The sequence below is a fragment of the Neopsephotus bourkii genome, unplaced genomic scaffold, assembly GCF_033783945.1.
Source record: "Neopsephotus bourkii isolate Nb327-2 ecotype Australia unplaced genomic scaffold, CSIRO-AGI_Nbou_v1 NB_1447, whole genome shotgun sequence".
Classification (NCBI taxonomy): Eukaryota; Metazoa; Chordata; class Aves; order Psittaciformes; family Psittacidae; genus Neopsephotus; species Neopsephotus bourkii.
In genome coordinates this window covers 1,569-145,747 of record NW_026901924.1, presented here as the reverse complement: position 1 = coordinate 145,747, position 144,179 = coordinate 1,569, and the positions used below count along the sequence as shown (strand labels likewise).

The 144,179-nt window shown below is 42.2% G+C and overlaps 2 protein-coding genes across 3 annotated transcripts; both read right to left on the bottom strand.

Annotated features, from left to right (window-relative positions):
• Positions 1–25,003: 25,003 nt before the first annotated feature.
• On the bottom strand, positions 25,004–92,658 carry LPAR1 (lysophosphatidic acid receptor 1). 2 transcript variants are annotated; one of them, XM_061368807.1, is made up of 4 exons: positions 92,552–92,658; positions 70,406–70,574; positions 57,999–58,746; positions 25,004–25,379 (listed from the first exon to the last, which is right to left on the bottom strand). In XM_061368807.1, the coding sequence occupies exons 2-4, from the start codon at positions 70,463–70,465 to the stop codon at positions 25,078–25,080; spliced, it is 1,110 nt and encodes a 369-aa protein (XP_061224791.1). In that variant the 5' UTR covers positions 70,466–70,574; positions 92,552–92,658; the 3' UTR covers positions 25,004–25,077. The 2 variants fall into 2 exon arrangements, with proteins under 2 accessions (XP_061224791.1, XP_061224790.1); XM_061368806.1 differs by lacking the exon at positions 92,552–92,658 and adding an exon at positions 78,254–78,381.
• LOC133220583 (uncharacterized) lies at positions 92,358–93,051 on the bottom strand (the record flags this gene model as incomplete). Its single annotated transcript, XM_061368805.1, has 1 exon — positions 92,358–93,051. A coding segment is annotated over one exon (694 nt), but the record flags the coding sequence as incomplete, so codon positions are not given.
• Positions 93,052–144,179: the final 51,128 nt, after the last annotated feature.

The window sequence follows — 144,179 nt, the reverse complement described above, 5'->3', positions numbered from 1 at the left end:
GAAAATAATCAAGTTATGATTAAAAAGCTGAAAATCTTTCACAAAATTCAATGCCACAGTATGCAAGGACTCATGAGGGTGTTACTCTTTCTTTGCTGAGGGACAGCTAAAAAAATACCACCATTTCTTATGGGGACTCAGGCAGGTGTAAAGGAGCAGGCTTCTTTCCAGTGTCTTCTGCATTTGCAGTGTTCTTGCAAAGGCAGAGAAAGATAAAACTATATGTATGAATGATAAAACTAAAAGAGAAAAGACCTGAAGAGCCATGTTGAAAGTAGCAGATATTTTGCAAAAATAAGAAATATCTGTAAGCAAAAGACTCACTTTCTTGAAGAAATTCAGCCTAATTTCACTCTTGTGCCAGGACCTACAACAAAATAATCAGGGCAAAGTCGGATTTATTAAAGGGCTCTGGGACTACTTGAGGCTTTTCAAATATATTCTTGTGTTTGTCTCAGTCACATGTAAATAAAAGGCTTTTCTGAAAGGAAGAAAAAGCTGTATAATTCAACCTGACCACTACATTATACTTTGAAATATCACGTTTTCTTTATCACTGGCCTCAATTCTACTGCCCTTCCCTGCTCAGCAAAGCACAGAGATGCATTTTCTCTTTCAACCATGTGCTTAGATGCTTTGCTGGAGCAGTACAGAGCCTGAACTCTGTGGCTGAAGCTGACCTTCTCAGGGACTGCTGTGACACCTGGCTCTGGGGAATCCAGCAGTACTTTCCCCACCAGCTTTTGCCGAGTGAAGAATTCACTGCAGCGACCATGGGAGCTGTTCAGTGTGTGAGGGATCAAGTTCTTCTCTTGAGTAGAAAATGGGAGCTGAAATGTGGCTCTCTGCCCATCTGGTTCCAAAGTGCTCCTGGGAAGCTTTTGTGCAGCCTTTGGCCAGATCTCCTCTGCTTTCCCTCCAGCAAAGCAGCAGGACCATGAAACTGTTGACAATATTATGTCCCAATAATATGGCAATATTATGCATTACTTGCAAATGCTTTCCTGCCCAGTCTCTAGAGGAGGAATACCTGCTGGAGAGTGAACTTACAGCTTTCACAGGACACAGCGATTGTCAGGAACTACTATATATTCTATTAAAGATTGTATTTATACCAGTTTAGTTTTATTAAAGGTCTTTAAGAAAGACAGGGTAGAGGTAAGTCCTTAAAAGACAATCTGGTGTCACTGAAGCCTTACTCCTATCTGCATCAGTAAACTTGCATTGATTTCCCAGAACAGAATAAACCAGGAAATAGCTGGTTTTTAGCCAGTGTTTTCCCTAATCAAATCGTATCTGCATAATACAGAAGCACTGTAGGATTTAAGAAATATGATCTCCTAAGGTCTGTCCTGTGTTTCTGAAACACATTACCTTTGCAGGTGACCAGCTGTGTGTATGTAATTAGACAGCGTTCTGCTTTGTCAGCAGGCAAAAACTCAGGAAGATGTATGTCCCCCTCACACTTTCATTCATATGTGTCAAGTTCTTCCCAACTCCTTTTTTTCATTGAAGATGCCATAGAAATATCCAGCTCAGCTCCTGATTCATGTGGGAAAGAAATGCTCACCTAAAACCAAAGACATATTTTCATGCATTATCCAGTGCAAAAAAGAAGTGCTTCTCCCTGCCCGACACATAATATACTGAAGCTCCTGCAGGCACTACTTCGAGAAACACAAGGCCTTGCACTACTTGGTCGGCAGGTCCCAGATGTGCCCAAGTGGTGGCCATGATATAAGAGGGGGGTCACAGCCTCTGAGACATGACATGCCTCGAACAATGGGGACAACGTCTTTTGTGCAGAGGAAGTACATCTCCCAGAGGGGAATACGTATTGTGTTTCCCACCACAGAAGATGGAAGCTGTTACAAAGCTTTGACTGCTGAGCTGCTTGTGCTTGCAGCCCTGGACACGCTCCGTTCCCTTGCTCCCCAGCCGCGGGGCAGGGGGGGCTTGCGAATAAACAATTAAACAATATTTTCTGGGGAAATTTTCCAGGAGTTCTGTAAAATATTGTGGTCAGCTGAAAACAAAACAAGCCCCGATCCCTGGCAGGAGATGTTCAGGACGTTGGAGCACTGAGCCTGGGCTGAGCCAAAGTAAATTGCAATGAGCAACAATAAATCAGCAACCTCCATGATAAACAGCAGTTTCCGTCAGTTTACCCACTTCTGTGGTGTTACTGCTTTGGTGTCCATGTCCTGAAGAAAACATTGTGTCAGACACCAGAGGTCCAAAAAAACTCTTCAAAAGTAATGGACACCTCTTCACCCCTCACAGTGCTCAGGACCACACACTACTGCAAGCTACAGGCACGCCTCCAAAGAGGGAAGAGGAAAGCTCCAGCGATGCTGCTAACTGCTGATTTAAAAGCTTTTCTGCAATTACCTTAAGAAAACAGTAATAAATGATCTGTAATCTGCAAGCTGCAGAGTGAGATTGCCTGAAGCCAGTACTTTAGGAGATCCCTCTTTACTGCTTCATAACAAACCCCAACAATGCAAGGGCAAATACAGTCTGTCCGTAAACAAGTCTGTGAGTGACAGTATGAGCTGGGTGAGGGAGAGTCTTCTATCTGACACTGCAGACTACCACACCATTGACACAGGACAGAGCAATGAACTCAGTTTCAAAGCACAGATTGGGGTTTTCAGGGCCACTTGCAAAACCTGACCACCTAGCTTTCTGCAGACCATGAGGTATCTGAATGAACACAGATTCCTTTGGGAAGAGCACAGAGCATCTGAAAAAGCAACCCAAAGTAAGCTCCCCACCTAATTTCAAACACAAGTTTCTTAGTTAGTTCAAATGTTTAAGTCTTACAGTCTGCACCCCAAGTATTCCTGGGATAGATACTAGCATTTGTCCAAGCCCAGACATGAGCTGTGAACCTTCCAGTACCTGATAGGAAAATGCTAGAAAAATGCTAGAATACCTGGAGGAGGGGCAACCAGCAGGCAAAAGTGCCTTAAAGCTATTGTTCTTAACTATTCATGACTTTAAATGCAGTGTCAGGAGAAGTAGATGTTAGAATATGGAATTGTTGCTAAGCTTTGATACCAAAACAGTGCATTTAATCCTGGGCCTTCCAAAAATATGGAGTAGCAAGCATGGCTTTTGTTGCTTAGAGGCTGTGCTCCCACATTAAACCTCCAAAATTTAACCACAGATTCAGTTGCAGGGTTTTGATGCTAAGTTTCACATCACAGTTTTTTACTGTCTCTGTGTATGCCCTCACTTGGTTCTTGAATATCTCGTGGTACACGTATACCGTTACAGAATGATTCGTTACACACAAAGAGTCATGTCAGAGCACCCATCAATATGAAAACACAAAAACCTGGAGAATGAGGTTGCCAAAGTTCCCCCCCAGAGTTGACATAACTGCTTTTGGACAGAACAGGAAAAGAACAGGAGCTCACATTTATTTTCTTGTCAGAGGATTAAGTGAATCAGAAATGCTATTAAATTTGCATCAAACTTTAAAATGTTAAATGATTTTAGAAGAGGTAATTACACCTCGCACTTAAACCCAACAAATTGCTGTCTTTATATTGAACAATTATGTTAAAATGAAACAAAATATGAAAAACAGCAGGCACAAAAGGAATTGTTAGGCTACCACAGAAAATCCTGTGGAGTTGAAAATTTGCTCTTTCCAGAAATGCACATAAAAGGCTGTGCTTAATGCCTGATGTGTGTGTTATCTGTCTTCATGCAAGCTAGCAGTATCATAGAAACCTACTCCCTCATATTATTTCATTCCATCGATTTCTAGTCTTAGCCATAAGCAAAGCTAGAAAATTAAAAGGGGGAAAAGAAAAGAAGAAACTATTTTTGTTCCTGAATGTAGTGCAAATCTGGAGAAGCTGAAAATATTGGTGCAGTGCCAGGAGGAACCTTATTTCAGCAAAAAGAACTGGCCCAGACCTGACTTCAAGGGCATCGAGCCCAGTCCTGTTGCCACTTAAAAAGTAAGTGTCTAATCTTTGCCAAGCGCGAACAGGCAAATTCATGGCAGGAGAGCTGAGATAGGTGAAAAATAGCAGGATGTGTTCCTGGTGAAAATAGAAAATGGTTGAAAGTCTGTGCACGTATACAAACAAATATCTTCCTTTTTCTCTTCTCTGTCTTTTGCCTAAGGCTAAAATAACACAGTGATCCAAGTAACAAATGGATCCCTGCTCTGTCTTTCAGTGGCAAAAAGACACAGACATCCATTATCCAGAAGGTCTGACTTAAAATGATAGGGGAGGCAGCAAAGCCAGCCAGGGACGGTTTTTGAAGGCTCTGTTACAAAATAATAAGATGAATGTATTAAGCAGCTTGGGAAACTTTGCAATTGGCAAACTCCACACAGGAACTTACCACATGTTTTCCAAGAAAAAAACAATCAAAATACACATATCTCCCCTTACAAAAGCCAGCAGCTTTATTCCTGCCTGGCTGTGTTGCTCCAAGCCTGCATGGGGATGAGCCACCGCCATCATTCTGCTCGCCTCATTTTGCACTGTGCTTTCTTATGAACAATGCAAAAAATGAAATGAGAGGGAAAGTGAAATCCAGAGATAAAGGAGAGGAAAGTTACAGAGAATTAATGGAGCAGAAAGATGCTGAAAAGCTGAATGTCAGGGCTGTGCTGTTCCACTAGGCTCTGAAATATGGCAAATGGCCCAAGATCTCTATTGGTTGTTTTTTACAGGCAGATCCATGCAAGAGTTGGATCATCTGTCCTGGGCAGCTAGGTGCTTTATACTCCTTGGTCTTGTCAGTACAAAGCAATTCTCATCAGGTTTCCTCCTGTTGCTTTTGCAGGTGTAGTTCAGTTTCTGACAGCAAGAGAAAACATGCTAGTGCACCACATTTAACCATGGTGCCCATTAGATTTCCACACAGAAGATTTAGGAAATAGGTTGTTGGCCAAATCGCAGCTTTCATAAGACATAAGTCACAACAGGCTACATCATTTGCCTGCTGATATGGATGCATTTGGATGGAGAGGCATATATAGTGGAGGCTAGAGAAGAGAAGGCATTACAATTCCCAAGCTCTTCAAGCCCTGGAAAGCTTAACTGAGAAAAAGCCAACTGGAAACAAAAAAGGCCATCAAAACCCAGCATGGAAGATAATGGTCTCAAGTATCCCCATGGTTTCCAAGTGCTGGTACATTAGAAGCCTGTGAAGACTGAAGGATGATACTTTCCCACTTTGGGCTGGGGAGAACTGGCAGGGACAGAGTGAAGCCAGCCTGCCAGAGGCTCATTTTTTCAAGGTCTGGATGCACAGACTGCCCAGCTGTGGATCACGAGTGACACGCAGTGGAGAGGTCCATGCACAGAGAGGGGATGAAAGGCAGAGCACAGCTGGAAAAAAGTGTAACATGCCTCATGCCAAAGTTGAGTAAAACCACACTGCAACTGCAGGACCACTCCTCAGCGATGCCCCCAGCCAGTGCTCCTGGGCTTTCATGCAAGGGACTGTAAATAAAACAAAAGGGGAAAAAAACCCAACCAAGAGGAATTTCAGCTGAGCAAAAGGAGTGTAACAATACAGGAGCTCCTCTCTTCAGCCTACTGCTGAACACAAGACGGGCCTGAGAAAAACAGTCCCTTCCATCTGCCACAAAAAGCCCACAGAGAACACCCCTACTCCCACACTGCAGCCCAAGTCCGAGCTTCTGCTGCTAACTCCTCCCTTGCCAGAGTGGGTCTCTGAAGGTTCTTTGTGGCCAGCTGCATCCTTGCTGTTCTGCAGTGTTAACTCAAGATTGTTAAAAAATTGCAATGTGCCCAGCTATTTGTATTAAAAAGAGGAAACCAGTTTACCCCCAAACACCTCCTCATGAGCTTTTCATGGAGTGTTTTCTAATAATCTGAACTGATGTGCAGAAAATCTGGTTTCCTGATTGTGTGCTGGGGTTTTTCCTAGCTTCATGAGCCAAGCTGTTAAAACTACCCTGTTGCTTTCTTTCATGCTCTTTCCTTCTGCAAAGATGCACAGGCTGCTTTTACTTTACTGCAGAAGAGTAATGACAAGGTTTAGTAAGTTAGTCAGAGTACAGATGCTTTTTCCAGGGGCAGGGCAGGTGGTTTTATCATCTGGGGGAGAATGTATCTGCTCCTGCCTCTGTGCCTGACAGGCTTGGTGCCTCACCCATCCTGCCTCTGTCTTCTGCATTGCAACTGGCTGAAAACATCTACTTGTATCTCCCTACAAATATGCTGCCAATTTTCTCCTTCTTAATGGAAAAACAAATAAATGAATGAATGAAAACCCTGTTTTAGAATAACGGGGGTTGTGAGATAGATTTTGCCTTCCTTGATCAGTGTAAGTTGTGCTTTCCCTGGAGAACAGCTCCTTTGAAGTCAGTGAATCATTCCATGAGCTGCAAGTAAGTAGAGGCAGCAACTGCTTGCTGCAAAACAGGAAGTTTTGCAGATGAAGAAGGTTTAGAAATTAAATATAGGTCACAGTTTTCGTTGAGGCTTATGTACAATTAACTTACCACAGGCTATTAATTAGTTCTTAATAGGTTGCCTTAGTGACTGGCAATCAACTTTTGAGGAGCCCAAAGGGCAGTGAGCTGCCTCTTGCCATCAATTACTTCAGAGTTACTTGAAATCCACCAGGACCCAAATGAAACACTTAAAATCTTGCATTAACCTATAATAAACCTTTTCCTGCAGAACTTTCATGTAAGTTATGATGGAAGCAGCCCTGCAACGCTTAGTGGACTTCCTGTCTGGATAGATATTTCAAGTGTCCTGCAGAATGGACCTATGCTACTAGGATGACATAGGGTAAGATGACCTGCCTTTCCAGTAATCTTCTCCAGGATTGTACCTCAGATTTCAGTAACTGAGGAGTGACTTTAATGGGACTATGCTGATTTATAGGGGTTGTGGCTCTAGCACTGTAACAGGTTTTCACTAAAAGTGATGAGGGTTATTACTAAACCTGTTAATGATTTCTTAAAGTTTTGACTTCATATGGCTGTAAGAAGTGACTTGGTATGGTGTCATTCGGGTTTTTTTTCTTCTTTAGAGTAACTTTAGGAACAATTTTTCATCTTTGCATATGGTTGTACCACTGTGATAAAATGTGATAAAATTCCCATACCAGACCTTCACTTGGAAAATGTATTTCTGACTAAAGGGCCTGTCTGACTAGCCAAAATTCCTCCCAGAATAGTTTTGTGGAAAACAGTTGCCAGCTCAGAGAGTTTTGATTCATTAACTTGACTGCTGATAGGAAGTGGGTTGGGAATAGGCTTGAATGAACTGTATAAAGTAACCCCCAGACTTTCCATCTTGTTTGAAAAGTCCTTGTGTGCACACAGCCAGCCTTCTTCTGCCTGGCACTGCAGGAGTGACTCTATACCTGCAACAACGCTGATCCAGGGCTCCTCACCCAGGTCATGCTTACTTGCTCATTCAGTCCCACCAAAACCAGAACAACCAGCTGCCACACATGACCAGGTGAAACCAGTCTGATAAATGACAATATGTATATTTATATTGCCATTTACCAGATACTTCTGCTGCTGCTGCTGCTTCTTCGTAAATGGCATACAGCTACAGAAAGGAAAGATGATGAAATAGAAAAGGGAGAAATTCTGATGTGCACGAAAAAAAATGAACTGACTGAAAAAGGGGGAAAAATGGCCAGGAAATACTCATCTATCATGCAGCCTCTCGAACTCATGTTAACTGCTCTCCACAGACCTGACTTTGTTTTATTCCAGAAAGATATTTCAAGCTGCGGAATCTAGAGAGCATCAGAAAGCATCTTGCCTGATTCATATATTCACTGATCCAGTAGACAGTTTTATAATTGAATCAGAATCCTTGAAGGAGTAACTGTATATTTGTCCAAAAGCATTTTAAAGGGTTTAGGAATGGAGTGAGGCAGAACTTCATATGTGACACTCCACACCACCAAGTACTCAGCTCATTAGTTTAGTGCGCCATTTCTCTGACAGCAGACTTCTTCGCGTGCTTTAACACTCTAACATGCAGGAAAAGCACACAGGATCCTCCCAGATATTTCTTTCTGTAGGTGGGCAAAATTCCCAGAGGTGCCCAGGGTCTCTCTGTTAAAATTAGGACTTTGTGGTGCTGCAGAAGCATGCAGGAAAGAAGGTATTTTTGCCCCACATCTGTGACAACATGCGGCAGATGGGGGAAACGAGAGCAGGAAGAGGGAGGAGGGAGCAAGAAAGCAATATGAGCAAGTTTTCAAGTGCAGCTTTTTGGACAGAAAGATATGATTCTGAGACTAAATGTTTCCAAGAAATTACGGTTGGGACATCCAGAGCTACAGTTTAGAGCTTCTTTCACAAGACTAGAAGTGAGCTCAGAATGGAGAGGTACACCTTAGATGGTAGTTCTGAAAGATACGAACATTGGGTATTGTTTCATCTTCACGTCCTGCTCTTGCAGATAGTGCGATCCAGAAATGGAAGAAATTTACTAATGGTAAGAAACCTGAAGGAGCATTGGTCAAAGCAGGTAGCATAACATGGAGCAGAACTGACTAGCAGAGTATTACTGAGCCAGGAAGTGCTTGGGAGATGCGGATGTTAAAGAGAGGTGGGGAGAAGGTGAGGCAGGTGACAGAAGGGCCCTGTTATGTGGCAACACAGCTGAAGCAATCAGCATCTCCAGCTGGTGAAAGAAGGAATTCTCATCTGTTTTTGAGGAGGACACTTTGCTTCTGCAATGGTCAAACTACCTTTTAGCTGCCTTGATTTTCTTCCAGGCAGTTAGATTTTTCCAGATCACCTCTAGACTTTTATGGGAGGAAAGGTCACTTAATAACATCCCTTCTTGCAAGAATCTGTCCCATAAGAATTTCCAATAATCCCTTGGCCATCGCATTGCTGAAATACTGATTTTCCAGCTGTGGGAGGAGATTTGTTAAGGCAAGCAGCCCCATATCCTGGGATAGCTTTTTACAGTCCAGCCTACATGCCTATTGTGCTTTGCACAGCTTCTTCAGAAGCACATGTTTTGATTCACTTTAAGATAATTTAGGATAGACTAGATGATTAATCTGCCTGTTCTGGACATAGAATTAAGATAAGCAATGTTAATGGATTTCCAGATTCCCATTTCACCACAGAGAGACAACAGCTGTGCATGAAGAGCCTCCTGCAGCAGCACATACTGTTTAGACTGCTCCTCCCAGGTCCACAGTCATTACCATTCTGGGGTGCTGGCATCCAGACACAAGGTCTGGAAAGTGCTTTGTGTCCTTGTGGGGTGCAAAGACTGCTCCGTGGAAGAACGTGACGTTTTCTCCTTGCAGTATTCATGGCATTAATGTTTCTTTTTTCTTCTCAGATGCCTTGGGACAGATGTGTGCCAGCCTTTCTCCCTCTTTGGTCCGCCACTAGGTCAGGTTTCAGCTGGGATTACAAGCATTTCCTGGCCACTGCTGTTTGTGTTGTGCCAGCACAGGAGTTCAAAGCTACGTCCACCCCATAGTAACCAATGAATGATACTTAAAAAAACAGAAGAAAAAAAAATCATTGTGCTGCATTTGTTGTTTTCCTCTGCTGTAGTGGAAATTGGCATTGCTTCTAGGGAAGCACTACTGACATGCTGTTTCCATGCTTTGCATGGCAATCTTTGTGTTAATGGCTTGCAGAAAAGGTTGGATCTTTGGCCTTATACAAGAATATAAACCCTCTAGTTCCTCCTGCACGGCACAGATTAGTATGGTCACAGCCTCCAGGCATAGCCCTGCCACAGACCTTGGCATGACAGAACCAGAGCAAGGTATATCTGGCTGGTGTGGCCCAAGGGCCCCTTCCTTGGGTGGAGGAATCAGCCGCTGGGGAGACAGAATCCAACCAGCTGTAACCACATCTCCAGTGCTTCCACCTCCAGGGGTATCAGGAGTCCTGTGAACAATGGCTCCTAGAAATGCTGCCTCTGGGACACCTGTATCAGTGTATGAGCCTTCCAGATCTCCATTCAGCATCAATTTCAGAGACAAGGAAGTGCCAAGTGTCACGGAAAAAGACTCCTCTTGAACCATGAGGAAGTTGTTTTAAACAACTGTACGAGGAAGACACCTCCGTGCAAACAGCGTGTGTGCTGGGCTGGAATACCCAAGGCAATAGTTCTCAAACCACTTTGTGGTGACACCACTCCCTGAATCAGACAGAACACCCTCTGTCCATGTGGGCTCTGCTTTCTGATTCCATTTCCTCTTTACAGACCCTACTCTTCCTTTTTCCAACAATTTCTCCCTTCCTGCTGTCAACGCCTCTCCATGCTGTGAATGTTGTCACACCATCCTGTTCTTAGAATCATCATTCAGCTCATTTCTAGTCTTCCCACGTCAGCTACCAGTGCTCGTTCACAAAATAATAGGAAATGCAGTCAGCATTTGTAACGATTCTGTGCTAGTGCATGATGGATCATTTCTGCAAAGACCTCCAGCAGCCCATCCTCATTCAACTGTGTTATTTCTGTGCACTCTGTCAGAGTTTGCTGTTTGCTGCTTCAGAGTTTGCTAACACTGAGCGGTCACAGAGCCTCTCTGGCTCCTCAGCTCCCCTGCTGCAGCTGGAGATGGGAGAGGCACTTTCTGGGATTTGGAAGTGCTGATGATGTACTGGGCTCTGCCTTGCAACTCCCAGAAATAACCCTTGGAGGTAAAAAATGCTAGGTATTTTCTAAAGGCAGCCCCTCTTCATGCCTGGAGCTGTGAGCATTTCCCAGCTGTTTAAGAACATCCCTTTCAGCCGACAAAACATATGCCAAAAGCATCCTTCGACTGGTCTTCTATACATTCCCTAAGCTTTCCACCCTCCACACCACCCTGTGACCTGTTTATTATGAACATCACAGTACAGTGAGGATTTTTGCACAGGGGAGTGAGTCATCCCTCAGCAGATGGATGAACTTCGCAAACACCTCTTGAGAGCAATCCAACACAGAGCCAAATTGGAGGCTTTTTTCGAGCAGGTGAAGGAGGGAATTACAGGCCAAACACTATTTCTGGTTGTCCTCCTTTTCACTTTTCTTTTGGATGTAATCTTACCTGCTGACAGAGAAATATCTTAAATAAATCACTTTGTCTACCAGTGTAAAATTTGTTGTAGCTGGATAGCCAGGTAGGTAGTAGGTAAAACCGGTAAATATCAAACTAAATGGTAATTAGTTTTATTCTCAGAAGAACGAAGTCTTATTCTAAGAACAATGGATAGTGAAACACCTCTGAAGAATTGAAAGATAAATGCATTTCAACAGTTAGCTTCCAAAAGCATGAGTTTCTAAATGTTCATAATGTTTAAAAGGAGCTGCAGGAAAAACAGGTTACTCTGCTTACTTTGAAACCTACCTTCGATTATATGAACAATCCCCCTCTCTTGACAACGTTGCTGTCTTGCTGCTGGGGCTCCAAGCATTCACACTTGCTTGCTTCTTCAGGGAGGATAATGTCCCAGGGACAGGCATTATAAGAGATTATGTATTCTCAATGCAAGTTTAGGTCCCACTGGAAAAAGTGTAGAAGCAATGAATAGGTTTTGATTGTGTTTTTGTAGATGTACCTCCGGAGTTGCTTTTCTGATTGCAATAGGATCGTCTGGCATTTACAGAGAAACAAGACAAGATCATGACTCTATATGACAGTAACACCACATTCTGTATCTCAACTTGTGTGGTTCTGAAAACAGTTCAATTGATCTATTTCAATAAAAATTTAAAGCTATTAACCTGCAAGAATGGATTTGTCCAGTGTATGCCGCTTGCAAATCTGTGCAACCAAGTTAATGATCTTATTGAAGAAGTAGTTCCCACCAGTGTACTGAACACTGCAGCAAACCTGACAGCCACTTCATGAAAGAAGAATGTTGTTTCCTTCCCAGGAATGGTCACTGGCCCACCTGAAGAGCACTTGTGTGCTCTAATGGACAAATGCTCTCACGAAATGGACACAAATGTTTGGCAATGTGTATTCCAGTTAAACCTCTGGCATGGTGCCTTCTTTTCTGCCTCCAAGGAGAAATCAAAGGAAAGGTACAGGCATCTTGAGCATCCTGAGCATCCTACTCTGAGTTATACTGCTGGGCAGTGTGGGAAGCTCTGTGCTGGCTTTAGTCCCTGGGACCATTGCTGAGAGTGATGCTCCCCTTCGTGGCAGGAATGTTCCCAGCCAAACCTCTCTGAAGTCATCAGGACTTCATTTCTATCACCTTTAGTGGGCTGGGAGAAGGCAGCAGACCACTGAACTACATGATTTTTCAAAACAGCTTCAAATGAGAAAGCTTGCATGCGCCCTGAGAATAACAACACTCTGTAACTTCAGTTATTCTCAAAGCACGTCCCTCCAATGGCACCAACTTTGTCACTTTTGGATGACATATTCCCATTCAGTTATTCTTGCACTTGCAGGGAAAAATCCATGCTACCTTTCTTCCTCTCTCTTCACAGAGACATAAGCACTCTGCTGTAAGGCTGATTTTGAAGTTCTCTAGTACTTTCCTTTAGCTTGGCTGAACTCAATTGTTGCAACAGAAGTCAGCAAGAGAGCGTCAGGCTGATTGTTTCAGCAAAACATGGCTATGGCCATGGCCTTGGCTCTAGTGAGGGAAGCCAGAAGCACATTTCCAGACATCAGAATAAGAAAGAAAGAACTAAGCCCAACTAAACTCAACACAACAGGAAACAGAGGGGTTGGCTGCTGGTTGACTTGGGCCATCCAGCAAGCTGGCAGCTAGCCCACAGAGGGTCAGTTCAACATGGTCACTGGAGCCCTCCTCCTGCTGGATTGGATATTTTGTCTTGGTGCTTATGAATGAAATCTCTTAGTTACCCCTGAGGAATAACCATGCATGAAAGGACCATATAACCAGGAGAGAAAACAAGGCAAAATAGCCAGGAAAAGCCAGGTCATATTTTTTCATAGGGTGTTGTGGATTCATGCTGCCATCGAACAGCCATCTCACCTGCTAGTGAGTTTCATGCTGTAGGTTCCAGCCAAGATCCTCCATAATGGATCTCTTGTCTTAGAGAGGTCAGTCTGCTCTAACAAATGCTGCTCTGTACTGCAGTCATATTTTGGAGCTAAATGGCTCTACTCCTTGTTTTTTAGGCAGAGTGTCCGTCCGCGTCCCCCCCCCCCCCCCCCCCCCCCCCCCCCAGCACCACAGGCTCCCCTTTAACAGCACTCCACAGGTTCACATGGTCCCACTGATTTTCCATACCCCCACTCAGGAGCTGTAAGGGTTTGCTTAAATGATAAACCTGTTGACTAATTCAAGCTTTCCAGGCTTTCAGGAAATACAGCCATTTCCTGCTGGACAATAGCTCAGCATCCTGTGTTTCAGCAGGTTCTTTGATGGCTTCCTCATCTCCAGTCCTGAAGAAAATCAAGCCTAGCAGTCCTGTTAGTTTTCTGGTTGTGGTCCAGCAAAGCTTAGCTGCAAGGTGTTTTTCAACTATACATTTAATCCATGACATTTACCTTTTTCTACATTACTTCTCATGGTTTATCATCACTGAACATATATTTTGCCTTCTTCCTTCATTACCAATTTCTAGTGTCCAACCGCATTCTGATGTAATTCTCTCTTTCTGCTTTCCTGTCCAAACTCTTCTTCAAGAATGAGGTAAGTACATTACTAACCAGCTCACGCCTGAGTTGACAGTGAGTCAGCCAGATGACTGAGTTGCTCAGCTAGGGGACTCTTGAGTCCTGTACCAGAAATGGCCTCATTTCCTGGTGGAAATGCTGTCCCATTTATTGCTCTGGGTTCTGCAGAAATACATTGCAAAGAGGTGTTCCTCAAACTGTGGAATTCACAGTGGAAAGAAAGCAGAGAAAATAAACCTATTATCCCTACTGAAATGAAAAACTTAGGTACTGAGGGGAAATTGTTTAGTCATATACAGCTTGTGGCAGAGCCAAGCATCATTTCTAACTCTGGACTCTTGGCTGTACCTTTGTGGCTGTATTTCTTCTTTCCTTTTAAATATTCCTTGTATTTTTTGTCTGTGTCCTGGGTCTTCGGGTTAGAGGCAAGACCAGAAGGGAAGATATGTAGTGGTACAGGCAGAGGCTGCTGCATTGTATCATGCAGTGGCCTTGTGCTTGGGCACTGAGTCCTATGAGTAGGGCACCCACCAGGACCACAGCCACAGCCTTTCTTAACACAGTGCTCTGCTACCAGCTGCAGCAAATGGGCTGGGGATGGTTAGGGAAGAAGGAGGAGGCAGAAGCCCACCCAGCCTGGCGGCATGATTATAAAGGCTCATGTAGCTTTATTGATGAACGATTCTTTGGTGAGTGACTGGATCTGCTTTGTTTTTCATTGTATGCTTTACTTGCACACAGTGTCAACTAATGAAATCATGGTTTTCTTTATTAAAATCACACGTATGTCACTGTTAGTTCATAACAAACAACATGGCTTCGTAGTAAATTTATACACTGTGTAATATTTTTCCACTCTTAATGAAAAACACACTGTTTTGTTTGGCCCATCTCCAGACTTTTCAGTTATGGAGTTACTCACTGAAGGTGGGAGCATGTGGGAGGTTGCTTTAAGCAACATTGCTAGCAAAGACACTTACTCTGAATATTGGCTGCTCTTTCACTTTATTAGGACGAAGAGTAATATTTTCAAAAGTGTCTGAGCTACTTAGGAGTCTTTGGCCTACACCAGAAAAATTTCATTGGTGCATGACAGACTAGATATGATGTTTTTCCTTCAATGGTTGCACCTTCATACAGTAATACAAAGCACTGGAAAAAGATGTCTTTTACTAGTGCAGTTTATTTAGCTCCTGAACCAGATCAACCTGGACTGGCACAAGCAGTGCTAGACTAGAACAGACGTAGTCTCTTCCATTGTACTCAGCAAAATGAGCGCACCCACATTTGTGAGTGACTTAGGACACTTGGGAAGAAAAGTCCTTTTGACTTTCAACCAAAGTATTCTACCAAAACTTAATGCTTCTTCAGGCACGTTAATGCTCTGGGGAAATGTTAGCCTTTGAAAGCAAAGGGACAGAGCACTAGCATTAAAAAAGAAGTAAATCTGTGCTACAAAGGCTTTATTTCATACCACTGTGCGCTGGAAAATGCGTAGAAAAAGCAGGAACTGGAATTTTACACAGCTGACTTAGATGTTTTTTCTTACATCACTATCTGGTGTATGCTCACTAGCGAAACATCATGCTTGGCTACAGCTGTGCTGCAGGGAAACTTCCAAAATACTCGTCAAATGCCCAAGAGAAAGAAAATACCAAATCCTGCTTCAACACATGGGATGCATGCATCCTTCTGGTAGTATCTGCAGTGGGATGGATTCTGCTGCCATAGCTCATCCTCTCGGCCAGGCAATGCAAGCCAGAAGCGCACATTGGCCGGGAGCCACTTTAGAGGCAGAGTGGCCATTAGGCTGTCATTTTTTCCACATTCCTGGGAGGACCCACTCATATCAACAAAGCCATATATGTTCTTTGACATGATCTTCTTGGCTGAGTTACAGCCGTAGAGTATGAGTAAAAGCCAGGGCTGAGTTCACTGTGGAGCACTGCAATTGACATCTCCTGACAGCAACCCTTTAAAGTCTTGTTGCAGACAAAATTTACATCCTCCTTTTCTGGGATAGGTCTGCAATCCACATTAAAGGCTCATTATATACCTATCATTCCTTCCATCCCAATTAGTGGTGTTCTGCTGTAACCCAGCAGAGATTTCACCTCTTCACAAAATGCTGAAGGCAGGAATAGCTCCATTTCATAGCCTGCCTGTGCTGACTTCTCCCCAGCCCCTTTGGTCCCTGCATCCCTCTGCTGATATAGCCATAGCAGGTCAGGAACTGGGGAGCGTGAACAAAACCTCCCCTACCACGTCCCCTTGCTGAGCTTACTGGGAACAGGTCAGACTCAGAAGCCAGAGAGGGCAGCTTTCAAGGACTGCAATCCTTCCATAGCAGCCAGGTTTACATGGCTTGTTTAAAAAGGGAAGCTGTCATCTAGGGATGGTGATAAGGAAATCTGACATTTCTCCTTTTACAGCTGCTCTTTGTGCTTTTCCAGGATTTTAGAGCATTCACTCAGGTTCAGGGTGTTTTCTGCTTAGAAAAAAATAAAGTAATGCTTCCCAGTGTCCGTCAGTTTTCTGCACAGAAATATAAAATAATAATAAAACCCCACACCATTTAAAGTGAAATTCTTCTAATACAGCAAGTTTTCATGGAGTTTGTCTTAGCAAAACGATTGCCTGTGTCGCAATTGTGTTTTATTTGTGCACTTAGAATAAGTCATTAAATATGCCGGGTGTTCCCGGACCAAAATAGACATCACAGCACAGACACTAAGTATGTGTCCAGCTGATGAGAAAAGAGGTTCTGACAGTCAGGGGCCCCAGTTCCCGCTTTACTTTCCTGCATGCTCCCTCTGGTAGATTAGGCATGGATGTCTCATGCTTTTAACCACATGGACTTAAAGCAGGTTTTCCACTTTATAGAAAATTTGCAGTTTTTTCTTTATCTCTTTTTTTTTTACCCCTCAGCTATTTTCTGAAGCACGATCACCCACAAGGAGGGTTGGTGCTTCTGAAGCACTGGCACCTGCCGTTTCCCCTCTGTTGTGGGTCTGTGTGAGCTTGATGTCCGATGCCCAAGCCTAGCTGACCTCTCCCTGGCATAAGGCCACACTCCCTTGCAGGCATGTGCCAAATAGACAAGAACCCATCTGCTTAACCCCTAGCTCCTGCACATGGGGTCTCAGAACAGCCTCTCCTCCCCCAAGATGTGGAAGATATCTCTTTTTTCCTGGCCAAAGAAGGAAGAGGGCATGGCATGCCAGGTAGCCGTTTGGTGCAGTGGTGCTGTCGCTGTCACTGCCTGTGAGTGCACAACCCTATGGCCAATGATCTGGAAAGTCTCAGTTTGCTTCTGTGCCCCAGTGTGCTGGGTACTTGATAAACCCAGAGGGATGCGTCCACTTGGAGATCTGAGGTAAAATAACTGATACGGGTAGGGGAAAAGAGCCATGCTTAAATGTAATACCAAGAACCAGACTTCAGCAGGCATTCAGAGAAGCATGATTTCACCTTCTCTTTCTCAGGCATGGGATGGGAACCTTCGTCCTCCTCCTGTTTTTTCATCCTCCTCTTCCTTGTCCATTCGCCACCTCCAAATTAAGTAGTTGGCACTGTCAAGCTTGGGGCTCAGGAGCCCACATGGCATTGCTGACACCATTGGGTCACCGCAAGCCCCTGCTAGCCAGAGCTGGACCAGTCCTGAGCCCTCTGACAGACCCTCTCCTCCTTCTGCCCCTGTGCCTGTCCCAGGTTGAGCACGCTTCATCCCGCCACTGTTTCCACTGACACTGCTGAGGTGAGCAAGGCCATGGACAGGAGTTTACATGTTTCTGAACAGTAGGAGAAAGGACAGATGATCTGAAGACTAAACAACAGTTCACCCCTAAGCATGATCATGCAAAGATGTAGGAGCGATGTTTCAAAAATAGAAGGAACGTCAGTCATTTGCTCAAACCCTTAGCCCAGTCCAGCTCAGGAAAGTCTGTTTTCCTGATGTGCCTTTTAAAGAAATGCCGTAAGAACAGCCAGCTTGCCTGCAGCTGTTGCTTTAGCTGCAAGAACGTATGTACGACACTGGTATCTCCCTTGACACAAGGATTTCTGGACAAAATAATTGTCACTTGCTAGCATCTAGCTGTGGCTCAGGATCAGACCTTAATGTGAGCCAGCAGGAGAAGGGTTTGGAAGGCAACAGCAGCTGGACTAGCTCAAACCAGGCACATTTTTGAGTAACTCTCTAGAACTAAGGAGTGTTTACATATTTTGAAAAAGCAGGGTTGCAAAGAGACACTTGAGGACAAGAAGAATGCACAAACTTCAAAATCTGTGGCAGGGCAAGCATTTAAATACCCAGATATTATGAGCCTTGGAAAAACAGAGAAGTGAAATGAAAAAATGTCATTCCTTAAAGCATCCTTCAGTCTTTTAGTGGTAAAACACTATTTATATAAAAACAATTTAATTTTGTGTTGCATGTGGGTGGGAAAAGGAAAGGCTTATCCTTGTTTCAGTTGGCCTTTTGAGCTCTTGGTTAATGAAATACACCTAAAACAACAAAGTCTTCCATCAGACAATTAAAAAAAATAATAAAAATTACTTCGTTTGGAAAAGACCTTTAAGACGATTGAATCCAACTGTCAACCTAGCTCTGCAAAGTCCACCACTAAAACATGTCCCTCTTTTCTCATATCCAATCTAAATGTCCCCTGGCACAGCTTGAGGCTGTTTCTTCTTGTCCTATCACTTGTTATGTGAGAGAATGAACCCTACCTCACTCCATCCTCCTCTCAGGTAGTTGCAGAGAGTTACAGGGTCCCCGCTGTGCCTTCTCTACTTCAGACTAACCAGCATCAGTCCCCTCAGCTGTTTCTCATCACATTTGTGCTCCAGACCCTTCACCAGCTTTGTTGCCCTTCTCTGGACCTGCTCCAGCACCTCAAAGTCTCTCTTGTAGTGAGGGGCCCAGAGCTGAGCACAGGATTTGAGGCACGGCCCCACCAGTGCCCAGTGCAGGGGGATGATCACTGCCCTGGTCCTGCTGGCCACACTATTGCTGATACAGACCAGGATGCTGTTGGCCTTCTTGGCTGCCCGGGCAAAAGCTGGCTCATGTTCAGCTCCATCAATCAACACCCTCATGTCCTTTTCTGCCAAGCAGCTCTCTAGCCACTCTCCCCTACGCCTAGAGCCTTGCATGGAGTTGTTGTGGGCCAAATGCAAGACCTGGCACTTTACCTTATTGAACCTCACACAACTAGACACAGCCCATCGGTCCAGCCTGTCCTGATCCCTCTGCAGAGCCTTCCTATCCTCAGCAGGTCAACATTCCTGCCCAACTTGGTGTCATCTGCAAACTTACTGAGGGTACATTTTATCCCCTCCTCTATTTCATTGATAAAGACCTTAAACTGAACTGGCTCCAGTACTGAGCTTTAGGGATCGTCACTTGTGATTGTCCACCGACTGGATTTAACCCCATTCCTACCTCATACCCCAGGAAATAACACAGAAACCTTTATCTGTGGTATAAAACACCTGGTGTTTACCTTGCTGCTTGATTCAGAGATAGCTTTGGCTACCTGGAAGAGGCACAGAGAAAAGCAGTACAAATGAGGAACTGGAAGGCGTCTTTGGGGGGGGCAAGAAAGTCCAACAAGAAGTTGAGCATGCAATGACTAATGGAGTGAGGAGCAGATCCATAAGCATGGGAAGGCTAATCAATTAAGAAGAGTAAGGCATTAGACAGAAGTGCAAGAGGCTGATTCACACTGCTCCTGCTGGGACTAGCTCATCTGCAGCAGTCCTATTCTCCCTGTCACACCTGTCAAGAAGGGGCAAATCTCAATAGGCACAAAGCAGGGTGGGGAGGTTGTCCTATATGATGCTAGGGAGTGTGTTGGGGGCTCTGGCCATCTTCATCCCAAACATCCTGGCTCTCCGAGCTCCTGCTCTGAATGTTGCCTACTGCGTGCTGAGGCTGTGTCCTGCACTGCTGCACGTGTTGTGTATTTAATGCTAACAGATCACCATATAAACAGTCTGACTTTGCCAACAAATGGTGATCCAGGCTTAGAACAAAAAATCCCAGGGGCATTGCAGCGTGTTTTCATGAAGGGTGATTTATTTAGCAATTGTGTATTTTGGCTTTTTGCTCGTTATGTCCAGCAATCCATCTCTGTGGGGCTGCTTTACATTACACATGCCATATCACAGAAGGCACCAGGGTATTAAATATGAATCACCAGGTTTTGGGGAGAGTTAAAAGTCGAACTCTTCCCTTTTTGATTTTATTTGCACTTAATAATACCCTGAGTGATCAGTAGCGCAATTTTATCTGAGGAATGTCAACTTTATTTTCTGTTATTTTGCTGAAGCAGATATTGGTCTCTCTCGGTAAACAAGTCATTAACTTCCCTAATGAAAGGCAGGTAGCTAATTGACCCTTTACCTAATGCCTGCTTTCTTCGAAACGTGAAATAGGAATTAGCACAGAGTCTTAACGCTAGCTATGCTCAAACAGCATTGAAATAATAATATTTTTCTTTTTTCCTTTTGTCTCTTCCTCCTTCCTACGGTTTTGCAAATCTGTGTGTGTACACATTCATTCCTATGTGTAAGCCAAGAAGCTTTGGTTTAGTAAACGTATGACCTTCCGTGGTTGAATTGAAACTGGGGACATCATCTAGAACAAACCTGCTCATGCACAGCAAAAAAGAGAATGGAAAGGAGAGAAGGGGAGAGAGAAAGGAAGTAAGAGGGAGAGGGAAAAGAATCAGCAGGTTCTCTGGGCAGGAAAACTTTTCTACACACTAAAGGAGGTCTGAAGTTAAATGGTGCAAGTGTGGACTTGAAAGGAAGATGGACAGGTAAGAATATGGAACAGAACTGATCAAGTGATTTACTGGAAATAACCTCCCCCTTTATTGCCCCTGTGTTTCAGCCCTATGCTGTTGCCTGGAACAGATCAGCCCGTGCTCCCCCCACACTCCCTAGGAACCACTTCTTGAATAATTCCCCTCCACATCCAAAACACCAGCTCTCAGGATGAAGAGTATTTTTGCACACTCTGTATTACACATCCTAAATACTTTATTGTACTAGAAACAACCTCTAAACATTTACAGTAAGTGCACATAATAGCAGGGTTTTTTTTGCCAAACCTCATTGGTTCTCTCCATACTTGTGATGTATAAACATGGTTTTGTTTAAACACGGAAACAAATGAATAGATTCCCGAGTCTCCCACATACACTTCTGGTTATCAGAATTTTATCACAGGCAAATGGGAACATTTCACAGAGGCTTTTGTTAATAAAATGCTGACAGCTTATCAGCAGGTTGCATTTCCATGTACCACAGAAGACAACAGCATAGTTTAATACCCTTGTTTGTTTTTGTGTTTATCAACCTCTTTTCTCCTTGATAAGATTTAGAAAACCAGAGCTAGGTAAATACATTTCTTGACAATCCTCTAAAAGAAAACAGGAGGAAAGAAACAAGCAGGTTTTCTTGAGGAGTTATGTCTGGACTGTTTAAGGTATCTGTCTATTGGAAGTGACCTTTCCAACCAAATAGTAAAGCCTGGGCAACTTGTTTGGACAAATGAGATTGCAGTTACAAAGCCCCTCCATACATACATACATGGTGTATAGCACAGACTGATGGCTAACAGCAGGAACTGATCACAAAGGACTTAAATTGCATATTGCTCAACAGGAAAGCCCTTAAGAGGACCAGAAAGGAAAAGCCTGTATTCAGGTTATGTTACTTCTGCAGCAGGTGCAAAAGAACCAGTCTGCTAAAGCTGACCTCTGCCAGCTCCCTCCCATCTCAGTCAGAAGGGACCCAAAGGAATTACAGGCATAATGGGGTGGGGTCATGCCTCAGTAGGGAATAAATGAAAAAGCTCTTAGTTGATCTGCCCTTTCTCCTTGTGCCAGTTATCTGCCCAGCTTTGAGCACCCCAGTTAGCGGCCAGCCTGGAGATACCAACAGATTTCAGAGATGGAGCAAAAAAGAGGTTGACAAGAATACAACGTGCATCAAGCACAAAACATGTTTACAACTTTTCATGTAAATGCTGTGATTAACAGCTCTGTGGACCTATTGGTTGCTCAGCCTCTCTAAGTGTGACAGAAACAGGGAGTTAAAATTCCACTTAATAATCCTTCACTCAAAGGCAATCTTTTCAATTAGTTTTCAGACTTGTGCGGCCACTGGGAAAACAAGGTAGGAAAACCACGTTTTCTTTGACCTGCAAATAATTTCATTAAGCATACTCCTTTTAATGCACAGCTTCCTACCACTACAATTGCTGAAACAAACACCATTACTTCTGAACTTTAAGAGCATTTACTTGGACCAGAGGCAGCCAGCAACAGAAGAATTTTAATGACTGTGGGAGGACTGTTGGTATTTTAAGAACCCTTCTAAAACCTTCTGAAGGATTTGAGATAAGTAAAAATAAGTGGAGCAATTTTTTTTCCCCTAAGTACTTTGCACCATGTTTTCACACAGCAGAAGTGGGTTCTACAACTGCACAATGAAGAGAGGCAAAAGTTAGAAAAACTTTGAGATGAAACCAAGTGGCATGGGAGCCACTCTAAAGAAGACAGCCAATGAATCCTTCCATTCCAAGCTCTGGTTTTTATTCTCTTTGCTCACAGCAGCTTTAATTTCATTAGCTTGCAAAGTAACACAATCCACAGATCAGATTTCTCAAGGATATAGGGAGATCATGACAACAAAACACAGCACTAATTAGATCTTTAAACAGCAGCCACATGCTCAGTGAGTTCCTCTAGTGGAATTGTATAAGCAACATGTACCCTGTTGCCTTTGACCTTAAGGAATTGCACTTCACCTTTTAGAAGAAAAAGCCACCTACTGCCAGAAGTGCTCCCGGATTAATCTACCTGATGACTGATATTTAGCTGCTGATAGATAGTCCAGCTTTTTGAACTCTTGAGTGCCTCCTTGGAGAAGGTCTGATTGATGTACCTGGGCAGTGACTGACTCCTGTCATAATTACAATGAGAAAAGAAATGCCTGCCCTCTGGACCCAATCCCCTGTCACACACCTGCTTTAAAATTATTCCCCCATGTCTTCTTCAAAACCATCACACTTTCAACACAGTGAACGAGGGTGAATGATTAGCTGCTATTTCTTAACATCATCCTCCCACCCATCCAGGAAAGATACAATAAAAAGCATGCAAACAGCAGTAAAATGGACACTTGGAAAGGGCATCTCCAAAAATAAAGTGTCTACAATATCCTTCTTTTATGGAGATGGGGACAGGAAAAAGTGCTCTTCCTGGGTCCAGGGAAGAAGGCAACTCCATGCATTCTTGAGAAAAGGAAATTGTTTTTCAGTTGGATGTGCCATCTCTTTGGAGGCACTCTCACCCTCTCTTCTGCTTAACTGCACTAGATGAAACATCACAGAGGCACTAAGAATAATTTATGAGTGGCTTGGCAAAGAGATGCTTTTAAATGAAAAAGTTCATCCAACCTGTTCTTCTCTTTCGCAGTACAGTTATGTGGATAAAAACCAAATCAACATTTACATTCACTTGCTCTAAAATGCAGTCAGAAAAAAAGAGCTGTTTTGTACAAAGCAAGTGCAACGTTCATTATCTTGGTCAACTGACAGATAATGTTGAGTTTATCCTCTCTGTCCACTTGATTTTCCACAGTGTCCACACAAATTTGGCTTGACAGTACAGGTGAATTTCAGTTTCACTGAGAGCAGTGGCAAAACTCTCATGTTATTCAATGCAGACAGGTTTTGCTCACTTGCTGTTTCCCCCTTCCCTCAGCAACGAATTGCATTTTCCAAGCAATTTTATGCTTGGAAGCATGAAATCCAAGTATATCTTCCAAGGAAGAGTTGCTAAAAATTCTGCTTTTTCCTGGGCTTATACTCTCCCCTCCATTCTTTCCCTGCCCAAATGGGAGAATATTGTCCCTTGTGTTACATTTCAGTACAGTACATAGATGGATATACCTCTGATAATTTTTTGTTTTTGTGGTTTTGTATTTTTTTTTAAGTTTTTCTTGTGTTTTTTTTTGTGTTTGTTTTTTTTTTGTTTGTTTTGGTGGGTTTTGTGTTTTTTCTCTTTTGTGTGTTTTTTCCTGTTTTTTTACGTTTTTCTTGGGTTTTTTTTTTTTGAGTTTTTTTGTGGTTTTGTTTGTTTGTTTTGTTTTTTGTTATAGAGGCACATTACAGTGACGAAAATGGCCCCAGGAATTTACTGTTGATATATTTTATACTGTTAGGAGAACACAGAATTTCCTAGAGAAAGGTGCCAAGTTTTTCATTATCAAGATCCCATCTTCACCCATATTTACACCTGTGTGATTGATGTCACTGATTCTTGGTAACCAAGATTCACACAAGTGATATTTCTCTTCAAAATACGCATATATGAAAAAATCCATCTGTTAGCTCAGCTAGTCTTAACAATATCCATGCATGGCTATTACATGTAGCACAGTCCTGTCATTTGCAAGAGATGACTACCTATGTTATCTTGACTTTATAAAATACAAAATACAATTGTATACATCAAAAAATCCTTTTGCTTTCCACCATGGAAAAGAAAAGCGTTCCAATGCCATAAATACTTTTTAAAAAATTCTGCCAACCTGACTGCAGCCCTTTAAGAGCCTTATGGATGTGCCCTACTTTAAGAACTTGACCATGAAAAACTTGGGACCCCTTACACGTTACACGTTCCATACCGCACTTCAAAGAAGAACATTAAATACCTTGTGACTAGAGTACTGTTTATTTCATAATCTAAACAAACACTGCAATACAGTCTATACTTTTCTACTTGCAGAATTTACAACAATTTTTTTAATTAGAACAATCTGCATACACACAGAACATGCATGCTTTCTAACATCAGTAATGAAGGTAAGAAGAGTCAGTTTTCATCATCTTTCGGTTGCCTGTACTAGAAAAATTACTTCTGTTTTCACTGTAGTTACGGCAGTGTGGCTAACGACGCAAAGACTAGAGCACAGTTTTAATCCCTGCACAGAAAATTTTCATCACAAGCATGCTGATGGTGATAAATATTACATGTCTATTAAATGGTAGGCATACTTTAATCCCCTTTACTCCCTTTATAAAAGACTAAGTGGCTACATGTAAATGCAGTGAAGCAGGTATAAGCTTAATTAATCAGGGTTGATTCAGACTGGCACCAAGATGCAGCAAAGTCCGACAAAGTCTCAGCGAGGCTCTCCATGGGCTATTGATGACCTTCGCCAAAAGGCATCTGCCTTCTGCTTTTTGAAAGTGGAAACCAAAAGCCTTTCAGCAAGGACAGTCCTGCAGACAGGACAGACTGCGCCGGTGTGTGGAGCTTCCAGGAAGAGAAGTACTTGTAGTCTATTAGTGTCTGAGAAAACCTTGCCCCAGGCTGTGCATCCATTCCGCTCCACATCATCCCCCGCTGCTCTTCATCGGCCATGTGGCTGTCTGTGGTTTTACACCACTGAGTGGTCGTTGCTGTGGACGCCCGCCAAGATGGTGTGGTTGAGGGAGGATGCTGAGCGGTCTGAGCCTTCAGTGGGGCCATTGGCATTCTCACTGCGCTGGCAGCAGAGGATCTGCTTGAAGGTCGCGCTCATCTCCTTGTCCCGGTAGGAGTAGATGATGGGGTTCATGGCGGAGTTGAACTCTGCCAGGAGCAGGAAGAATTTTTCATATGCCAGGACGTTGCACTGGGGACAGCAAACGTCAAGGAGCAGCAAGACTAATCCTGGGGTCCAGCAGATAATGAAAGCACCTAGGAAGAGAAAGAGTGGACAAAACACAACACAACCCATAAATATACTAATGCACCAACACTACGAGAAAACACTAAGAGAACCATCCAACTGGAAATGGCAATGGTTAATTTCTTCTTTCAAGAGTATTGTTCCCACACTATTTCTTCATTGATCTGATGAGAGGGACACCTTTCAAAGATCTGTAAATAGTTATGGGCAGCACATCAAAAGAGAAAGGCATTCCCCCCCATCATGACAACATCTGAAACACTGCTTGGCAAATGCATTTGCACTTAAAATTGATAATGAGGAACATTTAGCTAGAGACCTCTGACTAATCAGTTTCTTAATCAGGAGAAACAATCCTGCAATTTACTTCTCAAACTAATAACAACAAAGAAAACCTTTCTATGAGTGCTATGGCTGAAGCATCAGTAACAGAAAAAGAGTAGTGCAGGCAGCAATTCTCAAGAAAAAGAAAGCCTGGGTCTTGTTAATCCATTTCAGCCCTATTATGTAATGGAAAGTCCTAAACACACATCCTTCTTGCACTGAAATGCCATCCTTCACCAGATCTACTTCTTTTCTTAGTCTCTATTCAATAGAAATTCAGACCCTCCTCAGGCTTCAATAGTGTAAATGCCAAAGAGCCTTACCCTGATTAAAATGCTTCCCCCTCTTTTCTCTGCTTTGCAAAGCTCTGAGGGGAATAAAGCCCAGAATAAAATTCAACATTCAATGCAGAAATGCAAGATTTGAGCTTTAGTGAGAGTACTGAGTTAAAGGATGCTTGCTCCTTGAAAGGTTAAAGAGGTTCTAAACATAGGGGGAAAGCCCTTACATCAAATTGTGTCAGAGTGAAGACAGGGTTCCTGAGATTTTCCAGGCTTGACTTGACATGCTTGACTGAGGTGGAAACCAAAGTCTTGTCATCAGTGGTCAGGTTTAGCAGAGGCAGCAACAATAAGGGCTTCCCAGCACTACCCAGTGAGGACTGTTTTCAGACAGGCTCTCCTGTCACTGTGGTATTTATTTGCTAACATACTGACTCTGTTTTTATTACAGTGATGCTCTCTGCAGATCTAGCAGCTCACTATAGTCAGTTTCTGCAGCACGCAGACTTTTTGCCATGCCCGCCAAGAAGGTGCCAGCTATTTCCAGCTTGAGCAGTGCCAGCTGTAAGCTGTGCAGACACCTTTCTATTTGGATATCAAACCCACCTAGATGAAACAGAAGAATGTTTTCTGAAGGGCTTTGCAAACACTCAGGATGTGCCAGGCTACAGACACTGGTTACCAACCAGGCAATCACACACATGCTTTCTATGTACCAAAAAGCATCCCTAAACTGAGCTTGCTTGCAACTAGTGGTGCCACAGTGCCACTCAATGCCTAACTCTTTGCAGACCAGCAAAGCTTGCAAAGGACAAGATGGGAGGCAAAGTGCCAGCTGCCAGTACAAAGCACCAATGGCTCTGGCTAAATGACTTTGTTAGGGGCTGGCAGCAATTTTGCAGCAAAAGGATGAAACTCTCCCACGCTGAGGTGGCATTAAACACATGAATCCACTTCATAGCTTTTGTCTGCTGCTCTTTCAGATCACAACAGTCCTAGAAAAGAGTACTTGAAACCCACGCAAAGGACCATGATCTTTTGTCCCTTCTTTGTACCTGCTCCCAGGCAGTAGAAAATTGCATCTCTTTATTTGCAGAACTGTCCACGTTGATAGAGAGGCTGTCTTCTGCACAGAACAGCTCTGCTGAGCTGTTTTCTGCAGAAACCAAGCCAATTTTTCAAATTCAGCTACTCGCTGATGGAACTGAGCATGTTGTGTTCAACCCCCTAGCTAGAGAGGCAGTGGTGGACTTTGTTCCAGCTTAAGCATGTAATTTCTTCATTACAGGCTGCTTTGGAAGAGCAACATCAGAGACAGGAACACTGCAAGTCATGGGATCTACAGTCAAGGACAAAAGATGATGACAGCATCCTCACCAGGCCTGTAGCAGAGAAGTCCAATGTGGGAACAATGGAGCTGACAGGAAAGTTCTCATAGTGTTGTTTAAAGCTGCAATTGAAAGCTTCCAATTTTCCAACATTTTTCTTTTTTTTCCATTTCAGATCTGTTGTTGAGAAACTAAGTGTGCCAAACAGAACATTCTGTTGCTATCATTCTGGGGTATGTTGAAAACAGGGACAAGAAGAAGCGGTACAGTGAGGCAGGCAGCCATATGCCCCTGAGAAAGCCCCAAAGTCTTTGGCAGAAGTCCACATGCAGCCCACTGCCCTGAACACTGGTCTTGGGTGGAGTTTCTGAGCCTCCCTGGGCTCCTCAGTATCACCAATAGGTCCAATAATCTATACGCTGATGCTGGATGTGGCTGCACTCAAGAAAAGGACTGTGATTGAGCAAAAGTCAAACACAAAGGGTTGTCTTTCCACCCAGCTCTGGAAGCAAATGGAAGTCACTATTCTGCAAGTTGTCACCCTGCTGCTCATGCCAGTTGGGTCAGTGATGTGTTGGCAACCAGGGTGTGTAAGGGAGAAGAAACTCCCAGCACCAAGCTCCAGACCTGCTTGGGTAACATAGGCTTTCAGCTGCCTCGGTCCCCAGCCACAGGCCAGGCTGACTGTTCAGCCTGCTCCTCCATGCAGCAGCAGTGGCAGCAGAAGAGTACATGGCAGCAGAGGAGCACACAGTTCCCAGGACTGCACCTCTGTGCAAAGAGGGCTAGCTTCAAGCCTCTGAACAGACGGCTCATTTGCTATTGGGAAATAAAAGCCATTGAAGCCAGCCCCATTCAGTCTAGCGGGTTTTGTTTTCCTTTAGCCCCTGGGATTTTCCTAGCAAAACTTCCCACCATGGTCCTCCAGCTTATTAAGTTAAGTGCTTGCAAATGCTGACAAAACAATGCCTTGTGTTTTCTCACTTGTTATTTAACTGTCTGTACCCTGGAAAATACTGGAAAGCATCAGTTATGATAAGGGCATATTTGAGTTAGGTACAATGTAAGGAACATAAAAATGTCAGGCTCCTGTTACTTCAAATTTAAGAAACATCATCTGTTAAACATGGAATTACTTCTCTGGAAGGAAAAAAAAAAGCCTTTTTTTTTTTTTTCTTCTTGCTTGGAGTACTTGTCAAAGAAAAGTGATACTTAGCTGCAAGTGAGGTTAAATTCCTCCCTTTCCAGAAATTTGTTGTGCATTGATTTCACCAAGAATGAAGATCTAAAAATATCACATCTAATAAAACAGTGAGATCCAAAAGCTCCCTGCTGCCATATACTGAAAAGCCTTAAGCATACACCAAACTCTTGATGTATTTTTCCTCCTATGAACAGAACTGACAGCAGTCTGAACTACAGTGTGAGTAATTTCCAGGTGCATCTTAACATTTTACAGGCTTTCGTTAAACCATGTTAAAATGACATACAAAGCAGATTTACTGCATGCAATGAATTGATATGCTCAGTTTCATGGATACGACATTGTCGTGCCATGGCACTAGGAGACATCAACATGCATGAATAAAATCACACACGGTATGCCCTTGGATGGCTGAAGAGCACTGTTGCCTAGACAGATAAATAGCACCTCAGGGTGACACTTCCAATCCTGGTAATCCTTAGAGGTGTTGGCACTGCATGAAGCTGACCAAACTGTTCAATCACACAGAGGAACATCCCTGTTGTGTATGGCCAAGGTCTGCCTTGTGTGTTTGGCAGGAGAGGACTGTTTGAAGAATCAGGCTGAGGGCTGAATGCCCAGCTATGAGACAGTAAAGTCTGAAGGAATGAGCGAAATTACAGTGCATTTTTAAAAAACATTTAAGGATACAAGAAGGGAGGGTTCTCTATAAACTGAGAAGCATGTTTTACAGCAGGAAACCTTTCTAGCATGTTTTTAAAGGAGGAGTTACAGTAAAACAGTCATGACACTAATCTTGTTTTCTGTTGCTGTGTGATAGCTCTCACCCAGATCTGAAACCCCAGCTCCTTGTGCACAGTCTGTCTTGGTGCGCTGTGGTCGAAGTGCACTGGGGGCTTTCTAATGACTATGATATAACTACATTGCATCTGTCCTTAGACCTCATCTGATGCAGCAGTGTGGATTGTATTTCCATGGAAGCTGGACTTTACTGATTTCTGACATGGCCTCATGCTCACCCTGCAAAATCCTCATACAGAGAAGTCTATGGAGGGGAAAAATATGGAACAGGCTAGTTTTAGGGAGTGAAAAGACAGAAGGGGGAAAAAGATCCCTCTTGTGTTTGCAGTTTTGTTAAGACTACATATAGTAAAGCACCATGATATAAAAGACAGAAAAGACCCACTCCAGCTGAACTTCAGGGACATTTATGTTCTGCCACTGTTTCCCAGCTCTCCTTGTCCAGCTGCTGTCCTCTCCAAATCTCCTCCTGTTCTCAGAGTGACACTTGTGATAGGTGGCTACACCATCTCTTCCACTGGGACAATGGGGACCGAGACAGGAAAGAACACTGAGCATCACTGCCAGTTACCAACAAGGAGAAGAGTTTTGCCACACTTACTGCAGGCTGAAAGCAATGCTAGTGAGAGGTGATTCGTTTTATTTAACAAAACCATAGCCAAGAGTTTTCCATGTCCCAGTACAATCCTACTGTCAGGAGGGAAAGCGACTTGCTAAGCTAGCTGTGGAGCAAGCTTATCAGCTGCCACACAACTGCATTTCTTCGTGCCCTAGACATCTGCAAGCTGTATCAATAATCCTCCTTATCACATTGTGTATTATCTCGTGCATAGCATGACTAGAGATAAGCACTGCATGAAATAGTGCTTATTTATAACTATGTATTGTTTTCCACAGATACAAATATTGAAGAATGAAATCTAAACTGCAAGTTGAATTACATATTCAAAAGTTCTATGAAGATAATTTATCACACTGTAAACTTACAGAGTGTAGGAGAAATTCTTCTTATTCTAGTCTGACATAATTTCCCCAAATTTTGCCACAACATTGGTACAATACAACTTATAGTTCTTGGTGGATGAAAACACAGTTGTTGCTGTTTTTTGTAGTTTCTACTGGAAACAGTCAACATTGGGGTAGGGTTTACTTAAACCCATAGAATTTTTATGTGCAAAAATATGACTACCACATAGGGACCAGATTAACAAATGTAAAATAATCTTATGCTAAATATGGAAAGTTCTTCAGAACCTTCAGATATGAGAGGCTTACCTCTCTACCCACAGACTCCAAAAGGTTTGGGGAGGATGACAGTGAAAGACCATACCTGAGGCAGGGGAAAGCAGCATGCAGCATGCCAGTAACAATGGCCTTGCTGAAAAGGGTGTTGTAAAAACTCCTTCATTTACCCAAGGTGCCTTTACTTAAGGAAGCTGTATGAACTCTGAATAAGAGATTCGTAGCATACTCCTGCAGGTTCTGACTGAGTGTAAAATGCTGCTTTCTCTGACATGGACCTGGGAGACTTTGACGCAATGGCCTCTTTGGGTTTCAAGCCAAAAATTTCTCTTGTGGGACTCTGTGTGAAAGGAAGGGGGTATATCTTCACCAGTGTAAAACAGGTAATGAGAAACAAAGCAAAGCTAAGTAAGATCTACATTCATATTCATGCAACAGCGTCTTCTTGTAAGAAGATTTGGAGCAAGAGGGTTGAAGCTAGTAACAGAAAATACACAACTAGGGGAGCATAAGGAAGGAGTTGGGTGATAGGAGCTAAGAGCCTGTCTTCCACAACACTTAATGTGTCCTGTCCCCAGGGACCCTTGCTCTTGTCTCCCATAAGCTAAACAGCTCTGAATGTGCAGGTTATAAAATCCTGACCTCAGTTTTTCCAAGTATTTGTACTCCGCATGAAAAGTTGACAGGTTTGCCAGATTTTTCAGCCTACTGCAGCCATAGTTTGCAAAGGGATTTTAAAATAAACTGTTTCTGCTGCGTGGCTGCTGTCTCTGAGCATGGAGATGCTCAGATAGAAAACACCTGTGGTCGGTGGGGCTATGTCTACAGCCATCTCACCGTCGTGTTTCTCAAGGTGGCTGATGGCTTTGGTCTTCTCTTCCTGCTTCAGTTTGCAGTGTTTATTTCCATACTGAAGATGAGACATGGTTTAAAGAGATGCAGAAATAATGATGAGGACGTTTCCCTCACAAATGGCAGCCATGGGAGTCCTCATGAGCTCACTCCCTGTAGCACTTTGTGCTCGCTGCCACTAGGTATTAGCTGCCAAGTGCTGAAGGCAGGGTAGGCTGGCAGCCTCCTGGCTTTCCTTCTGGAGGTCCTACCTGCTGGGTGTCTTCCCACCTGGACCCTAGGTGGCCTTTCCTCAGAGCCTGGCACCAGCTGTGGATGTTTCAGAAACCGCGTGGGTCTCCAAGCCTCTGCATATGTCTGTAGTATCTGAAGCTTTTGAAACAGCAACAGAGAGAAACATCTGGGGAGGAATGGTAATCAGACAAAACAAGCTGAAGAGGCAGCAGCAAGTCATCAAAACTGACCTGTTTATTTCATGGGTGCTTGTTAAACGCTACCCCAGGTTAACACTTGCTTGGTGTCATTCTCTGCCTGCTGCTTGCAGCCCTGCAAAATGAGTTCATTGGTCTCTGGCCTTCTGATCCAGCTGTCTTCAAGTATTCCTTGGCTGACATCTCTGAGGTGCTAATGCAAATGGAGACCAGGATTGTTTTTCAACTGACACCTGCAAACCAAGGTGTTCGAATACCTCTTTATTTTAAACATATGGTTGTTGTGGTCTTAAAAAACACCCTACAAAGACAACATATGCAAACTGTTCTCCAAAAAGAAAAGCAAAAGCTCGAGCCATGGTAGTTTTTCTGCATCCATTTGAATCCCTCAGATTAAAAGGCTGTTAAAGAAAAATGGAATTTGCCACTAATGCCGAGACCAGGAAAGAGACAGTGCTGCACCCAGCATCCCCCGCAAAAGAAGAAACTGAGCCTTTTATCTATAAAAAGCATTTTAGACAAAACCAGGAAGTCATTAAATGCCAATAGCCAGGATTCCAACTGACTTCTAAATTCATAAAGATATGTGAAGCTAATCTCTGAATAAAAGCCTGGCTGTTGCCAGAGCAATCTTGAGTATTTATCTCTGGGTAAAGACAAACAGTAGTCCCTGTGGAGTTTTGCTCCAAAAAGTTTTGTGCCAGAAAGCTGACACGAAGAAATTTTGGTGTCTTTTTCAATTTCCAGGCATTCTAGATGCCTTTATCCTCTGTTATGGACACAAATGCTGCAACAGTCCCAAATTACTGGTGGTAGCTTGGCCTGGAAAAGGAGAAGAATAGCCCAGCTGATAAGAGCTGACTCATGGCACTTGTTTCCCCTGGGTCATGGCGACACAGGACACAGAAAAGTAGGCAACAGATGTCTGGGGAGAATTAGAAGCAAGAAACTGCCTTTCAGTCTGCACCTAGCAACCTACTTGAATCCTCTAGTCCAAACTCAGTCAGGATCGTTTTTACAGGTTCTGGCTGCTCATGGTCATGACTTGGGGTGTGAGGTGGGGGACAGACTCATCCCTGAGTGGCAAGAGGACCCCATCCTAGGGGTCTGAGAGAGGCTTTCAGGTTCGGGATGTTTGGCAGCTAAAGGGCAACCAGGTCTGGTAGTAATGTGAACATGCCTATCCAAACACGAAGGCTCACTGCAAGAGGTCATTTGAGGCAGGAGCAGGTCAGCTGGCACCCTGAAGACAGGCCTCACAAACCGGACTCTATTCTGCCTGCCTCTGCAAGGGTATATTTAGCATGCTTGGGACTTGAGTGCTTCACTGCTTTTCTAGTACCTTCAGTTTTCAATCACAGAAAAATCACTCGTGTTGGAAAATGCAGTTTTGCCCAGTTTTCATTTGGAAATCCACACACCCATGCGGTACCTTGGTACTTTCCCAGGGACGGTCACCATGCTACACTGAAACGATATACTTTGTTTAGCAGATTTCAAACAACTTTGGTACAAGAGATTGCTTAATTGTATTTTCTGTTGTTGTTAGGGACATTAAGTGTTACTGGTATTATGCTTGGATAAGCTCCAGTTGTAACATGAGTTTCTAAATGAAGTATGGGTGGATGCAATTTAATATGTAAAGGACTGCTTTGATTCTAACACAAGATGAAACTAATAACACTAGAAGAAAAATATTAGACCCTATCTGCTTCCCTAGAGGAGAAAAAATTGTTTTTCCCGTACTAGTAGCAGACTGTGAATAGGAAAAAGTGTTACTACAACACAGAGATACTTAGAATGACTGTGCTCTATACCAGGTCTACGTCAACAGCAAGCTGGTTAAGCTGTGGTAGACACCCCTCAAGCGAACTGCATCAAGACAGTTACACATACAGTTTTAAGAAGCACAATCCACCATGACAGGTGTGCTCTGGGAAAACAAAGAGCATGAGCTCCATGGTGACGTGTACAAGAGGGGAAGGGCCCTCTTGGTTAAAGGAATGTCACTCTAGAATAAATCTTCAGTCTCTCTTTTTAGATATGTAAGGATAGCCTCCTTTGCAGCAAGGCCTTCTACTCCTCATTTGAATGTTAACAAATGAAAATACCGCCTTAAAGCAGAAGCAGTCTTGAACAGACTCTACACAAGTACAGTAGAGTAAGTCTCCTGTATACCTCATCACTCAAGCACTGTCAAGGCCATATGGTCCTTGCTCAGGCTATCAGACTATCAGTGACACAGTGAGTCTACATAGCGAGGCATCTACAAATAGCAATGACAAAACAGAGTGATAGCAGACAGACGTGGCATTGCACTTCACAAGACAAGCAGAGTGCAGAGCTACCAAAATTTTGCTTTTGATAAGCATATACTGACAGCTCATGAGAAAGGTGAGTTCCAGGTTTTAGCACTTAATTCTACATGTACTCATTTAAATCGGTCTAGATGAGGGTGATAACTTGGGCAGAAAACACAGCTTTTGGTCTGTATTTCCACACTGCAGATGAGACATGTTTTAAAAAGATGCAGCTACCTCTTGATTCTCACAGATGCCCCTGAATTCTCTCAGAATATCTAATTTTCCCTGTCTAGACAAGATGACATCACCCTGTAACTTAAATCTTAGGTGTCAGGAAGAATGAAAGATTAGTATTTTATGAACTATGATGCCAGTCTCTGGATTCATTAAAAATACAATCATGCAGAAAGAAGCACTGCAACAGTGCACACTGGGTACGTTTTTCCCTGTCAGAAGGGTGTTTACTGTCCTGCAGCATATAATTTTACTGTGGGAATGACAGTACTTCCCATACTTAAAATAGGAAAGACAGTGAACAAGTCTGGAAATGTTTCATTGCTGGTAGTAAATACCTAAATTCCAGTGCCTGCTTCTCTGTGATTGCCTTTGTATTTACTGCTACAGGATCTATACTGATTTGAAGCCCTCAGGCAAACACAGAAGACAGCACTTATAAAATTTAGCCTTTATTTCATCTTGTAGCTTCAAGAATCACATTGCCAAACCATACATTATACTGGGCGAAACAGGTGCGTCTTCAGCTAGCCCTATATCTCATCAGTACACAGTTGTGGAAAACCCTGGGAACACAGCTATTGTGCGAGTGATGCTTTACACAGTTCTGGTTTATATCATTAGGTGAGAACAAGCAGGCAAAAAAACAAAGCAAGGCAAAAATTCAGAATGCATTAAGACGCTGTCAGCACTACAAACAAGGGAATCCCAGTCTCATTCACTTAAAGGGTTAGCCATTAAAACTGTTTCCCGGTTAGGTAAGTGATGCGTCCTCTCACTATGACTGTGTTTTCCCTCAATTTCATGCATTTGCTTCAACATACTGAATTGATCCTGATATTTCAGCTGGTATTTGGGAACAGCACTCTACCGCTGACAGTCTGCTGTAGTGTTCTAAATTTTATCCCTGCTAAGCAAAGTACGGCATCTAGAAGTGTCCAAGAATAGTGCTTGCACTGTCCTAGTGCCACATGCTGAGTTACTGTGGCTTGAAGATTTCGGTATAAATAGCCTCTGAAACCACAAAAGAAGAGAACTATCATACTATTTTGAAGGTTGCTCAATTTGCATGGTTTTGAGGATGTGACTCCTTTGATCTCCGGCACACACTTTATACCCCAGAAAGGCTGTAGATTTCTGACTATGATAAAAAGGAACAATAGTAATGAAATAAAAACAGGGAAAAAATGCACTAAGTCTTCTCATTCAGTTCATTTACTCCCACCTATGGGAGTAAATGAAAGCGCAGTTGTATTGCAGCTGAATACTTAAGTACTTTCAACACGCAAACTGAGCTGATTCCCAGCCACCTACATCTCTTTCTGGGGTGTTCATGAGAAGTGCCAGACAAAAGTAATTTAAATCCAGTCCCTATCTACCAAACAAGGAAGGAAGTGGTGTTAACATTTCTGCTTTCTCTGTAGCATGTCTCAGCTTTGTCCTGGATCTTCTGCTGCTGGGCATGAGTGAGCCGTCTCCATTCCCACTGAAATCGTGGCCTCTCTAATGGGACTGCCAAAGACCACACTAATTATTTTCTTCTGTCACCTGTCTTCAGGCCCCGAGGTGAAGCCAACTCATCTCTCACAGAAACAAGGCATGCTGCCGCCCAGGCAGACCTTGTGCCCATGCTCATGCAAGTCCTCCCCATGGACCTGCTGGGCAGCATGCTGCTTCTTCAGGGAAGGAACTTGAAAATGCTTCCTTTGCGCACACTCTGCTTGTCAGGGACTTCAGCCCTCAAGGGATAAGGGATTTAAACGCCATGCAATGTAATATATTTAGCAGTTGAAAACGAAACCAACTTGAAGTCTTCAAAATACAAAACACAACTTAAACAATTCTCTGAGATGCAGACCGAGCTGATCTAGTAATAATTAACATCGCTATTATGTACAGCAGGGCAGTACTTCCCTTTTTAAAAGAGCCACTAATAACAGTTCCACCAGATGTGGCAGATCAGCTATGTACAGTGCGGGCCACACCAATGGCTCCCAGAGGCAGAAGATAACTGCGAAAAGCACTTGTTTCACACTTAGCCTAAGGCTGCATCCACAGAATGACAAAGCAGTGCCATTCAAAAAGCAAGCCCAATTTGTTCTGCATGCTCTGATGGCCCTTGGATCTGCCTAATCCCCTCTGACTGATCCCGCACACTATGCCCACCAGCCGCATCTGCACAGCCTGCTGCTCTGATCACTCCAAGGTAACAGGTTCTATATGTCTGCTTAAAGAAAGGGAACAGCATATAAGCAGGGAGCCAGCTGTCAAAGAAATTGCCAGTCTACTGACTTCCACAAGCCGTTGTAAAAACAAACATTTGCAAACGGTGTAGCCGCACTGAAAGCAGGCCTTAAAAAGAAAAACAAAAGTCTCCTCCATACTCTCTCCATGGAAAACAACAAGTTTCTGCAACATTATCAGTCCTCAAAAGAAGTTCTTAGTACACCTAAGCCATCTACTGTATTGCATGATTCTGCTTTAAACAATGAAGGCTTGCGATCATAGGCACAGGTTATGAAATAGAAAGCCTACCTAGCAGAACATCAGCTAATGTTCCCCAGTGAAAAGGGAACTGAAGGACCAAGACTGCTACCAAACCATAAAGGCAACTTTCAGCCTGAGATCTGCAGCTCACCTATCAGGTTGAGGGGCAGCAAACCGACAGACTAGCAAAAAGGGTGAAACAGATCTGTGATCATTAAACAAGACACCTCCAAGTTCCTGCTGCCAGCTTCTGAACTGCTCCATGTTAAAAACCCTACAGCACCAGTCAGGCTGTGCCCACCAGCATTACTCAATGGCACCAGCACATGTCCAGGAGCTGAAACCTGGGGCCACTGGAAATATGTTTTATTTCAATGCTGGCAAATTAAAGCACCCACGCTGAAAACTCTTCCTCCAGAACACACCCAAAACAGTGCCTGCAGGATCATTCAGATGTGTTAATTCATCCCTGTTCACAGTAGTTTAAATCAGATTATTTTGGGGTAGACACACTGATATATGAATTCACAAGATTTGTGCAGTTGTTTTTTTAGCAGGTATCTGTGGACTTGCACCTAAAGCAAATGGGAAGCTGCATGAAATAAACCGAGACCTTTAAGCAAAAGGCCCTTCACTGAGGAATGTTTAGGTTAAAAAAGAAAAAGGCAATTAGTAACTGTAAACAAAGTGCTTGCAAAATCCCTCAGTAATTGCTTCCAAGAAGTACTTCTGCTGCTCTAAGTGAAACACAGAGCTTTTTTTTTTCTTTTATTTAGAAAAAAAATTAACCCCCCAAACTATTTAGCAACACACTGAAGAAGCCAGTCAGTGGTGACCTCATTTTTTTAAAGATGTTTTAACAATTAAAGGAATATTGAGGCAACACTGAGGTGAACTCCAACACAGCAACAGTTTGTAGGGGATGTGCATAAAGGGAGAGCCCTGATGCAAACTCAAATTAGGCTTTGCTGGACTTCATTTCAAGGTACTTGTTAGCTTCTCACCAGTTTTCCAGAGCCTCAGAACAGTGGCCATAACACAAGCAGGCTAGCAAAGCTAGGGATGAATGCAGCAAGGCAGACAGGCCATTTCTGTGCTGTAAGAGAAGTCCATAGCTTCAGCTGCTTGTCTTTACTAAGCAGGCTTTGCAGCCAGGGGATTTACCGGCGCTGCGCCTCAAACAATACATAACCAAACCAACCAGCAAAACAAGATTCAGATTTGCTGGGTTCTTTTTTGCTGTTCTATTGCCCATCGCTGTGACTGTCCACTGACATCAGTGCTTTGTATGTTACTGCAATTTGGTATACATCACATTCATAACAGGACAAAAATGAAGGAAAAAAAAAAAAGGTGCCTCTAATGGATTCACAGCCTGGATGTTCCTCACTTCCTCCTCCTTATTCTGCATCACAGAATAATACCTGCATTCACCAGGCTTACTTTGAGCAGGAGTTCAGGGTTGATGGGAGAGGGCTGCATGCAGAGATCTTTCAGGATTCAGCTATGGCTGTCAAACACTGCTGCTAAAAACACATCTAAGCTTGAATGTTGCTGCAATGAAAGCATTTTGAGTGGAAAATTCAGTCATTTGTAGTAGATGGTGCAGGGCACAGGCAAGAACAAATATATCAAAAAGCAAGGAAATGAGTTTGTGAAATGTGGTACACGCTGTCAGGAGGCTTTATGATAAGGAACAAGATGACCACATACAGTACAATGAGCACAGGGAAAGGGAAAGGCAGAGGAAATATACCAGTGCCTGCAACAACATTACATATCACTGCAACAGATGCATGTAAACATTTACACATGCAATTTATAACTTAATATTTTCCCCAAAAATGTTCTATCCATAAGTGTAAAACAGATGAAAAGAGACAATCCCAGAAGTTTAGAGCAGAAGAGGGCCACATGTGATGTGTCAGTTCATCTTCTTCTCTAGCTGCACTTTCTGAATTTCATGACACTATAGAAAGCTGTCCCATTAAGCTGGCATCACAAGAACATGAGCTGTCTCCTTCCTGTGCGGAATAACTAGCAGCACAAACTTGCTGATAAAACCCTTCCCTGCCACAATTCTTAGCTAATTTTTCTGGGAACACTCATAATCAGTCTGTAAGATGCTAAACAGGGAGGAATGGTACTAATGTCTCTCTCTGGCTTATTTAGCACTGCACTGCTTTTCAGAAGCTTGGTGCTATCACATGGCATTGTGTTTGTGTTGCCTGGTTTCAAGGACATCTAACTGGTAATTTTTTGTTTTGAGGAGTGGTGAAAACAAAAACACTGATGCACCCCCATGACAGGGGAAGTGACAGGCCTCTCTGGGAGTCCTTGCTGCAAGATGCCCTAAAGGGACCTGAAGAAGCCAGAGCAGCCTCCACTTTTGGCTTCCTCCGAGAAAAGGTCCAAGAACTTCACAGTGGTCCCCCAGGGAGACCTGGAAGGACCAGTAATGCTCCCTGGTATCATGGAATTGCCAGAGAGCCCAAAACCTCACTCATCAGAGGTAGTCCCAAGCTCCAACCCAACCTCTGTCCCCCATCCATCTGCCGGGGTTCAGAGGCAACTGCTATGACCAGAATTCGAGGACTTATCTTCCCAGTGCAGATCCACCCCTTACACAAACGTTGGGGTGTTTTTTTTTCACAAGCATTTGTAATAACTCAGGGACAGGACATAACTTGTGGCAGTTCCTGCCAGTGCATCACGTGCAGACCAAAGGCATGTTTATCAGCTCTTGAGCGCCCATGAACTCTGAGCACATTCTGAAGCCAGAGCTGATGCTGCCACAAAGAGGGCAGCTGTAGTCACAGCAATAATGGGTGCCCTGGGAAAACCTCACACCAAGAGCACAAATTGCAATATGTGTCTTTTAATCTCAAATGATGAACATAATACAAGTCCCTCTCCATCTAAAGAACGAACAATTCCTACATGGAATGAGCTACCAAATAATTAACTATTTCCAGATGTTTCTGTTACTGATATCTCTCATGCTGGTTCAGGAAGTTGCTGAACCTATAGCTGACCTAGCAACTTTTCTCTCACAGCTCTTTAAAAAGCTGGCAATGCGCCTGCCTTTTCCGAGCACTTTGTGTTTTATTTTCCTGGGGTATGAAAGAGGTGTTTAAAGAAAGCAAATGCATTTTCAAGCATGTGGATTTTTTCTTTTTCTTTTTTTTTTTTTTTTTGGAAGTGGTCAGTCCATGTCATGGAAGTGGAGGAGATGGTTTCAAGATGTGGCAACATACATCTCTTGTTATCACAGAGATTTCAGCACACACGGAACTCTACCATATCATAGAATCATAGAATAGTTAGGGCTGGGAAGGACCTTAAGATCAACAAGTTCCAAACCGCCTGCCATGGGCAGGGACACCTCGCTCTAAACCATATCACCCAAGGCCTCGTCCAACCTGGCCTTGAACACTGCCAGGGATGAAGCCTTCACAACCTCTTTGGGCAACCTATTCCAGTGCCTCACCACCCTAACAGGAAAGAATTTCCTCCTTATATCCAATCTAAACTTCCCCTGTTTAAGTTTTAACCCATTACCCCTTGTCCTATCACTACAGTCCCTAATGAATAGTCCCTCCCCAGCATCCCTATAGGCCCCCTTCAGATACTGGAAGCCTGCTATGAGGTCTCCACGCAGCCTTCTCTTCTCCAGGCTGAACAGTCCCAACTTTCTCAGCCTATCTTCATACGGGAAGTGTTCCAGTCCCCTGATCATTCTTGTGGCCTTCCTCTGGACTTGTTCCAAAATTGCATACATACAGCTTTATAGGCAGTTATATCAGTATCTACTGTCTTTTCAATGCGCTCTACTATGATTACTTTTTTAACAGCAACAAAAATTGAACTCTTTAAAACAGTAGCAGAAGCCTTCTGCTTGGGCTTTTTTGGTTTGTTGTAGTTTCTGCTTTCTTACATACATCTGAAGAGATGCACAATGAAATTGCTGCTTCTTAGACATATTTTCTCTTTCCTGTTTGAAAACACCCAGGACAGGATGTCAAAGGTTCTCTAAGAAAACCTCTGACAAGTATATTTTCTTTAGCTATTTTTTGTTGAGAGGGGATCTGCACTCAGCAGTGCAATATGCAATGGAGACATCCCATAACTGACACTTTATAAGATTCCTGCTCCTCTATGAGTCAAGGGTATATCTTGCTAGTCAGCCTAATCGATGCAGGATATCACTTTTAAAAATCTGGAAGCAGATCACATTGTTTCAAAGGGAAGTGTGTAAGTCACAAAGCTTATGAACAGATCACGCTCAGAGTTTAATACATTTTGCCACCATGTTTTAAAGTCAGGGCCAGGTTTTAAAATCTGATTCATGCCCCTGCTAAGATTACATCAGCATTTGCAGTGAAATCCTAATGTTAACACAGCCAAACGCAGAACTTGCGCTTCAGCCAGTTCTGGATCCAGCTTTCGCCAACTCGTTTTAAATTGAGAAGGAGATGTCAGAAATTTGAGGCACTGTCATATGCACTGTATCCTGGAAAATTGCTATGTCTTGGCTGAACATCCCTCCCAAAGGGAAATATTCAAAAAGGCACAAGTTCTGTCTTGCTCAAGCCTTGACTGGTCCGTATTTCTGTACAATCTACTTCTTTAGTTACTGGTGCTCAATCAGCTCCTCAGGTTAAGAACTAGAAGGGTCTGACAACTAGTTTAAATCAAAATAAAATATTTTAAAAAATATGGTTTTGGTTTTGGGCTTCTCAGAGCACTGAGGAGGGGTCATAGCTTTCCTAGAATGAGCAAAACTTTGGGGAACGTGGAAAAAACGTGTACCCTTTGCACCTCTAACCACTGCCACACAGAAGGATATGCCCCTGCCCTGCTTTCTTTGTGGGCTCTGCTGCACGCAGAGGGAGCTACTTGAGGCAAGAAACACCCAAAACCTCCAAAATCTGAGCAGCAACAGTAAAATGACCTGTGCTGGCAAGGGCCAAGGGACTTTGTTGCACCCTCCACACCCTTAGACAATCCCATCCCGAGGAAGCTGCGAAGCAAACGCAACTCTGCAGCCAAAGTACTCAATACTCCTCCCACTGAGGTAGTTCTGTTCTCAGTCAGAGAGATAAATCAACAAGAGGGCTCAATGGGAATATTTAATTGTACTATTTTCTAAACCTTCCAAGGGAAAGGTTTTAAAGTTCCATATCCAAAATTAATGGGGGAATTTATTTATTTATTTTTAATTCTTAGCAACTCAAAGTTTCTAGGGAATTCAGAATTTCTTCTGAATGTAAGCAACTTGCAGATGTACTGCAGAGTATGAAACAGGCAATTTCAGCAAAAAGAAAAAAAAAAAAAAACAACTAAACAATCCAATCCTGAAACATTTCAGAAACCAGAAAAAAAAATTATACTGTTCACAAAAGCATAGTGAATTGAGAGCTCCCTGTTAATTAAATCATGTTTGCTTGTAAAATCAAAATCCATATCCATGAAAGAAATGTAAAAGGTTACCAGTAACCAATGCATGTTACCAGTAACAGTTATTTACTCTTATGGTTTAAATGCATCTATTTGAAATTCACCCTGGAAAAAACATGGTATCATAGAATCATAGCACAGTTAGGGTTGGAAAGGACCTTAAGATCAACAAGTTCCAACCCCCCTGCCATGAGCAGGGACACCTCACACTAAACCATATCACCCAAGGCTCTGTCCAACCTGGCCTTGAACACTGCCAGGGATGGAGCATTCACAGCTTCCCTGGGCAATGCATTCCAGTGCCTCACCACCCTAACAGGAAAGAATTTCTTCCTTATATCCAATCTAAACTTCCCCTGTTTAGGTTTTAACCCATTACCCCTTGTCTTATCACTAAAGTCCCTAACGAAGAGTCCATCCCCACCATCCCTGTAGACCCCCTTCAGATACTATTGTCACTGTCAGGGTAAAAATACAGCACATGCTTCTTCCATTTCACTGCCTGGTTCCAAAAACTCAGGAAAAAAAAAAAAATTATTTGCTTTTCTTCCGAGAGTAACTCTCCATACATGGGTTATTTATGCCTGTAACAACAGCTTGAACGAACACTGCTACACTTTGTTTTCTGGAAATATGCCTGGAATTGCTTTTCTCTGCCAAGCCACAAGCCAAGAGAGCCCATCAGCCCAGTATTGCTCAGAGACACCTGAGATGGGACCACCATTGGCCCTGCAACAACCCCCAACAGCTCACACTGCCACAATCCATCCTGGAGGCTGGGCTGGCTTGTAGAGATGCTGCTCCTGCCTGCCAGCTGATGGGGGCAAGGCCACAGAGATAAAGTTATAAATAAAGGGAGTGAAGAAACGGGAACAGAGCAGAGGAAGGGTGGGTGAAGAATCAACAAATTTAAATAAAAGGAAAATCTCCTGGGAAACGGCATCAATCACTACTGTGTTCTCTGGAACGTGCGTAAAAGGTCACATTTCTTGACTGCATATGGCTTTGTGCACACCTCTCACTTGATGGGGCAGGCAAGGCCAGTGCTGCCTATCTGAAAGCCTGCTGCTCTTTAACACTCCACACAGGAGCACACCCTGAATGCAGCACTCGGGTATTTGATGGATTAATAGACTGGAAGCTGAAGTGTTCCTCTAAAGAGTGCTGTTAATTATTGCCAGTTAACTAGTTTCCTTTGTTTGTTTATTTAAATTGACCCCTCCTCACTCTAGACTGAACTAAGCCAAGCTTTTCTGCTGCAAAGACACAACTCCTTTCACATGGAATACTATCTAACGCAGCCAAGGATTTGATGCTGATTATTCTCACTCAATAACCAGCAATGTCGATTATTCTCATTTTTAATCCCTGTGGTCTATAGAAGCCATATTAACCAGCAGCCTCCCTGGGGATGGGAAAGGTGTGAGCTGCAGAAACCTAAGGAGAAGGGACCAGATTCATCTGCTGGATTAACAGCTCTCTCCAGGAGTTTCTGTCCTCCCTTCTCACCTGAGGCCGAGAGGGCTTTTCAAGAGAGAAGAGAGATCTCATTAAGCCCAAGGCAAGCCTGAGTAAGAAAAAGAAGAAACCGTTTCATGTCTTCAGGATTAATCCTGCCGATCACCCTGTATTCTGGCACCAGAACAAAACTAGAGTGAGCAAAAGTCAATTTCCTTCATTTCCCATTTTGCTGTGATAGGTAACAAGCATGCCTACTGAAATAATAACAGAAATGTTCCAATCTCTGAGGAACAATGAATACATTCCACTACTGTATACTACAAAAGATACTTCCAAAAGACACACTGTTAATATAAATTCATAAATCAACATGGAACACTCACGCAAGTTCCAGAAACTATGATAAGCATTATAAGATATGCCAATTTTTCCTGTATTTCACAAGGTACACCGTGGATGAGCTTCAGTGACCATCTCCTCCACCCTCAGCTAACAGTGAGACTTAGCTCCTTTTCTCCAATATGAATTACTTATCCATTAGCTTCAGAACAAAAATTTTAGTCAGCACATTTCGTGGGAAATGATTCTTCAGTTTTCTAGATGCCACTTGGCAAACACTGGCATGCAGGCCAATAAAAAAAAAGGTAAACACTTTGTAACTGCGTATTTCAAACTAACCTTATGGGTAGTCAACCTCTGAAACAAAACACAGCATCAATTAAAATTCAAGCAATTTACTATTCACCTTGCCTGAATAGAAATCTTTACTTCCTGCTTCTGTCAACCTTTTAATACTTTTTAATTCTTTTTTAGCCTTTAAAGCTTGTGCACCACCCTACCACATCCATCCTGTGCATTAAAATGGGAAATCCTTTCAGTAACCTACTGGCACCGCGTAGCTTCTAGCAGTACAACCTACATTTATGGTAATTTCTGGCTGAAGTCAGAAAGCCAGGTTGAAACCCTTTTTAAAAAAGTATCTTCCATGGCCGTGAAAGGTACACCCATCTCAATACAAAAACAAAACTCTTTGCTTTCAACACTCACAACTGCAACTGAGGTTAACCTAATGGTTTCATTTTCAGCTAGTGCAGTTACCAAATTCAGATTATGCCTTTAACATGGCATAAGCTTGTGAGCCTACAGCAAAGGAGTAGCTGACCATGACGTTTACAATGGGTGCTATTCTGAAATTACATAAAACCCCTTCGTATCCAGCTGACAAACCATATGCTTGAAGTAAAGCAGTAGATGCAAAAATCGAGGCTTAAGTCTGAGCTATCTAAAATGTGGAGCATGATCTCTCTGTCTCCTTCACAGACAGTAATGATGATTGAGAAATTTCTATCTCACATGAAGGATGAGACTGAAACACCTGAGGATGTCAGCAGGACCATAAGATACTACACTGACATCTTTCCTTAAGTTAGAAGAATGGCTTGTGGTCTCCTCAGACACACTCCGCCACTCCAGGCAGCAGGAATGGCAAAGTTTTGAAGTTGCAAGCTGTTAATATGTGTTTAGAAAGCTCAAAATCTGGTTCAGATGATAACTCCAAGACACTGGATAACGTCAGTAGGAAGCCCAGACAGAGCAAAGACTTTCGATTCAGAACTTGAAGAGCCAGGTATCTGTCTGCATTGGCACTAATTCAGAAATCACTCACTGTAAACTAAAAATACGTTACTTTTTAAAGGGTGTAGGGGCAGTCCCCTTCTTATTCTTTAGCTTACATGCAATTTTTTTTCTTCTTTGGGCATATACATGTCAAAGGCAAGAGATCTCCTGGAAAACGAACTAGTCAGCACTGAATTCCATTTCACTATTTGCCTTCAGAGGAGGAACCAGAACATTGAGTGCCCTGCTGACATGACTTTGAACATGAAGCATGAGCAGACATACTTGGCTGGTCTGCCAATCCAAGACAGTTTTTCTATCACAAATTTCTGTTTTGACCTGTGAAAGCAGGGATTAGAAACACCCACACATCATTCCCACCCTGCTTTCCACAGCGTGGTACGAGCAGATGGGAGTTGTATCCATTTCTATTTGCAGAGAAGACATGACTTTACTACTTCAGTCTGTGCCTTTCCGCATTCATGAGGCTTTTCATGGCCTAGTCCCTTTGCCAATTAACTCTGAGCAAGGGCCTGTTTTACACATCACTTAAAATTGGTAGTTTCTTACTATGTACTGAAATAAATATATTCACCCATTAAATGGCTGTAATCTGAAGACAGACACCACTTAAAGTATGTATCCAAACTCATGGCTATGCTAGTCTTTAATTGTAACTCACCTATACCAAAACTAGACCTTGTAGCAGCAGCTGTTAATTAACAGACACAACAGGGTTGACTTTTTAATACTGTTAATCGTCAGACTCTCCACCACTCTTCACCCTGCACTCCAGCTGAAGCGACAGATGAAACCGGTCTGTTCCTCAGATGTTCAAGGTTGGAAATGCTACTGTTTGGGTTTTGGTTTCTTCTTCTTTGTAATTATATAGAAGTTTTTCCTTCCAATTCACGGGAACTAACCAAAATGCACATGCAGTAGCATCGGCACTGAAGCATGTGGAGTGTGAAGGGCACTGTGCCACATGGGAGACCAGCAGATGATGCTGGGTCTATGGTGGTCTATTTTGAGATGTTACAATAACTGCTCCGAGCTGGGAAAAGTGAGCACAATTTCCCTGAACCTTTTTCTATGAGCAGGATGCAGTTGTGGTAGAAAAATGTCATAAATATGTTTATTTTGGTAATTAATAAAGGTAACCAGCTTAAAAAAAAAATAAATAAATCCAACACATCATCAAGGAAATCCAGTTACAGATCTAAACCCGGCTGATATATTCTTGAAGTTTTCAATTTTTGTTTAATGGAAGAGAGAGGCAACTATTTTGTACAAATATGCAATCAATTTTTTCATTTTCTTTCAGCTATTTTTCTTTCTTTTTTCCTCTCTACATGCACAGCTTCTGCTTGGAAAATTAATCTCTACACTACTCCTCATACTTCTAGAAACGTAAAAGTGGGCACTCAAAAGCAACTTCAAAAAAGGGAAAATGAGGATTATCAATGCCATATGTCAGAAAAAGCTCTTTCTGAGGTTACATCAATATCAGAAGATGGGAAACAGTTCATAAAACTGCTTTTAGGGGAACAAGGAAGGTAGTGAGTTCAAGGTCAGAGGAAACGATTTCCACGAAAATAAGATAAGTGCAGGAGCTTGGCAGCTTTTTGTGTTTGTAACAGCTAAATTCCCTTCATCTTCTTCAGGTGATGACAACTTCTTTCATGAAAGAAGATATTTCAAAAATCTTAACTGTCCTTGCATATCTATGGTTACATTAGCAAATTTGTACTTGGGATACAGAGTACTTTAGTAAAGCTGAAAGACCCAAGAAGATAGCTCTTACTCCAACACAAAGAAATGGAACAGAATTATGCTCTCTCACTTGCCTCAAAACTATCTGAAAATTGTTTTTTTAAGTAAACTCATAGATTTTAGCAGTAACACCAAGGAATTACTATCTCAACCTACTGCAGCACATAGAGGCTGCTCTCCTAACATCAGCCTGCAGGAACAGATGGCCAGTCCTGTGGCAGGTATGTCTGGGACAGTTTTACAAACTGCATTTTCACTTCCCAGCTGCAGAACTTAAGGTCACCCTGGCCATAAACTTCAAAGCACTTATCCCTGACTGCTCAAATACCTCCTGTTTGACAGCAGGCCTGGAAACCAAGTATTTTCACTTACGATATTTCCCCTTGTTCAAGTACTTCATTAAGCAGCACAGACTGGTGGACAACACTTGACTTAACAAATGATGTCATAGTTTCTGAAGTCTTGTGACTTTCCATTGCAAGCTCTGAGTCCTTTTGCCTGCTCTCCAGGAAGTGATGGGAAAGGATATGTGTCTACCGGTGGACCTGCCACATATGTAAGAAGCACTCTTGGACATAGTAACAGTTTTTTCTCCATATGGATACAAGGAAAATGAATTTCAGAGATTATTTTTAGGCTGAGCAAAGTGGAAAGGTGGCAAGAAGGTTTCCTGATTGAGAACTGCAGAAAGCATGTGAATTTTCTGTTGCTGTTACTGTGTTCAGCTTTAAAGAAGGTCATCAAATGTGGAACTGTGAGAGAAACTACAGAAACTTACTCAGAGAAGGGCTGAAGGCTAAAATAGAAAAAAGAAAAAATAAAAGACCACCTTTGTCTGAAAGAAAAAAGAAAGGAAAACAAGCCCACCTGTAAGCTCAGTGACAGCATTCCCAGCTGTATGAAACAGGAAAATAGGAAGCTATTCTGCTAATAAAGCCAGAACCCATAAGAGCTCAGAATAACATTTTCTTTCTATATTAAGGTTCAAAATACAATTTAAAAGGAGGCAAGGAGGGAGGGAGGGAGGGAAAGACAGACAGAAAGACAGAAAAAATAGGCCTTTTCCTTGAACATGCTTTTCATGCATAGATGAAGGCACAAGGGAGGCACAAAAGCTGCTATCTGAAAGCTATCACTCACTGCTGACCATTTCACACACCAGTGACCAGCTGCTATACCTCAGATGTCTCAGGAAGCTTTGATGTTAAGAGCCATTAGCTTTATTGAAACCATAAAGGCAAAGATAATTTGTGTTTAAATTTGTATTTTTCTGTTTTTACAGATTACCCCAGAAAAACAGACAACCCAGCATACTTACTCACACTGCTCATGTGCAATGAAGCAACGCACAAGAAGGAGCAACACTTCTCTCTCACATAACAGTCTCTTGTTCTCAGTGTTTTCCACTGGTGGAAACAAATGATTGCTCAGTGCTTCACTGAATGCAGTTTTACAATATGACAAGTTAACAAGTGGCATTTTTGTTCGCATTGTTTCTCAAGCTGAGATCTAGCTGGAAGTTTGTATTAGCATTTGAGCTGTTTTCACCGAAACATGGAACGGACAAATGGTATCTCAAAGATGAAAACACAAGCCAGAGGCTGCACATTACCACAGATGTTCCAGACTGCAAATGCTTTCCTTTAATGGTTACCAAGGATGTATCAGTTTTAGCTGAGGATGCAAGAAATTTAACTCAGAAAGTCAGTGAAGAAATTAAGCAAAACATTTAGAACCAAACTTCCCATGTAGCTATGTGCTTTCTAGAGGACAAAAAATGTTACCTCGCAAACAGCCGTTTGCAAAAGCATTGCTGTTGCCTCTTCTAAAGGATGGATTCCCATCTCCTGTTCCAAAACATTCAGCTCAAAAAGAGTAACATCAATATGCCTTGGTCATGAGCTGACATGTAAGTCTTCCTGCCCACACTGATTTTCAAACGTTTTCCTTGGTAACAATTTCTACCCTGGGCCTTCAGCTTTCTCAGAGTTTATCATGAGTCTATTTTGGGGCAAATGTCCCACAACACATCCCCACATTCACTATTTTGGGGAAGCCCGAGTTGATGTGGCCATAGCACTGCTAAATGGAGTCAGATGCAGAGCAAGATGTGGTACTAACTCACTGGTTTAGCGAGGATTTTCACTAAGTGAATTTCACTCCTTAGCCAGCAGTTTGTTGTTTCATCTGGATCCAGCAGAAAAGGTTGGATTCTATTAGTCGGGGTAAGATAAGGGTGTGACTTTCAAATCCTATTATACATAAAGAATAAAAAACAATTCCCTTGGCCTTGTTGAGAAGAATACCTAGAATACCTAATTTTGACATTGCAGTTCATTTTTATACACCTTCTGGAAACAAGAGACAACCTATGCAAGCAATTAGATTTTTTTTTTTTTTTTTTTCAATCAGAAGCTGAATATGAGCACAAACCAAGAACTTCTTAATGTTTATCCCACTCTGGCCCTTCTCAGAAGAATGCAAAGAGCTTTCCTTTATTCTTCAGATTTGTCTCTTCCCTGAAAAGGTAATAAATTATCCCCAAACCCAGGAAAGACTTTTATTAAACAAGGCCTCATTTCCATCATCTGTAAAGGAATGGATTTACTAGTGAGATTTTCCCCCTTCAAAACCAAAATAAAACCACATTCCTGCCTTGGGAAATGATCTAAGTTCCTCAATGCACAGTTTCAAAGGATCCCAAATAAAAATGAAAAATACTTAACTGAAGGGGGAAAGAGGAGGAAAACTTCCAAATACCTTCCCCATGGTGAAGCAATGAATTACACAGGGATACCTGTAATACTTTATAGAGAAGATAGTTACCCAGGGCATATCAGCGTTAGCTGGGGATGCAATAAATTTAATTAGGAAAGTCAGCATAGGAATTAAGTAAAACATTTAGAAGGAGACTCCCCATACACCCAGCCATGCCCTAGGTTCAGAGAAAGAGTGGCCTGGATCCAGGGCACCAATGACTTCTGCTTCAGCAAGGAGAGTTTGCACAGGCTTGTTTTGAAAAAGAAAGCTACTTATCAAGTTTATCACACAAACAAACTGACCACAGTGTAATTTCCAGATGCTGTGCTTCCTTATTCTCTTTTCCTTTCAGTATCCTCACCAGCCAAGCAGTACTGGGAAGAGATTTCACCTAGGGCTACTAGACAAAATTCAAAAGGATCCACTGGAATTCATCTGCAGAACTACAAATGACAATAAAAACAAGCAGTGAGTGAGATTTACAGAGACAGATTTAGTGTCAGAGAGCACACATAGTATTGCTTTTACTAGCTGCATGAAAAAAAACACAAGCAAGAAACATCCTATGCAAGTCCAAAGGGTCTTAAATTTAAGACACACTCCAGTCACTGCATAATCTTGTACAGATTATACTTTAGATCATTAGCAAATTTCATGCCTCCGTTATTATAACTGAAAGCAGAAACTCATTTTGCTGATAAGTTGTAACTGATTTTTAATAGTTCTTTGTGAAAATTTGTCTCCCTTTTCTAAAACAGTGCTTGGTAATACATTGTAAGTAGTTACTGAAAGCCCTGAATGTCACCTCCAACCCAAACCGTACGTGTTACTTTCCCCCAGGGAAGCTTCTGAGGAATAATCACGACTTCCACGGATTTCCACTAAGAAAAGAGAAAGAAATCCAAGCCATCAGAAATCCTATAAGGTAGAATTATATATCTTGTAGAAAAAATTTAATAAAAAAAATCACTTCTTCAGCAAATATTTGGTGATAAAACTTGGAAGTATTGCCACCACACTGCAGCTCTGAAAATGCTTATTATAAATCTTCCTTCTCCACACAATGGTAACAAGAATTAAACATATAAACTCTATGAGGAACACTCCATCTAGACTACAGTCAGCAGCCATCATTTCCCAGTTTACTGTGGGTTAAATTCACGGCTTACACCTTTTTTAAAATATACTTATCTAAAAACACTGGGACTGCACATAACTGTACCCTGTGTAGAAGAACAGAAAGTCATTGATGCTGAGAGTCTTATTGCCCACACCAGTTCCAGAGTTTATTGCCCTGTTTTTCCGTCAGGACTAAATCAATACACAAGCGACATCACTGTGATGCAGGGGTCAGGCAGGGTTGGTGACTCAGAATGTGCTCCCCGTGCTGGCCACAGGGTAACCCAGTATTTATGACTTCACAGTCCCCTAATCCCAGAGAAGCAGCTGTGAAATGTGCTGCTCTCATCTGAACTCCAGCCTGATCTCACTGCCCAGCCCAACTCTCTAAGGAAAACGTAATAATGTCAAGGAAAAACCCCAACTGGATGGGGCCACAGCTACCTGCTGGAAGGACATCTCCAAGCTTGGGCATACTCATTTTCAGCCATCTCAGGGAAAATGCTGCTGAGGAGCTCAGCTCTTTCCACACAAGCAGGATGCCTTGGGGAAGAGGTGAATAGGTGAAGCTCTCCCCATCACAGGGCTCACAGTTAAATCTTGGCTTCTCCAAAAGACCATTCTTTTGCCTGAATTGCCCTACAAGGCTAATGTTTGCTTTGGCCCACCAGAATAACTTTCTATGGGCAGGAAGGGCTTGCTGGAGTTCAAGTGATGCCATAAGCAAGTTTTGTTTAGATAAGCTCATCTTCATCTCAGCCTGGAACCACTTACTTGGTAACTGGTGAAATATAGTTAATAAGGCTTAGGTATACCAAAGCCTTACAATTTAGGGGCTGATGAATACAGGCCATCCTAGCTGACCACCTAACACTGCATGGAGGAGTATGGAAATAAAGAAATGCATCTGGCAAAACACAGGGTGCTGTCATTCAGGTTATAGCACTATTTCACAGTCTTTTTATTTTCTACAAAGAATAAAAGTGTTATTACTGCATGAGGGGAGGAAGAAGGAAAAGATACAGACTGCACAGCAGAAGACAGCGTGGATGTTGAAAACATTCTTTAAAAAATATGCCCCCACAGAACTTTTTTTGATCTTGAAATGAAACGTCACGTATCAGTCCATCACCCAAAAAAGGTTAAAGTTATCAATAATGAATCACAGCATCATCGAATGGTTTGGGCTGGAAGGGACCTTAAAGATCACCCAGTTCCAACCCGTTGCCATGGACAGGGACAGCTTTCACTAGACCAGGTTGCTCAAAGCCCCATCCAACCTGGCCTTGAGCACTGCCAGGGATGGGGCAGCCACAGCTTCTCTGGGCAACCTGGTTTGGTGTCTCAGCACTCTCAAAGGTACTCCCAATACCTTATATAAATCTACCCTCTTTCAGTTTAAAACTGTTTCTCCTTGTCCTACCACTACATGCCCTTGTAAAAGTCCCTCTCCAGATTTCCTGTAGCCCCCCTCTATGTCTGCCCTAAGCTTTTTCTTCTCCAGGCTGACCAGCTTTCACAGCCCACCTCTTACAGCCTGTCTTCACAGGAAAGGTGCTCCAGCCCTCTGATCGCCTTCATGGCCTCCTCTAGATGGGCTTGAGCAGGTCCATATCTCTCTGGTGCTGGGGGCCTGGAGAGCTGGACACAATACTGCAGGTGGGACGGGAACTTTATTTGCTTTAACTATATAGCTACAGCATATGTTGGCACTCACATGTATTTGCATAGTTACTTGCTGCTTTCCATCCCCATTTGGTACTTAGATGTGAAAGAAAAACTACAAGAGTACAAAAATAAGCTTCTCATGCAATTCATAACTGTGACAGAAAGAGAAGGCAGCAAAAAAGCTGTTGCTGAGCAGTTCCACCCTGCCAGATGTTTATACTGAACTTCCAGATGTTTTTTCTTGCATTTATTGCTTTGCTACAATAAGTAAGGGACTATCTTCAAACACAGTGAGGCTCCTTTAAATCAAAACAGTTTATACAAAAAGTACCTTCACTTTTTTTTTTTTGTTTTAATCTCTGCCCACATTAGTTTCCAGATATTACAGAATAAACCACATTCCTCCTTCCAAACAAAGTGGATGGTCTTACAGGCAGGCGGGAAAGTCCTAAGTGTCCTTTTAGTTCCCAGGAACATAAAGGGTAAGCAATCATGAATTCATTGTTTGCTCTCCCTATGTCCTGGGGGCTAGCTGTAGTGCTTGGCTCAACAGGCATGCCTAATTTTGGCCAAACAACATTGAGAACTCGCCCAACACGTAAGGCTAATTGGCAGGACTGGTTAAGTACACATGAAAAGGCTTTTTGCTGTTACTGTTAAACAAAGTTCAGTTATAAAGCCTCAATATCATAATCTTACAGAGAAGAATGGCTAAAGATGTATATGGAGGTATAGGGAAGAGTGTTATCCGCATTGTAAAAACAAGAGCTGACAAATTAAGGATGGTGTTTAATCAGCATTTAGACAAAAGAATATATGGGTTAACTTTCCAACACTAATAATCTAATCCAGTAGTTACCTACAAATGAAGGTGTATAAGAACCCTTAAAGACCCTAGCCTTTCACCACTTATTCCAGGCCGTGGAAATCCAGAGCAGAGCTAAGTTTTTCCAGACCTGAAACCCTTTTTCAGTGCTTTCACTGCTTCTTAAAACAGCAGATATCATCCATTTTTGAGCCAAACCTGCATTTGTCTCAGCCAAACGCTTTCAGAGTCTAAGTTTGACTTCCATCAGGAAATGTTTAGCTTTGTCCTTAAATGTAAGATAATGTGGAGGACTGAAGAAGAGATGCCAAATTTCAGCTCTTGTTTCTGTCTGTTCCCTTGATTGCTCATTTAAATGTAACACATGGTGGTGGTGAAAGGCAAAAGTGTTACTGAGCTACAAGCTGAACCAGACCTATTTTATGGCTATGTGCCGTACACTGGCCAGTCCTGCCTTAGCCCCTGTGCAAAGGAAAGGCAAGCTCTAGAGAAAGAGTTTTATGTTCCTTGTTACTTTTGAAAGATTTCAAAAGCAGCCTTGTTAGAAGAAAAAAAGGGCTCAACTATGACATCACTTCCTCTGTTTAAAATATTTTACCCAAGGAAAAAGAAAAACCCTAAAGGGCATGGAAAAAAAAAATAAAAAATAAATCTGTTCTCTGCTTCTGGCTCGTTCCTTGGATTCAGCATCCCACCCGCTCATGGGATGACGCAGTGTGCCAGATCCCGACTGGTCCAGCCAGCATGTCAAGAGGCCGTAGCCCTCCCCACACAATTACCCCTTGTCAGAGGTGGCTGGCATCCGCCCTGCACATGCTGACAGCATCGCCGCTGGGACAACTGCACCCCTTCAGGGCAGCTCTTCTCCTCTTGGAGCAAGGCAGCAAGGCACCAGGAGGGCAGGCCGTGTTAGGCAGCTAACAAACAAGAAGCTCTTTTGTCAATTTGCTCCCCCTCCTGCCTCCCAAAATGTAGTGAAGACAGAGGAAAAGATGATCTTCTGCTTGCAGCAGCGAGGCTTTCTTTGCCTGGGAGCACAGCCAGCAGGACAACTGCAGGAAGAACCATTTATGGAAGTTTAAAAGTCAAACGAACAGTTCATTGCTGCCCAAATCACAAAGGGGTTACTTACAGCTGAGCAGCATTCTAACAAAGATCCTAAGATGAGTACTGGTTTGCTTCCCTCTACCAATGCTTATAGGTTTACTCAGAGTTCCAGCTTTGTTTTTCTTTGGTTTTCAGGGCACACTTCCTCTCCTCCAAAATGGGTAAGTGGGCTGACACACACCAGCTCCCTTCCTCACTCAGCTATGGGGCAGGAGAGGTGGGAGGGGGATCTTGATAACAAGCTGAACCAGTTCCTTTCCCATCTCAACCTCCAGCAAAAAGCTCGTTTCTGCCTCAAGTAGCAATGTATTACCCTGATCTTCATCATTAAGAGAAACAGGGGGTCCTTTCTGCTGTGCTATTGGGGTTTACTGATGAAGAAAAAGCCAGATTTCCAGACTGCATGAGATAAATGTTCATGAAGTTGCTGCAGGCAGCCTAAGACACCCACCTTTTCTGCCTTTGCCAAAGCTGTAGCAGATAAACTTGCAGCACTGCCTACTGGCTGTGTCTGCAGGAAGGCACTCAGGAAGTACAACACTTGAAATTAAATCTTCCGCTTGTGAAATTTTTAAGCCAGACTTATAAGAAGCCCGTAAGCAGTTGCAAAGCATGAGGACACCCACCTGATTAACAGGCTGACTGCACTGCGTACTCCAAGCTGAGGTAACGCCTAACCAGCACTTCAAAGCGATGCTTAGCTTTTTCTGGTCCCCAAAACAATCTTCCATTGGAAGCATAAATTCAGTAATATGGGATGCCATTTGTCAGCTGATGACAACTAATGAAAATTTCTTGTGGTTCATCTAGCAGTCTGCTTAACACCCTGATGTACAAACATTTAATATCTCAAAGCCTCTGCGGTTGCCCCCAGGCCCAATTCTTGGCTTCAGGCTATTATTTCTTTTTTTTTTTCATTTATTATTAAAACAAACCCAAACAAAACCCAACAAACCAAAAAACAAACCCGCAGCTCTCTTCCAACCATTTTTATCTTGCAACTGTGTCGCACAGATGGTAAGGAGGTGAAAGCATTGCTGCTTCTTTACACTGTGACCCTCTGACCGACCTCCTTCTACCAAAGAAAATACACTGCTTTGGAGAACAAACAAAACCAACAAACCCCAAAACAAACCCTTTTCAAAATAATACCAAAGTGTGAGATGCAAATACAAGATGAACTGTGTCACAGCCTGGAAGTTCCTCTGTTTTCTTCAAAACAAATACAACAATACCTCTCTCTGCAAATGGTGCTTTATGCAGATTAGAAAAGATGCTAAAACAGACTGTGTGCACAACACTGAATGAATAACTGCACCAGTAACAAGAAACATGGTTCTGTCTGAATTCTGAAGAACGCTTCAACGTGTACTACCTGCAGATCTGAAAAGTTCTTACTCCAAATAACCCCAGTGAGGAATCAGGGATATTACTGAACTACATCAGCAGCTAAACTTGAGTCACCTTCAGCTTGGCTAGTGCTACTTAACCTCTGGAGTTGGTCCACTGTTTTCAGAACAATACCTTGAAAAAAATAAGGTACTTATAAGGGTTAAAAAAGGGCTACTTCACGTTCCGTGTACACTCTACTGTTGCAGCCATACTGGGTAGCCTGTAATCTCCCCTGTGACCTCTGCTCATGGGAGAACAGAGGAGGGTGCAGTCAGTACCTCACCTTACAGCTGCATACATACCTCTAGTCCCCATATACACTTGGCATGAGGTGCCATGTACGATTTATTCAGTGACTATTTATTTACTCCTTCAGCTCTGTGCTTCACTGGCATAAACACTGGCCATTTCCCACCCACATTTCTTTTTTTAAAGTCTGAGCCAGTCTTTCACCTCAAAGGAAATACCCCACTGCTGTAGGCAGAGAAGAGAAAACAAGGATTTAGTCCCAAAAGACAACTGCAAAAGCTGAATATTCTTTTTTTCCTTAACCTCATTTTGCCTTCTGCAAGGAGGCTCATGGAAGTGGGGACAGACAGATTTCCAAACCACCAGGCAGTTAGGAGAGTTTTTACCCACCACTACAGCCTCCCTCCCAAAACTCAAACATTCTTTTCTCAAAGAGAAGAGCAAGACATGTAGGAATAAGACTTCTCAATGGCTGAACAGGTTAGTCAACTACACAGGTCCTATTCTGCCTACAAAGCTAAGCACTGGGTCAGACAGCTAGATTTACATTCCTGAACTAAGGTATGAGTTGACACTGTGATTCACATCAAATCTCTGCAATTATTCTGCTGTGTTTGCGCAGACATTAACTGCTAGAGAGCACAAGTCAAAACAGAGCAACAGAAATCAAGATGTCAAGCAAGAACTGGGGTTAAGTTTTGAGCTTTGCAGAATTTGTACAGGTGCATTTATGGACTAGTAGGGCATCTTCATGAGGCAGCAGGGTACTAGGATCCCAAGAGACCTGTCTTCTGTGCTGGAAGACCTCATGGATAAGAACACTGGTTGGGACAAGGAGACAATTGGCACCATTCCCGCCTGCCTTTAGCTTACTGTCATCAACAACAAGCAGAACAAACTGCAAAGAACATCACTGGCCAAAGGTACCCAGCATCCAAGCTGTGCTTTTGCATAAGGAAACTGAGAGCTCCTGACAAAAACCAAATACAGCCATTTACAAAAAGACACAAATCTTCTGACTCCAAGTGTGCCATGGTATTTGCCTTCTGTTTTCCAAGCCCTGAAGCTTGGGCACCTCCTGAGAAACAAGTTCAAGCACTCCAGTTCCTCACGTGCTAGTTTTCTAAATTAGCAAATTGGTAGATGCTCAGACGTGTCAAACATTATAGACCTGAGCAAAATGTACACACAGTCCTGCTTAACATGCAAGATCTTTTCATCAATAACCTGTAGACCCTCATTGTTCTTCAGATATGGGAATATGGTCTGAATGCTCACAACACCTTTTGCATGACAAAAAGGAGACAAGAGATACTTCAGAGGAAGACTGAGCCTTCCCTGTACTATTAAAGGTTGCAGCCATTTGGCATGTTCAAAGGCAAAAGGGCAAACACTACACAGTATAGGCTGCTTACCACGTATTAAACCTGCACTGGCGCAAAATCGCATCACCTTACAACCTGAGGTCCTGAATTTTCATCAGTTTCACGCCTAGGGCTAAGTAACCAAGTCTCTTAGACCCTCTTCCATAAATAAGCTTGATAGTCCCGACACAGTAATGAATGCTGGGGGCTCTTATTGCCCCCACTTTTTCTAATGTCTTGCAAACGCTGCCAGCCTCTCACCCTCTCATAAGCTGGACGTGCATTACTTAAATCGCCTGATAAACAGAGCAGGGGGGAACAGGGGAGGCAATGTAAGCACTTACCAAGCACAATGACGACAGTCTTCAGGAGGCTCATCATGGTGTCCCTATTCCTGCGGGGTCCAGAACTGTGTCTGGACATTCTCATAGTCCTTTGGCGGACATACCCAAAGATATGAGCATATAGGACCACCATGACCACAAAGGTGACCAGGTTGAAAATAGCCCAGAAGACCAGGTAGGAGTCACTGTAGAGCGGTGCCATGTTGGAGCAGTGAGTGATATCACAAATACAGTTCCATCCAACGCTTGGTATGGCACCCATGACAATGGCCATTGTCCAGATAACAACAATTACCACCACCACGCGCCGGTTGCTCATCCGAGTGTGTAGCTGCATTCGGAAAACGGTAATGTGCCGCTCAATAGCAATGGCCAACAAATTGGCTACAGAGGCTGTCAAGCTAGTGTCAATAAGACCTTGACGAAGAAGCCAGGTGCTTACAGTCAATCTTCTAGTGTTGGGTCCTGTGTTGAACATTAAGTAAAAGTAGGCCAGTCCTGCAAAAAAGTCAGCGGCAGCTAAGTTGGCCATTAAGTAATAAATAGGGAAGTGGAATCGGCGGTTGACATAAATAGCCACCATAACCAAGAGGTTGGCCAGCATTATGAAGATGCAGACTGTAATCCCCAGTCCCATTACAAGCTTGCTGACAGTATTCCATTCAGTGGCTAGATATTTTCCACTTCGATTATAAAAGAAGGCAATGGTTTCATTGTAGTAGCACTGTGGTTCACTCATGGCTGTAGACTGAAAGAAAAGGGAAAAAAAAAAAGAGAAAAAGAAGAATGACATCAGAACTGAAACATGATTGTCTCCATGGACAAGACATACACAGAGAGTGGGGAGTGGGACAGGAAGGGAACACGCTTCACAACAAATTTATTTTTTCAGACTAAGTGGCATTCCACAATTCGCAAACAAATGCTCTGAGGAGTCTAGTAACAGCAGCCAGATTAGAAACAACCAGAAATGTTTCCATCTGCTCTGGGAGAGCTAGCGTGATTCCTGATGTAGTTGTAAATTCATAGCAAATGAGCTTCTGGCCAACCAGATGTGCTGAAAAATTCACTTAAAGAGAAAGGCATGCAATTTGTAATTAAGAAAAGTTAATTCTCTTACAGGACATCTTATTTACATTATCAGTGCATAAAACTGTAATTTGGTTGTACCACTGTGAAGAGGTCTGCAAAAAGGAGGAAAAGATTACATTTCCCGGTACATTTTGACTCATCCAGGTCTCCATCAGGGGTATTCCTTCTTGTCCCGTCTTCAAAACTGGGAAGGACACCCTAAATTAAGATTGTCAGTATGCTCTAAAACTGCGAATTGCCAGGGCCAGGGGCTATGTCCTTAAAACATAAAGTACATTTATAAACAGTAAAAGAAGCTTGCCACTGTATTTCTGTGAACATTCTTCTTTTTCTATCAGCCACATTTCTGTATTTTGAAATACACCATGACTTTAAGTATAACTTGTGTGAACCAATTTATTCCAATCTGAATTAGGAGTGAGGCAATAAATGAGAAAAGTAATATTTTAATGCTAAAAGCATCAAATCTTATTTCTTGTATTAAATATTGTTATGTATTGTCAAGGAATATGTAAATCGTTTTCTTGCAGAGTACTCAGCTGAGCACAGCTATGGGTGCAACAAAGACCCATACTCTACCAGAATGTAGAACTTTTGCATAGGAGTGTTGGCTAACAAAACAAAAAAAAAAAAAAAAAATGCTCAGTGAGTTTCCTTCCTCAATTATAATCAATTACTCAAGGTGCAATTCCCAAAAGGCAAACTGTAGGAAGAACCCCTCTGAACAACACCCCGGTTCCTTCTTTAGCATGAATTAAAATGAGGATGTAACCATAATTAAAAACAAGAATGAAACAGAATAAAACCACAGAAAATACATCCACCAAAAAAGTCCTCAAGAAACTAATGTCAAAAAAGTCTCTTTCTAAAGACACTCAGGAGACGTGGCTCTGACACCCTTTTATGGCTGTGAAACTCTACTGACTAAACTTGAAGTTTTACAAAAAGAGAACCAGTTTTAGCAAGAAACAAGTAAGCTCAATGAAAGAACAGATGAACAACGCTAAAATATAAGAATTTATTCTCATTAAAACACGCAAACAAAAATCCTACGCTTTGAAAAGCTCCAATCATTCTGCAGGAAATGCTACACCCAACCTAACCTTTATTTGGAAACTAAAAATGCATAGAATTGGAAAACAGAATTAGTAATTGAACTCAAGCGAAAATAGTATCTGACAAAAACTTCCTTAAAATTATCCAAAGCTATTTCTCTTTCCCTCTGTTTGTCAACACAATTAAACTAATTCCTATGAAGCGATATCCAAAACTTTCACCAATATCCCAAATGCATTACATGACATTTAGATTTATGTTAAGGAAAAAGGTCTCTTTCGAGTGATTTTACCTCCAACCTAAACATCGATTAGAAACATTTGCAGACCCAGGATAATAAAAAGCTAGAGTAAATAGTATTTCTCAGCACAGTGACTATAAAACTTTCATTTTTCCTCTACAATTCATCAACTTTTAGGTTAGAAACATTTCAGCCTTAATTATTTAAGAATTTTTAATACTTCTTATGTAGGATCTCTCTGTTGCATAGAAAAAATGATTTATAAGGGATAGTTAACAAAGAGAAACCTAGCTACAAGACATCTGGCTTTAATTCTTTGGTTAAAGACCATGTGGTAATAACAGGTCAAGTATTAGAACCCTTAAGGGAGAGAGGAAGTCATATGAATGAATTAGTGGCCCTTATAAAAGCTTGCCAACACCTGCATTAATTATGTGAATGCCCTGTGTTTTTTCTCTCTGTAGGAATATCTGTATGCAGTTATACACTCTAATTTAGAGAGGAGGTCAGGACTCCAGGATCTAGTGGACTTCCATGATCCTGAATAAATTCTCTCTTTGTCTATATATTTGTTGATCTAAATTTTTCTTGCAGATGGCTGCTGCCCATATATAACAATTCCTGATCCACTGTTGTTCTTGTGGAGACAGGCCATCTACACCTGGCAGAATATAATTTTTGATTCAGAAATATGAAATGTGGTAAATGTAACTTTTTGTGTGTGTGTTTTGCACATAGGCTTAGAATGTGAATTATCCTTCCATTTTGTAATCCTGATTTTGTAACCCCAGTTTTTATCCCTCAGCTTTTTCACATGAAATCTGACACAGATATATTAAGAACAAGCAGACTTAGTCAAAAAAGCCAAGCCAGGGCTGAACGTATGCAGTGCACATAAGAGCATGTAAAATAATACAGAGTCTGACTTGTTAAATTTAAAAGCGTGACAGCACTTGAGCAGTCTTGGAGCAATAGCATGAAGCTCATTAGCTTCTCTCATTCTGAAGACACAGGAACAAATCACTCTGCTAGCATAAGGGATTTGAGAAGTTTTGTTTTTGGAGTGTGCTAATCTAAAACCTGGGATTGCCTTTAAAAGATTTTTTTCAGTCCCAAGGGAAAGAACAGCAGCAGAAGAGACTGTTTGCTGACAAAAGTTCAAGCAGGGGACTTCCCAGATGACTAGCTTTCTTGCATGCCAATGTATATATTACAGGAAGATTTTGACCTCCCAGGTCATGAACATACAAATCCCAAAGCATCACATTTACCCCTACTGCTGCTATCTGACTGGAAAGGCTCAAGCAGCCGGGCAACACAACATATCTCTGAGTACTGAAAGTGTTAACATACCATAATGGGATATGCAAGCAGGCAGACCCATCCCCTTCTCCTGGCCCTGCAGGAAAAGGGGCAGGGAAGTTTATATTTTAATTTCCTGAAGTTTCAACCAGTGTGTTTCATTGCCTGGGTAAGCCAGATGTGCAGTGCCCTGAGATTTACCTCATCCATTTAGTATATCTCAACAGAAGTTTAAAACAAACTGAGTTGCAAATTGCCCATGTTAACTAAACCTCTAGGACATGCCTCTGTAGAAAAAGAAAGCATCTGAATTATGAAACAGCAAGACACATAAAGCAAAATGGAGTAATAGCAGGCTAAAAGCAAAGCCTCCTCTAACCATGTGAGGTTGATTGAATACTCAAGACGTGGTTGTCCCAAACCAAAGAACAAGAAAATCCTGAGTACGTGGAGTGAAATCTCTTAATATGATGAGACACAGTAATAACCACAACACAAGACACACAGGACAGGAAATTCCATACCAGGACTTAGTAAATAAAACTAATTCTGCTTCTACTGTCAACACAGGCATGCTGTAGGCAGAATATCACCTTGCCACTGGCTTTCCAGCCACTGTCTGCTACACTTGTCCTCTTGGCTCCTCCACTCTGGTGGTAAGAGACCATGCCAGTGAGATGGCAGTGGGGAGACTGGAAGAAAAGCTCATGTAAGCAATTTTCCAGTGTTTCATCCTTGATTCATCATGCTGCTGCCCCAAGTCTACATCAGAGCTTGAGGAGTGAGGTGAGGATTTGGATTCAAGGCAAGGAAGAGCTTGCCCATGGGACTTCCTTAGGTAAGCAGCCCCTTAGCCTCTTGACCAGAGTGAAGAAGCCACTGTTTGCCTGGAATGGGAAGGTGAGAGGGAATCTCTGGGTCCTGCCAGCTTGGTGGTGAGTGACAGCCCACCTGGACAGGGCTCTGCATGGAGAGATGCTCAGGGTGTAAAACAAATACCAAGTGATGGATTCTGTCTAAACTAAGCATTTGTTAGCACAAGGTGCCTCAGGGGCAAACGATCAGTTTACAAACCCCGCTGCAATCAGAGTTTGCAAAGCTCCCCAGTCACTTAACAAAAAATATAGGCAAGGGAAGGACAGGGAAGGAAAAAAGAAAAGAAAAGAAAAAAGAAAAAAAAGGAGAAAAGAAAAAAAGAAAAAAGGAAAAGAAAAAAGAAAAAAAAAGAAAAAAGAAAAGAAAAAAGAAAAAAGAAAAGAAAAAAAGAAAAAAAAAAGAAAAAAAGAAAAGAGAAAAGAAAAGAAAAAAAAGGACCCCCTCCCCTCCGGCATGCATGGGTTCATTTATTTCTCACTGAGAGAAATAGAGAACAGAGCTGAACATTCTTAGAATACTAAGGTCTGACTTTTACAGAGCTTTTAAGACTTGGAAGCCACAAAAATGATTCCATATCCAAGAAAACTCAAAAAAAAAAAAAATATAATTAACCCTAAGCTCTCCAAACATAGTCTGCTCCTCTCATTCTTCATTTACTGAACTAACCTCGACATGCTGCTGATTTCTTAATGAGAACACAGACGAGATGAAAACCAATTTATCTGGCAAGGAAGGAATACAACCATTTTCCATACAATGAAATACCAACTACAAGCCAGAGACCTCAATTTTGCAGGAGTCATGCATTTTGTGCGCACTCTTCTTAAAGTTTGTGAGACTCTGAGGAGACTCATCATATCCAAGATGAGCTTTTAATCCTGAGGTAGCTACCCTTGGATCCCCAAAACAATATTTATCATTCTCAGTGTCACCCGGAAATCCAAAAACATTTCAGAGGAAATGCAGGCTTGGGAATGGCAGGACTCCCAAACAGGAATAGGTGCCTTAAAGCTTTACATTTACTGCAGCAGTGAACGGAAAAGCAGTAGCACTGCTTTCAGTTTACGTAAATACTCTGAAGTTTACCAACATACCAGGAAAGCTTGAGCTGAAAAACTTAAGGGAACTGCAAACTTCAAAATCCCCAAATAAGGGTACCAATTAAGAAAATCTTTAAAATAAGAATAAGCAGGTAAGTGTAGGAATAATTGAATCAATATGTAAATACTTTATCAACCCACAACTGCAAAACTATGGGCTTTATAAGAGTAAAGTTGTAACAGATGAGAAAAAAATTCCAATTTGCAACAAAAATTTCTCCATTACGTAACGAAAAGCACAAACTATTATTCGAGCTGCAGAATACAAAAGAAACAAGATGTTTAAAAATAAAGAGGAAAGCCAGTATTTCATTTAAAGATAAAAATAGCAGCTGAAGAGGCATTTAACCAAAATTAAGAAAAAAAAAAAGGCTCAAAACAAGGGCCCCAATTCATTATAGCCTTATGCCTGCTCTGCCTCATATACAGTTATAATTTCATCTGTACAATGAAAGTATGGAACCCTACCACCAAGATACAATGGCTCCATACGTATGTTTTTCCAAAATGCACCTCCTAAAGTAATAATCCAATGGACTTAAAGAAAACCTCATATGATAAGATATGGTTTAGTCACAGCAGGCAATTTCTTCATTTCACTGAACTCATTTTGCTCTTCACATAGCTGAAAAGACTACCAGAAATGGAACCAAGAAGCTATTTGTATCCTACAGTTTATACCTGGAAAGGGTAACCCAACATATCTAGATACTCAGTGTACCAAAGAAAGAGATCCCGTTACCAGCAACACTGGAAAAAGAAGCAATTTAACTGCTGGAAGGTATAATTCACAAGTGACACAGATCCTGTTGGAAATTATGATTATGACCTCCACAGATTGTCTATAAAACCAGGGAGGGTGTCCACCTTCCTTAGTGCTTATTCACTGTTGACTACTACAAAGGCAAATTCAAAAACAGCTTCTGTGGGCTAAAAAAGGAATGAGTAAGAGAAGGAAGTCCAGCTTACTCTAAGAATACCTTTCTTCTGGAAGATGCCTAGATTGCTAACTATCAGGTCTGAAATACCTCAACTTGGCCCTACAGATTTTCAGGATAGATAAATCATGAGCCATGCAATTCACGATGTGAACACCAGAGGATTAGTGAAGAGCCATGATGGTCAGGAGAATACTGAAGTGATCCAGCAGGACCCTAGATTATCAGCTCTCTGGTTTAAACCTTTTCCACTTTCGACTGCTGTAGAAAGGAAGTGTGCATATACATGCAGTCTCTTTCACTGCATAATTCTGCAAGCAAAAGAAGGTATAGCAAATTGAAAAGCTAGAAGAATTAGAAAAAGTATCTCAGGAAAGACAAAGAGTGAACTCATCCCTCCAGCAACCTACCCAATAATTCAGGCACTCCTATGCTGTTGCTCCTGTTTCACACATACAGCATTTTCAGACAAGCTGCATCTCTCGCTAGCACTACCTATGTATTCTCATGAATGCTTTCCAGTTTGGGAGGAAAGGAAGACTTTGAATCAGGGCAGAGTTCTATATCATCCCAACCCCCTCTACATTGCTAGGATGACTTAAGCACTGGTTACCCAAAGATTTGTTCCCAGACCACACAGTACTTCTCTGCTTTCCCATCTCTGCCTTCCAAGCTCCTCTCAAAGGGAGGGAACCACTGCAATGTGAAAGTATTGAAAATATAAAGTAATTGGTTTTGCCCCCAAGGGAGATGTAATCAGGCATGCTGAGCCCAAATGTCCCATATAGAGTACAGAAAGAGCTTCTTCAAAGCTCTTCAAGCTTCATTTTCTTCTGTAGGAGCTTTCATGACAAGCTGATCTTCAGAGACTTTAGCCAGACATGGGTATAAGCTCACCTCCTGGCTTTGTGGGATTCACATGAAGGCAATTATATTCCATTATCTAATTTAGTTACTGAAATATAAAAGGTGACTGACACCTTTTATGCCTGCAAAAAAATAGCCTGTGTCGTGATGTAGTTATCTCCACTATCTCACCCAGTTCATTCCCTACTGCCTACCTCTCTTATCCTCAACCTGAACATCATAGCCACATATCTGACCTGCTATGAGTCCCTGAAAGCTGCTGTGCAGGACAGATCAAAGACCCCAGGCCCAGAAAAAGCTTTCTGCAGGGAGGCACAGCACACAGTCCCTTACCTGTGACACTTTAGAAGCCATCAGAGGGAAGAAATATTAGAGAAAAAGGAAAAAAAAAAATCACAACTCTAACAAGGGTTTCCTCTCAGAATGAATAGCAACACACATCCTTTGGGTGCAGTTTGGTGATTAGTGAACCAAGCTGGGAATTAATTCTTGGCTCCAGCAGCTGAAAGACTGGCCTTTTATGCTGAAAAGATGTTGCAGGCTATTTGGGCAACTTCCATCTCCAGGGCAGACCTTCCATCTCTCCTCACCAACCAAACCAGGAAAGTGAGTACTCTGGGAGACTTTAGCCTACATGCAATATGTTTATTCAAAATTGTGTTCATGAGCATAGCAAATTTCATTTGGGGCTGGAAATGGAGATTTCCAAGTGGGGTAAGAAGACTAGCCTGTGTTTACCACTGCAAATATTTTTTTTTGGTGAAATATACATCAGATAGTTTGGGTTTCTTTTGCTACGATGCTTTGTGAAATTTATAAACATAATATAGAAAAATCTTTCCCAGGACTCTGGCAACAATGAGTTCTCTGTCAGTAACTTGTTCATACAGTACTATGCAGCTGCTTATAAGGCAGTATTGGTCTACTTTGAACAAAACAAAGATGTATATTGAGGCCCTGGTAATCTCATCTAGTATACCAATTAAAAAAAGACAGCATAGTAGTATTTAAGTTTCCCTATGATGTCTAACTGGGTGGATGTACTTTTAATCACAAACTGTTTCTACCAGTCTCATCATTTCCTTTTGTTCTCTTGTTTACCTTATTTACCACTGCCAGAGGACTGTTTTGGTAAAGAGGTTAATTTGTTTACTCACCTAGAAGGGGAGGAAAAAAAATCCCCACATTTGTCAGCTGCAGAAATTTGGGCACTAAATCTGAAATGCAAAGCCTGTTGAGCTTTGCTTGGGGAAAGGGTTTACAACAGCTGTGCCTCCCCCCAGGAGTCTGCTCTCAAGCATCATCATAAAGAGGAAAAAGCTACTGATGATGACCATTCTGCAGCAAGGATAGTTCAAGTCTCTTTCACTCTAATGCAAATAAAAAGAAGGGAAAACAGAGAAGTATTCAATGGCACCAAGTGGGAGAAGTGTTTTTTGGCTCTGGTAACCACACAGCCATGAAAGGCCACTATAATGGAAACTGCTCTGGATTTCTTTTTAAATAGCTGCAAGGCAGTTATTTGAACGTATTCATTTACTTCTAGTATTTGGCTGATAGGATCCACTGCTGGCAAAAGCAAAAAGAGAATGATGAATTTTTGTTGCTTTCTTGTTTTAAGCATTTCTGAAGCACTGTTGGAAGTCCCTGGTTCATTAAGCAACTGGAGCTCCTATCATTTCTTCGTCAAAGCTTTTACTGCAGAATTCATCTCACGCCATTCTCAAAGAGAAGATACTAATCACTCCACAGAGCACATTAATCAGTTTAGGTCACCACTTGTTATGTTTCCTTTTTGAAAACAGCAAAACCCTCTGAGATGCTTAATGCCTCTTACAGAATTATTTAACTTTCCACTTACTGCACTATCAGATCAATCAAGTTTCTATGATATAACTTTGTTTATACATCGTTGAGGAATAAAGTTGCCACATGTACCACAAAATATCCCCAATTTAAAAATCAGAAAGTTTTGTTATGTTTTGTTTCCAAGTGCAACATAGCTTATCTAATCTGAAATCACTAGATTCTGCTTTACAACAGAACCCTACTGGAAAAAACTTAAAAGCATATTCTGAAAAGTTTTTATTTTATTGACTTTTTGGACATATTATCAATGATATCCTAGAACTGTTTTCCATTCCAGATTTCAGCTGTGGATAGCTAAATTGCCCTGAAACTTTACTTATTCTTTCACATTTAAACATGACCAAGATGCCTTAAATCTGTGCTCTTAATCACCACTTACTACATTTGGCAACAGGATGCTGGGGGGAAAGAAGATGGGAGCAGAGAACTTCAAACAGCTCAATGTATAGGAAAGGTATGAAAAGATGTGATTAGGAAAAATATGTTGCTTCAGTAGAGGGGTCAGAAACTGCTTTTGGTGTTCTTTACGTGTTGACACACTAGCAACAAGAACATTTTAAAACAACAATTTCACATCTAGTATCAAGAGGTGACTTTCAAAACTTTTTTCAAAATCTTAATCTGTTGTTACCTGACTCAGAAGACAAATCTTGACAAAGATAAAATTTGCAACTAAATTACTAGTAACTTCCCTCATTGTGGTACCACAGTGAGCATCTGTAGGATTCAAACCTAAAGTAAAACCTATCAGGGTAGGCTTCAGGTTACAAAAGACCCTGCTGCGGTCTCTGGAATCCTTCCCTGTGGTAAATAAGAGCCAATTCTTGTTTGCTGTGTGCAGTTAAAGAACTGATGAGGGCAGAGAAATATTTATTACTGAGACGTATACACACATATACATCCATTTCTACACAAAATAGATATTATTTACTTCTAAAGACTAAAGAAACCAAATATCCTGGCAATACTAAACAAAAGCTTAAAGATAAAAGTTTAAAGTATAGAGCAAAACATTTCTTTTTGTAACTGAGATGCTACCTAGCTCATGCAGAAGGCATGCAAGACTACTTCCAAATTCAAATAAATCCTTAAAACATTAGTTTCTAAATGTCTTCCACAGCACACTGTGGCATCTGCTCACTTTTAAAAGGCAAAAAAAGTCCTCCAGAAAAAAAAACCCAAACCAACATATTTTAATGAATATAGTTTTCTAAACTATACACAAAATTAATTTGTATGTCTACACAAACACTAACAGCAAGCCATGCAGTTCCAGTCTGAAAAGTGCCTTACCTTAATATTTCCACCTAATGATTTATCTTTTTAGCTGTGTCTCTCACTATGTTCTTGCCTGTTAAAAAACCTTCCTTACCCTTAGGAACATACACTTGTCTCCCAGCAGATTGATTGGAGCTGTTACTCCTTTAAACAGGACTGAAAACTTAGAGGAATCATCAGATCCACAATAGTTTACTGAAATCTATTGTAATTCATGCATGTATGTAAGTTTGTCTGTACGGGTATCAAATTTTTACAACATGAGGTTGAGAGAATGTTATTTTTCTACTACAGTCTCCCACACTGAGTCTTGTCTTTGCTTTCTGTTGCCATTTCTTTTTGGCTTCTGAGTCAAATCTCACTGAAGCACAGTCTCTAAAATTCAAGAGTGGAGGGAGAGCTGTCTGGATTACCAGTTAATGACAAGAATTATCCATTTATCTCTAGTCTTTGGTCTACTGATGCAAGTCCAAGGCTGGATTTATTCAGTAGAAACTGAAACAGGACACATGCATTTATTCACGTGTAAGTAGGACAGAATGGTGACGGCTGATCACCAAAATTGTTTACAAGTGATAACTTTTCTCCCACTCATTCTTGCACCACAGTTGACCTTATTTTCCCTTCAAGAAGACATTTATCCTAAACAACATGCTTAGATACACAAGCTTTTCATACACAAAGAAGGCTCTGAAGAGAGAACCCATGGGGACAGGGATGCAACTGCCTTTCAGAGTAAGGAAGGAAATTGCCTGAGCGTTTTTCTTCAGAGAGTGAAGAGTCTGGCAGCAGTCAGGCAGCCTGGGACACAAGCATACAGCACCCACCTCCTACCAGGTATTCTGTTCTGCTGTAAAGATAGAGAATCCTTCTCTGACCCTAACAAGGACAGAGAGAGAGACACTTGAAAAATATACTAGCTCTTCATTTGAAACACAGGAGGAAAAAGAGCACAAAGAAATTTTTCCAAAGCAGATTTTGGATTCAGCTCATTTCGCGTCACCACCCATTAGTGTACATACTTTATGTAGCTTCACAAGATCCAGAGATCTCTGAACTACTGCACTTCTCAATGCATATTGCTAAGAGGTAGTATCCTGAGCCAAAGAATCTCCAGGAAACAAAAAAAAGAAAATAAACATTAGCTCTCCAGTTTTCTGTCATCAAACTTAATCAATTTTGATGCCCTCTTCAGTAAAATATACATCTATAAAACTTCAAATTGTAACAGAAACTTGGGTTTTTATGAAATTCAAGGGACTTCAAAAATGATTTTCTGAGATACCTCATTTTCCATTTGTAATCTTTACCACACCAGAAAACACAAGTACTTGTGTTAAGTACATGGAGCCGAAGAAATCACTTAGGTATTTATACGTACCACATCTGAAGCACACACTTTGAATGATAGAAGAAAGATTAGTGTGTTAGTAGTTGTATTATTAATTTTATCAGTGCTTTTCACTTAAAACTTTGGCTTTTCTGGTAAAAACACTGAAACACATTACGACCTTCTACTTTGTATTCATTAGGCACAGGAAAAAACAAACCATAATGCAGGATCACCTACATGGAGTCAATAAACATGATATTTTGCCATGTATTTGCTTATACAGCAATGTCGTGTCAAAGTATAATAACATCCATAGCAAACAATGAATGTCTTTAATACAGTATTTCAGGAAAATTTCCCTTGATGGCTCAGAAGTGAAACAGAAGAAAAAGCTAGGATTCAATGAAAAAGGTTCAGTCAGTTCAGCTGCCAGAATTTCATTATGGTCTACTTACCTCAATGACTTCAGGCTGGGACATCATGGAGGATGGCACTAAATCAGTGGGGATATCCATGGTAGCTCAAAATGTCCCTGCTGTCCTTGTACACCTCCTCTGCAGCTGCAAACAATTGGTAGGAACACAGAAGTCCTTCCTTAGACCCTAGTCATGCTGACATTTGCTCCTAGTAGGAAGGAAAAAGAGTAATTGTTGAGAATAACAAGAGAACTGGTTCAGTTAACATCCAAGCCAGGCTGCTGCAAAACCAGCTTGTGAGTTTGCACGGCCTGACTTGCTTACATGACCATTCACAACAGATTTTCAAGAGAAGTTTAACAGTGTACATCAGAATTTGGTCCAGAACAGCAACGCAACTCACTTGACCAAGGAAACCAAAATTCACAGAAACTGAATACAGCAAGAAGGAAATGCACAGACCATGTACACGTTGCAAGGAAAGATGGTCACTTCCACAGCACTGGAATTGTGCTATCTGCATTGTTTTGTTTCTTTTATTCCCCCCCCCCCCCCCGAAGAATACTCATAGATATTTTTTTTTTCTGTAATTTAGGATACATTTATTTCCTTAATAATTTCATTTTTTTTTCTTTTTTCTGCCAGATAAGCACAGTTTACTGTAAATGAATATACTGAACTGCTGTGTGAATTCTGACCAGCTGATCAACAGAATCAGGTTATTTCTGTAACCTTAAGATGGTAAAGATCAGCTTCTGTGTATGTTTCTGTTTTGTCCAATGAAAAGCAAACAAAACAGGAGAGAACTGGAAATGGCCAAGAAACCAACACCATTTAAAAATTCCGTAAGAAGATACTGCATATTTTTCCCCTCAATCAGGCCAGACATATACCACACAACCCACAAATTAGCCACCACAGAAAGTATCTTGGAGACTCACCTGATGCTCTGTTTATCTACCACTTCCTATTCTGTAGTCACAAAGGAAAACCACTCATGCTGAGTGTATTTGGCATCCAACAAATATACCAATAAATGAGCCCAAGCCTACCTGGTGTTTTTCAAACTGAGACCATGGTGTAGCCATACAAACAATGCTAGTGAATTTCATGGCCACTGGTTCATTGTTTCAAACACAGCACCTACTTGCCAAGCCAAGAACAGATAAGTGCTGTAGGAAAGTTGTACCCCACAGACTTTTCTGAGTCAGTTGTGGGTTTGTTTTTTTTTTATTTTTGTTCATTTAACTCAGCAGTTGCATGCCACTGTGGAAATTATTCCTCCTTCTTAAAAAGCATCATCTTGAAATGCCTGCTTCCCATTTTAACACATCCCCACATACCTTACGTCACATGCAGCTGCCTCATTTGCCAAGCTCTAGGATCACTTTTTCCATCTTTATACAGCTTTCCAGTGACCCCTATTCTTTCCTCCTGATTTCTTGCTAGTAACCTTTCATTTTTTCCACTCCTTGCTCCAAATTTCTACTACTACACTCATGGAGAGGACCGAAAATGGCGATTTAGTATTCCTCTGAGAAAGCCTTCACTGGAAGTCAAAGAACCAAGCTACACATCCTTCAGGCTCCATATTTTCTTTTCCAAAAATAAAGTTTTGTCTGTTGTCTGAAATTCACCGATTGTTCCACTGTGCATAACAGATAAAGGAAACAGACAGTATTAACTTGAAACTACTGCTTTTTTTGACTTAGGGAAACTTTGCTATTTGACCAAGCAAAGTGATTTTCAGTACAATTCCATCAACAGCCTCAAGATCCTTAACCAGCACATTTCATCACTGCCTTGTGAGCTGTCACAAATGTAACTTTAGTAAGATCTCAGAAGACCTTTGTTTCTGTGCTTCTCAAAGAATGCTTAACAGCAGCAGTGTCACTGCACCTACTTTACAGTAGCTCATTGTTAGTTTTTTTTTAAAGTTTATTCTCTTCTCTCAATCCTGAAATGCTGCCACTGTTGAAGATGGGGAAAAAGTTACAGATGAATCAGACTTTAGGGAAAAAAAAAGACTATCTAGACCAATACCAGAGGTATGCTTAGAGTCCTGTTTGTCACATGTATAAAGGACAGAAAATGATAATTTTTACTAGGGTTCATCACAGACCAGAAGAGCAAAAACTAAGGACAAAGTTCTTAGCTTTAGTTAGCTCTGTGTACTCCAGGTAGAACACTAACGTCAGAGAAAGCATAACCCCATAAAATCCAATGAGCATTTTTAAGTGATGAGAGGATAAATATGCCTGTACTTATTTTTCACCATCTCTCCAAGAAATAGAAAACACAGGATTAGTAAAAAATCCTAAGCCTACAACCATTTGACATTTCCCATTCTGCTCCTAGCTACATCTTCATTGCTTGTACTGCACTGATCCCTCAATTTGGCCAGAAGGAACGCTCTTCTGCATCCACCTTACTTCTCAGACTCCAGAGCCCAACATACACAACGATTAAGACTTCCTGCCAACTAGTTAGGCTCCTAAAAGCATTCCAGCTGAAAACAGGTTGGACTGTACAAAAGGTCTCTCCCCCCTCTCCCAACCCGCCTCATCATCTTCAGCAGTAACAAAGTACAGAGGGAGCTATGCTTTCACAGCAGTGCAAAAACAAGCCGACTCTATTCAGGCAAACAAAGGTGGCTCCTAACTTAATACCCATGTGAGTTCGGGGTGCAGTCCTGTCTTTTTCAAGAACTGAAAATAAAGGGAACAGGATCCTCGAACTTCTTGGAAGGGCATTATGACAGAAAAGTTAATCTCTATTAAAAAGAATGTCTCAAGCAAAAGCACAGGAATGAGATTTTGATGGCTTCCTGCACTACAAACCATTGAAAAAAATAGCTAAATTTGGAAGCAGACTCACATACATCATTTCCAAACACTGCAACTGCAGGTGTCACAGGCAAATTCCACTCTGTATATTTGTCAGATGCTGTTGTTTTTACTGAGTGAATCTAGAGAACTGTAAACTGGGGAAACATGTTGGATCTGTATGTAAAATTTGCACAATGAAGATAACAGGGTTTCTTATCCTCTGCAAAGGTGACTCATATCTACAAAAATATGTTTCACCATAAATTATAACATTTAGAAAGTCATTTATGGTAACACATTGAGGTTTTGTTTGACTGCTTAAAAAACCTGACCAGTTGACATTCAGCAGAGTAGGACGTCTCTAACATGTGGAGCAGGGATGCATCCTTACCAAACAAAACATACTGCTCCCTGTCATACTGTGATTAAACATCATGATTTCCGGATCAGCTGTCTGTGACCACAGCAGTTCTGTCATTACCTGAAGTAGTTAGAAGTTCAATCATGTATCACAAAAACACCATCTTGAAAGAACTGCTTCTGCAAAATCTATTACAATGACAAAAATTATGGCCCTTTCTCCTCCTTGGTTCACCATGATCTGCCATTTAGAAGCAATGCAGCAATATCAACAACTTCTGCATCACTGTGTATCTCATCTGGGCCCACAAGTGCCTCTGCTATAGTAAGGTGCTTGCCCTGACAGGCAAAATGGTTTTTCAGAATCTGTGGCTGTCTGTGTCATACAATCTCAGGTATCCTTCATTGTTGCTGTCTTTCAGTTTTGGTTTCCTTCACCCCCCTCAGAGCATCTTTTGGTAACAGAGCTTGACTTCACGGACTTCTTTCTGGATTACATGACTCAGGAGATACGGATTTGGTATGACCTTGAAGCTGTTAAATGTGACTTAGCTAAACGACTACACAGTTCTAGTGAATAAAAGTCTAATGTATGGTTTCTCAGAGGACAGTTTTAAGTCCTAATTGATCTCAAATGGACAGGACCCATAAACCCGTCAAGGAAAATAAAACATTTGAACAACATTTAAAAAGGCGAGAAAGTAAGAAAAAGATCTCACATAAGGGTCCCACTTCCAGATGTCACTTCAGAGACATTCCAGATTTCATGTGGCATCTTAATTCTTGACATCCAGAAATAATCATTTGGCATCACTCACCTCCAGCCTTTTTCACTAGACTACTGCTGCTTGTAAGCATTAGTTTGCTCAACAAACAAACAAAAACATGACCCCACCACAGTAGCATTAAAAGGCAAAATGGCAAAGGCCATCCAGGGAGGAGTAACAGCATTGACTTGGTCTGTCTACCGCTTCATTTTACCACTTTTACCACTTACCTAAAGTAATGGTGGTAACAGATTTTTAAGTACTTACTATTGACTCATAGAGGTTTTTTCCTGCTCTCCACTAATCACTTGGTTAATAAAAGAACAGCTATGGATACACTTTCTGGCACGTAATGAAACAAACATGAAGGGCAGTAAAACTGGTTTCAATTTCATGCTGCTAGGAAAAAATAGGCCTTCCTGTTAATCTTTCCTTTACTACAGTGACTGCTAGGAACTGCTGCAAAAATCTGGATTTTCTTTTGCAAATTACAGAGCAGTGGATTTTCTTAATAGAAAGATATTACCTCTTCTGGGTCACAGTATCACAGTATGCTAGAGATTGGAAGGGACCTCAAAAGATCATCTAGTCCAATCCCCCTGCCAGAGCAGGAACACCTAGATAAGGTTACACAGGAACGTGTCCAGGCGGGTTTTGAATGTCTCCAGAGAAGGAGACTCCACAACCTCCCTGGGCCGCCTGTTCCAGTGTTCTGTCACCCTCACTGAGAAGTTTCTTCTCAAGTTTAAGTGGAACCTCTTGTGTTCCAGTTTGTACCCATTGCCCCTTGTCCTATCATTGTTTGCCACTGAGAAGAGCCTGGCTCCATCCTCATGACACTCCCCCTTTATATATTTATGTGCACTAATAAGGTCACCAGTAAGGTCACTAATAAGGTCCTTATATTATTTTAGCTAAAGCCTTTACAGCCTCTGGTGTTGTCACTTTGAACACTGCAAATGCAATTCAACAGCTTATGACTGTTGAAAAAGTTATTTAATAGCAACTCTTCAAACACTGAAACGTCCCTTGACAAATGGTTTGTAATTAAAAAAAAAAAAAAAAAAAAATAAGTCCTGAAAACCCCAGGGTGGGTCAATATCCTTTTTGTAGGTTAGCAGAGGTACAGCTGTGAAACGATAGCCCCAGCACAGTGGCAAAGGGCAAACCATGCCACAGAATGCAGGTAAGAAGCTTTTGGTTTTTCTGAAATTGCAAGGAAATCCAAACTCTAACGTCAGTGTTGACTTCTCCGAAACAGTTTCAGCAAGCCTTTGCATAAACACTCTTTAGTTATTGTATTTATTTATTTATTTATTATTGTTCAGTTCACTATCGGTTAAAATGAGGGGGAAAGCCACACGTCAGCTCCCTGTCCTGTCACCTCAGGACTTGCCTTCTCTTTCCTCACGTGTCACATCTGGAGTGCTGTTTCAGCAAACATCTTGCTTTGTGTCAGAGAGCAGACTGCTGAATGTTGACGTGAGCTTGGTATGTGGTATCTTATAACAAATAAATGTGCCGAATGAGCTGCATTAAGCATGTTAAAAATTACTGGATGACCCACCAAAGCATAAGGACAAGCTGAACTAAGTAGTTATGATCTCCAGAATCCGTATTTCCTCCCAGTTCTGTCCTTTCTCTCTGTTCCAGGGTACATTCTGTCTGCAAATGTAGATAAACTCCTGCACACTGTGTTAACTTGCTCAACAATTAAAAGAGCTGCAACAAGTTAATAGCTGTGATTCAGTACTGACTGAAAGAAGCAGAAAGGAAATAAAATAGATTTCCAGGCAGATCTCAGCAGATGCACTAATACAGCTTGGAAGGTAGCACAAAATTAACTATCAAACCTTGTTGAGAGCATGTGTATTTTAATACACACATTTTCCTGCGCAAATTCTACAGCTTGGCTGGTGTCAGCCTAGCTCTTGACACCCCTCTTCAGAAAGCAGGATAAAGGCTGCTGTCACATCCATTACCTATTACTATAGCAATAAGTATTGGAACATATCTATATGGAATGGATCTATATGGAATAGTACATGGTACTGATTAAGCAGGTTTAATAGCAGTGAACCACAAATTACACTGCTGGATTTGGAAATTATTTTGTCAATAGCATGGAAGACAATTATCTACTTCTGATACCAAAGGGGCAGATGGGAACACTGGCTGGGTTGTACCACTGTTCATATATATCCCTGTAGAAGGAAGTAGAAGAAAGTGGATGCAGTTCTCCAGCATGCCTTCATACCAACTACCAACAGACTGCACAAGTTACCTGTTACTACACCACATGCAATACCACCTTCAGCTGTCCCAGTGAAGACCGGTTATGCAAACATGCCTCCTGCCAAAGCCTTCGTGTCTGCTGCTTCTAATCACTGGACAGACTGCTTTAAAGAGCAATGGAGCCATAGCATCACACCTGTTTGGTAGCTCTTCATAAGAATAAGTTCACTGTGAAAATGGATTCGTGAGGTTTTAGTAAGGGGTCATGGAAATCTGGAAAGGGAGTGCCAGATGAAGGGACAGCATCATTCTGTTTACTGTGCTGGCTGTACCACTTCTCCCTGGATACACCCACTGCTGGTAAAACTAGACATTTCCTGAGTCCAGATTCACTGTCTAGAAAATACATTTTACTGGAGTTTGCTAGCATATGGAAAGCTTCAGACACAGCAGTAGGAAATCTCTACTTTGGAAGTATTTAGGAAAGAAAAAAAAAAAAGAAAAAAAAAACCCCAACCCCAAAACCCTTAGAAAACTAAAAACACCCCCACAACCCAGAATAAAACATACTTGATGGTCTCTGCCCTCTCCCACTAGCAAGACTGAGTATCACAAAGCTTACAACTAGCCCTAATAAAACAGCTTATCTCGTAACAACCCCCCTTCTTTTTTAAACAGTCTAAGCACTTCAGACATTGACAACCAAAAAACAACAAAAACTTCCCCAAGTTCAGATTTAACCCAGCCACTGAACACCTCAAAGCAGATGCTGTCTACACAACTTCTGTTCCAACTTCAGAGAGACAATATTGTAAACAATTCTCCTGGAAGTGACTCAGTGTCACAGAGATACACCACAGAATCAGGGATTTTATTATTGCTATGCACCTTGCAGATTGCTTTACTGATAAAAACAACAGCTGGCCAGATCATTTGGCTTTTACTTAACCCAAACCAAATCAAAATAGCACCAAACACCACCATGAGAAAGTTAATTTCAACTTGCTCAGCCCCCTGAAAAGCATCTTAAAAAACCCCAATAAATAAGGAATAAAACAGGTAACTTAATCAGACCCATTAAAAATACAGAAGTCAAAAAGCATAATACTAAAGTTAAAAAAAAAAAAATTGAATTAATCTTTCCCACTTTACCTTCTTCCTTCAGCCAGCTCACACCTGTACAACTCAAACAATTTTTAAGAGGTGCTCCAGGGTAGTTTGCAGCTTCCTGAAACTAAAAGAAACTTCCAGTTTCCACTGCTCGCTCTTCACTCTTAGGAGCACATTAGAGCTGCTAGTCTTCCTTATGCAAGGAAAAAGAGATGAAGTTTACAGCAATAATCTGAGGCTAGAAAGAACATTATTTAAGAAATTTCCCTCACATTCAGTAGGGCTCTTCACAATGCAATAATCAACAGAGGATCTCTAATCTACTGCTTGCATTCACATCACAGCCTCTGCTTAAAAAAAAAAAAAAAAAAAAAAAAAAAGCAGCTAAAAAAACCCTAGAAAAAATGACATCAGTCAAACCTTTCTGAATAGGAGCTCTGTGGCTAATCAGGGAAAGATCATTGTTCTGGCCTCAGTAATTAAAATTATGAGTACTACAAAACACATGCTAAATCTTCCCATGAGAGAATACAGCCCCAAAGGAGTTCAGCAAGGACATGAGGACATGTCAGGTGGAGCCTCCTTACCCCAGTTAAACAGTTTCATGAACTTTGCAGAGGCAGCGTTGTGTGGAACTGTCTCTTCGTCCCTTCTTCCCCACTGCAAGATTAAGGAAACAATCAGTCACCTTATTCATTTACCACACACAGAGCTTATTTACAACAATAAAATAGGACCACTGTGCAGTGGTAAGCCCTCCAAGAAATCATCTGCTTTCACAGAGACCACATGGGTCAGGAAAGACATCTTCCTAGTCATTCCACCAGGGCAAGATCAGAGCCCCCACCCATCCCACCAAAAAGCAGATCAATCGGATTATATAAAAGAAAAAAAACCAAACCCTCTATTCACAGATTTTCAATGGAAAAGAAAAAAAAAAGAACAGATAGTATGCTACCCTGAAGCATTTATCTTGCAGGGAAATCTTTTCCATGTGCCACTCAATTTTCCCTCATATCCTTTTTGAGGATGACAAAAGCAGGCTGACCACAGTTATGCAGCTCTGGGTTCCACCAAAGGGCAGACAGTTCAAGTGTCTATTTAACTTATTCATGTCTGCCTTTCTCCTTTACCTACTCTGATATTTATCCCCAAAAGGATAAACATTATTGGATATATAATTTGGATATTTTACTGTGACTACAATGAAGGTTCTTCAGTGAGAAGGTAACTCCCAGAATTATGAGCTGTTCATTCTTTCTGGTATTGTTTTGGCTTGCGGTTGTGTTTTTTGTTGCTTGGGATTTTAGACTTGTTTTTGTTTGTTTGCTTGTTGGGGGTTTTGTTTGTTTTGGGTTTTTTGCTGTTGCTGTTTGCTTACTTTTTCTGACAAACCAAGATTCTGAACCTGTGCCCATGAAATTCAAATGCATTTTGTTGAATTCAATGGCAGACAAGGAAGGCAGGAGGACTCTTACTTCCCCAAGCATTTGCTACAGATTCAACCCTGCTCAATGCAGAAAGTCCTGATGCAGTTTTTTCTGCAACATGTACCCATGCAATTTCCTCTTGTTGGTGACTCATGGCAAGAGGTATTTGAGGATATTATGTTGGCAGTGTTGATGGAAGCTGAATGGATTCTCTTTGGCCCATCATGACACTTCTTTACAGATTAATGGAAATGACCAAGAATATCTTGAAGGGAAAATAACAAACATCTTCCCTCCTCTGTGTCAGTGGTAGCAAGATACTCACTTTCAAAGGTCTTTTCTAAGGCATGTAAGCATCACATCATGAAGGCAGGAAACTAAACATTGCCATATCTGATTAAAAATAATTTTTCTTGACCTTTCTGGTCTTGCTTCCAAAACAATTAACTTCTTTCCCTCAGGATATTCTAGGGGATTAATATCTTAACTATAATAATTTTTGCTATCAGAAGAAAATCTCACATTTTACTAATAAGCAGAAAACACATTTTGAAAGGACAAACCTACAGTATTTGACATTGTAACGTGAAACCGTGAAAACTCTCATGCTAAGTCACACAAATTATGGTACAAACTGGTAGCAGGCTAACACACAAGGCATGCAGCAGCACGAAAAAAAAAAAAGACATCATTTTCTATTCAAATCTCAACATTATTGTTTATAGTGCCACCACTGTACTGTCCACATATTAATCATGCTCCTTTTCCCCATTAAACACAGGGTACTTTTTCTCTCTCTGTTATACACTGAAGGACTCAAAATCCTATTTACCATCAAGCAAAAAAAAAAACCAAACCCAAAAAACTTCCATTTAGTTTGTGTACTAGTCCTTTTTAATTATTTCTTTACTTCTCTGACCTAGCTCAGTTTGCATCTAGTGCAATTCTCTCACTTGCTCTGCCTCTTTTCACACAGAATCACACAGAATCCCAAGGTTGGAAGGGACCTCGAGAGATCATCTGGTCCAACCCCCCTGCAAGAGCAGGGTAACCTATTGTACTTATTCCGCTGCCATCTCTAGGGCAGCGTTTTCTTGGGGTGCTTTTAAATCCAAAAATGATACTTCATCGTCTCTTGAAGTCTATAGCTTCTCTGAAAAGCTTATTCTGAGCTCTGTCTTAAAAAAAAAATCTGAATTGCTTCAGTTTTAAAGCCAACACTTCAGTTATCTTCCCATTATCATCCTAAACCTCTAGACTTATTTCAAGCATTATCTATCAGAAATGAGCTTCTCTAGATGTCCATCAATGCTTGCTTGTTAAGGTTTGTTTACAGATGATCACTGCTTTTCTACTCAGCAAGGCTGGAGAGCCTCTTCACAGTCTCGCTTAGTGAAATGAGTGAGATTCTGCCTTAATGCAAGGGGTTCTGGGTGGTACATGAATGTTTCTTGAGATGTATTAGGAGCTTCTGCAACGGAATGATGAGGTTGGCATAGGATAAAATAACCTTTAATTGCTTTAAAGCATCTGTACTGACCACAGTACCAGCTTCAAGAAACAACTGTGGGAGCAGTTCCACTGGGTTTTTTCAAATTACTGGGTACTGGAACAGCAAGATATCCCTGAAAGTGAATTTCTAATGTCTCTGTTTCAAGTAAAAACAAATGAACCACGAAGACTCCAGAGTAATAATTCATGCCATCATCCAGTGTCAACATTGTTTTACTACTCTAAACTTCAAAAAGGAATCACCAGAAAATAGAGGAAAAATACAGCTAGACACAAACTGCTGGAAAATAACAGCAGTGTGCTCAGGCTTATGTAAACAAGTAACTACAATGTGGATGGTCTCTCATAGCACAAGCACAAGGAAGCTGCTGTCATATGACAGTGTTTTCATAATCTGCACTTTCATTGTAATGACTTCTAAAGTACCAAATATTTCTGAAATAAGTCATTTTGAAACAGTATCTGAAACTCTTTTAAAATGGCTTATTTCTAACGACAAGCATTAAATTTGAAGAGGTTAACTAGCAGGGAGAAAAGTTCAAAGTCACCATGGATAGCTCATCCTTTCAGATGCATCATTAGCTGTTGCCAGCATTGTGAATGCACGCGCATGTTTAAAAGAAGCAAATATGGTGCATGCTTTTGTCCTGCTCCATTATAAATAACAGCAACAACAAATAAAACAAGCAAGGAGCTGCTCATTAAAATTATTCTGAACTCTGGAATTGCAAGGAGTGTTTTTCACAATGCGGACACATAGAATCATAGAATAATAAGGGTTGGAAAGGACCTTAAGATCATCAAGTTCCAACTGCCTTACACTGGTAGTTGACAGAATTTAACTTAGTGCGTTCTCATAGCTATTTTGCTTTCTAACTGGTATCATTAAAGAAGACAATAGCAATACATGAAGTCACTTCTATCAAGGTATATATCACCATATAAGATACCAGGATGATATCCAGCTATCACTCCTCGACAGGAAAGGCAGAAAGAATTTATCTTCTCAACAACTTACAAACAGACGTTTAATATTTACTTCCAAGAAGAAAAAACAAAATGATATAATTAGACACTTCTAAGGATCAGCAACAGAGACTCCATTTGTTAACTCTACCTTCTGTTTAGACCTCAGAAAACAAGTAGTATGCTGGCATTCTTCTGAAACAAGTTTGTATTTAAACATTCAGGAAATATCCTTTTCAGCAGATAAAAAACATCTGGATGATAACAGAATGTAACAATTCTCTAAACAGCTTTCAGGGGGGCCAGCATTAAAGCAAGTACTTCTTTTCCCGCCCCAGATCCATGAAACAGATGTTCAATCTTCAGACAGAATGAACCACTACAAAATACAATAATGTGGAAATGCTGAAGCCAAGGAAGTCCATAATTAAGCACTCCAAACCCCAAACCCCAAACCCCAGATTACAAATGTACCATCCTAATATAGCCCTACATGGACCCCAACCAATGGTGCACAAACGGGAGTTTAATTAAGTTTATCTGAAATAGAAAACTGTCAACCACCCCCCACAAAAAAATTACACTGAAGACTGCAAGGCATCAGCTTAACACGGTTGAGGCCATCAACAACGCAGACACAGTAACTGTTTACCAACCCCTCAAACTAGAAATAACAGTCATGTTGCTTCAGAAATATTTTTGTAACATTTGCATCAGTTTAGCTGACTGTTCTCCAGGCAATTTCTGCAGTGCTGTATTTTGCATAGTTTAGCTGAATGAAGTTAGAAAGAATTTAGAATTGACAATAAGAAAGAATTATCTTAATGACAGGGTTTAAATTCCCTATTCTCACGTCACTGCTTTTTCCCAAGGCCACAAACAAACTTATCTGATGGACAGCAGTGACCCAGAAATAAGATCTTACCTTTGATCTTGCCTTGATGGAGAGTGAGCCAACCCAGTAGCCCAAAACAACAAAAATCCTAATGTTGACAAATGAATGGTAATTGCTTCTTGCCCACCATGTCAGTCCCTGGTGCACTCTGGACAATCAGCCAGAATTTGTGAGTCCATGCTATAAAATCGGGGCTGGCTACTAGTTTCCTGGCAGAGATTGAAAGGGCTTCCTTATCTCCATAGTCTGAACCATATTCCCCACCATCTAAAGCATCCCAACTCAAACAGTTGGGGATTTTGAGGAACAACATTTAAGGATAATCAGGAAGTAACACACTCCCCAATGTATCCTGGGAGCAGCAGCAGCTGTCAGTAGTGCTTAGTAAGAGAGCTGCACTGGAGTACTGGGGTTTTGGCCTCAGGTAGCTCATGCTGATCATTCCATGAATTCAAGATTTATAAACACAAAGCAGTTCTGAAATATGCCCTGAAAGGACACAGATGAAGAAAACACTGAGATTTCATCACCTTTTCTCTCCAACCCTTCCCTACTCAATTTATCAAGTGATATTTAATGCAACTTGAGTTGCTGCCTATCTGAATAAGCAGGTAAACACAGAGGATTAGCATGCAGCTTGGCTAATTCACTTTAAGAACTTACTTAGATTAACTCTAAATTGTGTTTAGCAGACAAGCTTTTAGTGCATACAAGAGGTCACATGAATTAAGTAGGCTGTTGTAAATTCACACCATACTTCAGTGATTACTCAGCTTCTCTGATTAGCTCCTCAGCATACATACCACCCAACAGAGACTACAAATACTTCAATGAGAATATTTGGGAGATACCAAGGATTCAAGTGGAAAATTAAAAGCCAGGAGGCAGAATGCAGTCAGTGTTAAAAACAGAATAATAACAACAACAAAAAAATCTGACACATACAATGACAGAAATGCTGGTGTTCAAGCACTACTCTAATATGTGTTGTTGCTTTTCAGATACACTCCTTTTGCACATCTTTTAAAGAGCAAGAAAGAATTAAAAACAATCATATTGGAGAAAAATGGAACTGAATAGTAATGGACTCTTAAAAAATAAGAAGAGTAGTAGCCTGCCTCAAACTCTCCCCTTGGAACTCAGTGCACATTAGCATGGATACAAGCATTAAATGCACACACGCTTCAAAGCCTCTTTAAGACAGTATGTAATGAAAGAATAAACCCTAAACCATTACTTGGGAACCACTAAGACTCTTTCTTTTGCAGCTATACAAATAAACTAAGATGTCCAAGAGATTCAGGCCACAAAAGGAGAATGTACTGAAATCCACCCACAAACTAGATTTTTTAGGCATCCCACAATTGCAATTCACCAGCTGCGTCCACAACACCAAAGCTGAAGGCCCATGCAGAGCTCCTCTGACCCCGAACAAAGCCCACTTAGGCGTACTGGGTCTGATTTGCAGTCTCTCCCACTGCTGAGCTGCCTCTCCTAGGCTGGCTAACTTTAGAGTCTCCATTTACTCCTCTCTTGTGGGACTTCACCCGGAGTGCTGCGTTCAGCTCTGGGGCAGCCAGCACAAGAGGGATGTGGTGGAGCTGTTGGAGCAAGTCCAAAGGAGGCCACGAAGATGATTAGGGGACTGGAGCACCTCTGCTCTGGAGACAGGCTGAGATAGTTGGGCTTGTTCAGTCTGGAGAAGGCTCAGGGGAGACCTGATACCAACCTTCCAGGAACTAAAAGCAGCCTACAAGAAAGCTGGTGAGGGACTTCCTATACACACATGTAGTGATAGGACAACGGGGGATGGCTTTAAACTGAAAGAGAGTGTTTTTAGATTAGGTATAAGGACTATGAAAATGGTGAGGCTCTGGCACAGGTTGCCCAGAGAAGCTGTGGCTGCCCCATCCCCGAAAGTGCTCAAGGCCAGGTTGGATGCGGCTTTGAGCAACCTGGTGTAGTGCAAGGTGCCCTGGCCACGGCAGAGGGAGCTGGAACTAGATGAGCTTTCAGGTTCCCTTCCATCCCAAACCATTCTATTATTCTATGATTCTGTACAAACATGTGGCACGGCACACTGGCAGAATTGATGCTGGTTTTGACAAAACCAATGCCTGCTACTTGGTCAGCTGCTGTGTAAGGCCATTGCTGGGTCCTGACTGCCTTGGGTCCCACAGCAGCCTCCTTCCAAGAATGTTCCACTTAACCCAGCAGTTAATATTGCCAGCTGGAAAGAGTAAAACAATATAACCAGATCCTCAAAGTTTGCCAGTATAGCTATACTGGCATCCCCCTCTAGTGGAGGCACAGCTTATACCAGCAAGAGTCCCCACTGCAGGGTCCCACAGGGGAAGTTATTCAAACCACAAGTGGAATGGTCACAGGAAGATGTGGGGCACTGAATGACTTCTGCCACAACTCCGGGAGGCATCTGGAGAGCAGCTTCACGTTTGAGTTTGTTACCAACTGAGAAACATCACCTTATCCTGGTAACTCCAAGGAAAGTGAGTATTTTCTCTGCCTTCTTTTCCATATGCCTGTCAATGTCGAAGCATGATGAACCAGCATGCAGCTTGAACACCAAAGCCTTTCCTGTAGTTTTGTGCCACTCTCCTGAAGAAAAAAAGCAACCACTTTCCCACAATAATCATACCAAGATTCCCCTCACAGAGCCTTCATAGCACATCAGGAAAAATTTAAAAAGAACTGAAAAAAGCTGTAAACAAGTCTCTCAATCAGAACCTTGTCATTAAAATCTGGGCAACTGGCTTAATAAGAAACTCTGTGGAAGAGATGCAGAGGCTGGAAATAAGCAGGACCATGGCAGAAGTGTTTGTTCAACCATACTAGTTTTAAGACATTTATGTGTTCTACAGACACGTAATTCCCTCCTGTCACTGGGTTGTCATCAGCTTGCACAACTCTCCCTGCATTTTTTTCTCTACACTGAACCTCTTAGGATGCTTTTGCATGAGAAACATACCATGCTTGTTGGAGAACCAGGCACTAAGCCATGCTATTCCTATCAACTGTTTTCAGAATTGGAATAATTCTAGAGCCCTATTTTAAGCCTATTCACTAATTACCAGAGTTGCTTTGATCACAGTAATACCCTAAAGTCTTAGCCAGCTTCCAGTCTCCCTTGCATAGGCTATTTGAACTAGGACAGCTGCTGTAAACAAGAATCTGAGAGACTGGTGGAGCAGAGATGAATTTGGAAAAGTCTTGCCTAATTTGCAAGGTTACTGCACGGGGAAACGCACTGCTCTGAGGTGAAGTTTTCATCAGTTCCATCCAAAGCTCTAGGAAAAGCAAAATGAACCTCATGTGTTGTCAGCCACATCAGAACAGCTCTCAAAGCCCTGAGCAGAAACCATGCTCAGGCCAAGTCAAAGGCATCCTGACTCATCTCTACAGCTCTCCATATGTGCCACATTTTAGGAGGGAGAATAAGCAAAAGGAAAGACAACTAAACTTGATAGGCATTTATAACAGTATCTTTCAAGTACAAGATGTCACATTTAAGATGTTATTCTTTGAACATTAAACACAGTAACCAAAAGAAAACAGAACCCACCAAGAAAGTCTGCAAGCATCTGATGCAGGCATGGGAATCAAAGGAACACTGTGTCTTGACCACAATAACTACTGCCACAGTTCCTCCCAGGGGAAAGCACATTCTTCTAGGGGCAAGGTGACCTGACATAGTTGTTTCCTTGATATATTTACCTGCAGTCTTCCACTGAGGTCTCCTGTGTTCAGTCAGCCAGCTGAGGGCCAGCAGCTGCAGCTGGTGCTACTACTCAACAGTTTGCTTTGCCTTTGCCCAAAGCAGCAGGAGAGCAGAAGTGCTCACCACGCACCAGGCCACACTGCCACAAGCTGAAGGGATGGTGACTGCCACACTGGCAGCTTCCCCAGTGCCAGGATGAGCCCTTCCACCTTGCCTGCCACCAGCAAAGCTGATTCGGAAATGAGCAGCAGACAAGCCTGCCCTTTGTCTGCACCAGCCTCCCAGTGACACCTACAGCCTGGTTGGGGATGGGAAAATGAAGGCATCTTGCCCTTCTCACACCTCAGCTACGCAGCACCACCCCATTTCCTCTCTCAGCTACCAGCAGCAGCTCAAGGCTTCAGGACACCATCCTGCAGGTGAGATGTACACAACGGGTCAAAAGCAGATTGTGCTATCCATGACTAAACATTTAGTGATATCCAGTGGCTATGGAACCTCTATGAATGCCCTACAGCAACAAACAAATCAACACTTGCCATGTTTGCAAGGTACATAGCAAATTTCCTCCTTAGAGCTTAGCAGTCTCTCTTCTTTCCTTCAAATACCAACATGAAGTATAACCACCTAAAATACAGATGACCTGTACATCATCTCCCCTGACTTCTCAGATACCAGTAAGTCTTTGCTGGAGTTTGTGTTAAGCTCAGTGCTCTTAAATAATCACCCACTGATCCAAAGAAGAGAAAAAATTCTCTCTGCAGTTAAACATTAAATACTCATCCAACACATCTTTTTATTTAATTTGAAGAAAGCTTCAGCTGACTTCTTCACAATCAAAAAAAGGACACTGCTATAGTTATACATACATTTTTCCATCCAGGATGAAAACAATCATACCCAAATGGCCAAAGAATTTTTAAGAACAGTCTATGTAAACTGCTCCCATAAATAATGTACTGGCACTATTTCGTATTTGACATACACACCCTAAAAAGAGGGGGAGGAGAGAGGGAAAGGGGCTTACAATGAAAACCAGTATGCATTTCCCTTGCCAGATTTTTACCACTCTTAAAATCTCCAGCATTTTGTACAGAAAGATCTTGCCTTTGATGTCAATCCAATGCTTCTTTGATTGCTTCTGCAAGCACTGCAGTATGCAATACATTTTGGAGCTGGCAACGAAATAGATGTACTGTCTAGAGAGTGCCTGTGAAATTCACCCTTCTCAGAAGGTCACTGTGGCATGTAAATTCCTAGAGAAAAGGCTAAATGGTGTGTAGGTCTCATGCTGGAGTATTACAGAGATTTGAAGTTCATTGTATCAACTATAAAGCTCATCACCACTTTTTCCAGCAGTTTCATAAAGCCACTTCAAGAGATGTTTGCCTGCTATTCGCAGTAGAAGCAAAAGCAGAAAAACAGTATTAGGCTTCCATATCTGGCACCTTTGTATTTTTAAATAGAATGTGAAAACACCTCCAAATAATGTCTTTCAAGTTAAATTAATTTAAAACAAAAATAATCCAGTTGGCACAAAACTGTAATGAAGCTCTCACCAATACAGTACCTGTGCCCCCCAAACATGTTTCCTCCTAAAGCAGATACAGCCTTCCCACTTTCACAACTGGAAGCACTTCTTTTGCTACCAATCCACACTACTTACCACCACCTCAGCAGCAGACTACACTGCGATCTGCAGGTGAGAAATGGCAAGGGGCAACACTTACTTCCTGCTTCCCAGCAGCAACAACTGCCAGGTCCTCATCCAACTCCACCAGGAATAAGCTTCAAGCATTTGGGAAGCAGAACACTTTCCACATGCACCAGTGGAGGACACCCTGCAGGCTATTCATTGCAGGAGTGGCCTGAGGAGGAGGGATGCAGTTCCTCCCACCCCAGCAGTGCTGCTAGCAGGGACATACATGCCTTACCCAGATTCGTTGAACCACAGAAGCCATGCATGTCTCTGGCTGGCTTCATCTGCCATAAGCAGAGCAAGAAGGTTCATTTTCTTTTAAAGAAGAAATGTTCCTTTACCTGGGGGTATATATGCCAGCTCTCACCTGATGTGCACTAACATTATTGCCTACAAGATGCAGGTCAAGAAGGAGCCAAATCCAGTAGGAAGGAGATGCAGGACTGAGAAAAATGTGTTTAACATATTACTCCAGTTTGTGCCTGTCAGAAAATTCTGGAGAGTATGCAGTGATCCGAGCAAGGCTATTGTTCCTCTATAGAGAAATGCAATGCCTTAGGCACCTCAAAAGGTCTTTTTCAAGAGCTCATTAGAAAAAGGCAATGATCACAGAGTTACCGTGTGGGATACGGGTGTGTGTATACTACCCAAACTAGCATTAAATAGCCTTTTATCCTTACTGGTGCTAAATATTGCACAAATGAAAACCACATTTTCAAGAATAAGAGGCACCAGTCATTAAAAAATGAAAATAGATCCTAGAATGCAACCATCCACCAAGCCATGACCAAGACTTTGCAAGCCAGGTGTGCTGCTTATCAGATTGAGCGTGGGAGAAGAGTGCCACGCAGTCAAGAAACAGCAATAGATGACAGTAGGAGACATCCTGATACACAAAAGCAGACACTTGTCAGAATTCTGCTCTATCTTCAAATTTCAAAACAAGACACCTGACCTGCTTCAGATGTTCAATTTCATTTGCTTCAGTACGCTAATTCGGTATAAGAATACACACAGGCAATGCTTCTACTTGTTTTAAAGTAAGAAAGCTTGAAAGACAAATGAAGAAAACCAAAAGTCCCCTGAAATGTAAGCAGAACAGCAGATCTTATTCCCTCAATAGAGCTTTCACCTGTCCAGGGAATAGTTTTGTCTTTTACCAAAGCAACATATCAGCCATGCACCTGATCCAAAGCTGTTCATGCTGGTACAGATTTTGCCATTGACATCCATGTGTCATGAACGAAGCCTTAAGATTCTGAGTTAGCTATGAAGGAAACTCAAGAGCAAACACTGAATATGTAAGTTCAGCCCTAATGTTGCACCACTGAGAAGCGTCACATTTCTACAGCATCACCACACAACACATGAAAAAGTGAAGTCAAACACACACATGGGATGCTACATAATCACTACCAGCTTAAGCCATTACCACCTCACTTATCATTAAATCTTAAGATTTAAAATGAGCTCTTACCTGAAGAGAAAGCAACCTGAAAGAAAAGGACAGAAGAAGGGAAAAAAAAAAAAATAGTGCAAATATTTTATTTTCAGCTATTAGCACTGCCTTTTGATAATTTCCGTACGTTTATTTTAATACAACCACCCTGTTTACTTTTTTCAAAGTTTGTTTCCTCTTCTTTTCATACTACTACACTGTTCAAAAGAATAATACTCATTGTTAGGGAAGAAGCAGTGAAATACATGATGATAAAATACTGTTTGCTTTATGTTCCTTTCAGTAAAACACTTGTATGTGTTTTCGCCCTGGCTTTATTTGTAGAGGCTGCAGTTCAAATAACCCATTTAGATGGATTTAAACTCACCTGAAGTGTCCCTTACATTACATACACTTTCCTTTATGAAATGGGAGAAATCCTCCAAATGTAACAACTTCCAGTTTTGGAATGGACAGGACAACAGCCTCACAGAAACCTGTCCCCATTCTCAAATTTCTAGGTGTCCCTGGACATCACCAAGATCAAGAGCAATATATGTGCAGCTCCTCAGGCAGCCCTGTTGGCAACAGAACTGCTTTCGGTTTTCTTATGTGCCCGTACACTAAAGAAGCCCCATACAAAGCAATCGACAAGGTAGCAGCAATCACCAAGTGCTGGCAGGTCACCACCTAGAGGTGCTTAAAGACAGCTCTTCAGACTTCTGTGAGAGGAAGCTTACCTCTAGGAGCTGATGCACAAAACTGCTGGGTAGTCAAAGGTAAGATGGTGATAATCTCCCAAAGACAAAAGCTACTCAGAATTAATATTTTTGTTTAAACCTCCAAATATTGACAAAGGAAGCTCAATATGGAGAGGCTACTGACAAAAAATTAACTATTCATTAAGATGTTACTAATGTCTCATCAAAGCAATGTAAAAGCCTATCCTATGTGAAGTCCCACCTAAGTTTTCCAGGGCAAAACACTTTCTTAAACACTCCCTCCTGGATTCCCACATGGTTCCACTGTGTGACACCTACTACAAGACCAAGTTAAAGACAGGTTTTTATTTTTCCCGTTTCTTAGCAGAGAAGTAATTATATTTTAGTTGTTACAGTCTTCCACAGCTACTGATGAAAACCATGCAGCCATAAGTATCTTTGCACACAATTATAAGATCATCTGTTACTTGCTCATTGTATTCATGTATTATAGCTAGGTGCTCAGTATAGCATTACTTCAATTTTGCATTTCCCATATGCTGTGTCTCAAAAGCTGTTTAACCTTTCTACTCTCAGTATTTGTTTGGAAGAGGGGAGGAAAAAGAAAGCAAGCACCATTCAGTATTTTCCTCTCTCCAGCCAGCACCATTTCTAGTAACTTCTGAGAACAAGGTTTATAGCAGCCAAGGGTCTAATTAGTGCAACCTGTAACAGAGAGTGATAAGGACACCATACTGAGCATGAGACAGTGTTTCCCAGCATTCCTAAGTAACATTTCCTTACTTATTTGCTTCTGAAAATCCAGAACCACCACAGTTCATGTACAACTCCACAGGATGAGACAGTGTCAATCTTTTCTGGTGAAAGACAGAGACAATCTTTTCTGGAGAAAGACAGCATTTGATTTTGTGTAGTTAATATTTAATAAAAACAACAGTAGAACACATGCCTATCAAGTTGCCTTGTAAATTCGAGTGCATATCAGTTAAGGAGAAGCACACGGCACGCCTACAGCCGGCATTAGTAAGCTGCAGGACAGAAGTGCACTTACGCCTGTGCACACAGAGCACTGCTTCACCACTGAAATTGCTAGAACACATTATTTTAGTACTACCGTATGCCCCATCCTCGCACAAGAGTAACAGGCTGCATGGCACGCAGTCCTGGCTGCCAAATTGAAACATGATTCTCAGACCTGAGAGTGACTCATTTTAGACCAAATGGTACAACACACCAACCCTGACTTAGCATGCAAGAGGCTTTCTTTGAAAAGATAGGGAGTTGCAGCAGTTCTTCACAGTGCAAGACTGTGGCTACCCCAATCCCCCAAAACTTTGAGAGCAGAGGTTGCCTACAAGGATTCCTGCAAGTTATTCAGCCTTGACTCTCCAAAAAAGCCCCAAAACTACAGCAAAGGAGGAAGGAAAAAAACACAAAACCAACCAACCAACCAACCAAAAAAAAAAAAAAAAAAAAACAAAACAAAAAAACCCCCAAAAAACACGAAAAAGGGAAAAGGAAGGAGGGATTTGAGCAGCTTCTCATTTATTCACAGACAACTGAAATCAGAAAGGTGCGAGTTGTTTCACAGAAAAACTCCATCAGGAAAAAAGTTCAGGCACTGCAAGAGTTTTCTGATAAAGGGCTATGCAGAAATCTTTTTCCCTCATTTCCATAGGAAGAAGGTTTGGGGGGTGGTTCCCATTGTAGAACTGTTTAAAAAGAACATGCAGAAAGGAATGAGAGGAAAAAACTTGGTCCCTCTGGTTCCACCTCTCTCTTCTCACTTCAGTTTGCTAAAGGCTTTTGTCCGAAAGCATCCACCCCGCTCCACTCTCCCAGTCTCTCCCTAATACTCTATACCTTGTCCTTGCCATTCATCCTCTCCCTGTCCTTTACCTTTGTGAACCCCACAGATACAGGGACATAGTTCCCATCTGACTTTAGCAGGGAATTCGTCCGGAGGACTGAGGAAGTCAGGAGAGAGAGGTGGCAACCATTTTTTTGGCTAGGACTTCTTCCACTGCCTTAATTTGGTGTAAGTAAATCCAAAGAGTCTTCACGGAAGAAGAATTAAATAAATAAATCAAGTTAAAAATCAGGACAGCCCTTAAGTAAGCGAACAGTGGCAGTACTGTTAGCGTCCCTTAATCAAACAAGTGTCCATCACTTACTCCACGCCAGCCTCGGAGATGCTAGTCCTGCAGGCACAACCGCTGACCCGACGCCAGCGGCCCGTTAAAGCCCGTCTCTAACGCGTCCCCTGCCGGACCCCCGCCGCTGCGCCTCCCCCTTACCCTGCCGCGCACCCGCCAAACTTCGCACCACTGTCCGAAATACTGAAGAAACCGCCGAAAAAAGAAGGGGAAAGAGGCACCATAGACACAGAGCCCGCGGGGAGAGAGCAGCGGGCAGCTCCCCGCAGGCGGGACACCTCCCGCCCCCGCTCCGTCCCGTCCCATCCCATCCTCTCCGCGGGGCGCTTACCTGCGGGCGCTGCGCGGGGTTCCGCGGGCGCGGATGGAGGGAGGGAGGGACGGAGGGACGGAGGGACCGCGGCGCCGCCGCCGGCGCGCACAGAGGGAGGGATGAGGGGGGAGGGGGCAGGGACGGGAGGGAACGAGGGAGGGAGAGTGGGTGGGAGGGAGGGAGGGAGGACGGGCTCCCTCCGCCCCGTTGCGCCCGCCTCCGCCGGGCTGGGGCCCAGGTGCGCCCCGGTCCGCCCCGGTCCGCCCTGGTCCGCCCCGCCGGGCCGCGCCGAGCTCCTGCCCCGCTGCAGCCGCAGGGGGAGGAGGGCGGTGCGCAGGGCGCAGTGAGCTGTAGCATCCCGCCCTGCTCTTGGCTGCCCGGCTGCTAGCCGGAGCCCGGCCCGTGGAGAAGGGTACCTGGGGGAAGGGCGGTGTGGGACTTCGGGGCAAGCGCTGCCCGGCACCGGTGTGCAGTTGGATCGGGAGCAAACAGATCTCTGCTGAGAGTCTTTCGACCTCCTGCCGATGTCGGCAAGGGCAGTTCGGCAGCCACAGTTACAGGAAGCATCAGTCCGTAGCCTCACCAAACCCGTATAGTTGGAAAGAGGCAGGGTTGCGCAGTGAATACTTTTCCAGACTTAGAAGAATTATATTATTATACAAAACCTGGTTCAAATTACTTCTTCCCCCACTCCCCCACCTCCCGCCAGCTGCTCTCAGTTCTTAACTTTGGAATAGCCTGATTTAGTTGGATTGCAGGAGCATCTAGAGGCCGCTTTTGCATGTGCATGCATCCAGGGAAAAGACAGTGTATGCTGTACCGCACTTAAGCCGAAATGGCTAGGTGCTTCAAACCCCTGAAGAGATTTCTAGAGAGATTGCTTACAGCCAGCAATGCCTCCAGTAGTACAAAAACCCGTAATGAAAGACCAAGCCCATTTAAAATACTCATAAGCCTCCTGGGGAACCAGAAAGCAACAGATATAGTTCTCCTCAAGTCAGATATTCACTTGTGTACCATCAACATAGTAGTGACACTGGCTTCCACAGTTACTGACCATATCTGCTGTATCACAGGTATTGTTATTAGAAGGGTTTTCAGCTTTAGTGTGAGCAAATGCTTTTTTGTGTGTGTGTGTATCAAAAATGGTTATGTATGTATACGTGTTTCAAGAAGGCAGGTATTTTGTCCCCACACAATACTTGTCCTTGGTTTTTCACTCAGCCCTGTGATTTAGCACAGTGACTAGGCTTCAACATGCTGAAAAGTCTTGTTTAGTATTCAGCAGACCATCAACTTTGGAAAATGCTCTATTTCACACCTGGTTTCGAAGTAAGCTACCACATGTTTTCAAGGGTAACCAAGAAGCATGTTCTGTTACAAGCTCTAATACCTGGTTAAACATCCGTACACTAAGTACTGTGATAGGTCTTGATAGCTTTCTGCCTGTGCACTGGCTGCATCAGGTTGAAGACCAACTTCAGGGGTTGCAGCATGCTCAAACTGCACCGGTGCCCTCCCCTGGTGGCAGAAATGGGGTGACTTGCACGACCTGCTGGTTGAAAAGCAGGTCTTCAGAATGCAGAATTTATTGCTATGGCAATATGCTTTCCTTATGTAGCTTCATCATAAATCAGATTTTACACAGCTTCTTCGGGCAGGAACTGCCTGCACATGTCCACAGTTCCTGTCCTTGCTCGGCCAGTTGCTCAGATACCACTGTAACAACCAAGAATAATTTATAAATCACCAAAGCTTCAAGAAAAAGATGAGCTGAAAGGACTTATGTCTCCATGGTGATATGTACTACCTCAAGCATGCAGGAGCATGTTTCAGAGGGATGGTGCTGGTATTAAGACATTTGGTGGGAAGAGCTATTGAATCTGCAAATTGGGAATTACCACTACCTAGCTTCTGTAAGAACATCTCACCTAGCATGGTTACTCAGGTTGGCTGGTTAGGACCATCTCAGTGATGACTGTAGCTACTGATGACTGAAGGAAAATAGCAGTCCTGTGCTCATGAGGAAAGGCTGATCTGTGCATGAGATGGATGGAATTTTATGACAGCAAAATGATGACACACATTAAAAAAAAAAAAAAAATCCCAGTATTTCTGAATCCACCTTCAGGGAACTGATGCAGTTAGAGCAGCAATGTTGGTTTCGGTTGCTTTGATTTCTGTTAGTGACTTCAGACATTTTTGATCAGCCCTGAAACAGTCGAGTCACTTCTCATTTCTTCAAGGCAAACATAATTAACTCTCAGTCCTCCCTTCTTGCTCTAAGTAGGAAATATAGGGAATCTTTAGTAAATCTTAGAAAAAAGCAGATAGTGAGGTTCTACAGAAGACCACATGTCTGATATAGTTTAATGAATGTAACTTCTATGAGACTTGGCTGTGCTGCTCCGTTGTCTGAAACGTGTTTAAGTAATCACACACAGATGTACCGAATCACATTAGATGGGGAAGTAGTTTTCACATCCTTCAGTCTGGAAAAACGTCTGTTTCCAGAGCAAGCCACATAAGTTCCATGTGCTCAATTTTGTGAATCGATTCAAATCATAAGTATGCTTAACATGTACGCACATTGATATATTTATATTTAGTTCTCAGTGTTCATACAGTTTCAACCGAGTGTCTGCGAGATTAGTCATACAGACACAGAAAATTTAATTCCTCTTCAGTCTGGGAAAGTACCTCTGATGTTTTTAATAAAAAAAAAAAAAAAAAAGCTCAAGGAATTTGCAATTAAGATGTCTCTTCACTCTGTCACTTCTCTATGCAGTGTACCGTGGTGTTCTTTTGCCAATGGATAATTTCACTTTGGATTGGAAATGTGCCGAATCTTTCAGTGCAGATAGATGCTTTGAAGGAACTGTTAGATGAGACCACAATTAATAGTATCTTGGGAGGGGGAAGTGTCAAGCTTCAGCATTATCTAAAATAGGAGTAATTAGAGAACTTGAAAAGTGTCTTCAGTGTACATTTGTTATTGATCATTGTTAAGTACATTCCAGTTTCCTAAAATAGCACCGGCCGTAGTCCATTGTTAAGGCACGTGCTACATTACTAAGAACAGCTCCAGCAATGCATGCAGAATAAGCGCTTTCTGGAGTCTGACTTGTTACTCATCTATCATATACAGACTGCCTGAAGCCCAGTGCTCACATGTAGGGGATCTTTTCAGAACAGGATGCAGAGGAATTTGAACAAATAACAGCATTACCCACAATCAGAAAACACACCGTTCTCCAGAGAAACTAGACATATCAGAAGTGCCCCACTTCACCCTTTTCTGTAAAGCTACAGCTTAGCAGTGTTTCTGCCCTCATTCAGTCTCCTCTCTCCTCCTGTTGTGTATTTACAGCAGCAGCACATGATGTCCTATGAACCATGAACTCCTCCAAAACCTGGGGAGCTCTCAAGGTAGAAAGCATCTTTTTTCATGCAGACCCTCTTTCCCCATGACTTGGCCTCATGCTGCTCGGACCTGTGTTTGTCCTAATCCTTCTGCAGTGTAGCTGGTTGCTGAAAAGCTAACATGACAGTACTACTCCTTACAGTTCAAGCTTTGGCTTTTCATGGCTTTCCGCCTTAGTCCCTAACAGCAGGGCTGCAAGTCCACGACTGAAGGAAAAGTAGGTGCCCACAGGTGCCTGAACATATTCAGGGTTAGGGATGTGCCCACAAAAGCAGAGGAGATGGTTGTTTCCCATAGGCTCCATGGCAAAATCTGAGTCTGAACAGGCTGTTTAGAGCAGCTTAATGCAGAAAGGAGTGCAGCACTTACTCAAATGACCATCATGCTGGCTCTTTGTGAAAGGGCCTCTGGCTTTTTCCCGGCACTTGCATGGTCTGTGTTGCCCTGAAGTGGTTGCAGCAGGATTTATAAGATACTTCAGGCAAGTTATTGTCAGAAGTGCAAAGGAGCTCAATGCATGAGTGGCAAACCCAGTAATAATTCATACGGGACCATAAGACTCAGCTTTATTGTTCATAATCTTGTGACTCATGTAGCATCAGGCACTGGAGCACACAGCTGATGGCTGTGTGAAGCACATAGTGCTGGTTTGGAGAAGGGCATAGGGGCAGGAGGCTGCTTTTTAGGATGGGAGGCCAGGAAACTGGCTGTCACAGCTTCACCACTGAGGGGATGAGACACAAAAAGGAGGAGCTGGAGTTCTGGGGTAAGGACAGAGATGGGGACGGCTGCAGGTTCCATGTCAGGGAAGCAGCAGGGGGAGGCTGGCTATGTACGTCTCAAGTGGGAGAGAAACAGCCCCATGTGGCATCTGTCCTTCAGCTCCGAGGTGTGCCTGGGCAGGTGCCTGGAGCTGGGTCACCACTGCTGTTTGGGGAATCTGTGCACTTACACAAGATGCCTAAAAGCCCAAGCAGCCGCTTGTACACTGCTGATCCATCAGCATTTTGTTTTCCAGGTTCTCTAAGAAACAGCACTTGCTTGTAGGTATTGATGAAAAACTACATGGAGCATGTTTCTCTGATTTGTCTGTTCAGCAAGCATAGGGCCTCAGTCTGCCATGAAAGAACTGAAATCCCCCTTCTCATGAGGGCACAGAGAGACAAGGGAAAGCTTTATCCTCAACAAGCACAGCAGCAGCCACTGGATTCACTTCTTTAGCGCACCTCTCCAGCACCTGTCCCTCTGGCTCCAAGGGGTGCAGTGAATATAAAATCCTGCCCTGATATTGCTATTTAGCAGCATCTAAAATATTTTATCTACCCTGTAAGTGCCCTTTCACCTGGAGTTGAATGATGTTTTTCCTCTAATAAATTGAATGTCATATTTCTTTACAGCATAAAGTCTGCTGGATACCTCTGTACTGTATATAACTTTGCACTTTCAGTTTGGTCTGTTCATATATCAGATCTTTGAAGAGCTGCTGGAGCTATTATTTGAAAAAAATCAATAGTGGCAAGTGAAAGCCTCCGTTCTACATTAGATTTGCATTTCATTTGAATGACAATATTGCTATCAGTGTCTAAGTTAGCTTCACTGACATATAATTTTCCCATTTCTCTCTGTTCCAAAGCTTTGGCATCATGAACCACTAGAACTTTTCCAAGAGGTGCTGTGTCCACAGTGGGATGTAGAACACACGTGCCAGTGAAGGAGAAGTCGTGTAGGACTGAGGTTTAACAGAACAAAACTGAAAAAAGGCCCCATCCAAAACACAAAATAGAACCTGTAGTGTTAGCTGAACAGTAAAGAATTTGGATATATTTAGGTAATGAAACTCTTGCTTGAAGGTAAGATTGGGTCATTTCTGTCTGCACAGTAACAGGCCCAATGTAGAACATATGAATGCCAGATGGCTGGAACTGTTCCATTAATGAACTGATGCTTTCATTCTTCTGAATTTGATTTTGTAGCTTTTTGCTTATAATGATTTGATTGCACCATTAAAAACCTTCAATAAACTCCTGATAAATTATTCAGCCCTCAGAGTACAAAAGAGGAGATGTCTCTCGACCTCCACTTTCCGTTGGCCTTAAAAAGGACCTGCAGTTGTGCAACATCTCTGGCAGTCAGTCTGATGAACACATTTCATGCTGTTTTCTCAGTGCTCCCATTTACCTAATGTATGCAGGACCCACGCACAATATATTTTTCTAAGGCACAGGAAAATTCAGTGCAAGTGACAATCCGTTAGTCAATGGGGCTATCCAGTGGTGAATATTGAGGATGAAAACGAATCATAGATGTGTGCATACAGGGAGAAGTTCCTTCTAGATATGGTAAAATACAGGAACAATATCAGGCACTGGAAGATACACTCTACTCCCAGAATGCACACCTCCTTCAATAAACATAATACCTATTACAATGATCTTCCTGGTCTTAGCTTTAATGAACAGTCTAGGAATCAATATCTTGTGTATGTTACCACAGGCACATTCATTTTCCTGGCTTACACACCGCCTCTGTGAACTTGCTCTCAGCTCCCACACTCAACTCCAACACTGGCGGCATCTCCACTGTGGCTCTGCAGCCACCGTTTGTCACAGACCTGGTGTAGTTCAGTGACAAACCTGTGTCCTCTGTGGCTTGTCTCTGATGCCCGTGTCTGAAAAGAGCTCATGGACAGGGAGCTTGGAAAATAAAACACAAAAATAAATCCTAAACATTAGGCTAGCAGCAATCAAAGGCTTCCTACCAAATCTGGGCTTCTGCTGCACACCTACTTTTGAGATGCTGTAACAGCTCCAGGATGTAGTGCCAGATCTGAAGCGAAATCTCTTGTTCCTTCTTTTGCTTCTATTTCAGTTCTTTTAAGGTTGTACTTATTAAGCAAGCTAAAAGTACAGTAAAATAAAATAAGGAAAATAGGGGGAAAGAAGTAGAGAAGTGTGAATTCAGACTGCTCACAAGAACTTTGCAGACAAGCTCTGCTTTCTTGTGTTCCCTGGGGCCTTTGTGTGCCCTTTTTTACCTAGCTCCCACAAATTTCTCTTGGTGTTGGTGGGGGTTAGTTATCAGCTAAAGTTATTTAGAAGTTACACAGCATTTTCGGGGCAGGGTCACACAGAGGTAGAAGCAGAGGTCAGGTGGCAGAGGGAGATTTTGGTATCCATTCTCTGTCCATCCTCCTTAGCATGAATGCAGAAGTACAAAGACAAGCTGTGATGGGGAGACGCAGGTATATCAGTATCAGAGCTGGCAGCCCTTTTTTCTAGGTACCCATTTTACTTCATCAGAACACAGATGGGTGCTCTGTGTGATTTTCTCCTTCTTGACTTGAGCATTGTGTCTCAGGGTTATTTATGACAGGTGCTCAACTCCAACCTGAAAACCAGGCTGTAAGGATGGGATTCACCCCACCATCTCATTCCCCATTCCACTTGGATCACTGGCTTTGGGTGTACATCGGAGCTGTGGTAAACCCTCGTGTGTCTTTCTGGCGTAGGGGGAGAGGGCACTCTTGGACATCCCAGATGGAAACAGATACATAGGTTTGGTTCAGTTCCCTACTCAGGAAAGAGTGAGACAAAGTGATGGAGACACCTCAAGGCTTTGCCCATCTCCACGGGACCAAAGCCTGCATAATCCAGAAACCCAGCTGCTACACCCTTGCTCTGCTGGCAGTCTGCTACAACACCACTTTCTGATCAGGCTGATGCTGCACTCACAGTGAAATGGTAAAATGCCCCTTCTACACCTCGTGCAAGAGCATAGGAAAGACTTGGGGTCAGCTCAGCCTCATTAGTTAATGATTGAAGGCCTGGCTGCCTTCTACTATCTCTTGCCATTCAGGTTTGAATCACTGCTTGTGTTTACAAACCGCATGTAATATTTGCAGCATTTGTTTGCAAATGTGCCTGTAGTTCTTTTGTGCTGCCTTCACAGGGCAGAGAGAGTAAGGGCTACAATGAAAACCAAGTAGAAAGCTATTTGTTTCGTGCCAGCAGAGCGGGGGAACAGACCCCTTGACCTCATTAACTAAAGCCACTTTAAACCTGATGAAAGTCTAACCCCATATTTCTAACAGACAAGCACACCCTCCCTGACGTCACATCTGCCTTTTCGAGCAGCTGCCAGAAGCTCTCTGGCTCAGACTGTGGTTTTCATAGATTTCTGGGTGCCTAGATCTCATTTATTTTAGTGTGAAGGTGTCCAAAATGCAGAAAGAGGTCTGGTAATTTCCATGGTAACTCTTTGGAGACATGCTTGCCCTGATACTGACCTCCTCGGCACTAAGAGAAACCAGAAGTAGCTCCAGTTCTGACTTTTGAGCTGTGTCATAAACCAAACATGGGGCCACATCGTATTTTGTTTTATTAATTTTTTATTTCAGGAGTGAAAAGCCTCCCAAGCAGGGCAAAGCAGAGTCACCAAAGCACAGGCAGGGAGGAGGCTTAGGAGGGTGTACAGCTCCGAGGGGACAACAGCCTGTGGAGGACCCTGTGCTGTGGCGGTGGAATCAGAAGTGAGAAAAGCAAGCAAAAAACTAGCAGTGGATCAACGCAGTCCCTATGCCACCAGCGCATCAGCAAAGGGGCTGAGTCTGTGTGGAAAAGAGAGCAGAAAAGGATGGAGGAGAGGTGTCGGGGGCAAATCTGGGGTGTTTCTCCACGTGTTTGTTTATTTGTTTTTATTTCTCAATACCAGAATCAATAACTAGAAGATTGTTAATTGGCAAGAAATAAAATTGGTTGAAATTTCCTCATACAAACCTCTCATTTATTGGCCTGTGACAGAAAGAAGCTTTCTGGTAGGCAGAAGAATACAGGTTGCTGATTCCTATAGTTTTGTTGATGGAAGTAATGCATGACAGATTGTTCAGGAGTGGCAATACCTTGATTTAAGTCCTTTCTCTATGTGACTTAAGATCTTCAAGCCAAGAGTATGCAGATGTTTTTATAGAAAAAAAACATGCTTTATTGGTCAACAATTCTTCACACAGAGGATGAGTATCTAAAGCAATGTCCATGGCAGCTATTACACTTAAGGTCAGACTTGATTACTTTTCCCTGAGCCTTTGGACACGTCAGTGCAGTGAAAACAGCTGGCCTGATTCTGTATCAGCCTAAACAAGAAAGATGTTGCCTTCAAGAAGCAATAACTGTGTTAAATGGGAGGGAAAAAAGTGTGCTGCATTACAGGAGCAAGGCACTGACCTTTCCAGGGGTTAACAGGCAATGCACAAAATGGAGATTTTTTTGTTCATTAGGAGGAAACATGAGACTGTAATTAGAAACAGGCCATACTGTATGGTTTTGCCTAGTACTGCTATTCAACACAGTAGAATAGAGGAAAGGACCCACTAGTTTGGGGACTGAATTAACAACTGGAAATTTAACAATGAGTGATTAAAACAAGCACTATATTTTTCCCCATAGGAGTCAGAAGAATGACCTGCAGTTGGGTGTTTGAGCTTAAAATTAGTTGAATATTGGCATTTAAAAAATAAAAAAGTTGGGTTTTTTTTGGTAGTTTTTTTTAGTTATTTGACAGCATAGGTAATGAAAAGGAACATATACCATTCAGATATATCGCTAGGTGGATGCAGCAATAAGAGGCATGTAAGCATACCACCTGAGACTGATCTGTTCCAACTGTTCTGGAGCCTGTTCATAGAAGACCTTGAGCCAGTGTTCAGCCTCCATCTCACCACCTCTGCATGAAGGCCAAAATAAAGACTTTTTCTTTCTTTGAGGTAGGTCCATACACCTGATGAAGGTTAAGGGGAACTGCAGAAGCATTTGCCATGCAGGAAGGTGGAGTTAGAAAAAACACACTATTAAAATGTTTGACCAGAAATCTACACAGATACATTGAAACTATTTGGTTCTGGTTTTTGTTTTTCTGTTTTCTTTCCTCTCAGCAAAAACTCTCATGAAAGTTGTAAAATGTTGAATTTGATCAGAAAGAGGTCAGCGTTCAAGGCTGTTCAGCCCTATATACTGGGAGCCTTATTGCTGAATTGTACATGCTTGCAGCCACATACTTAGGCTACTTAAAGCAGAGGCTTTTAAAATCTGGCCAGTTTGGACTATTTTTCTGCTGAAGGCCATAAAGTTTTTTCTAGTCAAGATGAACTTAAACCAGGAGTTTGACACAACCTCTTGGTCATAGGAATTACTCCTGACTCAGGTTGTGTAATGCTTGAATTGCTGGAAATAGAAATGTCGTTGTGACTCTTTCCATTCAGCTAGCACCTACAGGACAAGATTCATAGCCTGGAAAAGACCAGAAATCCACCTCCTTTTCAGACAAAATCTCCAGGTACCATTTTGAAGCACTTGCTTCATAGGTCATATATCCATCATCTCAGCAGTGTATCTTACTTTCTGAAACACAGTAAAAAATATATGTGTTTGAAAAGACCAGATGGTAAGGACAAGAAAGAAGATTTCTTTTATGTGAATGCCAAGAATCAATCTTTCCTCTTCAAGGAACCATTAAGAATTATGAACAAGTGGATGAGCTGAGTGAAATCCACTTCTCACCCTGGCTTCTTCCCGGTGAGGGTAAATGCAGACGAATGGCAGAGAATCTTCTTGCAACTCATGTACGGTGCGTATACATGGTCCTGTACGCACTGAGTGACTAAAGTTACCTACTCTGTGGAAAAATCCTGTGGCAAAATGTCTGAAAACCCTATTTATGAAAGGACTGTTGTCAATAGAGTCTCTACATTTTAAATAACAATCTGTATAAAGTACTAAGTAAGCCTTTTGGATACCATGATTTATGACATTTGTTGCATTAGGGGACATGTTGTCAGCCAAACACTTCTGGACCCTATTATTCTCTTTTGCCTTTTGAACTGTGACCTGTTCTTTGTACTTAGTACTATTAAGCTGAGCTTTTATTTACCACAGTAAGTGAAAGATTGTATTTTGTGGAGACGTAATACCTAACAAAAAGACGCCCATAAAGTCATTCATAGAGTAACACACCTAACTTCTGTGAACTCCAGAAATCAGTTGCTGCCCCAAAATACACAGGTTGTGTAGGCAATGATGAGTTAATTTCAGGTTGAGGTCAAAGTCAAGTTCTCAGTGTCGGGAAAGGGTGTAAGTTAAGTGGCTTTACATGAAGTGGTCCACAGCACTGTGTGATGCCTATGTAGCTTAGCCTGTCTTATGGTTGAAATCAGGATAGTCTGGGACTCTCACTAACATTCTAGGGGGATGTGACACAACAAAATCACTCATCTTTAAAATGGGAATACATCCTTGTATTTTAGTACATCCGTGGGAAGCCTGGAGCACTGCACTCCTTGTGACTCAAGGCAAGTGGTTTCCAGGTGCTCTTTTGGTCAGTCAGTCAAGCAGCAATAGCGAGCAGTGCTGCTCCTCAAATTGCAACCGTTGTTGATCTGCTCATTCAGCAGAACAAATACTCCCTGGGTTGAAGTTTAAGAATAAAAGGAAGCAGGCATCTCCCATCCTGCTTCTTACTGAGTCAGGAGTTCAGGCTTTGTTATGCCAAAGATTTCTTCGCTTTACATTGCTGAATAACACTCTGGGTACAAGAAATAGCAGATTTTCTCTTGGGGTGAGGATGTTCCCTGTACGGAGCAGGAAGAGCTTCTTTCAGCATCCTTAGCATGATGAGAATCTCTGTGTTTCTCATCTCATTTTAATTTCCACTCTGCCTCTGAGTCTACCAAGACCAAGGAATATGCTTCTCTCCTAGCCACACATGGATCTTGTCTGGAGGAGAATTATCTTCAGGTGGATAACGAGGGGGTTGGTTGCCTGTAAAAAAAAAAGGTAAATCTGTCTTCTTAAAAAAATCACCATCCTTAGAAACTTCCACCAAGTGGGAGTGATGGAAATAAGGCCAGAGGGAAAAGAACTAGGGGGTGAGGATAGCACATGCAACTGTGGTAAATCTGTGAGCTGGGCACCTGCTGTAATCCAGACCAGCTCCCAGGATTCCTGGAGGAGATCAGTGTCAGAAGTTTCAAGGAGGGTGAAACAGAGAACAAAGTCCCTCAGGGTATGAGGTGCAGAGGGACCTTTGAAAAAAATCTGAAATTAACCTCTGCATTAAAAAAAAAAAAAGAAAGAAAAAAAGAATAATATAATTCCTTTTACTTTCTTTTCAGATGCTCCATTTAAAAGCATTAGTACAAAACTTGGTGAAAGCAGTAGCAGGGATTGTAAACTCTTTGGGGCAGAGAGTGGTTTTCAACAGTCTCTAGGGGAATGAAACACAATTTCTGAGTGGAACCTTTGAGTGTTATAGTTAAAAAGAAGGAAAAAAAAGAAAACCCCACCAAACCAGCAGAAACGCAGTCCATACACTGCCATCCCATACATCTTGGCCTGTTGGAAGCTTGTGACTCCTGGGTTTGGGTTTCAAAAGACATAAAATCTACATTGGCATCAAGTATCATTGCTACTAACCACATGCCTTGTTACCCACTCTTTTTAATGCAGATGTCCTGGTTTCACTTAAGCTCTGTGTAAACTTAGATTTCACTGCTGTAATGTTACAGACATGAATTAGAGCTCCTGGATGACATCAGAGCCACGACACTTGCCTCACTTTGCTAACTGGCAGTGGAAATGTCACATGTGGCTTTTATGCAGGAGACAATACCAGTGGTACAGGGGCACGGAATAATGGTGTGAAACAGGGGCCTTTATGACAAAAGGAGGCCAAACACCCACAACAAAACAAAGCCCATGCTGGAATTTTAAAATGATCATGTCACAGCTTGGAGCCTCTCTGTAAAAGGTCCACCCACCACTGTGGCAGACTTGATGGCTTGTGGGTGGCAGAGCTGTAAAAGACCAGGAAACCATCAAATAAGCACAGCTGTAACCCATAAAGTTACCCTTTTACCCTGCAGCAGATCCAAAACCAGACTGATTTTAAATGTCCCTCCTCTTCTTGTCCACAAAGCACATGAGATACAGACAGCTTGGGACTGTGGACTGGGAACACCAAAGATGCAAACCTGGTTAACAAACCCTCTTCTAACTCCACTGTCATCAGTTTGGCTGCCTCCATTCAGAAAAACTATGCTAAGGAGATGCACTTAACTGAATTACACAGAGTGAAAAAGCAGGGCATAGAGCAGAAGTTTTGGAAGGCTATATCATGTTCTGACAAACAGCAGAAATTGACAAACAGGCAGAAAATGGAACTTTTTGAAGACACATATCTACCATAATAAAATAATAATAAAAAAACTTTTGTCTGCAATATTGTCCCATGGGTTTCGTTGTTGCCCCTTGCAAACAACATTATCTGGAGAACACACAAAATTTCCATTTAGTCCAATGACTGTGGCTGTCTCCATCTTACAATTATCTATATGCTAAAGGAATAATAGGGAGGCATAGATGAACTGTACATTTAAAAAAAATAACCCCCCCCCAAAAAAAAACAAATAAAAGTTTGCCCTGTACAAGAAAACCTCCCCTTAAGATGAATATTTTAAAAACAAGCATTATTTGTCTTTCATTTTTGTAAGGACTAGGGTTGCCAGTGATGTAACAAATTTGGAAATGAACTGTCCATCTCTCCTGTGGGCAGTAAAAGACATGTTTTGTTCTATAATCATGACTGATTTTAGTTTTTTACGGTAAGATTTTATCAACACATAATTAGTGTATCTGAACATTTTAATGAAGAAACACAGACTAGCATTCAAAAGTTGGGGTGACTGCTTGAAGCAGAAATATACACACACATATTCCTCCTCCTCATTTGGGTTTCTTCTTTTCAAAGTGCATATACACACTGACTTCCTTGGTCTCTTCATCTGTCTACTAAAATATAACAGTTAGATTAGGCAGCGTAGAAGGCTTCTAAGCCAAGTCTGTTAAAATCTTTGTAATACGGAATATCATATGTAATATGTTCTTCAGGGTGGTTTACAGACAAGATCACTTTCCTGTGTCTTTGAGAGGTGTACCCATGACAGAAGCAGCTAGTACTGATGTTGCTGGAATGGAGCATCATCAGCACAAGTAGTAAAGTCATCATTCCTTTACCAAAATAAATCCATAACTAATTGAAAAAAAAAAGGAGGGGGGGGGCATAGCAATGTTAAAGGGTTTGTGTCTACTTTGAAAAAACACCAGGAAGTAAGTACGGATCTGCTTCTTTGTTTAAGCTGTTTAGCACTGGCCTTGTGCTGAAGTGAGTGGTAGATCATACGAAAGTTCTTAGGATTCATGGCTATTCAAGCGTTTGTGTCTTACTCATCTGCTTGCTTACCTTTCACTGCATCCTAGTCAAAGAACTGTACCACCAGATCCACCAGTGTCCTCTTGCACATTGGTGGATCTGCAAATTGCTTCTACTGCAGCAGCACCTCCTGTCCTCTCTCTGCTTCCCAGGTTCCACTCATGGGGATCAGGCTGTATTGTGACAGGTATCTGTATGCCTAAACAGAAATTCATAGTTTCTATAGCTTGCAATCTTGATAAGCAAGACCTGCAGAGAGTAGGAGGGAATGAAGAGTTATATTCCCCATTTAGAAATGAGGGATTTAGTGATTTTCTCAAAGTTGTGCATGTAATTGCTGTCACAGCTGAGGTTTGAAAACAGGACTGTGGAGCTCCCAAGTGCCAGAACAAAGAAACTGGGCTTGTGCAAAATTTGTTTGGCTCTGATTAAAGGAAATTAAAAATACCTTATAAAAGAGTTTCAGAGGTTTTAGGTTTGATATGTATCAAAACATGCACAACTAAAATCGCTCCTTTCTCAAACCCACATTCCGTGTACAGACACACATGAAGATGAATTCAGAGTTCAAGTGAGTAAAGTTTGGTTTATTCCCCTGGAGCTGTGCCTGTTTACATGCAGCTAATCTAGAGGTATTATGTCTCTGACAATGTATTCCATTAAGGTTTCTGTACATATGTCTCTGCACCACAATCCAACTGTTGTCTATTACTCTCTTATTCAGTTGTTTAAACTTTTCACCTTCCTGCTGAGTTCCTAATGGAACAGATTCCTAATGCTCTGGTTTCTGGCTTCTGGTGTTGTGTTTTTTTTTATTATTATTATTTTTAAAGGTTTGCACAGATTGTCCAGCACTTTGAGCAAAGGCTTTAGGAATATATATATAACAGTGAGACCAATCCTTTTGTCCTTCCTCATTCTGAGGTTCCTCTTCTGGTTGCAAGAGCAGAATCTGCCGAGTAAGACACTACTCAGTGCAAATAAAGTTGGCAGGAGGAGCCATTAAGCAGAAACAGAACTCCTGTCCTTCAGCCAGAAGGCATTATAATTTCTGTGACAAAGGAGATCGTGTTGCACTGTTGTTCCTACAGTCACAATAAGAGGAACAGTCAGTTCTCAGAAATATGTGATTTTATTTTAAGCAGTTTTGCATGGTAGAGAGAGCTGAGCTCATACAGGATTTAGGGTCCTGCAGAGGAAATCAGAAAAGAAACCTTGCAGGTCATACCCTCTTGCCCCTTTGGTCTTTAAAAATATAGTTGGAGGGGACTGGGAGTAGCACACCGGCCAGCTGTGTCTGTGAGGATTTCACCCGCATAGGTCAGTTTGAAATTAACCTCCAAAAACATCTCCACATGACACAGCCATGGAAAATGCTTAATGAGATGCTTCAAGTATCAATATTCTGAATTATCCTAAATGACACCTTCTTGTTCCTACAATATGAAGGGCACTAACTTTACCTGTTTGGCACAGCGATGAAGCAGGTGCTAGCAGATTTGTGCCGTGCTAACCACCTGCTTAGACTGAAAGTAAGGGACACACTTTTATGACCCCAACTTTTCTTCTCAAACAGGATCTAAAACTTTAGAGATCAGATGGGGGAAACACCATGGAAAATGCAGAGCAGATGTAGTGACATAAGGCAGAGCATGTACTGGAAAAAAGAAAGGCAGTGCTGCAAGAAATGCCCGCTTTACTGAGGAATGGGTTTGAGAGGAAGGAGAAAATGAACATTGTAAGAATAACTGACATTATCCAGGGACAACAAAATTCATGCTGCATGTGAAACAACTTGATATCAACACAGTGAGCAAGAACTGGAGAAGCTGAGAGATGTGGAAAACTTTTCAGGAAAGAAAAGCATTGCAATGAAAACTCCTGTAGAGCTTACTGAAAAACTGGAGGTGGGGGGAGGAGGAAGGGGAAGTGCTGGGAAGCACTAAAGAGCAGGGAAAAACAATGCAAAAATGGTAACCGAAGACCTAATGAATGAACCATAAACTGCAGTAAAGCAGGGAAATGCAGAGTCTTCTGCCAAATTACAAGCTGCAGAAGAAGAAAAGGGCCAATGGAAAGCAAAGATGTACAACATCCTCAGATTTGGGCAGAATAACACAGAAAAGTTTAAAAAAAGCCCTCCCAAAAAAAAAACCAACAAAACACCCAAACAAACATATAAAGCAAAAGGCACAGAACTTCCAAACAGGGTTAGTTCCACCTTAATACAGCATCAAATGAAATATGGGAGCTTAGCCAAGGTATCGTAAATATCACTCCAATAGAAATGTCAGAAATACAAGCTGCAATTGAGAACATGAAAAACAATAGAGCAGCAGTCAAAAAACCCCTAGCAGTAATGCTAAGGATATGTGACATCCACCATTAAAGCAACAGTGACAGAGCTAGGCAGCAATGCCTGAGAAAGAATAGAAAATCCTCCAGCACACTGGCAACAAAATATTCTTGTCAAAATGCTCCAAAATGGAATTGCAGGAAGCATCATGTCTGGAAATGAGTTATGAGCTGTATTTAATCTGAACAGTTTTCTGAAGTGCTGCACCCCGTAGGGTAAAAGGAGCAGTGGATGGGAAGTTTTGGGGACAATCTGGATATAGGTTCAGCCCTTTGTAGAGCCGGCCCAGTAACTCAGCCCATTTTTGATGTATGCAAAACAGATTACTGGCTTTCAGAGCTCCCAAAATAGCTTGAAGAAATCTTTGCTATGGAGTGTCTTTTGGTCCTAGAGAAGCTTGGCTGCTGTTATTAATAACAACAATGTGAAGTGCCATATCAGAGAAAGAGTAAGCAGTGATTTGGCATGAACACACAAAATGTGCCTGCATTTCTCTTCCCCTGATATTAGGACCTGCCACAGATGGACCATGAACGTGTGCACTGACACACCTCTTGCCAAGATCATCGAGACTTCACTGCTGACATGCTACCGAGCAACACCTCCAGGGTGTGGAGTATGCATGGAGTATATATATATATATATATATATACATATATGGAGTATGAACAGGTCCTTAGAAACTGGCTTCTCAGTAGACTACATCAAGAAGATAAAAGTTTTACCTGAGTAGTACCGTAGAAGCACACAGAAGAAATATGTGAAGTTAAGAACAGGAAAGACACCTGCAGTATTTACTCAGCTTAACTTCACAGTCTCCCAAGGCACAAGGAAAGGAGGCGTTTAGGAGAAACCTTTAAGAAGATTTTTTCCCAGGGAGGGAAAAATCTTCCCAGGGAGGACAGATACCTGACCTTATCTTCAGAAGAGACAGATTCAGCAGTTAAGGAGTAAGCAAAGCTAAAGAGACAAGTTCACACGCTGAGCACCACCTGCCTCTCCACTTGTGAGAGTGTAAATGTCCCTAGATACAGCTCATTGCCACAGTGTGCCACAGCATCCAAGTTCTCCAAGTTCTCAGAAGAAGAAAGAAAGGCTAGCAATTTGTGTGGTTGCTTGAAGCACATGCACCCTACATAGATGGTTCTTTGAAAGATATAAAAATAACCATAACAAAATTTCCAGCCTTCCTGTCCAGGTGATAGAATACAGTTGTTATGCCATGGCTGTGACCTGCGATCACACCTATTTCTTATGCTCAACACAACTAGTATTTTCCTGAAGAGTGTAAACCACTGTGCAGCCTCAAGTTGACTGTACTGCATGTATGCAGAAATAAGTTCCTGAATGCTTTGAAAAGCCTTCTGGAAAAGCTGGGGCAGACTGCCATCAAAATAACAAGTGCAAGTTACCTCTATGCACCTGACAGCAGGGTGGATGCATTTATGTCGAGGCAGCAACACACTCCAAGTTGCTACTGGTGCGGGGAGTCATGTAACTCCTCCTTATTCACATGGCAGACGCATTTTCTGCTTATAAAATATTACCCGATCTAAATGAGACTTAAATTGCAGCTATTTTTATTGTCTGTGTTGTCTGCATTAACCTGTCAGAAACAATGTGAGTCTGCTTCTTCTCCCAGAGGACAGTCTCATAAACACACCTCCCTGATTTCTTCACCACAAGCAACTGACAGGTTAGCCACCTGTGATGCAATGTCTTTGCACCTATCCCACTCCTTTTCTCATCCATTTTGCAAGGCAGCATTTTGAGTGATGTTTTGGTAATTCCTCAGAGCAGATACGGGAAGTGATGATCAGCTTCTCATATTAATTTTGCAGTTGCTTCTGCGGACCAGGGTAGTTAACTCTTTATCAACACAGAAGCATTTTTAGCAGGGTCTATAGCTTTGGGGAAAGGTTATCTCAACCCTTCTGCTGGTGCTGCTTACCACTGGAGGTCTAAGTCAGTTGCAGGTTTTGATTCTTGCAGAGTTTGCAGAGTTTGACTCAAGGATACAAGACTCCACTGCCTTCTCCAATATGGACAGGAAACATTTACAGATGCTCCCAGTAGAGTCTTCAAAGGGTGAGGCAGGAAAACACATGGCGAACATGTGGACTTCTGGGGGAGTGGTTCTGCTGTGCTGGATGTTTTTCTTCAGTCAGCTTGCTGTGATACAGACAGCAGACCCTGTGGGAATAAGTGGGGCCGCGCGTAGGAGTGCAAGCTCTGCTTGTGCTGAAGCAAAAAGCAAAGCTGCCATTGCAGCCATTTGTATTGCCAACAGCTATAAGCCACCGTTTGGCATCACAAGGAAAGGCGAGAAAGTTTTCTAATGAACATTTCCTTGTCCTTGAATGTTGTTACTTTGTGGAAGCTAATGTGGCTGAGGGAGAAGGAAAGGGAACTCCTCCTGCTTTGCTGCACTGGTTTTTGCCAAGGACTAATTATCACTTATACATTGCAGTTCTATAACTGATTATCCCACAGTTAATTAAATCCTTGCAGTTCTTAGAACCCCAAGCGGTTGGGTTGCCATGTTTAACCATTGTATTTAATCAGTCAGTAGTGGAAGGAAACTCTTGTTTTAGACAGAATATGTTCTGAATTGCTCAGCCTCTCCTTGTATCTTCCAACACACAACTTCTCAAAGGAAAAAGCCCTTCTAGTTTGCAAGCAGAAGTCATTTAAATATCCTTTCTGCTTGTTTTTCATGCAGACAGAACCACAGGAGCCCATGCTTTTTGCCACTCATGACTCTGCACTGAATGTAGTGTGTACACAGAATTATTTTATGTCTCTGCCTCATCCTGTGCTTGAAGAATCAAGCTGTTCCTTTCTTTCTTCCTTGATCTTCAGCTCAAAGATCAAAGCTTTACCTATTGCATGCATGCAGAACTATTTGTTATGTACTTACATGACCTCAACTGCTTCTGCACAACACAGTTTCACAAGGAAACTTCGTGCAGTGACTGAATTGAAACAAGTTTCCAAGACACCAGGAAAATGTGAAAACTACCCAAGTGCCCTAGCAGCGATTTTTACACTCAGTCAAAAACTAGGAAGGTTAGGAAGAGTCTGTGAGTTGTTAGTATGAAGAAGGGTTGTACCCAGCAAAGTGCTGCATGTCCTTCTTTATGATGTGTCATTTTCCACTAGCAAAGAAGCCATTTCTTTTTCTTCCTTTCATCAGCTAAGAAGGATAGTATTTTAAAGAGCATATGTTTTAGCCAAAATTTGTCTCAGTGTTCTCAGAAGTGAGAAGAGGAAAACAAGCCCAAATTTTTTCATGCACAAAAAGTTAGAAGTCTGTTTCTCTGGATATTGTTTGTCTCAATGATGCAGTCACTTTGGTATGAATCTGATTGATTTCATGAGCAAAGTAACAAAATACTGGCTAATGCACGCTACTTCTATTGTGCAGCAAAGTAGAGAAAATAATTGAAGACGGCTCCTCCTCAGTTACCCCGGGTGGCTCTTGAATGCTGGCTACAATAAAAGCCAACAAACAATAATAATTTTGTCACTAGAGCATCCAGACATCACTCTAAATTCAGACCAGGAACAGAACAGGGAGGAATGGAGGTGACACGTTTTCAGTGTTGCAGAGTAAACCCACACTCCAAGCAAACATATGGTGGGATAATCTTCAGACTGATTCCTCAGCAGGTGACAAGATGCCTTGTTGGAACTGTGATATTCTGATATATTGCATGTGGTCAGAATATTTTTGAAGTACTGAGGCAATCAGAGATACTTGCAAATAAAACAGAGCGGAGAAGACTTGTGCCACGCAGGAGGGTCATGAGTAAAAGTGAACTGTATGCCATCAGCACTGAATTACGAGCAGGTCAGAGGTAACGAGTGTAACAAATCACAGTTCCACAAATGCTTTTCATGCCATTTAACGTCCCACTGCTGCATAGTTCAGTGAGGACATGAAGCAGTTTCACAACAGGTGAATGCTGACGCTTTCCTTTTGATTTCAGCACAGATTTGCATGGACTGGAGTAATCTGCAGCCTCAACACATTTGAGTTGTGTTTGAAAACGCACAAAAGAATCAAGACGCTTAATGAATCCTTTAAGTCTGTGCAATTGGGATGATGCACACAAATCATTCCGTGCTGGGCTTTTCTAAAAGGCAAATTTGTCTGGAAGCACCAATTGCTCCTCTCTCATGGGAACTACCCCTTCTCTGTCTTCATGTCGCCATCTTGAAGTTATTCAAAAGATTAAGAAAAACCTTCGAGAATTCCTGATTTCCAGCATGGGATGTCTCTCCTTTGAGTACATTTGATTTCTTGTTCTTCTTAGAAGTCCAAATGCCTCTTTACTTCCCTGGGTCCTTTTTCTCCAATCTTAATTTAAAGTCTTCCAGAGGTAGGCTAGGAACATGTAATTGCAGCCTCTATCTAAGAAATGCTTCAGATAGAGAGTGCTGAGAAAACTGTTAGTATGAAAATAATAACCTCACCAATATACACACTCACAATCTAAAATTGAGCATCTTCATGACTAACATATTCTGGAATCTTCCTTTATTCCCTATTTAGCCCTAAATTTTATAGCAGAGTTTCAGTCACATCGGGTGCTTTTGCAAAACAAAACCAAACCAAAACACAACAAAAAACAAACAAAAAAACTCAACCAACAAAACAAAAACAAAAACAAAAACACCAAAAAAACCAAAACACCCAAACACCAAAACCCTGAAAAAACCTGAAGGGTTTTTATTTAGAAAATAAAAATCTGTTTCATTCAAGTTGCCATTTTTATATGCCACAAGCCTTTTCAACAAATCAGTTCTACAAAGTCACCCCCCCTTTGGACTAGTCTAGGCTCAAGTGGATACTAGAGGTAAACTGTCAGGGAACATTTCCTTAAATTGTAGATATGACCCCTCTTATCACAGAATCATAGAATCACAGAATGGTTAGGGTTGGAAAGCACCTTAAGATCATCTAGTTCCAACCCCCCTGCCATGGGCAGGGACACCTCAAACTAAACCATGTCACCCAAGGCTCTGACCAACCTGGCTGTGAACACTGCCAGGGATGGAACATTTACCACTTCTTTGGGCAACCTGTTCCACTGCCTCACCACCCTCACAGTAGAAAACTTCCTCCTTATATCTAATCTAAACTTCCCCTGTTTAAGTTTAAACACATTACCCCTTGTCCTGTTACTACAGTCCCTGATGAAGCACCCCTCTCCAGCATCCTTGTAAGCCCCCTTCAGATACTGGAAGACTGCTATGATGTCTCCACACAGCCTTCTTCTCTCCAGGCTGAACAGCCTGATCTCCTAGTCTCTAGAAAGAAGTTTTCCCTCAATACCAAGAAAAAATTACTCTGAAGATCCAGCTCACATTCCCCATGCAATCAAGAGGAGAATAATTTTCAACAACACAAAGTTTCAAATTGCATGAAATAACGGCTTTAGCTATAGAATATAGGTCAGTTTCATGATGCTGATATTGATAAGGGATTAAACCTTCCACTTTTTGATGGAGAAAAGCAGTGAGAGAAAACAGTGAGAGAGTAGCTTCAGGAATTTAAAAATTTGGGGGTTTAACTTGCTGTGTCATATGGTAAAGGACACAGTTGCTCGCAGAGTTGTTTAAAGTATGTAACCCAGTAAAAAGTTAAGGTCTTTGCATGTTTGATACCAGTGCTTTCAAGAAGGATCTCAATAAGTTTTTGCAGTCACATTACACTGAAAAAGTTGAAGAACAAGCACAGAAGAAATGCAAAACTTTTGGGTCAAAATAGAAGGTTGTATGAAAGAGCATGCTGAAGTCTGCTCTGGCTTCCCTCCATTTGAAAATGTGGGTACCAATAATCTCCACTCATACAAACCATACAGATGAATCTCTAAGCATTCCTATCTTCTAGTATACCTACAGCTATACTGTATGCTAAAGATATCTTGATTTTCCTTTCATTTAACTTACAAAATAACCAAGCAGGCTTTCAGAGAAGTGCAGTGGAACTTCCATGTCTTAGTTAAACGTAAATAAAGGTAAGGTAAACTTTTGCAGTCACAGACTGGCAGAGAGGCAACTGAAAGCCTTTTGCTCTGAAAATTGTGTGCAGACACACCATAACCATCTTAATAATGTTTACTTTGGAGCAGGAAGACAGCTTTAGGGAATGTAAAACATATACTAAGTAATTTAGGAATTTTGTCTCTTTTTTTCCATTATAAAGGTGTGTAGCATTTTACATTACTGAAGATGTGCTTCACTGGGGCCAAGTTTTGTCACTGTGGACTTAGGCACCACCATCCCTTGACTACAGTTTAAAAGCAGTGCTTCAAGTCCTAGAGAAGCTGTGTGGGGACTTCTTGCTGGGGAGTACAGAATATGTCCGTGGGGTGCTCAACAGTAACCTACGCATCTAAGACATGTTATTAAAAAGAAAATTTTGCTGCTTTGTGAGTTTTGACTTTCTGGAATCCCTCATGGCAAATAGCTCATTCTCAGATGTAAACACACCATCCTGGAAGCTGCCAAAGCTTAACCTTGTGGCTTTTTTCAAGCACCTTCTTTACTTTTTTATAACTCAAATGTAAACTCAGATTCAAACTTAGGATGCCAAGAAACAACTTACTCTAAATGTAGCTTGAGGACTAGTAAACAAAATGAGTTTGGCAGAATAATTTGTTCTCCATAATTCACTTTTATCCCAAACTTTAGCTGATCTAAGGGTCTCCTTCCCATGACATGCTTACTGTTGTTATTCTGCTTCTGGTCCAATGCACCTGGACTAGACCGAGCTGGGTGATATGCAGTGGAATTGTAATTCTGTCTCTTGAAAGCTGAAACCCACTGTCCTGAGTTCACTGTTTGCTCCGCATTGCTGCCATAGTTCTTTAGATCTCACTGTACCAGATAAAAACATTAGTCCCAAGCTCAGCATTGTGTGAGTTGAAGTGGTATCTTGCAGAATGAAGTTTCCAACCTTCCTCCTTTAAGGAACTTCAAGTCAGAGGTCTATGTTTACAGTGGGCTATACTTGAAATGCCACTCATAATTTAGACTTCTGTTTTATCGCACTCTCACTCCAACGCTATCCTTGGGTGAAGAGTAGATTCAGGAAACTCCTGGGGAAGGTTTTCCTAATTTTGTCACTGAGAAGTCCTGTGGCTATTGTCCCTTTCCTAAATTATTCTGGAGGCTGCTTTCTCCTGGCAAACATTTCTCAAGCATGAACCCAAGCCCCAGTACCTTGTTTAGGCTCAGACTTGCCCCAGTGAAACCCATAAAATGACATTCCCAATTTTATCATCAGCAAAGCAAACAGCTGTTGACCTAAATTTACTCAGGGCAGCTCAGAATGCCACAGTGACTACACCCGCTTGCTTCAGCTTCACTGACTCTAATGCTTATCTTAACCCCTGTCAATATCCATAAACAGAAAACAGAAGTTTCTCAGAAACTTTAAGGAAGAAAACTACTGTCCTACATTTTTTGGTGTGGGTTTTTTGGGGGAACTCAAAATGCCATTGTTACTATTTTTCTTTACCTTTTGTTTTAAAGAAGAAGTTTTCTCAGTGAAACTTTACTGATTACCAGAATGAGACTCAGCATTATTCCTAGGGACACACTTTTACCACAGAAAAATCTCTACTGATTTCCTATTGGTTTGGGGTTTTTTTTTGTTGTTGTTGCATTCAGTAGACTTTAATACAGTGAAAACTTAAACATAAATGAGAGTAAGATGAAAATCTAAAGAATGTGCTACCAGCTCAAGCCAGTGGTTCACGTAACCCAGTTTTTGGTCCCGAGCAGTGGCACAAGCATACAAGCCTGGCCCCACTTTGCAGCCCACTCTCCTTGTACTACTATCCCAAGGTATCTGCATAAGTTGGGGATGTTTGAAAGCCCTTTCCTGTGTCCACTGACAAACCTGTCACTTGTGAATTTGCCCTAACCCCTTTTGGAAAATTTCCTGTTGTTTTCATTTAAGAAACTTTTACATTTTTTTAAATGTCTAAGTTTTCCCTTGGAAAGCTCCTTAACTTCTGCAGTTAGGAGCAGACTGCAGACTGTGGACTGTGAAGGGCTTGGTTTGCTTTGTTTTCTTTTTGAGTTGTGGCACACAATTTACATTGGCTTCTAACACAGTATTTTTAAAAAGCTCCCTGTCTGCTGTTCTTATATTTTACTGACTGAAATGTTTTCATTTGCTTTACAGTTTGATTCATTTTCCACAGTTTCTTTCTTGAAACTGGGCAGCTACATAGTACATTTATTTGGCAAACTCTTTTCTGCTATAACGTTAAACCTAATTCTGAACCTTTCAAATGGAGCTCCTACTATAGCTCCTAATTTTGTTATTGTAAGACCTAAGATTACTCTCCTGAGCTTATTCTACGATGTCTACTGACTGGCATGCTGATTGCTGCTTCCTGAGCTCTGTTCCTAAATTAAGCTTGTTCTAGAGCCAGAGATACAGTGTGGAACAAAACTTTTAATTTTCTTCATTGCACAATCTAGTGGCTATTCTCATAAACTTAATGTGGGTCTGCTTTGCAGTGGCACACTTACTATTTCTCTACAGCCCCAATCTTTGCAAGCTGCAAAGTAATCTTCCAGCCATACCCTAAGTAATGGCATCCTCATTATTTCACTGAGAAACTAATGTTGCTTGTCCCAGAAATATGCTGTGATTTGTTTCTAAAGAACTGATTTTGAAAGGCCCTAGGGAAGACGTATCTGTGTTTACCCCAATCAATTTTTGTGGTTTGTACTTATCCTCACCAAACGTAATTTTGTCCTGTGGTCATTTGTAGCTAGGCAGCTTTTCTTGTTCCTCAGCCTCCTGGCTGCTATTTACATTCCTTGTAGAACAACAATCCTTATTTTCTCACTGATAAACCTCATGGGTACACTCCTCACTACACCCAAGGTCCTTTACGCAGTGGCAGTCTAAATCTCATTGTATAGTTTCTCCTTCATTTAGCTGTAAACATAGTGCTTTGTCCGTAAAAACTGCTTTTGTGGACATAACTCATGCAACAGGTTTTCTATTTTTTTTTATTTTTTTAATTTTTTTTTTGTAAAATTCTTTAGGTATTACTACGTCTAAAACTACATTTGATTTGCTTTCCAGCTGCCCACTTAGTTTGATCCAGACATGCTGTACTTTAGTGGCGTTGTGCTCATGGGTGAGGGCCATTCCTTTTGTGACTCTCACTTCTTTGGTTTTCCATGTGTACAGCACCTGACCACCTACTGGATTTATTCTCCTACAGTATGAGGAGGTCCTACACTGCTGTGTTGAGACTTGAGTCACTTTCATACAGTTACACAGGAAATTTGTGCCAGCACAAGTTATTAATCCCTATCCTCTAGATCTAGGTGCCTCCTTTCTTGGACAAATGAACTCCCTTGAGTGACTTTCAGGGACAGCCAGCAGAAGGGACTCTGGTAGTACTGTGCCCTGAAACTTTGCAACCAGGGATGGAGGAAGGACCTTAAAGAAGCAACTTGCCCATGTAATTTTTGTTGCTTTTTACCCAGTGCTCTTATGTGGCAATGCACCCACCAATTGCAGGAAGAGCTGGTTCTGCTGTCAGCAGAACTGTCCCTGTCCAGGCTGCACCCAGTGAACCATTACAATGAGCACTGCAAAGGTATCTGGAGCTGCTGATGATTATGCCTTATGGTCTCAGTCAGTAGCAGATTGCTATGGCTAAAATCAACAGTTTTGAGTGGTGAAAACTTAAACTGAATTTGTCTTTAGGTTTATTAGCTGGCATTAACACAGCAGTTCAACAGCTGAAATGAAGCATTATTGTGACCAAAGTATTACCAATATGGCAAGTAGAAAAGTGTATGAGGTTAACCTCAGTTATCTTATCCTGCTCGATATTCAGTACTACAGGGATCAGAGAAGCAGCTATCTGCTTTGTGCTGTGCTGTGCCAAATAATGCTTTAAAAGGACATAAGCTAGCACCACTCCTGACACCTTTGTTGACTTTTCCAGTAGCAACTAGGGAAGGTAAATTTACCTACACGTGAAGTAAAAGTAACTCAGTACTTCCAGGAAGCAAATCCTCCGGCATCACTGCCGTATGTACATGCTGCCTACTGAATGGGATTACAGGGAATGGCCTGGGATGACCCCTCAGCTCTGCTGGACAAGTCACAGCATTCCTGGAAACACAAGTGTATTCTTGAATGAACACACATGTACCTGTGTATGCAAGGCAGGACATTCACAACCTCCGCATTCAAACAAAACAAAGTACAGCCAACAGTCACATAGTGAACAACCCATTTTCCATGGAGTTACAACTCTGAGCTAAGACGTGATGGCACATGTCAAAGAGTATTTTATTGCTTTGCTCCCTCTTTTTAGGTAGGGATATGACTTTAGGTACTGTACATATCTAAACTGCGGCTGTTCATATATTTATCTCTGTCAGTCTCTTTGAGGCAAGATTTCCCTTAAGACTTTCAGCTCAGCTGACCTGTCTGAAGCACTGTGACCTCTGTCACCACAGGGGCTGAGAGCCTTTATGCCTGTAATGTTACTCAACTCACAAACCCTCATGCACTTGAACAATGCCACTGCCTCTCCTGCACAAGGAAGAGCAGGAGTACTGGGGTGTAAAATCCCTGATTAAGTCCACTGTAGGCAAGCAACTTGTCTGTGTACAGTCCAGGTGTCATCTTCTGTAGGTACTGCATGGAGACTCAGGACCACTGCAGAGCATGGACTGACTGAGCATGCATCAGGTCAGGTTTTGTTGCAGTGGCCAAGCCTGGCATGGAATGGAATTGAGAGGTACTTTGTTGAAAAAATGACAAAGGATTGATTGGTAGATATTTCTTTTTCTCTTGTTGCCAGGTATATTCATGAAGTAAGAAAGAACTGCAGGCTGGCAAGGCTGGCTTTGGGGATAGAAAAGGAGCTCTTTGCAGTTCAAGACCTATAAAACCCCTTTATCTCCGCTTACTTTATTTTTATTTTTTTTATTTTTTTAATGAAACACTGTGCTACCAAAAGGATGCACAAACCAAGTTTCCTCCTGCTATGTTCTTTTTCTGTCATCACAGCTTCAAGATATTATTCATAATAAAATGCTTAAGCAAAATTTAATGTCCTTCCAAATAACAAGATAACAGCTGAAGGCAAAGTCCTACATCATCCAGCTCCAGTGTGAGCTTTCAGACTAAGCATCCTCTTTTTCCTGAAGCTCTGGGTTCCTCCAGTGTCTAGAGTCTGGAGAGTCCAGAATTTGTTTAGAAAACAAGTGAGTTTAGCTCATAACAAGGAAGCCATACTATGTTTACAGACAGACACAACAGCCACGACCGAAAGGCTGGAAACCCCTACAGTGAGGGGCCTGACTGCTGCTTTCAACATGTTATTTAAAAACATTCTTTGTTGATTTTGTAGCTTTTGGCTACATATTCAAAACACAGCCAGCTGAAAAAAAAAGGAAACTGAATAAAAAGTGAAAAATGTCTGATGGGACTTACGCTCTTTCCTTTTCATGCCTTACTCCTGGCTAACAGGACTAACTCACAAAGCATTTGGTATCCTTGCTGCTCTGGACACTAATACTTATTCCAGTGTCAAACTGCCCCTAGGACAGCCCTGACACAAAATCCTGATGTGTAAGGACTGTCCTATGAACAATTTGTCCCTGGAATAGCTCTTTATGTCTTTGTCTAGAGATCCTGACAAATCACTATAGTCGTCTTGCTAATGCAATAATCCTAATTTGTTCCAAACTGGAATCCTCCTCTTAATCCTATTAATTTACTCTCCACTTAGAATCATAGAATCATAGAATGGTTAGGGTTGGAAAGGACCTTAAGATTATCTAGTTCCAACCCCCCTGCCATGGGCAGGGACACCTCACTCTAAACCTTATCACCCAAGGCCATGTCATTGTTGTAGACAGAAACCTTCAGGTTTGCAGTAGTAGGGCTACTTTACTCCTCATATCTTATCATTTCTTTGGTGGCAGGAAATGTGAATATTATTTCATTTGTCTCCTTCAAATACCATGGCAACCCTACTAACAGAAAGGGAAAGATAGCGGATAAATTAAAAAAAAAAATAAAAATTCTGCTATTAGATTAAAAAAAAAAATCAAAAGAAAAGCAGCTTATGTATTTTTTTTAAATGAAGACTTGTAGGTGCCCAGTCCTGTAGTTATCTTCCACTGATTGGTTGGTGAAGAGGCACAAATCCACTTACACATCCAGGAAAAATACACAAAAGCACAGGTACTAAGCATGAAACCATGCTGTGATGGTTTTTGTCTATTCCACCAGGTGTTCTTTGGTAGGTTCTAGACTGTGGCACTTTTGTGTCTTAATGCTGTGGGGTGCTTCAATGAGCTGTTGTTCTGCAGAGCTGTTGCCAGTTTATACTCTTGTAAATATCTTCCTGAAATAGTGGTGAGCTAGTTAAAATTAAAATCATATGTCTTTCCAGTTGTGGCCAGTAAATGAGGATAAAGGCATTCCCAAATCACATTAAAGGATCCCTGTGGTATTTCAGACATCTTGAGGTTGCTGTCATTAAGCCTGTCCCTACTAAAGGTCACTCCAGCACTGTTAAGAAGCTAATCCTTACAGTTGTTATTACAGCAGTAATTGTCCTAGGAGGTGGGCAGTCACAATGAAAGTGAGACCTCTCTCTTGCTCCTGAAAGCCTGAAACAACTGGCTGCTTTCCAGTACACAACCTATGCTGGTAGCCTCCAAAAGCCAGGTAGGCAACCTACAGCTGTAGGCGCAAATCCTGGTTGACTCCCTCCTTGGGCGGACACTCCCATGGACCTGTCTTAAGGAGAAAGCCCAGAAGATGTGTGAAATCCACCTCCAGGAACAGAGAAGCAAGGGAGCAGGCAGCACAACTCAAGTGTGAAGTATGGACAGACCAGCTTGCACATGGTATGAACCTTGGAAGTAAATATGCGTGGTATATTAAGTGTATATAATCAAACGTATGAACAGTCAACACAGAGGAAGGAAGGCTTTGAGTCCAGTAGATAGAGACACATGATTTCATGCAGATCTCTCCTTTAGCCGCATACCATGAATTCTGTAGATTTTCTCAGACTCTATATACCTGTTTCACATTTCCAAATGTGCTAGCATCATCTGGTAAACCATGTGCCATATTATTTGTTTACTAACACCAGAGAACAAAAATTGCTTTCATTTGCAAAATGAGGTATGACGAAGCAATTGCTCATTGTTATTGCAAGGCCTCTGGGGAATTCCCACCCCTTCCCCCCCACCTATGCTGCAGCATGAGATTTTGTACCACTCCAGGCAGCTTTATGCATCTGAGCTCTCAAGGGCTTGGGTGACACTGGTTGTTATTGTTTTCTGTATGAATTGCTTCTGTGGCCCATCCTCTCAGGGCAGGCACACTTACAGCAGCAACCTTGAAATCACTGCAGTGCAGAACAGCAGAAAAAAAAAGAGTTAGTCAATGTGGGCAAATTGTTCCTTCCCACTCACTACTGACTGCTTGACCTGTTGGGAGGAAAAGCAGTTTTCCTGGTAAAACTGGAGGCTGCACCCACTGAGAGCTATAAGCCATGGGTAAGTATGGAGGGTGTGTGATGTGAGAAAGCAGTGCCTTCCCTTCATCTCCATGCATTGCCCTTTCAAAAAGGCAACTGTACCCAGAGCCACAGGTCTACAAAATGTTTCAGAAGAGGCAGTCCTCAGGATGAACTCCACTGCCAATCAAGCTTGTCAGGAATATGTCTTTGCCTCTAGAAACACAACCAAAGGACAATCTCTCTCCCAGTCTTCCTTCCGAAGTACCTTGTTGAACCATGGCTTCCCTCTCTATTCATAAGGGTAATAACTGCTATTGATACTCAGTGAGTAGATGTGTGTGTGCAAGTAACAAAAAGCTATTGTAAATGTAAGGAAATAAGAATTTTTATTGAAGGGTGTGATGCTTCCTCCTTATTTTCCCCAAGGAGCCCACTATATATTCTGGAACAGAAAGATGTTCCTTTTGTTGATTTTTTAGACACCAATCTACATTTCACGATTTTTTTTCCTCTTCCTGAATGAAGGCATTTTCTTGCCTCAGCTGCTACAAGTATTCAGTTAAGGATTTCCTAATTAGCCACCATTACCACAGTTAAATGGATTCAGTTAAGACCTTCACAAAATTAAAGTTGCAAAGCAAATGCATTGGTTAGTCTTTCATTCCATATTTTACTAAGCCTGAACAAGAAGGATCTGTTGTGAAAGGAAGCTTGCAAGGCTTCCTTGCAAGGTCACTGGGAAGATAAAACCAAAGGCCACAGAGACTCTAGATTACACATAATATTAAGAAAAACAACCAAACTTTTAAAGTGTGATGCTAACCTTTAGGAATTTAAATAACTCATATTTTTTAGTTTTGGAGCTGTAAACGTACTTACAAGTTGCATATTTCTCTTTGTGCATATTTTTCAACCAGATTACAGTAGAAATTTTCTTCAGGGAACAGGGTCAAGAGAACAAGCTACCTTATGAGGATCTTGGGCCTCTCTGAGGCCATCAGCTATCCTGGGAGATAGGAATAGCAGCTTCAGTGGAGCTATTTTATCATTGTTGGTGAAAAACTGACAGGCAGGATGTGATAGCAAAGATAGACTAAAAAGAGGTTCCATGTGGAAAGGAAAGGAAAAAGAGAGGTTTCCAAATACAGCATGTTCCTAAACTAGGGTTTCTCACATATGTATTGTAACTTCACTTTCTAGGAGGTGTCATTTCCATGAAAATGCTTGTGTTCCTGTATCATCCTTTTGCACCTACACTATTTTCCAAAATATAATTCCTTCTTTGTTTCCTGAGTCTTTCCATGATCTAGGTGCTACCAGTACCACAGTCCTCAAAGATGGCATGGAACAGTGTCTTGTGTAGTCCCTATAATGACATTAGGTCTAAGAAATTAAAAGTACACTAAGCATAATGAGAAATGTACTTTTTAAAAAAATGGCTTTTCAAATCTCGGGAAACAAGAAACCATACAGCTGAAAGACACTTGAGTGACAAGGGTCAAGTTCAAACTGAGACCACTATATCCCAAAGGCTGGTGGTGTTTGGATGCAGAATTTTTGATTAGAGCATTGCTACTGCAGTGAACTTTGAATTTAGCTTCATATACAACATTGAACTCTCTCAAATCTTCTTTGGATGTGAAATCTTGGTCTGGGTCCATGTCTGTTGAACAGCTTTGGCAAAACCGAAGCACGTCAAACTTGTGCTTGGTGAACTTTGTGTCGATTTCTGCCCTCTACTGGAAACAAAGCCGGTGGCACCCATACAGTGACGCCAAACTTGAAACGCAGCGCTGCCAGAAAAAGATTTCCTTGCACACACACGTAGATGACATCAATTATTTTCTGCTTTTGTGACTGCTGAATAGTTTCACTTCTAAACCCACCATTTTGGGTGATAATACAGGAACTGACGTAGCCTGTGAAAATGTAAGTCTGAAGCACTTGCAAATACAGTGAAGATTTGACGGGGAAAGAATAAAACCCCACATCACATGGTGACATTTTTACATTCTGTGGTGCAGTGTAAATTTGTTTGTTCTGCCCCTAAATAAGAGGTGTGGCAGTCATATGTGGGCCACTGAAGCAAATACGTAGCCCTTACTACTATCACAGTTATCACAGGTCTTTGCAGTGATTGCCAGATTTCATTTCAGTTATGGGTACCATTATATGGCTATACTGGGTTATGGGTATGTCAGTCTGGTTGCAAACGGGAGACAGTGGTTTTTTTGAGAGCTCTGGGAAAAAGAGAAGTAAATCTGCTCAGGAAAAACTAACTGTAAGAATGCAGATGTAAGGTTGAATGATATTTTATTTAGACAACATGAGTGAATGGGGCTGTTACAGAGAGAAAAAACTTCTAGCAAATTTCTACAAGGGCACTACCAAGGTAAAGAGATCATCTACAGATGCAAAGCTGCTGTTGCTGGGAGCTACCTACAGCTCTCTCTCTTGCCTTGTCATATTTGTGAATGTTTTCCGACTGCCACTCACATTGAGATGCATAGGTAGAATTTGGCATAGGGATATTGCAGCAGATGAGGCAAGCTACCAAAATGCTATGACAGTGGTGGAGGGCTCATTTGAGCTGATTAAAGAACACAATGGGATGAAGTGAGGCAAACTTTTCCCTCTTCAGTAACCTGCTTAGCAAAGTTCCATGGGATATAGCCCTACAGGGCAGGGGGGCCCAAGACTGTTGGTTGATATTCAAGGATCACTTGCTACAAGCTTAGGAGTCTTGTGTCCAAACTAGAAGGAAGTGCAGCAGGAGGGCCAGGAGACCTCCTTGGATGGATAAGGAGCTGCTGAGGAAGCTTCGAAGGAAAAAGAGGCTTATAACAGGTGGAAACAAGGACAGCAACCTGGGAAGAATACAGGGGTGTTGTCCGGGAAGCTAGGGACCATTTCAGAGAAGCTAAAGCCCAGTTAGAATTATACTTGGCTAGGGAAGTTAAGGATAACAGGAAGAAATTCTGTAGGTATGTAGTGAATAAAAGACAGACTACGGACAACATAGACCCCCTCCAAAAGCTATCAGGAGAACTGGCTACCCTGGATTTGGAGAAGGCTGAGGTTCTGAATGACTTCCTTGCCTCAGTCTTCACTGGCAAATGCTCTGACTACACCACCCAAGTCTGGAAAGCAGATGCAGGACTGTGAAAATGAAGACCTTGGGCCCACTGTAGGAGAGGATCCGGTTTGAGGCCATCTTAAAAACCTAAACGTACACAGTTCCATGGGACCTAATGAAATACATCCATGGGTCCTGAAGGAGCTGGCAAATGAAGTTGCTAAGCCACTGGCCATCATATTTGAAAGATCATGGCAGTCAGGTGAAGTTCCCAATGACTGGAAAAAGGGAAATATAACTTCCATTTTCAAGAAGGGGAAAATGGATGACCCAGGGAACTACAGGCCAGTCAGTCCCACTTCTGCCCCTGGTAAAATCTTGGAGCAGATTCTCCTGGAAGGCATGCTAAGGCACATGAAAAACAACAAGGTGCTCGGTGACAGCCAGCATGGCTTCACTAAGGGGAAATCCTGCCTGACCAATTTGGTGGCCTTCTATGATAGGGTACAGAACTGATGGACAGGGGTAGAGCAGTTGATGTCATCTACCTGGACTTGTGTAAGGCGTTCAACACGGTACCACACGACATCCTTGTCTCTAAATTGGAGAGACATCAGTTTGGTAGGTGGACCACTCCGTGGATAAAGAACTGGCAGGATGGCCGCACACAAAGAGTTGTGGTCAATGGCTCAATGTTCAGCTGGAGATCAGTAACGAGTGGTGTCGCTCAGGGATCAGTGTTGGGACCGGTCTTGTTTAACATCTTCGTCGCTGACATGGACAGTGGGATTGAGTGCACCCTCAGCAAGTTTGCTGATGACACCAAGCAGTGTGGTTCGGTTGATACGCTGGAGGGAAGGAATGCCATCCAGAGGGACCTTGACTTGCTTGTGAGGTGAGCAAGGTCCTACACCTGGGTCGGAGCAATCCCAGGCACAGCTACAGGTTGGGCAGAGAAGAGATTCAGAGTAGCCCTGCAGAGAAGGACTTAAGGGTTCTGGTGGATGAGAAAATTAACATGAGCCGGCTTCAGTGTGTGCTTGCAGCTGAAAGAACCAACCATATCCTGGGCTGCATCAAAAGAAGCGTGACCAGCAGGTCGAAGGAGGTGATCCTGCCCCTCTATTCTGCTCTCGTGAGACCTCACTTGGAGTATTGTGTGCAGTTCTGGTGTCCTCAACACGGAACTGTTGGAACAAGTCCAGAGGAGGACCATGAGGATGATCAGGGGACTGGAGCACCTCCTGTATGAAGATAGGCTGAGAAGGTTGGGGCTGTTCAGCCTGGAGAAAGAAGGCTGCGTGGAGACCTCATAGCAGCCTTCCAGTATCTGAAGGGGCCTACAAGGATGCTAGGGAGGACTCTTCCCTAGGGACTGTAATGATAGGACAAAGTGTAAAGGGTTAAAACTTAAACAGGGGAAGTTCAGATTGTATATAAGAAGGAAATTCTTTCCTGTTAGGGTGGTGATGCACTGGAATGGGTTGCCCAGGGAAGTTGTGAATGCTCCATCCCTGGTGGTGTTCAAGGCCAGGTTGGACGTGGCCTTGGGTGATATGGTTTAGAGCCAGGTGTCCCTGCCCATGGCACGGGGGTTGGAACTTGATGATCTTAAGGTCCTTTCCAACCTTAACTATTCTATGATTCTAAATTCTCTAATGAAGTTCATGAAGGTGGTGTATGGTGCAATACATCCTGGTAGCCCAGTCAACTCAAGAGGAAATGTCAGTCCCTTTCAAGACCTGACTGATTCCACCTCTGTTTTGACCATTAAAGGATTTTGCATTATTGGAAATAATAAAATAGCATGGTTTTGGTTGGAAGGGACATTAAAGATTACCTAGTTCCAACCCACCTTGTGGCAGGCAGGGACACCTTCTGCTAGACTAGGTTGCTTTTCTTTTCTTGTGCTCTCCCAACAGGCTTAGGAAACATCATACACTCAGAGCAGGACTGCCTGATCCAAGAGCAAGTATTCATTGGAAGCAAAACTGTCCCAGTCTAAACAGCTGCTGTATGAGTGAAGAGCTGTAATACACTTTCTTATTTAGCTTCAAGTCAACATTATTGTTATTTACATATATAATATTTGCCCTGATAAGAATGCAGAATAAGAATGTAGATAAGAATGTAGGTAAGGATTTTCTTCCTAAACAGAATAAAATAGCATGGTTTTGTGTCTAACAGTCTGAGTTGGTATTTTGGGGGTTCTCTAGAGCCTCAGGGGTTTCTGGTTAATGTATCCTTTCTTCCACAACTACAGGGTTTACCCATTTTGTTGTTTAAAGAGAAACAATGCTCAGCTTGCCTTTTCTGCTTTGTGGATCCTCACATTTCCTTCTATCAGCCTTTTCATAGGTGAATTCCCCTGTAGGGAGAATTAAGAATTTCAGAGCAATGGTTAATCTTCATGAAGCTTCAGAAATGGTGTCACATAGCATTTACTCTAAGCATCAGGCCAGTGCTTCTGACTTTCTGGTTTGGGTTCTGATGCTTGTAGGTTTAAAATCTTTCTAGGAAGAAGCTTGAGGTTTCCTAAGCTGGTAGCAGAATACCTGTTGAAGCTGATGTCTGCAGTGAGTAGCCTGGTGGAAGTAGGCAGCAGGCAGGCTGTTGAGAAGACTGGAAAAACTTCAAGCTTGACAGAAACCCACTACATACTTTCCAAAAGCAAAACCCCAATAAAATCTCACTGGCTTCCCGGTCTGACCTTTATTCCTGTGCAAGCAGCATAAAATACAGGGGAGAAGGTGAATTTGTCTACCACTGCCTGTAGAGGTGTCCTACAGTTTTAATGATGTTGGTGAGGAGGAGACCTGGGTCTGAGTCACTCTGAGTTGTTTGCAGTATCAAGCTGTGGTTCAGGAGGAGTTTTGTGCATCATGGCTTCACTTCAGGTAGTGTGCTCTCATCATTTGCAGTTGTGTCAAACGCCTTACAAGGGCTATACTTTTTTCCATGTTCCCAAGGAGGGAGGAAAGTGACTGCATTACTACACCCAGACACAGCTTCACCACATCTATTAATGTGAACAAGGAAACAGCATAGTTTGTATGAAACACCAGGATAGTTTTTCTTTGTCCCCCCACTTCAGGGCATTGAGAGCATGTGTGTGTTTCACAGACCAACACAGGGTGTTTGCCCAAACTACTGGTCCTCCGTCACTCCCCTTCTCCCCAAGCTGCTGAGCTTTTCTAGCTTTTGCTCCCCTCAGTTTAGCTGCTGCCTCACAGTCCAATGTTGACGCAAGTGTCAGCTTATCCCTGAAGAGGTGACACTGCCTTGTTCAACTTATTTCACTTTATATAGAACAAGCATTTTCTTTGCCAGATTTTTTTTCTCTCTCTCTCTCTCTACTCCACACCCTATCCCAAAAAGCACTGGCGAGAGATTCATTTCCAGCTGTGAAGGAAAGGAAAGAGAGCAAAACAATTCACAGTGCAGCCAAATTTCAACTGAAAGATGACATTGCATTTAGTGAGCTGTAAATGCAGATGAAATGCTGCCCTTTCACTAAGGAATGGGGAAAAAGAAAAAGTACATCTCTCAATATGAGTAAAGACAGCTGCAATATCATGAAATTAACAGTATTTTGCATTATACTATGAAAAAATGCTTAGCTCAAGATCCAGAAGGCAAAAGGTCTGAAGCAGGAGGAAATTGCCCCCACTCCTGTGAAGGCCTTCATTCTGGATTGACTCCTGAGAAACAACTCTTTGCATTGGAGTTAGAAGAAATCCAGTCTTACACAGATGGGTTTCATACAGCAATGACCCAGGACACAGCAGTGTCACAATAGAAGGGAGGTAGTGGAAAAGTGTATTCTGTTCATGAACAAGATTTCTCACCTTCTTCCCACCTTTTGCCAGCCTCATCCTATTGTTCCTGGATCTCATCTCATTGCTTTGCAGGGTCCTCCATACCACTGAGGTATGGAGACATCTCCATAACCCTGATTCAGGAAGTATTCATCTTTTTCTATGTAGATATCAGTGTGTAAGTGCAGGCAGGCCTGCATGACCATGGTTTGGCCAAGTGTGCGAAAGACAGTGGATGGCCTTATTACACCAGCTTTGAAGACCACCTTGCCTTCGGCCAGGAATCCCTCCTGCCTATAGGGACTTATCTACAACTCTGCTTCCAGACTGACTTCCTTGTCTGTAATACAGCATCAGTTCCCAGAAAACTGCACGTGGCTGTGGCTGAAATACCAAGAGTGTGACTGTCTCAGGGATTTGCTGATCTCATGCTGTGCTCCAGCTGTGCTTTCATGGCAGATGACATCAGCAGCAGTCCTCAAGCCCAGCATATAATATTCTCAAAGCAATACAGAAACTAATTAATTCCAAGTGTGTTCCTAATTTCCTGACACAGCTCGTATCTGCCTTTACTTTTACACATGCAGGAACCAAGCCTTCTTCTTTCTCCTCATCCTAAGTGGTCTTGAAGTAAGCAACATTAAATAAACATGCAAGGTTGTATGTATTTCCGTCAGACTGCATGGGGGTTTTGCAATGTGGATCTCATTAAGATCAAATGGGCTATGGGAATAGCAAACCTGGCATTGAGTAGTAAAATAATCATGGTAGTCCTTGTGTAAGCCAAAGCTTTCAGAGGAATTTATCACCAAATTCAACATCTCAAAAAGCGTCCTTGACTTTTGCATGTGGAACTAGAGCACTTTATCAATTTCACACTTTAACTGTCACATGCTAAATACAAGCTAATACAGGCACCCAGGACACATTAGTTTCGCAACTCTTTGTTTGAAACTCAACAGAGTCAATAAGAAGACTTTACAGAAAATTCAGCAGTTCTTATACCACATCCTAAAAAACAATCCCAATCAAGAATACATCATTTTAGGGCTTGTTTTAAATCTCAATCCATTTGAACCACTTTTCTTAAGGAAAGCTACATATCTCACAAAGGCATTACATCGATTTTCACACAGTAAGAAATACATTTGGTTAAACTGGTGTAATTTCACAAGTACAGTGTTGCACTGTGACCCTGAGCTCATTGCCCACCATCACAAACGGTGAGTTTGCCACCTTTTACGTAGCAAAATACTCAGCTGTGAGCCTCTCTCTGCTCATGAAGCTGTTTTTTGAACTCCACAGACAGCTGTAGTACAAGACCATCTATTGCTGCTGTCACTGTAGCCTTTTTAAAGACATGCAGCAGTGGGCTAAAGTGGTTAATAAATTTGCTCAAAAATTCAAGTTGAAAATGGAAAGAGAAATGTCAAGTTGACATGGATGCTGTTTTGTTTTTGTTTTTTTTTTTTTTTCCTGTGATTTTTCCATTTAACAGTTGTATTTCTCTTGCTTACCCTGTGTCTTATTGAGCTGTTTGCCCAAGGCTACATTGAACAAATGGACACGAATAAAGCTTCAGGAAATGCATTTTCCTGGGGTTTCTATTGTTCACAGTGGTGGAAAAAGATTAAAAATGTGAGCGAAGTGAATGCTCCAGGGTTAGCGACTGTAAAATAAATAGTACCAAAAGTTGTTCAAGATGTTTTCTCCTAAGCTGAATCAAGTCATCCTGAGGCTCTTGTGATGGATTTGGGGTATTTTAGAATGATGACTACTGCAGGAGGTCAGATGGGGTGGCACTTGAAAAATCTGGGGAGACTAAGGGAACAGATCAACTGATACTTTACCTGCCCTCTAGTGTCCCTGCTTGTTTTCACTCAGTTAAGAGAGTCTTTTCTATGAGGTTACAGTATATTCCTATACAGCTCAGACTGCACAATATGAGTTTTGTGGGTTCAGTCTGCAAAGATGCTTTAATTTCAGTCACCCAGCCTGAAGGCTGTATTTTTTCCTGCAATTTTAAGGGGCTCTTGATGTTGTGAATAGCACCAGAAAGTATCGATAGAGTCTTCTATGTAAATCCTTCAGTTAAAGATTCCTTTACAGCTTTCGGGTTCAAACACAGATTTTCCAGCTTCCACAGTCACAATACCTCCAGGCCAGCTGTGAATTAGGTGAATTCCCTCAAGCTATTAGCTGCAGCACTTCCAGGCAATTAATGGGGAGGAGGGAAGAGATGCTTTCCAGACCCCTGGTGTGAGGTAAGAGTTGGCTTCTTTGCTTTTCAGTGCAGAAATGGCCAGAGAGGTACACACCCACAAGCTTTGGTTAAGTGATGTGAGGTGAGGGCTCTGGCCAAGGGAGCAGCCTGTTGCACAATTTACACCATGCCACTTCAGCACTAATGAAAGAAATGGAGAGGTTTTGTATGAGGCTGAGACCAGGCTGCCTCCAAGAAAGGCAGCATGCATTGTTGGCAGTCAGATGCTTTTGTGGAGAAGGTGTGAAGGCTCCAGTGACAAGACACCAGTTTCTAGGGAACTGTTATAATCATCTATTTATTGATTGATTGATTGATTTATTTATTATTTCCAGGCTTTTGTGACATGACGAGCAGCATAATTTGCCAAGGGCTTGTTCCGTGTTACAGGGGTACTCCTGGTCTGCGGTTTTCCTTTTTCACAGGGTCAGAAATGCCTTGGCTTCAGTGGGAAATTACCACTGAGCACAGAGAGGTCTGATCCCATGACTTGGAATATTGCTCATTAGAAATATAAACATTAACCCCAGACACGAAAAGCTTCTACGTGAGCTGAAGAATATCTCTCTCAGTTCCACTGTACTTAGCAATACATTGGTAAAAAAATACTGGCAGATGTTTTAACTACATGGCACAGCCCCAAAATCACATTCTTCATACCCAAGTAGGTGGTATAACACCTGTTGGCTTCAGAAAGGTCATGTATCAGCCCTGAAGAGGACTACCACTGATTACTCATTTATGAAATGATTCATCCAAAGGACTGAAGTGCAGAAATATTGGGAGTTGTCACCTGTCAATCTGGAAGTGTGACCTCCCTGCTGGTTACAAGTCAGTCAGCAGCAACAGTCTAAACATCTGAGGGACAGGAAAGCACAAGGCATAAGTGGGGATTAAACTGGTAATAAACAGGGGAAACATGGCAAATATTTTTGGGCATTTGGGCTACAGTGGGGCACAAACCTGAAAAAGAATTCAATGCATTAAAAAATTCAAGGCAAGTGATCTCCAAGGTTTCATCACACTTTCTACGCTTACATTATTTTTTATTCCCAAACCACTATTTTATGAAACCCTTAAACAGTTATTATACACACTATATTAACTTATGTTCAGTCTTCCATGAGTGCAATCAAGCCCTAGGCTATGCTGTATAATAAACCTTGGCTAAGCGTATTCCTTCCTCCTTATATTTTTCCACTTTTTGCTGATGCTAAATTTTTTCTTTCCCTGAAATCTTATTATTTTTAATTAAAATAAATAGTTTAAATGTATCCTTTCCTAAATAAAGAAGAATATCTAAAGAATGCTTGAGCAGTTACGTTAATTCACTTCTTTATGAAACCTCCATTGTAGTTGGAACATGCTTTAAGCTGCTTCTGAAATTCCTGTCTAGTGCTTTCCCCTCGAACATTTTGCTCTATTTCCCTCCCTGTTTCCTTCCTCGAGAGCTATCAGGCAGGCTTTTAAAGTTTCAGGCTAATGCAGATGAGATATCTTGGTGTCTCAGGGGAGGACTGCACATTATCATCAGCATTCTGCCCTTGTGCTGGAGCACACCTGCAACATAAAGTACCTAAGTGATATCTTATGGTGGGACATGTCATAGAGGTGAGACTGGGCTGAAGATTTTTCCTCTCATTCAGCATCAACAGGCTTCTGACATAAATCTTTTAGATCAAAAGAGATAGTTTCCAGATTTTCTTCAAAGGAAAAGACATGCTGCAAGGCACCACAGAAAATGCGCCTAAGTCAATATAGCCTACGTCAAAATATACCTATGTCAATATAGCCTATGTCAGTCTGGCAGATGCTTTCAGTGACTTCATTGGCATTACTCATGTCCGGTTTCCCATTTCTTGGCACTATAATTAATTCAGCAGTAACACTTAAGTCCCATGTCACCACCTCCTGGCTTTTTGACCACTGTTTCCAATAATACACTTTGATGTAAGCACTTTGCAAACTCCTGTGCTCCAGTTTGGTATCATTTCTATGGTTTCATGATTTGTTGCAGGGAAAATAAGGACAGACCACAATGATATTGAAAAGATATTTGGGTCATCTAGCAATGATCATAATTGGTTTGTTTCACCCCTTGCTAGATTGCAGATACTATTTGCAGGCCTCTACCCTTCTATAACTCAATCATCTTTTACTTTTTTAATACGTACGGAAGTATTATATCCAAGACATACACAGATTTGGTCTTTTCTAACTGTCCCCATCCTACATGTGAAACACCCAAAGGAACAGAGAAATTCTAAAATGTTATGCAGTTCATTTGCAAGTGATATAAAAGTGTAATATAAATAAATAAGAAATGTTTAAGGGAAAACAGAGATGATACAAAAATATCTTGACTTTGGTGGCCACAGAAATTAATGTTGATGAATGTTTTTGCTGAGTTCACAAGCAGCATCTGACTTGGGTCAAACAGGTTCTTGTTGTTGGAGACATAGCTTATGGTCTTTCCAAAGCATAAGCATGAGCTCCTGTTTGCATTGCTGAGATGAAAAAACAGAACCAATTAAGTGTGGCTTGGTGTTTACAAAGCTCCCCCAGGGGATTTTGTGCTTAACTAAAACAGAATTTGAGCTGAAACCCATAAGAAACCTGAACAGGTAGGAGTCATAACACTGAAGTAATTGCTGATTGCAACCTGCTGAAAATGCCAAGGACAGAGGTTTTTGAAGCTATTAGCAGTGTTCAACTGAGGCATAAATCAGCATCACTGAAAGATATGTCTAGGAGTTCCCTGAGATTTCTGAATAGGTGTTGTAACGTTAAGGACTCTGATAATACCGTAAAACTCTAGAGAAACCTGCACACTAGTTATGCTTCTTCATTATATCCTGAAATAGCTTCTACAGACAGAGGGTAAGCAGCTAAAAAAATTAGAGGTCACAATAGTGAGATACTGATTGAAGTGACTAGTCACCTTCACAGAATGCCTGGCAGGATGCAACCCTGCAATAGACCAACTCATGGTTTATACTCTGGGCAACTGCAAACATTTCATGGGGCTAACCACAACTTTGTGGCCTCAGAGGCAGACAAGCACTCACTCGCCAGCTCTGAAACAATCTACAGGTCCCTAGTCCAATCCTGACAAAAGAGGAACCCAACCTGGTGCTCAAGAGCTGCCTCGGCTCACTGTGCTCTCCTCTGTTTAGACAAGGCAATGCTGGCCAACTCTTCCTCCTCTTGCTTCCCAGCTGCAGCTCAGGTTGCCTCCACTCCTGGGCATTTCACCCTACTTCTCTCAAACCGTGGGTTTCTCCCCACCTTTCCAAGATGTGGGGTTTCACCCACACCAGCTGCACCCTCACTTGCTTTAAACCCCTTGGCCATTTTCAACACCCTCTAAAAGCCCCAAGAAGTCACTGCAGGAAAATACCATTGCAGCATCACAGTACCTTTAATACTAAGTTCTGAAACTACACTTTCCTTCCTACTGCTTCTAAGGGACCCTCTGTCAGCTTACCTAGATCCCCTGTTCCACTTCCTGGGGCTGGCTTTGCCTCTCAGTTTTTTGAATCACAGAATCATAGAACGGTTTGGGTTGAAAGAGACCTTACAGATCATCTAGTTCCAAACCTCCAGCAATAAACAGGAACATCTTCCGCTGGACCACATTGCTCAAAGCTCTGTTGAACCTGGTCTTGAAGGCTGTCAGGGAGCTGTCTCCTTAGCTAACTAGGGAGAACGTGCGTTACTCTATTTTTCTTCTTAAAGCTGTATTAAAAATATCAACAAAACACAGTCTTTCTCACTTCAGAAATTACTCTCTAGAGTCAAAAGCTAATTCCTTCTCTGTGTCCTCTCCCAGGCATTAAGGGTCCTATAGCCCTATGGACATTGCCCAGTGCCACAGACACAAAATGTGGAAATGGGATGATTAAATTAAATTCCATAGATATTTAGCATTTAGTCTGCTGTTCCTGTTGCAGACATACAGAAAGGTTTGTGTGCTTGTCTCCCAATCCTTTTTTTTGGTCAGTACTGGATCAGTTCATCTAATAGGAGGTAACATCCCTCCCAGTAAACCTTGCATTCTTAATCATCAGCAAAGTCATGCTGAGGTAACACACTTAACAGCAGTGGATTGAAACACACATGATTTTGTGAAAGAGAGCTGACCAGTGGGACATGACATGCATATGTTTATTATATGTGGGAACGTACTGAACAGCCAGAAGGAAGAACATTAATTTTCTTTTGTCTCACATAAAGAATGAAGATCTTTCAGACATAAGATACAGATTTATGGATGGCTAGCTTGAATTTGACATTGGAGAGAGAGAGTCAGTAAAAGATGGGAGAATTCTTTTTCAAAAATTAATGAGTTGAAAAATTTCTTTGACATTGTTTTCACGATGGAAAAAATTAATGGCCATTTTATGTCTGTATGTTTTTTCCTGTATTATTTCTTATGCTTGAAACAGGGAGTTTTCAGAACAGAAGTATACTGATTTTAATAGTCCACAGTCATAACAGTTGCCAAGTCTGAGTGAGAAAAAGTAGTGCAGGAGGGGAAAAAAATAGCAGGAGGATTTGCAAGACAAGAAAAATAAGAAAAAAGGAAATTTTCTGCCCTGGCAGATGGTAAATAGGCTAAAAAACAGCAGAGCAATAACAATCCTTCCTTCTGCTTTTACAAAACTTTGGTATTTTTCCCGCCTGGAAGCTTCAGATGCCGTGGGAGGCTCCTGACAGCCTCCCCAGGGAATTGATTCAGTCAGGCTCAAGTGTCTGAGCTCTGCAAACACACCCACATCTAGGTTTCCCTTGTAAGAGACTTATGCAGGAGATCAGAGATCACATACAAGCTTAATAATGGACAGGGGTATTTTATGCACCATCATTATTCTGCAGCTTCAGGAAACCTGGCTTGGAAAGTCACGCTGAATCCCCCTAAAGACAGTTTTTCTGGTTTTGCAAGTAAACTGTCCTGCTAGAAGAAGTGTAAGCAAGACATGGGAAAGAGTCCTTAACGTAAACCAGCTCTCAGAGAGGTAACCAGTTCAATGAATTGGTTTCAGTGGGTTTTTCAGGGGTTATCACTGACTGCACTGCAAAAGAAGTTATGGGCAACAGACCATCTTGTCAGATCATTTAATTTCTATTCTGAGCCATGGCATTTTGTCAGCTGCCCAAGAATTTACACAATGCCAGACAAATGCTATCAGATCCAAACAACTGATGATCAACCTTTTTCTGGACCAGTTTTGGAAGAAGACCCTAAAGCTCATAACCATTCTCAGAATCATCCTCTGGGGACCAAAGGACAAACTTCCGACAAAACCTTTTTACTTCGATCTTCTCCTAAAAAGGCTGCATTTTTTCTGGGGCGACTGTCTGTGTCCAGATTTTGAACTCAAGAGGATGGCTGTGGTTTCAAGCTTCTGTTGCTTGCATGATGACCAGATTCAGAGCAGTAATGAAGAGCTATTTTCTTTCAGGCCCTGTACATTGTAAACTGCAAAATATTAAGATATCACTGTCGGATCCTGCTTCTGTTCGGATTAACAGAAGTTTCACTGCTGCTCTCTGTGACAGCAAAATGTGCCTGGAAATTTGCATATTTCAGATACACCTAGACGTACACAATTTATCCCTAAATAGAAGTGACAGATACTTCTGCAGTGTCACAGAGCTCATTACCTCAGACATCACATTCACAGACACAAAAATGAGAAGTGAAATAAACAAGTATATGTTGTATTTTCTACTTGTAAAACATTTCATTTTCCTAACAGCAAGCTTGATCATCTTCCATTGACATCAATAGCACGTTTGTTGTTATTTGAAGAGGAAATAGCATTAAATGTTTGTGTGTATATATGTGTGCACATGCAGGTAGTCAGACCTGCTCCGAAAAAAAAAACCTAACAAACATGTATATGAGAGTAAGATGTTCAGGTAAAGGTCTTCCAGCTTGCAAGGATATTTCAGCTGTGCTCATGAGGCTGTTTGGTCTTATATAAGGTAATGTTGTCTTTCCTCAAATAATATATTGCTATATTTTAGTTACACATCCAGGCTTTCAACAAGCAAGAAACTGCAAGGAACTGCAAGACAACCTACAAAACCACTCCCAAGTAAGGTCATGCCCCATAAGTAACCCTCTGAATATTTGCACACTGGGGTCAGTGGTTGTGCTTAATATCCATGAGATATTCCACAATGACACTTAAGGCCATATATATTTTCATGGTTAGAACCTAATCCTGTTATCGGATTTCTAAGAAATACAGAAGCACTTCCTCCAGACTCCTCCATTTCTAGAAAACAAGTTATTGTTTCCTATTAGTTGGTGAAAGGGGAAGATGACTCCTGTCATAGATGCTAGAGATAAGGCAAAGCTTCCCTGGGGAGAAAGAGCAGCTGTGGAACAGTCCATTCAACAAAAGGAGTCTTTAAACATTTTTAATAACAAGCAACACAGCTATTCAAAGCTTGGTTTTGCAAATTAAGAATTATAAGTAGCAATGGTGAAGAGTCTGTGATTACCCACATCAGTGCCAGAGCCAGAGGAGCTGTCTGCCTGAAGAACCAGGATGATAGCAATAATATTGTGGAGACAAAGTGGCATTGCCTGTTTGGTTCTCCCTCCAAAATCTCTCACAGAGATATAAAAGGGAGAGTAATCCAGCCCTTCTGGAGGCTACTCCCCCTGACTTCTGCCTAGCAAAGGAACATTATGAAATTATCATCAGTAAGAAAATTAAATGTCTAGTATCATCCCTCTAGCCCCAGACGCCCAAATAATACAGGAATATTGAGATACTAGTACAAACACTCATTGAAGTTAATTTCTGGCATAGCTTCACGGCAACTAATGGAGGCAGAGATACAGTAGCTGAAAATAATATATTACGTCTACAACCCAGAGATGATAGTGTTGTACTACATGGATCTTACAGGTAGAACTAATGTACTTACCTTGAAAAGAAAAAAATATGTCTCATGAAAGAAAAAAACACATCTGAGTGAAGGCCAAAACCATTAATACAAATTAAAATGGTACTCAGAGCAGACTTGGGCTGAAATGCCTGCTCAGAGCAGCTTGACCTTGCTGATTGGTGCACCAGCCCACGCTCTTCCAGCAGGAGTGAAACTAAACTGATGGTGCTGTTTCGTCTGGCTCTCAGATAATACCAATGGAGGTTTACACATGCACACTTTGGATCCAAGTTAGACCTTCGGTTTTGCTGCAGCTGAATTTCTTATCACAGTTACACATACATCCGCTCAGACTTCAGATCCCAGACTACTGAAGGCCTGTCAGCCTGATCTCAGTCACAGGAAATGTCATGAAGCAGATCATCATAAAGCACGTATCGGAAAACGGAGGGATCAGGCCCAGTCAGCAGGGCTCATGAAGGGCAGCTCCTGCTTGGCCAACTTGATCTCCTTCTATGCTAAGGTGACCTGCCTGGTTGATGAGGGAAAGAGGTGAACATTGTCTATTTGGACTTAAGTAAAGCATTTGACACTGTCTCCCACAGTGTTCTCCTGGAGAAATTAGCTGCTTATGGCCTGGACAGGTGTATACTTCACTGGGCTGGAAACTGGCTGGATGACTGAGCCCAAAGAGTGGTAGTAAATGACATCACACCTAGTTCACAATCAGTCCCTAATGGTGTCCTGCAGGGCTCAGTGTTAGGGTCACTGCTGTTTAATATCTCCAAGGATGATCTGTATGAGGGGGCCCAGTGTACCCTCAGTAAATTTGCAGACAACACCAAGTTGGCTGGGAGTGCTGATCTTCTGGATGATAGGAAGGCTCTGCAGAGGGATCAGGACAGGCTGGATCGATGGGCCAATGCTATGAGGGTCAAAAAGGCAAAGAGCCAGGTCCTGCCCTTGGCCCACAACAACTCCATTCAGTGCTCCAGGCTTGCAAGAGTGGCTGGAAAGCTGCTTGGCAGAAAAGGACCTGGGGGTGCTGAGTGACAGAGCTGAACGTGAGCCAGCTTGTGCCCAGGCAGCCAAGAAGGCCAACAGCATCCTGGTCTGTATCAGCAATAGTGTGGCCAGCAGAGCCAGGGCAGTGATCATCCCCCTGCCCTTGGTTTTGGTGAGGCTGCACCTTGAATCCTGCATTCAGTTCTGGGCCCCTCACTACAAGAGAGACATTGAGCTGCTGGAGCTGGTTCAGAGAAGGGCAACAAAGCTGGTGAAGGGTCTGGAGCACAACTGTGATGAGGAACAGCTGAGGGAATTGGAGTTGTTTAGTCTGGAGAAGAGAAGGCTCGCAGAGCACCTTGTTGCAGTAAGGTGGGGGTTGGTCTCTTCTTTCAAGTACCAAGTGACAGGACAAGAGGAAATGGCTTGAAGCAGCACCATGGGAGGTTTGGTTTGGATATTAGAAAAAAACTCTTTGAGGAGAGGGTTCTCAGGCATTGGAACAGGCTGCCCAGGGCAGTGGTGGAATCACCGTCCCTGAAGTGTTCAAAAGCTGTGTAGATGAGTCCCTCACTGATATGATTTAGTGGTGGTCTTGGCAGTCCTGGGGTAACGGTTGGACCTGATGATTTTAAAGGTGTTTTCCAATCTAGTTGATTCTATGATTCAGATGAATTCTGCTTGTGGTTGTAATCTGGCCCAGGTTAGTATGAAACAGCCAGAACATGCTCACAATGCAGACCTTGTCACTGTTCTCACTCTCTGGTCCCAGTAGCTAGGGTACTGTGCAAGGAAAGGAAAGAAGGAAATTTAGAGGGAAGGAAGGAAGAATAAATCACTCATGACCTTGCCTGTTTCTAGCTGGTATTCCTACTCTTGCTGTGATGCAGAAGGGGTGGCAGCCAGGCAAAAAACTACTGGCTTTCAGTGCTACACAACAGATGCACATTTGATATTGCAAACGCTCTGGACCACTGCTCTTAAAAGTAATTTTGTGATATTATTCACAGTCAGCACAGAGGCTGTACATAACAGTTCAGAGCAAACCAGACTGAGAGTTTTACTGCCTGCCCTCACCCTACCCTAGGTGAGAAAAACGGTGCCAGTCCTCCTGCTCAGATGTGGTACTCTCACCACACCTCTGGCGTCTCAGTCTCCTGGTGCAGGATGACAGCAACCTGCACTAAAGAGCAAAAGCTTTTCCATTTGTTTAATCTTTTATGTTTGGTTAACATACGGTTTCCCCGCAAACTCTAATGAAATCTAGATCCATACGCAGGGATCATAGGGCTATCCATGTCTTGATATTTTGCCTCCATCCAAACTGAAATCTCCCAGCTGTGGATCAAGACAGCCTCTGACTTGCTACAGTTTACCCCTTTTGCCCAGTATGAGGCACTTGCTTACATCCCAGCAGCACTCAGCCAAACTGCCTGGCTTTTCTCTATTATCAGGAGATTGTCATGGTGTAAACTTCTGCTTTTTAACAGAAACATTCCAACAACATCCTTTTTGCGCATTCTCATTCCCTGGCTCCCCTTTAGGATTAGGCTGCCTCCCAGAATGCCTCACCCCACACCCTTTCTCACCCCACTGAACCTGAAACGTTCTTCCTGAAAGGCAGCCAGAGTCCTGAGCTCAGGAAGGATGTGCAGTTCATGGAAAGGCAGAAGTGCTGAGTATCCTGAGCCTGAAGTCCTGGGTACATGCCAGCATCTGGATAGTTTGGCATATGTTTTGAGACAAAGCTTATGTGCTCTCTGATCCCAGGGTTCAGTTCATGTTCAGATGAAAGGAAGAGATGCTGCTGGACAAAAACAATACTCCATGTAAAATAGAGTTGCCTTTCTACATGCAGCTAAACTGGTAGAGAAGAGAGTTAAGTGTGGTAAGAAACATCTGCTTGTGCCGGCAATTAAATGTCATGGTGAAGGACAGTATTTCACAAAAGTGTCACAGGATACTAACTTCATCTTTATTACTTGGCAGCACAGGTTCTGGGGTGTAGAGGACGGTTTATTTTCTTTTTCCCCTTTTTTCTTTTTTTCCTTTTTTATTTCTTTTTTATTTTATCATGGATGGAGCTTTAAGAACTCCGTTGTGATGTCAGGAAAATCCTGGTTCTGGCAAGCCCAATGTCTTGACAGGGAAACACATGTGACCTAATTTTACAGATGGCTTTGTGTCTCTTGTTTAGCGGCTTGCAAATGAATGCACATGGAGAAAAACAGCAGCCAGTGGAGTATGAGTAATCCAGCCGGGAATGTGGTTTGTTACAGGGATGCAGAGAGTGCCTGCTCACAGCATGCATCATCCACAGCAGCAGCCAATAGAGTGGGACTCCCCTGCTGAGGTGGGATGAGAGCTGGCTGTCACACAGGGCCCAGTGGTGGATGCAATGGTTTAGTAAGACAAGAGTGGGAGCAAGGAGCACAGGGGGCTGAACAACCCCCTTAGGCCAGGTGCTGTTCCTTCCCTTCATCTTCTGCACCTCTTCCTGTGATGCACTTTGTGGATTAGGCTTTTTAAGATGCTTTTTCACCCCTTTGAGCATGTAGAAGCTTCTTTCAAAGGTTATTGAAGTGACAATGACATTTCACCCATTCTGGTTCTCAGATATCCAGAATCAGCCATGATCCTCCTCTTGTACCACTTGTAATGAAAAGAAATCTCACTTTTTTTACAGCCTTTCTGCACCTGGAGAAGACTCCTTTCATCTCGCATGTCGCAGCCTTGACTCTCCTGCTTTTTGCAACCCTACGGTCACATCCCCCTAAATAGGCTTGGTCCTGGGATCCAGCCTGTCATTTCAATGACAGTATAGTTTAGAATAAGGACTCTAAAGAAGCAGACAACCCCAAACTAAAGAAGAGATGTGGACAATACAGAAATACAGTGTTACAACAAAAGAATAACCAAGAATATCCCAAAACGATGGTAGAATTCAGGATCTTGTGTGGTAGGGTCAGTAGAATAGCAAGTAGAATCACAACCCTGGACTTTAGCAGGGCAAACTTTGGCCTCTTCAAGCAATTGCTAGGGGAAATCCCATGGACTAGGCTGCTTGAAGGTAAAGGGGCCCAAGATAGTTGGTTGACGTTCAAGGACTGCTTTTTCCGAGCTCAAGATCAGAGCATCCCGACACGTAGGAAGTCAAGGAAGAGGGCCAGGAGACCTGCGTGGCTAAATAGGGAATTGCTGGGTATGCTCAAATGGAAGAGAAGAGTTTACAGGTCATGGAAGGAAGGGCTGGCCACTTGGGAAGAATATAAGGCTGCTGCTAGAGGATGTAGGAAAGCTGCTAGGATGACTAAGGCCTCCTTGGAATTAAAGCTGGCGAGAGGGGTCAAGGACAGCAGAAAGAGCTTTTTCAAATACATGGCAGATAAAACTAACACCAGAGGCAATGTAGGCCCGCTGATGAACGGGACGGGTGCCCTGGTGACAGAAGATACAGAGATGGCAGAGTTACTGAATGCCTTCTTTGTCTCTGTCTACTCTGCCGGAGGCAGTCCTGAAGAGCCCTGTACCGCTGAGACCTCGGATGAAGATAGGTCAACGGAGCAGTCTGCCTTAGTCGATGAGGAATGGGTTAAAGACCAGTTGAGCAATCTGGACATCCATAAATCCATGGGTCCAGATGGGATGCACCCGCGGGTGCTGAGGGAACTGGCGGAGGTCATTGCTAGACCGCTCTCCATCATCTTTACCAAGTCTTGGGAAATGGGAGAGGTGCCTGAGGACTGGAGGAAAGCAAATGTCACTCCTGTCTTCAAAAAGGGCAAGAAGGAGGACCCGGGTAACTATAGACCGGTCAGCCTCACCTCCATTCCTGGGAAAGTGATGGAACACCTTATCCTTGGTGCCATCTTAAGGCATATCAAGGATAAGAGGGTTATGAGGGGCAGTCAACATGGCTTCACCAAGGGGAAGTCATGCTTGACCAATCTCGTAGCCTTTTATGAGGAAATAACACGGTGGATGGATGATGGTAGAGCGGTGGATGTGGTCTACCTCGACTTCAGCAAAGCGTTTGACACAGTCTCCCACAGCATCCTTGCAGCTAAATTGAGGAAGTGTGGTCTGGATGATCGGGTAGTGAGGTGGACTGTGAACTGGCTGAAGGAGAGAAGCCAGAGAGTTGTAGTCTATGGGGCGGAGTCTAATTGGAGGCCTGTATCTAGTGGAGTGCCTCAAGGGTCGGTACTGGGACCAGTATTATTTAATATATTCATCAACGATTTAGATGAGGGAATTGAGTGTACTATCAGCAAGTTTGCTGATGACACTAAGCTGGGAGGAGTGGCCGACACGCCAGAAGGCTGTGCTGCCATCCAGAGAGACCTGGACAGGCTGGAGAGCTGGGCAGGGAATAACTTGATGAAATATAACAAGGGAAAGTGTAGAGTCCTGCATCTGGGCAGGAACAACCCCAGGTTCCAGTATAGGTTGGGGAACGACCTGTTAGAGAGCAGTGTAAGGGAGAGGGACCTGGGGGTCCTGGTGGACGACAGGGTGACCATGAGCCGACACTGTGCCCTTGTGGCCAAGAAGGCCAATGGCATCCTGGGGTGTATTAGAAGGGGGGTGGTTAGTAGGTCGAGAGAGGTCCTCCTTCCCCTCTACTCTGCCCTGGTGAGACCTCATCTGGAATATTGTGTCCAGTTCTGGGCCCCTCAGTTTAAAAAGGACAGGGACCTGCTGGAGAGAGTCCAGCGCAGGGCAACTAAGATGATTAAGGGAGTGGAGCATCTCCCTTATGAGGAAAGACTGAGGGAGCTGGGTCTCTATAGTTTGGAGAAGAGGAGATTAAGGGGTGACCTTATTAGTGTATATAAATATATAAAGGGGGAGTGTCACGAGGATGGAGCCAGGCTCTTCTCAGTGGCAAACAATGATAGGACAAGGGGAAATGGGTACAAACTGGAACACAAGAGGTTCCACTTAAACCTGAGAAGAAACTTCTTCTCAGTGAGGGTGACGGAACA

What these genes read in the sequence shown, in the direction of transcription:
- LPAR1 (XM_061368807.1), bottom strand. Translation starts at nt 70,465, where the DNA reads ATGGATATCCCCACTGATTTAGTGCCATCCTCCATGATGTCCCAGCCT. An exon ending in CCCAGCCTGAAGTCATTGAG is followed by an intron (nt 58,747 to 70,405) that starts GTAAGTAGACCA and finishes CTTTTCTTTCAG; the next exon opens with TCTACAGCCATGAGTGAACC. An exon ending in GACTGTCGTCATTGTGCTTG is followed by an intron (nt 25,380 to 57,998) that starts GTAAGTGCTTAC and finishes TTCTCTTCCTAG; the next exon opens with GTGCTTTCATTATCTGCTGG.